Below are 144,179 nucleotides of genomic sequence, written 5' to 3'. Positions count from 1 at the left end.
ATTGTTTGGAAGAGTTTGAGAAGGATGGGTGTTAGCTCTTCTCTAAATGTTTGATAGAATTCACCTGTGAAGCCATCTGGTCCTGGGCTTTTGTTTGTTGGAAGATTTTTAATCACAGTTTCAAGTTCAGTGCTTGTGATTGGTCTCTTCATATTTTCTATTTCTTCCTGATTCAGTCTTGGCAGGTTGTGCATTTCTAAGAATTTGTCCATTTCTTCCAGGTTGTCCATTTTATTGGCATAGAGTTGCTTGTAGTAATCTCTCATGATCTTTTGTATTTCTGCAGTGTCAGTTGTTACTTCTCCTTTTTCATTTCTAATTCTATTGATTTGAGTCTTCTCCCTTCTTTTCTTGAAGAGTCTGGCTAATGGTTTGTCAATTTTGCTTATCTTCTCAAAGAACCAGCTTTTAGTTTGGTTGATCTTTGCTATCATTTCCTTCATTTCTTTTTCATTTATTTCTGATCTGATCTTTATGATTTCTTTCCTTCTGCTAACTTTGGGGGTCTTTTGTTCTTCTTTCTCTAATTGCTTTAGGTGCAGGGTCAGGTTGTTTACTCGAGATGTTTCCTGTTTCTTAAGGTGGGATTGTATTGCTATAAATTTCCCCCTTAGAACTGCTTTTGCTTCATCCCATAGGTTTTGGGTCGTCGTGTCTCCATTGTCATTTGTTTCTAGGTATTTTTTTATTTCCTCTTTGATTTCTTCAGTGATCACTTCGTTATTGAGTAGTGTATTGTTTAGCCTCCATGGGTTTCTATTTTTTACAGATCTTTTCCTGTAATTGATGTCTAGTCTCATAGCATCGTGGTCGGAAAAGATACTTGATACAATTTCAATTTTCTTAAATTTACCAAGGCTTGATTTGTGACCCAAGATATGATCTATCCTGTAGAATGTTTCATGAGCACTTGAGAAAAATGTGTATTCTGTTGTTTTTGGATGGAATGTCCTCTAAATATCAACTAAGTCCATCTTGTTTAATGTATCATTTAAAGCTTGTGTTTCCTTATTTATTTTCATTTTGGATGATCTGTCCATTGGTGAAAGTGGGGTGTTAAAGTCCCCTACTATGAGTGTGTTACTGTCGATTTCCCCTTTTATGGATGTTAGTATTTGCCTTATGTATTGAGGTGCTCCTATGTTGGGTGCATAAATATTTACAATTGTTATATCTTCTTCTTGGATCGATCCCTTTATCGTTATGTAGTGTCCTTCTTTGTCTCTTCTAATAGTCTTTATTTTAAAGTCTATTTTGTCTCATATAAGAATTGCTACTCCAGCTTTCTTTTGATTTCCATTTGCGTGGAATATCTTTTTCCATCCCCTTACTTTCAATTTGTATGTGTCTCTAGGTCTGAAGTGGGTCTCTTGTAGACAGCATATATATGGGTCTTGTTTTTGTATCCATTCAGCCACTCTGTGTCTTTTGGTGGGAGCATTTAGTCCATTTACATTTAAGGTAATTATTGATATGTATGTTCCTATTCCCATTTCCTTAATTGCTTTGGGTTCGTTATTGTAGGTCTATTCCTTCTGTTGTGTTTCTTGCCTAGAGAAGTTCCTTTAGCATTTGTTGTAAAGCTGGTTTGGTGGTGCTGAACTCTCTCAGCTTTTGCTTGTCTGTAAAGGTTTTAATTTCTCCATCAAATCTGAATGAGATCCTTGCTGGGTAGAGTAATCTTGTTTGCAGGTTTCTCTCCTTCATTACTTTAATTATGTCCTGCCACTCCCTTCTGGCTTGTAGAGTTTCTGCTGAGAGATCAGCTGTTAACCTGATGGGGATTCCCTTGTGTGTTCTTTGTTGCTTTTCCCTTGCTGCTTTTAATATGATTTCTTTGTGTTTAATTTTTGACAGTTTGATTAATATGTGTCTTGGCGTATTTCTCCTTGGATTTATTCTGTATGGGACTCTCTGTGCCTCCTGGACTTGATTAACTATTTCCTTTCCCATATTAGGGAAGTTTTCAACTATAATCTCTTCAAATATTTTCTCAGTCCCTTTCTTTTTCTCTTCTTCTTCTGGAACCCCTATAATTCGAATGTTGGTGCGTTTAATGTTGTCCCAGAGGTCTCTGAGACTGTCCTCTGTTCTTTTCATTCTTTTTTCTTTATTTTGCTCTGCAGCAGTTATTTCCACTATTTTATCTTCCACCTCACTTATCCGTTCTTCTGCCTCAGGTATTCTGCTATTGATCCCATCTAGAGTATTTTTCATTTCATTTATTGTGTTGTTAATTGATGCTTGATTCATCCTTAGTTCTTCTAGGTCCTTGTTAACTGTTTCTTGCATTTTGTCTATTCTAGTTCCAAGATTTTGGATCTTGGAAATAGAATCTTGGATCAGCTTTACTATCATTATTCTGAATTCTTTTTCAGGTAGGCTGCCTATTACCTCTTCATTTGTTAGGTCTGGTAGGTTTTTATCTTGCTCCTTCACCTGCTGTGTGTTTTTCTGTCTTCTCATTTTGCTTACGTTACTGTGTTTGGGGTCTCCTTTTTGCAGGCTGCAGGTTCGTAGTTCCCGTTGTTTTTGGTGTCTGTCCCCAGTGGCTAAGGTTGTTTCAGTAGGTTGTGTAGGCTTCCTGGTGGGGGGGACTAATGCCTGTGTTCTGGTGGTTAAGGCTCGATCTTGTCTTTCTGGTGGACAGGTCCACGTCTGGTGGTGTGTTTTGGGGTGCCTGTGGCCTTATTATGTTTTTAGGTAGCCTCTCTGCTAATGGGTGAGGTTGTGTTCCTGCCTTGCTAGTTGCTTGGCATAGGGTGACCAGCACTGTAGCTTGCTGGTCGTTGACTGAAGCTGGGTGCTGGTGTTGAGATGGAGATCTCTGGGAGATTTTTGCTGCTTGATATTATGTGGAGCTGGGAGGTCTCTTGTGGACCCGTGTCCTGAAGTTGGCTCTCCCACTTCAGAGGCACAGCACTGACTCCTGGCTGCAGCACCAAGAGCCTTTCATCCATCCGGCTCAGAATAACAGGGAGAAAAAGTAGAAAGAAAGAATTAGTAGAAGAAAGAAAGAGAGAGGGAAAGAAAGGAAGAAGGGAAGAAAGGAAGTAAGGAAGGAAGAAAGAGAGAAAGGAGGGAGGGAGGGAGGAAGGATGGAAAGAAAGAAAGGAGGGAGGGAGGGAGGAATGAAAGCAAAAGGAAGAGTGAATGGAAGAAGGGAGGGAGGGAGGGAGGAAGGAAAGAAAGAAAGAAAGACAGGAGGGAGGGAGGGAGGAAGGAAAGAAAAAGAAAGTGGGAAGAAGAACGGTGGGAGGGCGCGAGGGAGGAAAGAAAAAGAAAGAAGGAAAGGAGGAGCAGAGGGTGGGAGGGAGGAAGGGAAGGTAGGAAAAAAAGAAAGAGCAGGTAAAGTAAAATAGAATAAAGTATGAAATATAGTAGTGTTATTAAAATTAAAAAGTAATTATTGAAAAAAAAACGGACAGATAGAACCCTGGGACATATGGTGGAAGCAAAGCTATACAGAGAGAATCTTACACAGAAGATTACACATACACATTCACTAAAAGAGAGCAGGGGGAAAAATCCAGAATCTTGCTCTCCAAGTCCACCTCCTCAATTTGGGATAATTCGTTGTAAAAAGAGGAAAAGGGCAAGAAGTCTGAAATCTTGCTCTCTAAGTCCACCTCCTTAATTTGGGATAATTCGTTGTAAAAAGAGGAAAAGGGGGGAAAGTCTTAAATCTTGTCCTCAAATTCCATTTCCTACATTTGGGATGATTCGCTGTCCATTTATGCACTCCACAGACGCAGGGCACATCAAATGGACCGTGCAGCTTTAATCCGCTGCCTCTGAGGCTGCACAGAGAGATTTCCCTGTCTCTGCTCTCACAGCTCCCGGGTCTCAGCCTTGGACCTGGCCCCGCCTCTGCGCGTAGGTCGCCAGAGGGCGTCCGTTCTTCGCTCAGACAGGACGGGTTTAAAGGAGCCGCTGATTCGGGGGCTCTGGCTCACTCAGGCAGAGGGGAGGGAGGGGCGCGCAGTGTGGGGCGGGCCTGCGGCGGCAGAGGCCGGCATGACGTTGCAGCAGCCCGAGGCGCTCTGTGCGCTTTCCCGGGAAAACCGTCCCCGGGTCCTGGGACCCCGGCAGTGGCGGGGTGCACAGGCCCCCCGGAAGGCGGGGCAGACAGTGACCCGCGCTGGCACACAGGCCCGGCGGCGGCGGCGGCAGCAGCAGCCCCAGCGTCCCACGCCCTTCTCCGAGGTCCGCGCCTTTAGCCGCGGCTCGCGCCCGTCTCCGGTGCTTCCCCAAGCAGCCCCCTTAATGCCCTCTCCTCGCACACCAGGAAACAAAAGGGAAAAATGTCTCTTGCCTCTTCGGCAGCTCCAGACCCTTTCCCCGGACTCCCTCTGGGCTAGCCGTGGTGCACTAACCCCCTCAGGCTCTCTTCCTGCCGCCAGCCCCAGTCCTCTCCCTGCGCTCCGACTGAAAGCCGATACCCGAGCCTCAGCTCCCAGCCCCGCCCGCCCCGGCGGCCAAGCAGACAAGCCTCTCGGGCTGGTGTGTGCCTGAGGGCACCGATCCTCTGTGCAGGAATCTCTCCGCTTTGCCCTCCACAACCCTGTTGCTGTGCTCTCCTCCGCTACTCCGAAGCTTTCCCCCTCCGCCACCTGCAGTCTCCGCCCGCGAAGGGGCTTGTAGTGTGTGGAAACCTTTCCTCCTTCACGGCTCCCTCCCACTGGTGCAGGTCCCGTCCCTATCCTATTGTCTCTGTTTATTCTTTTTTTCTTTTGCCCTACCCAGGTATGTGGGGAGTTTCTTGCCTTTTGGGAGGTCTGAGGTCTTCTGTCAGCGTTCAGTAGGTGTTCTGTAGGAGTTGTTCCACGTGTAGTTGAATTTCTGATGTATCTGTGGGGAGGAAGGTGATCTCCGCGTCTTACTCTTCCGCCATCTTCCCAAGCTCTATCTTGATTACTTCAAATTTTTGGCAATTATGAATAAAGCTGCTCTAAAAAATCTGTGTGTAGGCTTTCATGTTTTGCATTTGGATAATTAACTAGGAGTGTGACTGCTGGATTGTATGATAGGTAAGCCTATATTTAGCTTCATAAGAAATTTACAAAGTGCTTGTACCATTTTGCATTCCAACAGCAATTAACGAGCTTTCCTGTTGCTCTATACCTTCACCAATATTTGGTGTTTTCCATGTTTTGGAGTTTAGCCATTCTGATAAGTGCTTAGTGGTTTCTCGTGAAATGAAGTTTTCTTTTTTTTTAATAAATTTATTTTATTTTTGGCTGCGATGGGTCTTTGTTGCTGCGCGCGGGCTTTAGTTGCGGTGAGCTCGGGCTACTCTTCATTGCAGTGCACGGGCTTCTCATTGCGGTGGCTTCTCTTGTTGCGGAGCTCGGGCTCTAGGCGCGCGGGCTTCAGTAGCTGTGGCACGTGAGCTCAGTAGGTGAGGCTCACAGGCCCTAGAGCGCAGGCTCAGTAGTTTTGGCGCACGAGCTTAGTTGCTCTGTGGCATGTGAGATCTTCCCAGGCCAGGGCTCGAACCCATGTCCCCTGCATTGGCAGGTGGATTCTTAACCACTGCGCCACCAGGGAAGCCCAGAAATGGAATTGTATTAATTCTTTTTTACTTTAATTTGGATGCAGACCCTATTTATTTATTTATTTATTTAGTAATGTAGCTACAGTCTAGTACCTGAAAACGTTTATCCTAGAACCAGATTGTCTAGATTCAAATTCTAACCCTACATTTTGCGCCTTGTGAGACATAGGCTAACTACTTAGCATGTGCTTCAGTAGCCTTATAGATAAGATGGAGATAATAATACCATCTACCTCACAGGATTGTTAAAATTCAGTTAGATTATCATGGAACATATAAATAACAATAAGAGTATCTGGCCTATAGTAAACTCTTTTACCTTTAATTGTATATAATAATTTCATTCTTTTATTTTATCAAGGGGAAGGAATTGAGAATGTACTTCCAAATATTGATAGAACTAGGGTAATTATTTTAATTTTAAATTAATTTAAAAAACAGTTACATAAAGATAGAATTCCTCTATTTCTGCATCATTACCATATTTAGCTTTCAGCACAGTATTTAAATTTCAATTCAGTAACTTCACAGTTGTACGTCTTTTTACAAACTTTCAATATTGAGAACAGTGGCCTGAAGAATTTTTAAGCTGTTTGTTTGGTTTTTTTTTTGGTGGGAGGGAGAAGAAGGATAAGTTTTAACCCCACTATTTTGTAATTTAGTTTGGTCATGACTCTGATTTGATGAAACTGAGATCAGTATGATAAATGAAATTGCAAAGTTCAAGACTTTGCTCCACTGTTTATTGTTAACTATTCAAATGAACTGAATTCTTAAAATTTCAGTTGTTTCCAGAACATGCCGCTTCTGAAGCATCTTAATCTCAATGTGTAAGCAGATTGTTATTGTTCATCTAATCCATCAACCATAACTGCATTGCCAGTGGTCTGGCCCTAGGAGGGCACAAAGTTCATAGACTTAATTATTACAAACAGTATGTCTTCTATTTTAATTTTCTAGTGGAGGGTAACTCTGGGTCAGTCATGCAAGGAACTGACTTAAGTTCCATGTCCTTGAAAAATGTTGCCACCTCAGTTTAAATTAATGGTCTAACAGCTTCGACCATTTGGGGAGCACTCTCAGTAGTCATATGTCCTAAATTTGACTACTTTCATATTAGCATTGTTAAGACATTATGGGAATTCCCTGGCAGTCCAGTGGTTAGGACTCCACGCTTTCACTACTGAGGACCTGCGTTCAATCCCTGGTTGGGGAACTAAGATCCCACAAGCCATGCAGTGTGCCAAAAAAAAAAAAAGACTTAATTAAACCCCAGAACACAGTCGTGCTTGTCATGGGCATCATGTTTAAGAGTTCTTCTGTCACATCAAAATTTTCTTTGACACCACCAAATGATAGATCTAATTGGATGGTAATATATATACATATATGTAGCTGAGCTCTCTTCCACTGCAATAGAAACGCCATAAATGATTTAACTTTTTCATAGAATTTGTCCTGTGAATTCTCAGCCTTATCTTCATTACACTGAATAATGGTGTTTGCCTTTGATAATGCTATTTTTGGTTATGGAGTGTGGGGCATGATTTTTCTCCTGCATTCAAGAGATAATCCTTTATAAACTCTCCATTCCTAAAAAAAGTTTTAACGGAGAAAGGGTATTTTTCAATTCCTATGTGATTGGATTTTGCAGCATAATCATTTATTATACATTGAATATTAATGTTTTATAAATCTGGGGAATTTCCAACTCTGCTGAGAAATTCCACTGGAAAAAAGAAAAGAAAAAGAATAATAAACTAAAATGTCCCTGTACTACTCAGTGCTCCTTTCTTGGTAGTGGAAAACACATTTCTAAGAAAAGTGGAAACTTTAACAACTCAAATATCTTCAAGATAAATATTGCCCTAAAACTTGCCTTATCATAAAACCATACAAAAATTAGACAGATTTTAAAAAAGGGAGTCAGAATTTTTTATCTAATTGATCAGAGCCAAAGGGCCAGTGATTCTTTTTTAATATTGAAATAATATAAAAAATAAGGTGTGGTCCATAAGTCAAAGGGATTCCTTAAAAGATATTGTATTTATCATAACTAAATTTAAAAACTCGAGTTTGCAAACAATATTGAAAGCAGAGAGATTAAGAAAAATTACCAATTTTTGAAACCTTTTGGACATTTTTAAAAAAATGATAACAAATGGTATTTTATTAAATTTTAATAAACTGTGTACAACATAGAAATACTTGCCATATACACCATTCTTGGACATTTTCTTACAATTGTAAATATTCAGAGCACTTTACTATATTCCACAACAGCATTTTTTAAGGTTTATTTTTCGTAAAGGAACAACTGTGTAAAAGATCAAGCAGCATCAATTTTCTGTTTCATTGCCCTCCAAGGCAATCTGTGGAATTAAATAATTGCAATTTTGACCTCTACTGCAAATGATCAATCAGCTGAGGCTTCTACTAAAAGTCCTTAATATGACAAAGACAAAAGAAGAAGATACAATTGTCAGATGAAGTGGCCAGAGATTTACTGATCTTATTTTTTAAAGTCTTTATTTGCACAGTAACAAATATAAATATTTGATTATTTCATTAAGTTTATCCAGTGAGTATTTATTTATCAGCTAAGAGGCCCTAGGCACTAATCTAGCCATTTGGGATCTAGAAGTAAATAAAACATAAAGAGACCCCTTTACCTTATGGTACAAGAATTCTTTTGAGAAGACAGATATTTGTGGGGAAAAAAAAGTAAACATGTTGTGTGTTAGACTGTGATGAAAGTTAGGGGGACAAACATAAGTTAGGGTAACAGTCCCTGTGGTGAGATGTGGTGAGCTATTTTAATAGAATAATGTAGGGTGACTTCTCTAATAAAGCCACCTTTGAAAAGGCATTGGAAGAAATTAAATGAACAAGCCAAGGCTCCAGGATAAACTTGGCAGGCAGAGCGGATACCTAAAGCAAAGGTCCTGAACCTTCCTGCTGGTCCAGTGGTAAAGAATCTGCCTTCCAATGCAGGGGACACACGTTCGATCCCTGGTCGGGGAGCTAAGATCCCACACGCTGCGGGGCAACTAAGCCCGCGCACCTCAAATACTGAGCTTGCGTGCCTCAACTAGAGAGCCTGAGGGCCGCAAACTACAGACCCCATGCACCCTGGTGCCCGTGAGCCACAACTAGAGAGAAGCCCAGACTCCACAATGAAAAGATCACGCGTGCTGCAACTAGGACCTGACGCAGCCAAAAAAAATACGGGAACTAAATAAATAAATAAGTAAATAGACAAATAAATAAAGAGAAGACCTAAGATAGATAAATAAATAAATGAATAGAAGGCCTAAGATAGATAAAGAGAAGGCCTAAGATAGATAGATAAATAAATAAGTAAATAAGTAAAGAGAAGGCGTAAGATAGATAGGTGAATAAAGAGAAGGCCTAAGATAGATAGATAAATAAACAACTAAATAAATAGATTAAATCAATCAATCAATCAATAAAGTAAAGGCCCCAAGGGGCATTGTGTGTGCCTGGAAGTGTGAGGAAGTCAATGTAGTGGATGAAGACAAAGTAAGGTGGTAGGCAGTGAAGTTGGAGGGGTCACCAAAAGGACAACTGGCAGTGACTTAATTTGCTGTGTGTGTATGTATTTACCTTGAACCAGGAACTCTGAGTTCAGGCCACACACAACTCTCCATCCCTAAGTGATACTTTAGAATTTTTTTTTTAATGAGAAAGAGGGAAGAGAAATAACAGGTGTGTATCTATTTGCGTGTGTGTGTTTATTCTTTCCTAAAAACAGTACTAAATTATTTGATTTTATTATTTAAAAGAACTGTTAGGAATTTTTATTTCTATTTTACAGTTGAAGAAATGGTCCACAAATTCTGTTTTTTTCTGCTTCCTAAACATATCCTCTTGCTACCTGCCCAAACAGTCATTCTGGGATCCCAGGGTGGCCAACAAAAAGTGCTAATGTATGCCTTCAAAGAAACACAAGGTAGAAATGACTTGGAAGTTGGCCTCAGATTTATCTGGGTTTGAATTCTAGTACTGCTACTCGTTGGCTAGGTTAACACTTGTTAACATAGTCATGCAAATATCCCAGGCACTTATTAGTTTCATTTGCCTGTAAAATGAGTATAATAATATCATGTATGTAAAGATTAACATATATAAGGAAGCTAGCCTAGAATCCCCAGATGAAAATAATAAAGATTAGTTCCCGTCTTCTCCCTTCCTTCAATTAGGAGATGGAGATCAAGTGGGGATTCAACCTGGTTTGGGGAAATTGATGGACAGAAAGAAAGCATGCGCAGGACCTGCCTTGTGAGGCAAAGCTCACTTCCCAGTGGAGAGTGGAGGTGTGTGGTCTGATCCCTTGAAGAGTTCCTGGTTCAAGGCCTGAAAAGAACTGAAGGTAAGGAAAGGGTGAGAAAGAGGGAAAGGGAAGTAGCAGCTGTGTATCTATTAAAATAATTAACAGCTAACGCTATTAAAATAATTCAGGGGAGGGCTTCCCTGGTGGCACAGTGGTTGAGAGTCCGCCTGCCGATGCAGGGGACACGGGTTCGTGCCCCGGTCCGGGATCCCACATGCTGCGGTGCAGCTGGGCCCATGAGCTATGGCCACTGAGCCTGCGCGTCCGGAGCCTGTGCTCCGCAACGGGAGAGGCCACAAGAGTGAGAGGCCCGCGTACCGCAAAATAAATAAATAAATAAAAATAATTCAGGGGAGATTTGAATTTAGAATTGGTAGAGGTGGAGGTGGGGATGGTGGTGATATTCTGATGGTTGAACTAGCAGATGTGAAATAGGAAGTGAAAGAAAGTGAGGGGTTAATCATGATTATCAGCTTTTTGCCAAAAAACCCCCCAAAAACTGTAAGGCGTCTGTGGGACTATGGAGTGAAGCAAATTGGGGCAGAGAAAGATCCCTTCTGTTGAGTAGACAACACAATTGAATATGACTCAAAAGTTTGAAGGAGAAGATTCAGGAACACAAACAAATTGGTATGTAAATCTGTGAGACCAAAAAAAAAAAAACAGAGAGAAACAAACAAAAAAAACGCATTAATTGCTTATACAATAAGATGAAATCATTTTTCATTTTATATTTACTCACTCAAATATTGTCTGAATTTAAGAAATGCTAAGGGTTTATCCATTTTGAAATTTTCCATTTAAAGAAAAAAATAATATTCTCACAGACATATTCATTAAGAATGAGATGACCAGAACTTGAGGAAAGTAAAAATAATAATAATGTTTTGTGAATTTTATGCAAGTGAACTTTCTCGAGATGCTTTTGACTATTAATTTCTCTTCCTATTTTCTCTGCCCTTAGATTTGTTTCATGAACCACTGCTGAGAATGAGCTTAATGAGTAGTTTATTGGAGTTGGAAGTCACAAGAAAAACATACCAGGAGAAAATAAGATTTATGAATATGTACATCATTGCACTCTAGATTATTTCACTTATTAGTCAATACAATCTATTATCATTATAAACTCTAATAATAACTAAGGAAATTTAGATTCAAAGAGGTCATGTAAAATGTTTTAAGGTCTTGTCTTAGTTTGCTAGGGCTGCCATCACAAAATACCACAGACTAAGCTGTTCAAAAGACAGAACTCTTATTTTCTCTGGAGGCTGAAGTACAAGATTGAGTTGGTTTCTCCTGAGCCCTCTGTCCTTGGCTTGGAGAGGGCTGCCTTCTCACTGGGTTCTCTAATGGCTTTTTCTCTGTGCAGATACATCCCTAGTGACTCTTCCTCTTCTTATAAGGACACCAGTCACATTGCATTAGGGCCCACCCATATAACCTCATTGAATCTTAATTTTCTCTTTAAAGGCCCTATCGAGAAATACAGTCACATTGTAAGCTATGAGGAATTAAGACTTCAACAAAAAAATTTAGGAGGACAATATTAAGTTCATAACACTCACATGGCTATTAAAAAAATAAAACTGAGATTTTCATACTCTCAGACTCCAAAATCCACCCTCTTTCCAATATACTGTGCACTGTTTGACATTAGACCTAGGCCTGAGACTAAAGATAGAGGTAGGAACACAGAGCTGATAGGGAGCAGAGATCATTCGAAGAGGCTTATGTAGTGGAGTTATATAAATTTTGATACTTCAGTTATTGCTCACTCTACCTTGAGTCAAATTACCTGTATGCCATTTAGAGCTTTTTGGTTTATTTTTTAATTAATTAATTAATTTTTATTGAAGTATAGTTGATTTACAATGTTGTGTTAGCTTTAGGTATACAGCAAAGTGATTCAGTTATACATACATATATACCTAATTTTTTTCAGATTCTTTTCCCTTATAAGTTATTAAAAATGATTGAGTATAGTTCTCTGTGGTATATAGTAGGGCCTTGTTAGTTGTATAATTTATATATGGTGGTGTGTATATTTTAATCCCCAACTCCTAATTTATTCCCTCCCTCTTTCCCCTTTGGTAACCATAAGTTTGTTTTCCATGTCTGTGGGTCTGTTTCTGTTTCATATATAAGTTCATTTGTATCTTCTTTTTTTTGATTCCACATATAAGCAATATCTTATACTTGTCTTTCTCTGTCTGGCTTCACTTAGTATGACAACCTCTAGGTCCATCCATGTTGCTCCAAAATACAGCTGGATTAAAATCTCAGCAAGGCTCTTCGTTCATCGCTTACCAAAGGTAGACTCCTTGACTTTTAATTTACAGTTCTTCATCTCTAACTGGGAAAATCCTGTTTACTTTTCAGAGCTATTGTGATGTGTAAATGAAGTGGTAGGCTGCAGCAGGGTAGCTTTTCAGTAAATGCTATCTCATCCTGTCACTAGAGATTCTGGAAATTTTTAACCCTTGGGTCAAGCGTCTCAGTGTCTTTCATGACTACAAATATACTTTGAGTGGCCCCAACACAAACTATCAAATAATAAGGTATCTTAAACATGTTACAAGTTTGTTTAATATAGTGTTTGAGATTGGAACAAAAGAACAGTTTCAATATGGAACCATCTGTAGAAGTGAAAGGAAGTTTGTGCCAAAAATATTTCCTCTGGCTAAGCGATGAATGCTTTGTTCTAGAAGTTGACTTAATATAAAATTGCCTAATTTGTATGCTGAGAGAGAGAGGAGGTACAGAGCACTGTTAGAGAAGCGTTAGATTTTCCTGAGTTTAGTGTTTTATCAATTGATGCAATTAATTGTTTCTAGTCTATGTGTGTATGTATATGCATTTTATGTATATATATATATGTTTCTAGTCTATGTATATATACACATATACATCATAAGACTATATATAAATACATATTTGTAGTATATATAAAATATATAAAAAAATATATAAGGAAATATAACATTTTCTTATTGAAAAGGGGGAAATTAGTAAAGAACAATTATTGTATAGTTAAACTTATGTAATATATGAGTATACCCTAGAAAAAAGATCAATTCATATTTGTCTGATATATACATATGTATAAGACAGTTATTACTTGTCCTATATAGAAAGAAAACTTACTACATTTGAGATAGTATTTAACATGTTTGGAATGACTCCAAAAATGATTTGAAATAACGTGACTATTAGATGAAAATTGCCCTTTGAACATATTACCTACTGTGTGTAATTGTTACTACTGTAAGAAACTTATCACTAGTATTATAAGCATCCTTAATTGTAAATTATTGTTTTAAACCCAATTTTACATAAGATAACGCATTGCAGTGCATGTTGGTGTCAGTCCTTCTGATTTCAGACAGATCTTGAGTGCAGATGGGGACTGAGGAATGAGTTGAGGAGACAGAGCTGAGAGTTCAGAGAAACCAAGACTAGAATTCGTAGGTCAGAGGAACAGTGACAGGGCTGCACAGAGAGAGAATTCCAGATGGCAGCAGAGTGCTCCCCTCCAGCATTTGGCTAAGTGCTGATCAGGGCATGTGTCTGAGGTTAGGGAAAACCACCTCAAGGATTGGGTGTAACAAGGCATGGCATTCACACAAAGGCAGTCATAGTGCATGTTCTCACCCCACCTTCCCGACTGGAAAACCTCAAAGTTTACAGGGTGCTGTACACAGAAGGGTTTTGCCTCAGTAGTGGGAAAAAATTAGCCTACAACAAAACTGCAAAAGTTCCAAATAACAAATCTTATAAACCAGATCCAGAGGATCAAAACATTCCTAAGGAATTTTAATAAATCTCAAAATTAAGCATAAGAATGTTTATAGAAATAAATATATCTAACACTCACTATGTAAAATTCACAGTGTTAGAAAACCAATGAAAAGTTACCAAGGAAGTGTTAGAAGTAGTAAGCACTGATATTAAAACAATTATTATACCTGTACTGCCTATGTCCAAAAGGAAGTAGAAACAAAGAAGATAAAAAGTAATGCAAAACAGACTTTCAAATTTCTAGAGATGAAAATTACAATGTCCAAGATGAAAATAAATCGGATGTAATTAAAGACAAACTAAATATGGTCAAAAAAAGCTTAATGAACAATAAGCAAAGGGGTAAATAAACTGTACTATATTCATAAAAAGTAATAAAGTGACAAAAAGGAATGAATTATTGACATACACAACATGAATAAATCTCACATATGCTGACAGAAAGCAGACAGACAAAAAGGGTATATATGGTGGAATTGAACATATACGAAGTTCTACAAAAATGCAAATTATTGCATGGTGACAACAGATTAGTTGTTGCCCGGGATTAGAGGGGTAGGTAGAGTTGGAAAGAATACATTAAAAAGACCACGAGGAAACTTTTTTTGTCAACAGACCTGTTTATTATTTTGATTGTGGTGATAGTTTCATGGTTTTATACATACATCAAAACTCATCAAATTGCATACTATAATATGTGCATTTTATTATATAAACAACTTAATAAAGCTGTTTTCATATTAATTTACATGAAAGTATGAAAGAGCATGTAATGGATTTTCCTATCTCTTCAAACTTGTGTTTTAAAGACTTGAAATTACCACTGTAATGTTCAAAGGAGCAGTTTTACAGGGTTCACCACTGTAAAAATTTATATAACCTCATTTTTCTTCAAATTAAAAAAATAACATTGATTTAATGGCAAGAATGAGATTTCATTTTTTATTATCTATAAAATTGCAACCACGTGTGGTAAAAAAAATCTCTCTGGGTCTCTTACGTATTTTCTGACCTTGAGAGTAGAGGCAGTGACTTCTAATTTTCCAAATTATCTTTTCAAAGACTCACCATTCAGTCTAAGAACTGAACATGACTCTTACCTTGATATCACTTGCATGACTCTGGTGACCTTTCCTCTCTTCTGATCCCCTCAGAGGTAACCACTATCTTCAGTTTTGCATTTAAAATTTGTTTGCTATGAATTTAAGCTTTACCAAATAAATTGAGAGAATTTATGGGTTATTTTTCTGTTTTTTTTGACATATCTCCTAGTGTTAAATATGCAAGAACAGTTAGGCAAACAACTAATAACAATGTCTGCATCATAGTGTGATATTTTCAGTTTTTAAAAATTCGATTGTGCCAAATTATTTTCTTGGGGCTTCCCTGGTGGCTCAGTGGTTGAGAGTCCGCCTGCCGATGCAGGGGACACGGGTTCGTGCCCCGGTCCGGGAAGATCCCGCGTGCCGCGGAGCGGCTGGGCCCGTGAGCCATGGCCGCTGAGCCTGCACGTCCGGAGCCTGTGCTCCGCAATGGGAGAGGCCACAACATTGAGAGGCCCGCGTACCGCAATAAATACATAAATAAATAAATAAATAAAATAAAAAAGGCTCTGCTTTCCCCCATTTAAAAAATAAATATTTTCTTAATCTCTTGGATCACCATATTCACCCAACAGAACACTAATGTGTGTAACAGTTGCGCTACTCCCCTGCCATCTCTTAGTGAGATCTCTCTGTGCTTTCAATTGGTACGTTCCTTATCATTAGTGACACTAATCACTTTTTCATATGGTAATGATTCTTTAAATTTTTCCCCCTAAATCCCTGATTTTTTCCCCATATTTTTCTATTTGTAATTAAAAAAAATTTATTGGAATATAGTTGCTTTACACTCTTGTGTTAGTTTCAGGTGTACAGCAAAGTGAATCAGCTATACCTATACATATATCCCCTCTATTTTGGATTTCCTTCCCATTTAGGTCACCACAGAGAACTGAGTAGAGTTCCCTGTGCTATACAGTAGGTTCTCATTAGTTATCTATTTTATACATAGTATCAATAGTATATGTATGTCAATCCCAATCTCCCAATTCGTCTCACTCCCTGCTTCTCCCTTGGTATCCATATATTTTTTCTCTATGTCTGTGTTTCTATTTCTCCTTTGCAAATAAGATCATCTATATCATTTTTTTAGATTCCACATACATGTGTTAGTATACAATATTTGTTTTTCTCTTTCTGACTTACTTCACTCTGTATGACACACTCTAGGTCCATCCACGTCTCTACAAATGACCCGTTTTCGTTCCACTTTACGGCTGAGTAATATTCTATTGTATATATGTACCACTTCTTCTTTATCCATTCCTCTGTTGATGGACACTTAGTTTGCTTCCGTGTCCTGGCTATTGTAAGTAGTGCTGCAGTGAACATTGGGGTGCATGCATCTTTTTGAATTATGGTTTTCTCTGGGTATATGCCCAATAGTGGGATTGTTGGGTAATATAGTAGTTCTATTTTTAGTTTTTTAGGAACCTCCATACTGTTCTCCATAGTGGCTGTATCAATTTACATTCCCACCAACAGTGCAAGAGGGATCCCTTTTCTCCACACCCTCTCCAGTATTTATTGTTTGTACATTTTGTGATGATGACCATTCTGACTAATGTGAGGTGATACCTCATTGTAGTTTTGATTTGCATTTCTCTAATGGGAAAATGAAATGTTTTATCTGGGCATTTTTTGTGTGTGTGTGTGTGGTATGCGGGCCTCTCACTGTTGTGGCCTCTCCTGTTGCAGAGCACAGGCTCCGGACGTGCAGGCTCAGTGGCCATGGCTCACGGGACCAGCCGCTCCGCGGCATGTGGGATCTTCCCAGACCAGGGCATGAACCCGTGTCCCCTGTATTGGCAGGTGGACTCTCAACCACTGCGCCACCAGGGAAGCCCGCGGAAAAGCTTTGATGCCTAAAAATGTCTTCTCATCTACTAACTGATGGTTGGCACTCAACTCTCATCCTTTTATCTCGGAATCTCATCCCTTTAGCTTAAATCTTTTTTTCCCATTAAAATTCAAATACTGGTTGTGCTTTAAGATCGTAGTCATTTTTACCTCAGCCTGAATGATCCAAAAGCAAGTTTTGATGATGTGCAAGAGGGAAGAGAACTTGAGGGCATAAGTGTTCTGCAGAGGGTATTAGGGAATAGAGAAGACAGAGCAATAAATAGACTCACAGGGGAAACTCAGAAAGTGGAGCTTGATGAAACAAGCAAACATCACGGTTTTGCTAAGGTCTATTCTAATTAGTTGTTATTCGTGTGTAAAAGTTTGCCTAAAAAGCATAACCTATGAGTGATTTGTGCCCCTGCATATTACGGATGTATAATAAAATTCAAACAGTGCAAGGAACACACAGATGACCACATGGCCTCAGCCATGCTCCATTTTGTAGTCTGCCCACTTTGAGCATCAGAAAATGGATTGTAGAAATCTGGTTCATCTTATTTTAAACTTCTCATTCCCCAAATTTGAAATAGTATTTATTTAAAAACCAGATTCTTTATAAAGATCGCAAAAACACTACAAAGTATTCATTGAAAAGAACCTAACATTTACTACTGTAGTACATTATGTACAATTTATTGACTATTTCTACTGAATATACATGTATGTATTACATAATCTAACATTTATATTAAGTATAACTATAATATGATTTTTTTTAAATTTATTTTATTTATTTATTTTTGGCTGTGTTGGGTCTTCGTTGTTGCGTGCGGGCTTCCTCTAGTTGTAGCGATCAAGGGCTACTCTTCGTTGCGGTGCGCGGGCCTCTCATTGCGGTGGCTTCTCCTGTTGCGGAGCACGGGCTCTAGGCACACGGGCTTCAGCAGTTGTGGCACGTGGGCTCAGTAGTTGTGGCTCGCGGGCTCTAGAGCGCAGGCTCAGCAGTTGTGGCGCACGGGCTTAGTTGCTCCGCGGCATGCGGCATCTTCCCGGACCAGGGCTCGAACCCGTGTCCCCTGCATCGGCAGGCGGACTCTCAACCACTGCGCCACCAGGGAAGCCCCTATAATATGATTCTTGTGTCAACCCTGACAAAGCTGGTGAAATCCTTTGCTACAAAAATATGTCTCTGCCTTATAGTTTTGTTTCAGTATTAGTTTCCACATTTGCCAGCAAGATACTTTTCATCCTACTAAACTAATAGGCCACTTAGTTGAATACTGGATAAAATACAAATGGCAGAGAATTCTCCATTTCTGTTTATAATTTTTAAAATTTCAACTAAAAGTGCAAAGCTTTCATCAATTTCTGTAGCTTGCTCTCTTCCTAAACCTACTTGCTTCTTCCATCACTATTTAAGTTTCTGGTTTTAAATAACTGTGACTCTCCTTTAATGTGTTCTCTGTTAAAGGCTTTCTCTCCCTTTAGAATTGTTAGTAGGAGAAGTGGTATTTTTGTGGGAAGAAAACGGCATCTTCTCTACTACCCAGCTGTCAGGACTATAGAGCTACATCCTCAGTTGTATAATCAGAAACCTGGCCTGGCATCAACTAGTGGGATTAATAACCACTTTTTCAATTCCTTGCAATTAAAATATTTACATCAACTTCTCTTTGTTTTAACAATAGCATATAAAACCCAGTGTGGGTGTGGCTCATGATTCTGCTTCTCTGACTCATGATCTTAGACTTCTTGCTTCCAACTTCCTAATGAATGTGCCCTTTAGCAATTGCTGGGGGCCAGGTTTGTTTACTGCTACTCCTTTCCATCAGTTCAATGCCACGAGGCATCTCTTGAATGTATTTCTTTGCTACAAAGTATTTCTCTCCCCTGCCCTCACCCCACTCTCAGGTTCTGTTGCTTATTTAAGATTTGCATCTGTAAAGAGTCCTTTGGGTTTGTTTCCTTGGTGGACTGGCTGTCTTCCAAGATTTTGTTGTTAATCTTGTCTGACATTTTAAAGATGACCTTTTGGTGTTTTTATAAAACTTCTCAAGAAAAGGAAAACAGAAGTGCTCATCTAACCCTCTTCTAAAGACTATGCAAAAAAGCCAGTTGTTTTAAAACATTATGGCTGGTGATATAAATGGCTGCAGCATATTATATCTACACCTGCATGTTTTTAACTTCCAGAAACTAAAAATCAGCTCTGCAACATGCAATCAGCCATGAAGAAAGAAACAAACAAAAACCCAGTATTGAAAATTTTCTGCCTGATACCTGAATGTATTGGTGAACAAGCCTGCTACTTCTAGTATTTACATAAAGGCAGTAGTCAAATAACCAATGCAGTAAAACAAACAATTCTTCTGTGAGAAAAAAGAATGATGCTACTTAGAGTTGACGGACATGAACTTTAGGAATTTTAGAGCTGAAAATAATCTTGGAGGCCTCCTTTTATAGATGAGGAATATGAGGTCTATGGTGGTTAAGTGAATTGTCCAAGCCAGAGATGGGACTAGGGTCAAAGTTGAGGTCTTCTGCCAGGATGTTGAGCTTACTCTTTGAACTTGCTGGGTGTTTACATATTGCATCAACAGAGCCCATATGTACTGGATTTTCTTCCATTTGCTAATAGAAGCAAGTTAGTGCCTTTACAGGTATTGTAGTATAAAATCAGCCCATTCAGTCAAACTAGTCAAAAATTAGTCAATCTAGGAGTCCCAAAGAGACAATGCTTTGCAGGCTTTTTCTTTTCTTTTCTTTTTCCACTGGAAATGGGAATTAGATAGATAATGCATGTTTGTGTGTATGTATGTATATATATATATATATATATATATATATATATATACTTATATCTTGTTCAAATTTAAAAGAATACAATTTTTTATAGTCTATGTATGACATAAAAATAGAACGTCATTAATCAAATACATTTGCAGTATTTATTTTTGTAAGTAACTTCCTTTCTTTATGTATCTATACAGTTTTAAAGATAATGGGACAACACAGAAATATTATTCATTTTCAAGCTAACACTGATAAATAATGTTTTGTAAGGGCCCTAAATTATGTAAAGACTAAAAGTTCCTTTGTTCTATCTATTCTATGGAAAGTGGTTGATGTTTAGCTATGAAATAATGTATCAATCTCAGGAAACATTTCTTAGGTTAAAAAACTCATTTTCCCCGTGATGTCTTTTCACAAAGATTTAATTCAAAGAATTTGCCTTTGTAAGATCTCCATCACTTTTCACCATTGTTCCCATGCATGTTCCTGTTAAGAGTGCCTGATTCTGTTGCTAAGCAACCTTGCAGTCTTGTTGGGTCATGATGATGAACTAATAATTATTTAAAATGTGTCTGTTTGGATAGGGTCTTTTAAAGAATATCATGATACTTTTGTGTAAGAGGCTGGGTAAGAGGGTTCTTCATTTCAACTTACAGTTCGACAGGAATATAAGTGTTAGAATGATGTTTTCCAGGAGAGTTGGAAGAATGCCAAGAGTACACTAAAAAGCACTAGGTCTTACTTCCTCCCGGTATGCTTTTTTTCTAGAAAAGGGTAAAAGTCAGTCAGATGACAAGTCAAGAAATTTACCAAAGGACTTCAAAGAAATATGAGGAACATCAATATTCCTTTTATTGACTCGATTAAATTATTATGTTTTTCCTTCTCATCCCAAATTCTTAAGAAAAATTGTCAAGCCATATTATGTTGAAAAATAAGTCCCATGTAAGCGAGACATGGGTATTTGAATTTTATCAGGCCTCCAGAGAAAACTAAATTGTTGATTAAATCCTCATCCTGCTTGCTCTTGTCCCAGACATCCCTCTCCAGTTCAGGAATATCCTCCTTTAAATAGCTTATTTAACCATATGGGACTGATGCCAGTAGCCTTAATATTTTCTGTACGGTATACTGCGATATATAAGGGGACTACCATCATATCTCTAGCATGTAGTGAGAGTTAGTAAATAGCATTCCCAGTGTGTATCTGGAAAAACAAAAAGGTTGTTCCTTTAAACCATCTTTTTTGGTGATAAAGCAAAGAATCAAAGGTATTTCATTACTAAAGAATCCGAGAATGTCCTAACTCTAAGAGAAGAGCACTTCTAATGTCATCTCAAAATCCATCCAATCCAGAAGCAGAGCTGATGGTGCTACCAAGAGACAGAGTCTCCTTGTGGTGACACCACCTTCAAAAGTTTTGCAAGGTACCCCCAAACATCACCAGTTTTCTTTACAACCTTGCTTGTCTCTAGTATTTAAAGACACATCTGATACTTATTGATTCTATTTATATTTTGAGGGTGATCCCTTCTTAGGGATATCATCTCATATGCAATGTTAAAAGTATTGATCATTTTTCTCTCCTAAACTTAAACTATTATAATTTATGTTTAAGGCAGCCAAATTTAACAGCTTTGGGGCCATAAAGGTGAGTGTTTAAATCTTGGTTCACTGTTCTGTAGGTGGTATATGGCCACTCCAGGTATCAGTTTTCTTACTTATAAACTAGGGTTTGCAGTGCTTTCTTCACAGATAAAGGATTAAATTTGATATGCTAACATAGTGTCTACCATATAGTGTACATTAAACGTGAGCCCTCTTTCCTATCTCCACTGGGTGTGGCCAACTTCTAGTTTTCTAGGATTTACTAGAAAATTTCATACCTTCTAGGAATATATGGCTTCTGATCATATTCCCTTACCATCTTCATTTTACTAAACTAAAGGCTCTTAATTTTTTTGTAATCCCCACATTCTTATTTCCTATCTCAGCTACTTTTCTGTTAATTTTTTAGAATTCAGTTTATTTTAGCAGGCATTAATTGAGGTAAGGGGAATTACAGTAGGTCCTGTGGTTACAAATGTAAACAGGATCCCTGTTCTCAGGTACCTTACAGTCTAGTGTCAAGAGTAGTAAACAGACAAAAAATTGCAATTTGACCTGATAAATTCTGTGATATTGGTAAGCCTGTGACAACACAAGGGAAATATCTAAATCAGATTAGGGAGGATGGGAGATTAAAGGTAAAGGAGCTTGCCGTACTTGTAGGCTTTTCTCTAGAGTTGGCAAACATCTTTACCTGTGTTCAAGGTTTAGATTGACCAAGACAGCCTTCACATTCCTTTCAGCTTAATAAAACTTTAGACAGGTTTCTTCCTGACTTAGAGGCCCTTGACCTCCCCTTATTTAGAACATTTACTCTAAAAAACATGCAAATTCTTTTTTCACCCCTTTGACACGTAAATCTTCTTCTAGTAATCTTGCCAGATTTACAACCCAGGAATGTCTTCCTCACGGACATGGGAGCCATTTTTCGAAATGTAATCATCAAGAAAGATAGCACCACATTCTCTGTGGGAGGGCAAGAGTCTAACTTCAATAAGTGCTGATTAGCAAACACAGATGGCCTAATCACATTAACCAGTCTCCTCCTAATGTCCTCCAGTACCAGTCCACTAGCTCACTCCAGAATTGATAAACTGTCCCACCTTTTGTTTCAGCAGAGTTTAGTCCAATCTCTCTCTCCAGTTGCAATCGTTTTCAATAAACTTTCCCTTGCCTGTTTAAGTCTGTCCTTGGACAGGATGCATCCAGGTTTTGTACAAGGGGGAAAAACTGATTTTTGCCCAATAATCTACTCACTGATGCCTGGCACTTGGTCAACTTTTGTAATTGCTGATTAAAATAAGTCCATCATGTCAATGTCTAGGGGGAAATGTTTTCAATGGCTCTAAACACTTTGAGCAGTGATAAATGAAATCTCTGAGTTCACCATCTTCTAACTGGAACTAGAATTATTTTTCCAAAAATATGTTTCTTTACACTTATGCACAAAATGAGCCTCTGCCTCAAAGAGACTGTGAGTAGGCTCAAGTATCCACTCGTCCTAATAGCTTTATACTCGTTCTTTTGGTATTTCAATTATCTCAAGTGTTCAGAATCATGAATAAAGTTGGGAGCAATTCATGATGATGTTAATCAACTATAAATTGCTCAACAAGGGCTCCCCTTATTATACTCTCCATGAAGCTCCCTAGAGGATCAGCTCAGGTACTGGCCTCATGCACAGTCTACATTGAGAGGATTTCCAATAGTTGATGGTTTTAGACAAAATTTTGAATTCTAAAAATGGATGGAAATTTGGAAATTCTAAATCAATCATAGCAAATTACAAATTATCATCAAGAAAGACTGCATAATAAAAATTTCTGAAGGTTACTGTAGAAATTAAGCTTAAATTCAAATTTAATTCTAAGGTAAATAAAAACATGTACTCCATTTTCTTTTTTTCATTATAAAATTTATAAAACCAGAATTTTCCTTCTAATGTGCGCATTGGGTGTACTTGCTTTTTCTTTCCAAAAAAAGTTTCACTAACTTAAGGACATATACAACATATGGCACCTTAGAATTAAGGAAATATGGGAGAATGATTTTGATTACCTCCTCATGCTACATGAAAATTCATTACTTCAAACTTTCTTGAACAATTTTTTAAAAGATGCCAGTTATCTAACTCATACAAACACCCATATACATATGTACATCTTTCTTGTTGGGGAACAGACTTATATTAGTGTAAATAAGTGGTCATTAAAGTTAATGGGTTCATTTTATATAGTTATAATTTAAGATATAGTAGAAATTGGTTTGAACATGATATATACCTTTTTAAAATATATTAGAGACTTATAGAACCACCTCACAGTGACTGTATTTGTCCATTATGAGGTTTAGAATATACTTTACTACTTAAATGAGTTGAGTATGATATTTTATCATTATACCTTTGCTTTTATCATATATTGTGGATGTAGAGTCTTTGGTCAGAAACACCCTCTATATTATAAAAACATCATTATAGAAAAATGCAGTATTCTTTTAATATATAATTTAACATGAAACTAGGACAGATTTTCAGCAGAAGGGAGCTGCATATATTTGGCTTTTACTGGCAGGCCTGTTTCTGCCCAGTAATTACCCAGTCTTTACATACATGTTACAGTTCAGTGCTTTTAAGGAAATCCAGCTTTCTTTGCTCTCTGATCTTTTCTTCTCACAAAATACTTAGCAAACACATAGCTATTAGCTCCATAGGAAGTGGTTGTATATATCAGGTATTTTTCACAAGCCCACTTAACCAAGGTACCAAGTAATTTGACTAGAATCCAAACCAAATCAGTTGAAGAGCTAAGTGTGCAAAAAATCCTGTAACACACTAGATTCCAATGAGCCACAGTTTTATTAACACTGCATCACTTAGCAAACTCAGATGGGGTCTTTGGGTCTTTATGTTGAGTTTCTTTAATTGGCAAATGCTTAAGAGCACACTTTATTGATTGATTGATTGATTTATTAAAGAAACATCTTTTTTTAAAATTTATTTATTTTGGGCTGTGTTGGGTCTTCATTGCTGCACGTGGACTTTCTCTAGTTGCGGGGAGTGGGGGCTACTGTTCGTTGTGGCGCGCGGGCTTCTCATTGCGGTGCCTTCTCTTGTTGCAGAGCACAGGCTCTAGGCATGTGGGCTTCAGTAATTGTGGCACACGGGCTCAGTAGTTGAGGTGCATGGGCTTAGTTGCTCCACGGCATGTGGGATCCTCCCGGACCAGGGCTCGAACCTGTGTCCCCCGCATTGACAGGTGGATTCTTTTTTTTTTTTTTTTTTTTTGCTATACGCGGGCCTCTCACTGCTGTGGCCTCTCCCGTTCTGGAGCACAGGCTCCGGATGCGCAGGCTCAGCAGCCATGGCTCACGGGCCCAGCCGCTCCCCGGCATGTGGGATCTTCCCGGACCGGGGCACGAACCCGTGTCCCCGTCATCGGCAGGCGGACTCTCAACCACTGTGCCACCAGGGAAGCCCCGACAGGTGAATTGTTAACCACTGCACCACCAGGGAAATCCCTAAGAGCCCACTTTAAATGCAGTTACACAATGACATCATGATAAGAAATGCTATAGGAATATAGGCATAGAAAAAAAATTATCATCACTCTCATATGCCCTGAGCATTTTCTGCTGAAGAGAGAATCTGAACTCCATAATGAGTTCAGCATTACATGCTTCTGATAGTAAGTTCTTATCACTTGAGAAATATCATTAAACATTATATCTCTGCAGCTTAATCCTTCTTAACCTGAAATATACCTTTAGAAATAATATTTTAACAGTTTGAGAAAATTCAGCTATTACATAGCTATTTATCTAAATATTTACGTGAGATAATTATGAAGGCATTCTATTAATAATTTTGTGAAGACATTGTAATAACAATTTAGTCTTAGAATTTTAGAAAAAAAATAAACCAATAAAAAGGTACTTCTTCTGGTTCAAACTGTACAAATGAAAATTCTGAAGCTAAGTAAATTGGGCAAAGTATGTTGCTGTTTCATAAGTTAATGAAAGTAAATTTATTTATTAAATTTTTATTTATTTATAGTTTCATGGGTTTATAACACATAAGGTTCATGTGTATAATATTATATTTTGACATTTATATAAACTACAGTGTGCTCACCACCAAAAGGTTAGTTGTCAACTGTCATCATATTGTTGACCCCCTTTACCCATCTTGCCCTCCCTCCACCCCCTTCTCCTCTGCTAACCACTACTCTGTTCTCTGTATCTATTTGTTTCAGTTTGGTTTCTTCATTCATTTTGTTTTGCTTGTTTTTATATGCCACATATGAGTTAAATCATATGGTATTGGTCTTTCTCCATCTGGTTTATTTCACTTAACATAATACCCACAAGGTCCATCCATGTTGTCCCAAATGCCAAGATTTCATCTTTTTATGGCTATTATTCCATTGTAAGTGTGTGTGTATCTTCTTTATCCATTCATCCATCAGTGAACACTTAGGTTGTCTCCACATCTTGTCTATTCTAAATAATGCTGTGATCAACACAGGGGTGCATATATCTTTTCAGATTAGTGTTTTTGTATTCCTTGGATAAACACCCACAAGTGGAATAGCTACATCATATGATAGTTCTAGTCTTAACTTTTTGAGGAATCTCCATGTGATTTACCATAGTGGCTGCACTAATTTACATTCCCACCAAAAGTGCACAAGGGTTCCCTTTTCTTCACTTCCTCTCCAGCACTTATTTCTTGTCTTTTTGATAATAGCCATTCTAATGGGTGTGAAGTGATATCTCCCTGTGGTTTTGATTTACATTTCCCTGATAATTAGTGATGTTGAACATTTTTCACATGCTTGTTGGCCATCTATATACCTTCTTTGGAAAAATATCTATTCAGTTTCTCTGCTCGTTTTTTAATTGGATTGTTAGCTTTTTTGTTGTTGAGTTGCTGGAATTCTTTATCTATTTTGGATATTAGATACATGATTTGCAAATATCTGCTCCATTTGGTAGGTTTTCATTTTGTTGATGTTTCCTTTGTTGTACAGAAGCTTTTTAGTTTGATAATAGTCCCATTTGTTTAGTTACGCTTTTGTCTCCTTGCCTGAGGAGGCATCTGCAGAAAGATATTGCTAAAACCAAAGTCAAAGCGAATACTGCCTATGTTTTCTTCTAGGAGTTTTATTGTTTCAGATCTTACATTGGAGTCTCTAATCCATTTTGAGTTGATATCTATGTATGGTATAAGATAGTGGTCTAGTCTCATTCTTTTGCGTGTGGCTATCCAGAAAAACTAAATTTAGATGCTCTCCATCCTTTCATCAAATTGTCAACCCATTCAGATTAATCTGCAAAACTGCATCAAGAGGTTTGAAGGTAGAGAACTTTTTTACTGTCTAGCTGATTTTTAAGAGTGATTCGGGCAGAGTTATAAATCAAATTACTGCAAAAAACGTTCTGGCTAGTCCATGTCAGTCACTTTCCTAAATTTCAAGGTTATTGACTGCTCAACTTATCATATGACTTTAAATTTGAAAGCCTCAAATTAGCAACAAGTTCTCATAGGATTCAAAGCAGTAGGGGTTTTACAGAATGATTCTGTTAAATTAATCTTTTCCTCATTTGAAATGTAGATGATTAAGATACATATTAATTTATTCAGAAAAGTCATACATTTTTTCAATGGAAAAAGTCTTCCCTTCTGTGCTCCCTAGGGCTATTTGTGTGCAAAATTTAACAAATATTGGTTCAACTCTTTTTTTTTTCTGATTCAAAACTTCAGCATGAGTGATGATTAGTTGGATGGCTAACGAGACAGTAATCTCCTCAAACATCTTTTAACCCACTTGTACATTCTACATGAAGCAGCAGCTCAGTAACTGTTGAATGAACGAGTGGACAGATCCCACTTACCCAGAAGACTGAATTCTTCTTTAAGAATCTGAGGTTTAATTTTGTGGTCAAATGTTTAGAAATGGAAATAGAACTCAAAGTTCCACTTGACTTATAACGTGACTTCTGTCCTCAGCAGATGGTTAAAAAGGTTAGTTCTACCAGTGGCTTCAGAAAACATACAGAAGGTGTTAGCAGAACCATGATATTTACGGTATATATTTGATTGTTTCAAGAACTGAGTGAACAGGTAGTACTTGTAAGGGCAATCAGGTGCCAGTTTCAATGGTCAGGCCTGAACTGCAGGGGTTCCACACTCAGCCCTGCTGCTTGTTAATTCTGGCTTCACTCATTATGCTTCCTGATGCTGCCACACAGCTCCTTATTTTGAGGTAACAGGTGATCTGACTATGCTTTTTTTGTTTGTTTGTTTTTCTGTGGTTACACAGAAAGCTACAGTCAAAAATTTGTGTGTAGTCTGAGAATGATACTTTGGATATATTGCTATTTATGATAAGCCCAGATTTACATGTTTACCTCGAACTGGAAAAAAATTGCTAACTAGAATTTCCCCCGTAAAAGTAATTACTGACAATGTCTTCCTCCTGAACCACATGGACCTATATCAAGGCTGCTTATCTGTGCAAGATACCAAAGTTGTTACCACAGGACTATGCTATCAGAAGCAGATTTTCTGCCAGTGGGCTGGGCCAGCTTTTGCAAACTACAGGAAACCTGGGTTCCTAAAATAACCTAAGGGACACTCCTGATCTAAACTCAAACAGAATGGGGTTAATACATAAATCCTTGCAGGAAGTTTGGACACTGAAAAGATCTGTCACTGAGGATGGCGATTCAGCTTAACAAATGAGGCAATGAGACTGATGGAATACGCCCTTTCCAAAGAAGTTACAATGATTTCCGTTGATACTATCAGTATTTCCACAGTCCTCTGTTTCCAGGAGGTTATATATAGTATCACAGAAGAACCCTGAGAACAGATAATCAAGCCTTTATAAAGAATCAGAGAAATATATTAAATGCCTCTTAACAAGGAGAATTGAACTTTTTTACTAACAATAACCATTATTATCATTATAGAATTATTATATTGTTCTTAATATTTTATTATTAAATAAATATTATCTGCAGGGAAGGCAGATTGGCATCACATAAGTGTTACGTCACTGAAAACTAATCAATACACACACAAAATAATGTGCTAAGTCTACACTAGGGAGTCTCACTTCTGATCTCAAGGTTATGCCAGTTTATCCCAATTTCTCAACAAAACTCTTTATCAAACTTATTGTATCTTATCCCGCACTATATCGGAACTGTTTTAAAAAGGATCTTGTTAGTCATTTTCCTTAAAAAAAAAAAAAGAGAAATCCAAGTCATGCCTTTTCTATGAAATCTTTGGAGGTTGCTATGACAATGTTATTTGTAGCTCAGCCCACAATTCATATTCTTCAGCTTTTACCCAAAGTAACCTGGTTCTGCTTGCTAGGTATCATCTTCTAAGACTCCAAGAGATATTGCCAAAGCTTTCTCCAGAGACTAGGACTGGAAAAATGACGGCATTATTAAATGCTGAACTTTACAAAAATCATTTCTATTTTGAGCACCCTAACATAGTTATCTTCATTTTGCATAATCCTTTTTTTTTTAAACAAGGATGTACATTTTTACATGGTTGCAATTACAGCAAACACAGGGTTTTGTGTTATTCCTTCACCATTTCCAATAACGAAAGCATTTTTCATATATTACAATTGGGGGATTATTTTAATGTTAAAGAATACATGATATTTAATGGATACAATCTATATTTAATTTAATCAGATTCCTATTACTAGCTATTTGTCTTCATTTTTTCCTTATTACAGATAGATTCACAAATAATATTATTATGAATATTTTTTTCCTCTACAGAATTGTTTCTTTGAATGAGACAGGGGTTATGGTTTGTTTGGCTTGTATCGACAGTATTTATAAAAGTGTAAATCTGAATGTGTTTAGGTGAGGCAAGTACAGTAACCTGTATTCCCATTGCCTTCCCCCAGGCCAACATTGAACATTTAGATTACCTGCTTGACCCTGAAAGCATTTGAATTTTTGACTCCTGGATTACTGGGTCAAAGGTATAAGTATCTTTATGACTTTCAATAACAATGATCATTTAACTCTTCTAAACCAGTTATACATGTATTTCAATGTCACCAACTTTCATTTATTTGAGTACTTTCCAAACGTTAGGTGCTGTATAGGCATTGGGGACACAATGAGCAAGTAAGACAATGAACAGGGAGTTACAATGCAGTCTGAATTAATAGAACTTAGAATAGGGTACTAAGGGAACCCACAAGAGAAGCAGAAACAAGTCTTCTCCAAATCGGGTCATTACATGGGGAAGTGGTAGCAAGTAGAAGAACGGAGGAAGGAGAGGAGTCCAGGCAAAGAGAGCACCACATGCAATGGCCTCGAAAACATAAAGCAAGCATATTTTAAGTATTATGAGAATGGAGAGGGTGAGGATAGTGTTGAAAGACATGAATATATATGAAAAAGCATATATATATATATGATTTTATAATGTAGTCATTATTAGGTATCATTTAATAATTTTTTTGTCAAATTTACTAACTATATAAGCATGTTATACATGTAAAGTAGATTTAGTATGCATCGCATCTAAGAAAATCCAATTCCTGACATAATCAGCAGAATGAAAAGTGACACAGAGATTAGAAAACTCCCCAGCACTTGAGAGAAGAGAGGTTTGTGCAGTTTGATGGCAGCACAGGCCCATGTGTAGGAGAAGGGGAGGTGATGGAGCAGCAGAGATAGGTTAGAACAGTTGGAGTGCCTGGAGGGCCAGGCCAAGGAGTTCACTTTGTATTAACTCAATGGTCAATGAAATTACATAGCCATTTTAGAGGAAACAAAATTATAATTAAAACTGTAGAGGAAACACTCATTCCTTTCACTAAAGCAAAATGCAGAACATCCTGGTGTCAGCACTGGAAAACAATCTCCAGGTAATTGAAGCAGGAAAACCACATCCATTTAGGGGTTCTCTCATTTTCATTATGACTGCTACCACCATAGCAGCCTCTAGGCTTCCATTCTAACACTTTTGTCCAGGTATGGAGCAATCAAAAACATCTTGCTTTGTTTCACTTTAGTACAAATGATATAGAAAAGACATCAAAAGAATTTATTAAGTGATAAGAGAGAATAACTGGGAAACAAAGCTTGTGTATGAAATATATAAACAGTCTAGTTTATAGAACATTGTTAGCCCATAGTCCATGTTATTCTACATTGGACACCAAGTATCTGTTAACCCTATGAAATAATATGTAAGACATTATGTGCACTTATATAGTCTTTGTATACAGGATGTGATGGAAGAGGACCTCTACCAATAGATAGAAAAGAAGTTCTTGTAATTGTGTGTTATGCAAGCCAAAAGCGGATGGGGTAATTTGCCAGAAATAATACTATAAGGGATATAAGTAATTTGGTCCAAGTACTCCACTCTCTGGGTTGCATTATTCAAGAGTAAATTTTAGAATGTCTGGAAGCAGAGGTCTTACCCAGTGTTCGAGACATATGAGGTCTCTGAGAATTTCTCTGAAATCACACTGAACATCTTGTGTACATGTATGTGTGTGTGTATATCTCCTGGGAAGTCTTTAAAAGGCTCATAAGCTCTTTTATGGCACTTCTTCAATTCACTTCTGTGCTGGACCTCCCCATTTATGAAAGCAGAAGTTTCAGCCTCTGAGACTTTGGGCACAAGTCAGCAGGTGGTGACAGCTTTCTCTTCCAACACTGCATCTTTTAAGCATTCTTAAGAAAGCAAGCAGCCATCAGTTATGAACATCATTCAGGTGACGTTCTGTATGTATGAACTGTATTTGAGATTAAAAGACGGGGAAGAGATGGGAAGTGAGTAGACATGAGACTATTATAGGGCTCAGGAGAAAAGTGGCAGAATCTAATTACGATGGGATGAGTGGGAATACAGAAATGAGGATGGGCAGAGGATGCACATCTTGGTATTTGGTATATACCACAGGGTTTTTTTCACCAAGTTGTCATTCTGTGTTTGGCAAACAAAATTGGGGGGAAAATGAAATCAAAGAGTAAGTCAGTGCTTGGCATATAATAGGAATGTAATAAATTTTGGAAAGACTCACACTACCATGGTGAAACTTTTAGTACTAAAGATATATTTAGTATTAAACATATATTAATTTGCAGAACAGACAGAAGTTGGACTTTTATATTACTAATGCTTACAATACTTCAACTTCTGGTCATCTTATACAAGTTCATTAGACCACTGATCGTTGTTGCAATGGAGTTCTGAAAGTTTAATTTTGAGATGTGAATGAGAAATGAGGTCATGGCATAGATGAAGACAGGCAATGAAACTATAAAACTGGTAAGCTTGGTCTATGAGAACCTATATGAGCAAAGAATCTGAAAAAGAATAGATATATGGATATGTATAACTGAATCACTTTGCTGTACACCTAAAACTAACACACTGTAAATCAACTATACTTCAATAAAATTAATTTAAAAAAAATTAATTAGTTAAAATTAAAAAACATTAAGTTTGGTGAAGTGTAGTTGACCTCATTCAGGAAAGTAGAAGTAGGCACTGGTTCTGGAGGATACAGGAGTGGTTTGAATAGAGAGAGGGCCAACTTTACTTCCTAACAGTAAGTTAAAATTAGGGGAATACAGAGATTATAGAATAATAATCAGAAAGTGGCCTAAATGTAAGAAGCAGGCTGGCTCTTCTTATACTAGAGAAAGAGAAAGCTAAATTTGTGGTGGAGATGGTAGGGGAATCACTTGAAACAATCCAGATTTCAATTGAAGTGAAGAGGTCAGAAAATATTAAGGATAAATAAAGCTTAGTTTATTCATTAGGAACATGGAAATTAGGAACATGGAAGTTAGAGTTAGTAAAAACCAGTCTCAAAATGATAATTCTCTAATTTGATAATTCTGAACTAATCAAAAAAAATATGAACTATAGTCCACATTAAGTCAATGTTGAGGAAAATGATGTATTTATTTGAGTACAATTCAGTTGTTATTTTACAATGCTTTAACAAAAGTACACACTAAATACATAGAATTTATATATACTATAGTATAAGTATACTTTTTAGCATAGAAAATTACAAAATTATCTAATCACTTAAAAGAAAATAGCATTATCCTTCTCACAAAGTTCTGAAATTAAAGAAAAAAATTATGAAGATATAAACTATTCACTGAAGTTTCTGAAATAATCAGAAAGCTTGAATCAAAGAGAGATTGCATTTAAGGAGGATGTGTTATTGTTTAATTCAATGGTTAAAGAAACAGAAAAATTAAATGGGAACACTTTTCTGTTAAACTTTCCCCTCGGGCAGCTGGTATAAATAAGGGAGCTAGTATGGACCCTCCATTTCCCTTGAACAGGTGTTAACTTCTTCCTGTTTAGAGGGTTTCACTTCATGGTTAAGAGCATGGCCTCTGGGCTCAAATCTTTTGTGCCTGAATCCTAGACATGTCACTTGTTAAGTGTGCAACTTTTGGCAAGTTTCTTACTTTCTCTAAGCCTCAATATTTAACTGTGTAATGTGGATAATATTTGTGAGGGTTAAATGCCACTGACAAACGGTAACTGGTATACGTTTAAGCGCTCAATAAATTTGTCTATCAGGAGGAGTTTGGACATAGAGGGAGATGGTAGATAGATTCAGAAGGGAAATGTGAGAATTCGTTTAGAGTGAACAGTTTCGAGGAAGATGACAACTGAAAGGGGGGTCCTCCTTCCCATTCAGCTGCTAGAAAAAGAGGTGTGTTTAACACAACAGAGAAAACAGGCTGAAAACTGGTGGCCCTGTGGGCACTGGAGGAGGGGAAGCATGTTAGAAGTGTTTCACACACAGACCGAAGAAGCTAAATACTACACATCCAACAGAGCTGCGGATATCTATTTCAGTATGTCTGTGGGTCTATCTGTACAATGTTTCTCTTGAAAAGTCAGCAAGCGCTGTGAAGATAGAGCTCCAATCCTCTCTGACACTTGTTTAGGGGAGGGGCGGCAGCAGAGAAATCTCAGGGTGGAAGACAACCTACAAATACCTGCAGGGACATACATGACTACTTTCCACTTTCCTCCTGGTATCAGAAGGCAAACACGCTAGCGCCTCTGTCTTGGACTTCCCAGCCTCCAGAAATGGGAGCAATAATTGCTGTTGTTATAATCTACCCAGTTGGTGGTATTTTGTTATAGCAACATGATTGGAGTAAGTTAGCATCTTTCTACCCTAGAGGAATAATTCCGAGACTAATTACCTAGTAAAAGTTGTGCATTACCTCAACATACACCAAGTGATGCTGGATGAGGTAAAATCCAGAAACAAGGTTGCTGAAGAGTTCTGTCATGATCGACTCTCACATACTATCACATACCTCAGAGATACTACATATTTACTTGTGTTAGGAGCTTCACATGGCAGTGGTTTTCTTCATGGCAGTGTGAACACCAGCATCACTGCTACTTGCTACTCCTAAAGGAGCTCGAATGCCTCACTCCTCTTCCTTGGGAGCTATTCCAGTTTTCACTTGGCTGATCTTCAAGCTACTTATCATAAGTGTCCATTCTCTTGATTTTCAGGAACACTCATTACTATTATATCCCTCAGGGCAATTTTAGAAGTTTAAAGCAATGAAGAGCAGCTTCTTACGATAAGAAAAAAGAATAAGGTGGGTTGTTGTTCATTTATTGATCATTTATGAGTAGCTGTCATATGCCAGGCATTGGGGCATTGTGCTTTTGACGTCAGAAGCAGTCCCTGCTTTCAAGTGGTCTCTGGTAAAGCTGGGAGGAGTTTCAACTGGACAGAATCGTATAACATAATGAGTAGATAAGTGCCAGGACAGGGTGCCAGGGTGGGAAGGAGGACACAGAGAAAGAATGAGTTCATCATGAAATATTTTTGAAGAACAGGACACCTGATTTGTGTTTTGAAGGAAATGTAGAAGTGTGAAAGACAACAAAAAAGTTTCAGAAGTGAACATTCTAGGCAGAGGCTACAGCAAGATTTAAAAAGCAAGAGGGCACAAACCACAGAGCTGATCTCCCTGTGCTACGTGGCTGCTTCCCACTAGCTATCTATTTCACATTTGGTAGTGAGTGTATATATGTCCTGTGACCACCTAGAGGCGTGGGATAGGGAGGGTGGGAGGGAGACGCAAGAGGGACGAGATATGGGGATATATGTACATGTATAGCTGATTCACTTTGTTATAAAGCAGAAACTAACACACCATTGTAAAGCAATTATACTCCAATAAAGATGTTAACAAAATAAAATTAAATTTTAATAAAGACACGAGGGCATACAGAGCAATGGTGGTCCTAAAGAACTGCCAATAGGTACGTATGACTGGAGTGTAAGATCATTTGAGCAAGTAATGCAAAGGATACCAAAATGTGCAGTGGATAATCTAAGGTAAGGATATATCACCTTTCTTTTTTTCACCCTAGAAATATTTACTGAGTGACTCTTATGTGCCAATGATTGTTGTAGGTTCTGCAGTGAAAAAATCATGACTCTACCTGCACGGAATTCGCATTCTACCTAGGGAAGAGACCGAAAATAAACCAATACCCAAATATTGATATATTGTTTGGTAGACGGGAACAAACATATGGAGAAAACTATATCAGAGATGGAATGGAGCATGTGTAGGTTAATGTGTGCACCTGCATGGGGATGCACAACAGCTGTTTTTTATAGGATGATCAAGGTCTCACTGATGTGGTGACATTTGACCAGAGACTTGAAGGTAGTCATATCCTATCTATTATCATAACCTCTAGTATCATATTCTATTTATATGTGTATGGATTACTTTTCTAGAACATTTCCAGAGGATGAAATCGTAAATGCAAGGGCCTTTGGATGGGAGAACGTTGAGTGTTGAAAGTACAAACTAAGAGGCTGGTGTTCCTGGTGTGGAAAGAGTGAGAAGAGCAGTGGATAAACTGGAGAGCTGGTGGTGGCGAAGGGGGTGCAGAAAAGATAGGGCTTTTTAGAGTCTCTTTAAGTACTTGTTCCCTTGTGGCTCCCCACCTCTTAGACAGAATCAAGGAACTGTCTAGTCACAGGCAGTGGAGAATAGGCATTTGATAGTTTTTGCTAAAGAGTTAAGCTTAAAAGCCTAAAATCTTTATGGACAGAGAGAAATTGTGCTAAATTTCTTCTTTACTACATCAGAGTAATAGATGGATAAGTCCAAAGAATTTTCCACAAAGGGAAAGCGCCATCAGGATTTGCGTATTTTTTGTTTTGTCTTGTTTTTTAACAAGAGGGAAGGGAAATTACCGTTACTATTTGTAATCTAGAAAGACTGGGGTAAAGAGAGGTTAAATGGCTCATTCACTGCAAACCTGGGCTTAAGAGGACAGTCAAGAGTGTTCAACATGATGCCCTCGGGCAATCACTTACTCAGAGGAGGGCCAATTACTTTTTAAAGTAACTTTTTTTTTTTTTTTTTTTTGCGGTATGCGGGCCTCTCACTGTTGTGGCCTCCCCCGTTGCGGAGCACAGGCTCCGGATGCGCAGGCCCAGCGGCCATGGCTCACGGGCCCAGCTGCTCCGCGGCATATGGGATCCTCCCAGACCGGGGCACGAACCCGTATCCCCTGCATCGGCAGGCGGACTCTCAACCACTGCGCCACCAGGGAGGCCCTAAAGTAACTTTTTAAATTAACTTTAGAATGGTAAAAGCTTAGAGACTCCTCTGGTGTTTTCAGAACATGCATCTTATCTCGAGTATGCATGTGGCTTTCCTAATTTCTCTGGACACATGTGTACTTTTTGTAGGTTCTAATTTCCCAAAGAATCTCCCCCAACTTTGGCTCCTGCATCTTCTGTGGTCTATTGTATTTCAATGCACAGTCTTCTGCCCCAGCCATCTGTGCTTTGTTAGTTCACCTTGCACTTTTTTTGAGCATTGACCACTGCTCTTCCAGACTGTGTTCCAAGTTAGCTAAGACTAAGAGATAAGCATCTTGTGTCAGTCCTTCAGGTAGCTCCCAGACAGGTTAGAACAGATACACATAATAATCTGAGAGTACGGTCTCTTCTGCTCCCTCCTGAAGCAGGATTGAGGGTCCCATACTAGGAATGGTCTGCTGCTACTTTAAGACTATCACTGCATTAAGACTCCACCACTTTAACACCATCACTACACTAACAGTGGATGGGGCAAGGGCAAGTAAAAATGCCACAAAGCTTTCCTGCCATTTTCAAATTGCCTCTTCCCTGGTTCACTATGTGTTTGGTTGCTATAAATCTTTGGCTGATTTCAGGACTAAGAGAAACTCAAAGAACCCCACAGCAAAAACCAGTATAATCAAACTCTCAGAAGCCAAATGACACAGAAAGAATCTTTTCTCCCAAAGGAGAAAGAAAAAAGAAATTTGTTACAAAGCAGGGATCCTCAAAAAGATTAGAGCTAATTTCCTATATGAAACCACGGAAGCAAGAGGCCAGACATATTTAAAGTGCTGAAAGAAAAAAAAATTGTCCACCAAGAATTCTATATTTGGCCAAACTGGTTTCAAAACGTAGGGAGAAATTAACGCATTCCCAGATGAACAAAGGCTGAGGGCATTTATTTTACAACTTCCTACCACTGCCCTGTGAGAAATGCTAAATTGAACCTTCAGGTTGAAATGAAAGGATACTAGACAGCATCTCAAAGCTGTAGAAAGAAATAGAAATCTCCAGTAAAGATAAATACATGGGCAAATACTAAAGCCAGTATTGTGTTATTGGCTTGTAGCTCTACTTTTTATTTCTTACATGATTGAAAAAACAAACGTATAAAATAATCATAAATCCATGTTATTGGGCTCACAAAGTAAAAAGGTGTAATTTGTGACAATAATAATGTAAAGAGGAGGAACGGAACTGTAGAGGAACAGAGTTTCTGTGTGCTACTGAAGTTGGTTTCAATTGAAATTATATTGTTTTAACTTTAGAATGGTAAATGTCATCTTCTTGATAACCACAAAGAAAATATCAATAGACCATATGCAAAAAGAAATGAAAAGGGAATCAAGAGTTCACCACAAGAAAATCGGCTAAGCACAGAAGTCAGTAATGGAGTAAATGAGGGGCAAAAAATGCATAAGACATACAGAAAACAAGCAGGAAATAGAGAGAATCAAGTTCTTCCTCATCAGTAATTTTTGAAAAAGTAAGTGGATTAAGCTCTCCAATAAAAAGATAAACATTGGCAGAATGGACTTTAAAAACAACCATAATCCAAGTATATGCTGTCCGCAAAAAACTCACTTGATTTCAAAAGACACAAGTTGCTTGAAAGTTAAAGCATAGAATAAAATATCCCATGCAAATAGTAACAAAAAAGAAGGAAAGAGAGACAGAAAAAGAAAGGAAGGAAGGAAGGAAGGAAGGAAGATAGATCTGGGATGGCTATGTTACTATCACACAAAATAAACTTTAAATCAAAAACTATCACAAGAGGAAAAGGAGGCCACTATATGTTGATAACAAGTTCAATCTATCAAGAAGATAGAACACCTATAAACATATATGTACCAAACAACCCCCAAATATGTGAAGCAAACATTGACAGAATTGAAGGAAGAAATAGATAGTTCTAAAATAATAGTTGGAGATCAATACCTTGCTTTCAATAGTGGAAAACACATCTAGACAGAAGATCAGTAGAGAGGTAGGGGGACTGAATAACACATTTAACCAACTAAACCTAACAGCCGTATATAGATCACTCCACTCAACAACAGCAGGATACACATTTTTCTCAAGTACACATGGAACACTCTCCGGGAAAGACCATATGTTAGGCCACAATACAAGTACCAATACATTTTTAAGAAATTGAAATCATACAAAGTATCCTCTTTAGCCACAGTGAAATGAAGGTAGAAATCAATAACAGAACCATTGATAGCCATTTCCCATCATGCCTGTCACACATGATATAAAGCAATGAAGGGAAAAACATAATTTCCCACTTAGAAAAGTGGGAAAGAGGACATACCATTGACACAGAGTGTGTGCTGTTTCCCATTGTCAGGGATAGAAAGAAATTAGCATCATTTATTCATTAGTGTGTTAATTTCTTGGTCAATCATTGGGCAGCCAGTGTTTCTGCCTGATGGGAAGATTTCCTATACTCAGTGTTGAGTGGAGCCAACCTTGAAAGGGACATTTTAAAGGATTATACTGTGATGGGCTTCGCAGTACCCTTCCTCCTATGCCAGTATTTAGGCTGGGGTATTTCCATGGAGTGTGTACAATCGTAGGCCCCAGTTCAGCAGAATTTAGTTTGACTCGTTCTGTTAATACATTCCCTCAGTACTTTGTCTTTTGTATCCTTTTGCATTTACTTCATTCTTTATTATCACTGCGAAACAACTTTGTTTCCTGTTCAGATGCCAAAAAGTGGATATCAATACCTCCTGAGTTTTACACATCACAGATCAGTTTTGGATATCAGGGACAGAGACAACAGCTATTTCCAATGACTTTGAGACATACTTTGAACATGTGATTAACATGTTGAGTGTTGAAATGTGTGTCGAGCTCATTATACGTGCTCTAAAAGGTTTCAAACTGCAAATAGTTAAAAATCTCTATCTTTGAATAGTTTTCCTGTGCTGTCCCTTTGTGTCAGACTGTTAATGTGCAGTCTGGCACCTTCAAATAATGTGGCTTTGTAACCAATTATTTACATGTTGTTTTATCCACGGAGAATCTTTTTTTAAAATAAATTTATTTATTATTTATTTTTGGCCATGTTGGGTCTTTGTTGCTGCACACAGGCTGTCTCTAGTTGGGGCGAGCGGGGGCTACTCTTCATTGTGGTGTGCAGGCTCCTCATTGCTGTGGCTTCTCTTGTTGCGGAGCACGGGCTCTAGGCGCTGGGGCTTCAGTAGTTGTGGCATGCGGGCTTCAGTAGTTGTGGCTCATGGGCCCTAGAGCACAGGCTCAGTAGTTGTGGCACACGGGCTTATTTGCTCCGCGGCATGTGGCATCTTCCCAGACCAGGGCTCGAACCCATGTCCCCTGCACTGGCAGGCGGATTCCCAACCGCTGTGCCACCAGGGAAGTCCCCACACAGAGACTCTTAAGGTCAAAACATACAACTCGATTAACTACACTTCCTCCTGTTCACATTTCCCTCATCTTTTCTTCATCTTCTGTCTATGTTTCCTTGGCCCTGTTTATATTAAGTGCTTTTGCCATTATATTTGATTGTATGTATTCCGGTGAGTTACCACAATGCTTTATGAGACAGACTAGGATATAAATGCATTTAAGTTATATATATATATATATATATATATATATATATATATATATATACACACACACACACACACACACACACACACACACACACATATATATGTAGTTTGCTTGAGTGCAGTGTTTTTTGTTTTCTGTACTGAATTCATTAGCATGGGTCGGTATAATATTTAGCATAGGTCGATATGTAATTTGTAAACTAATAAAGTCTTAAAAGTGAGGAAATAAGTCTTTCAAATTTAATTATTTATAAAAACTTTTTAAAACAGAAATCATATTGAAAATTGGAAACAATTTAAATGTCCATCAACAGGAAAATGCACATATAAATTATTGTACTTCCCTACATGGGAATCCTACATAGTGAGGAAAGTACATGAACTAGACAGATCTTTACGTGTCAGCATGGATGAACCTAGCAAAGATAACACTAAAAAAAGCAAGTAAGAAGAGAAAACATAGTAGAATACTATATGAGGTTGAAGAATACTTAAAAATGTAGCCTAAATAGAAAGACATCCATGCAGTGATGGAGACCAAGTTCAGAAGAGTGGTTACCCAGGGTCAGCTGGGGAGTGGCTGTGTTTGGGAAAGTGGTCACAGCAGGCTCTTCAACAGGAATGGTAATGTTTCACTTCACACGCTGGCTGGAGGACGGAGGAGTGTCTGCGATATTATAATGTGAGCATGCTGCATGTGAAAGCCATTGCTGACCACATCTAGGGGATCTGATACGCGGGAGCTGGTAGTGGGTGGAGGCATCCAGAAGGTGGTGGTAGAAGAGGAACATTGTATGCATAACGCCTAAGGCCTGACCAGAGGACGACCACTGTTCTAGACACTGGACACAAATCCAACTTCTACGACCAATGTTACAAGACAAACTGAGGCATATTGAAAATAAGACTTTACGTGAGCAAAAATAGATTCAATTCAGGCACCACCAAAGCGGAAGCGGTGAGGAGCACTCCAGTCACAGGAGCTGCAGAGATGTTTATTTTAAAAAGGGCAGAAGCAAAGCAAGGAAATGACTGACTTGCTATAACTTTAAAGCCTAGTTGGTGATTTGTGACTCGTTGTCCTCAGCAGTGTTCGCCACCCTGAGGCGTTGACAGGCTTAGATTTTTGTTGGTTTATGTAGGCGGCCGCATCACTAGAGCCACCGCAGGCTAACGGCCTCCTTGCAGGGTTAATTTACTAACACCAGTTGTCTGAGTCCTTACTCTTAGTCACTTCACTTCCTACGCCTCAGTTTCTCTTCTGGAAAGTGGATATTCAGTAGTAAATTCTCTGTGGAGTTGTCAGTACCAAACAAAGTGATTATTAGTAACCACGATCATGTCCTGAATGCATGGAACACGTCACCATTTGCCAACTACCGTGTCAAATTAGCAGAAACTACAGAAATTAAGAGCTCTCCGCATAAATTCACACACCCGTGCACCAGGTAAAGGACCACAGGCAGACGTTCACTTAGCCTTTCGTGTGTCCCTCACGGAGTGCACGCTCTCTCCTGGGTGGGGGGAGCACAGACACTTACGGGAGTTTACTTTTAAAATGCGTTGATATAACCAGGTCTCAGTTTTGTTTGGATGAGTCAGCAAACGCTTTTTGGAAACCCCAAAGTCCCCACACCTCGTACATTTCGCGCTGCCTTAGTCTCAGAGCTCAAGCCCCTACTCTTCAGGCCGCATCACCATGGGAGACAGGGCTGCGTGCGGACGCACGGCGAGCGTGCAGACGTCCTCGAGCCCCGCCCCAATGGTCCCGCCCGCTGTCGTAAACCCCAGCCCCGCGGCGTGGAGGGCATAGATGCCTGCGCCAGCACCAGGCCGCGCGGGGTCTCCGGAGCGTGGCATGGGGGGTTTGGCGTAGCTGGGGCCCGTGGCCCTATGTCTTCCGGCTGCGACGCCGGTCCAGCCGCAGCCGCCGGGCGGTGGGCGCCCGAGGGGCCGGGGCCCCAGGCGCGTGTGGCCATCGTGTCCGCAGCCAGCGTCCCCGAGGCTGTGCTCGGGCCATGATCACTCGGTGAAGCTGCGCCGGGACAGCGCGGCCGACTTCTTTCTGCGCTCTGAGGACCTGTGCGCGCTGCAGGACTTGGTGCCTCTGCCCTCCATGCGCGCTTCCCTGCGGGACGCCCCACTGGACTTAAGGCCGACCGCCTGCGCGGGGTGCACTGGGCGCCGCTCCTGAGCACCCGCTGCCCCTGATCTGTATCCAGAGCTTCTTCCAGGCACGGCTTGTCGAGACAGGTTTGTACTTCCCGCTTCCAGGGCCTCTCGTGTTGGCGCTGAGAAGCGGGGTTTTCAATGGGGCAAGGTGGAGGGTGGGCACTAGAACCAGTGCCCAGTGCCCGGGTGTGCGTGCACTAGACGGGGCGTGCGGCCTAGGACTCCTGCCGGCTCGGTGACCCCGGCCGAGTGCCTTAAGGCTTCTAGGTCTCAGTGTTCTCATCTGTAGCGTGGGCTTAACAGGTCCCAGTCTCTGTGGTGGTTACAAGGATGCACTGTGTTAATGCTTCTAGACTCTACAAAGTAGAACACTTAGCACAGTTTGCAGCATCGTTCATTGTTGCACAGATGTTATCTGCTCTGTTGAATGACTTTGCCTGGTACACACCAAAGCGATTAGGAAATGGATATATCCCAGCTTCATTTCCTTTCCATTCAAACAGGGTTCAGGAAAAAAAATTTTTTTTCAATAGTCATATCATATAGTGGAAAGAGCACTGGTGTGAAGGCAATTTAGCATTTGAATTCCAGGGTTTATGCTGTCTGTGGCCTGGGCAGGTTACTTTTGAACTGCAATCCCCACACTTGTAAGATGACATTAAAAACCACTCTTTCTGTGGGTTCTTAGAATTAATTAAGCAGGTTATGTGTGTCAAGTAGCCTGGCACTTGAATGAGTTGTCAGAACCAAGGGCTGCTGGAGACGATGCTTCTGCCCTAGGTAATCTCCCCTTCTACTGGGCGGCAGGTAAACACAAGCACAGTAGTCAGTGCTCTGGAAGAAGTGAGTTCTGGTGCTACAGAGCATAGAATCTTTTTTTTAATTTAATTATTATTTTATATTGAGGTTATTTGATGTACAATATTGTGTTAGTTTCAGGTGTACAGCAAAGTGGTTTAGTTATTCATATATCCATTCTTTTTCAGATTCTTTTCCCGTACAGTTTGTTACAGGATATGGAGTAGAGTTCCCTGTGCTATGCAGTAGGTCCTTGTGGATTATCTGTTTTATATAGAGTCGTGTGTATATGCTAATCCCAAACTCCTAATGTATCCTTCCCCCTCCCACCTTTCCCCGTTGCAGAGCACAGAATCTTGGAAGGGAAAGTTCAGGGTAGGCTTCTTGGAGGAGGTGCCATCCTTTCTAAGGATATGTAGAAGCTCCTGGGGTGGCAGGAGGGAGCAGTGTGTGTCAAAGTTTGAGAAATATAAGAAAATATGGCAAAACTAAGGTATAGGACTGGAACTCAGGGTTTGGGAAAGAAATGAGAGTTGATACTGGAAACTTAGTGGGGCCCAAGAGAAGGGGGCCTTGTTTGTCCTGTCAGAAGTTTAGATGTTTATCCTGAAGGCTGTGGGAAACCCTAAAGAACAGTGAAATGGACTTGTGGTTTAGAGACTCACTCGGACCTCCATGTGCAAGGCACTTGATTGGGTGCAGGGTGAATTGTAATCTAAGGTTCCCACTTAAGTTATAAAAGGTTGGACTGGATTTTGCAGATCTGAGAGAGAATGGGTGGGGCCTGGTGACCAGTTAGAAAAGGGAGGGCAGCAAGCGTGGGTGACAGTTTACAGCTGCATCTTTTTGAGAGATACAGAGCACAGTAGAAAGGGATTGGGGGTGGCGAGAGGATCTTACTTGATCTTCAGTGCTTTAAAGGGGCCTGGTAGACGGGTCTGGACCCAAGGTACAGATCTGGGCTTTTTGGGAGGACAGGTGTTTGAAGGCATGGTAGAGACTTAGGTTACCCACAAGAAGATCCAAAGAATCATAGGTCTGAGAGATTTTTAAGTGGGTATATTTGAGGATGTTTATAAGCTGTGAGAAAGTAACCAGCAGAGAAAGGGTGTGAAGATGTAGGAGAGGAAATGATTGTTCATTTGTTTTCAAAAAGCTGAATACTCATCGTGTGCCTGGACCTTTTCCAGGATCTGGGGTTCACACCATCTGTTATCTCTTCTGCAAGGATAGTTCAACTCATCCCCTGGTGAAGAGAAGTCAGATTATTCTTTGCATCCCATTCAGGTATAAGAACTGTTCTGTACCTCTGAAGGGACTTTACTTAACCAGAGTAATAAGTTAGAAATCAAAAGAAATTAGAGCTGGAAGGGACCTTAAAGGCCACTGTACTTAATTTTGCCTAATATTTTACATTGAATGTAAGAAAAATTTATTGTAGAGCCCATTCTCTTCAGAGTTCCTTCACTGAACTCTCTTTATGTCTTGCATCCAGTGGGTCTGTCTTGTAAATTTTGGCCTCCTCCTAAATTTGCTTCTTCATCCATATTACATTTGGCCCAGACTATGGCAGAAACTCCTGGGTGGTTCACGGCCCCTGGATTCAGTTCCTCTAAGTTCATCCGCCTGCTCGGGTTAAGTGATCTTCTAACATAAAAAGATGTGCTTAAAATAATGCTGCTAATGGCTTGCCCACACAGAGTTACTGCATAGTAGCCGCCCAGCGTGTGCTCTGCACGGAGGCGTGTAGTCTGAACTGTGTGCGGCCAAGCCTCATAGGGCTCTTTGCCCTGAGGAAGGGGAGCTTTTTGTGATCACTCCCTTTATCTAGTCGGTCCTTCAGCAGCGGGGAGCCTTTTTCTAATCAGTGGAGGCACCCTTACTCAGCCAGTGGTAGCCCCAGGTCTCACCACCTGTGGGATACAAGCCATGCTTTCTCCCAGGCTTGCTTGGGCCAACATCTCTTTCATTTCTGTCTCTTCTCACACTTGGACCCCTGGCCTTTAGTCATCCCCACCTGCAGTATTTACAGTGCCCAGCAGGAGTCAGGCTTGAGTGTCTTTTCACAGATGTTCCCTCTGCAGTTAATGCACCTCCTACTCCAACTCTGCATAGCCTCATCTTTCTAGATTCTGCTTCAGGGTTATCATGAAGCCATCACTTGGATATAACATTCTGCCTCCAAAGGAGCCTCTGTGCATAAAGGTTATGTTTCTTTATCTCATGTGATTGAAATTTTCAGTTTACACATGTCCCTCCTTAATGAAGGCTTTAAGGGCAGGAGTCGTTTCTAATCCTTAGCACAGAGCAGATGCTTTTTTTTTAATGCTTTTTAATGATGATAAAATGTGTGTTTTAAATCACTTATTTTACAATAATTTTGCTTTAGCTTCTGGCAGAAATAAAGTTTACAGAAGTCGTGTTCCTGCGAAAAGAAATAAAGATGTGACCTTCCAATTGTGTAAAGCTCTTAAACGCTGTGTAAGTGCATCGGGTGCGCTAAGGAACGTGGAGCTAAGTGGGCTAGTTGTGAGAGAGAGAGGCTTAACTATGTTAACAAAGGTAAGCCTTCATTGTGTCCTGCCAACATTTGATAGTTGCTTTTGGGGCAAATTAAACCAGTAAAATTTTAAACTCTTCCTCCATATTAAAGGGATTGAATAAATTGGCCACTTTGGTGCACCTGTGTCTTGCGAATTGTCCAATTGGAGATGGAGGTTTAGAAAGTGAGTTTCAGTCTTGTTTAAGTCTCTTCCCATCAGACTGGTCTTGTGATTTCCTACACACCATGTTACTTCCTGTCTACCTTTTCTTGGTGTTGTTCATGCCTGGATTGTCTCCTGTACCTGCTCAAACCTTGGTCCATTCTCATTTGTACCATGACATTTTGTCATTCTGGATACTGTCAGAACTAATTTTACTTAAATTTGTGTTAAGCCACAAACCACACATTTTGTATATTTTCTGTGTTTTGTGTTTGTCTATATATTTATGGTTTCTCTTCAAGAAATATTATGGGAAGGGAAATGGCAAGATGTAAAGAGCAAAAAAGTCATCATTCTCTTTAAATTGTTAGAACGTCTATCTGCAATCATAATTATGACGCACTGTGTTATGTGTTAAAATAGTAAATACATGTAACGTCCCGTAGGAGCAGCAAACTCAGTGGTGTTGGTGAGGGTGTGTCATGGAAGTACTCACAAAGCAGGTGACTGTTGGTTGGGGCCCTGAAACATTCGTGTGCCTTCCCTGTGTCCAGTAGTGGTCTGGAGGGGTCAGGAAGCCTGCTTTTCAATTTGAGGGAACAGAGGGTTTGAGGTCCTCTCTCTTCTATTGCTCTAGTATAGTATACTGCATAGCAGCTAATAAAATACTGGGTTTATAGTTGACATTTAAATCACTGATTGATCATTAAGATTGGGATGTATCTTTGGAAATGAAAATAGGAAGAATCTTATGCTTTTTCTTTTTTTCTTTTTTTTCCTATATCTGAAAATGTATGTAGTACTTTGCTGAGTGGTTGGGAATAAAGTTTGCAGTATTCAGTGTATTCAGTTTTAGTATCTAAATAGAATTAAACTGTTGCTGTAAACTGGAATAGCACTTTGTTACTGACAAGTTTTAGAATGCATCTGTTCGTCAATTACCTGTTTGGGAAGATTGTAGTTAATGATTTTGAGAATGTGGCTATAAACCTCCAATTGACTCAAGAAAAGCAAATAAGTCAAGATTGACAAACGTATAGGCTCTTCATCTTATTGTGTATGTGGGGTTTTTTTCCTTTTAGTTATTTGTCAAGGTATAAAGAATTCTATCACACTTAAGACAAGTTAAGTAAACTTCACGGGGTGTATTCTGACATGGCAGGGAGCAGATCACATGGCCTAGATCTTAAAGGTGATTTTATGTTTAAACGTTCATGAAAACATATGTGATTGAAACATTAATATATTGATACAGAGGGCAGTTAATTTTTGTCTTTTTTTTTTTTTGCAGTACTGTTGTGGCCTCTCCCGTCGCGGAACACAGGCTCCGGACGCACAGGCTCAGCGGCCATGGCTCACGGGCCTAGCCCCTCCGTGGCATGTGGGATCCTCCCGGACCGGGGCACGAACCCGTGTCCCCTGCATCGGCAGGTGAACTCTCAACCACTGCGCCACCAGGGAAGCCCTAATTTTTGTCTTTTGATACATGTGAGTGCAGCTTTCATTTTGCTGAAAGAATATGACCACTTTTCAGTTTGGGATTCTACCATTTAATAAAGATAGTCCACTTAATTTTAGAAATAAGAGATTTAATATATAATACCTAATATTACTTTTATGTATTTTTTTTACTGAAAACATTTATTGTAATACTGTGAAGAAACTGTCGTTATAGTCTTCAAGACTTAAATGAATCGTTTATTAGCTGCTGTAGTTTTTAAACTAATAAAAATCAGTACATCAGCAATTTGTAAATACAGTTTTTAAAATAATACCTTAAAACTTTACAGTGGTTATTATGACTGTATTTAGGCCTAAAGTTATTTAATAATTTGATATGAAGGCTTTTTAATAGTTTGAGGATGCAGCTCAGGGATAGGTAAACTCTGGCTGGTAGGCCAGATGCACCCCGTTGCCTGGTTTTGTAAAGGAAGTTTTTTTGGAACATAGTCGCACCCATTGTTTACATGGTAGTTATGGCTACTTTCACCCTACGCCAGTGGGGCAGAGTAGTTGCAACAGAAACTGTATAGCCCACAAATCTGGAAATGTTTAAATTTAGATTTTAAAAATTGAAAAATTCTTTGAGCCTATACAGGGCAAGTCCATTGACCCCTGAGGTAGAAAACAGTCAAGAACTTGGGTGCCGAAGCCAAGTGGCCTAGGTTCAAATTCCCTTTCTCCCATTTCATAGCTAGTGACCATGGGCAAATCACTTAACCTCTATGCCTCATTATGAGGTGTAAATGCACTCATTTGTATAAATAGTGCCTGGCACATACTAAGCACTGTGTAAGTGATTGCTGTTGTTTCTCCTTGGAGCTTTGATAAGTTATTGTTAATAGAAAAATGACACTAATGATTTTCCTTTTAGAGTAACAAAGGCACTTTGAGTCTTTTATTTTTTCAAGAATGTAATAAGACTTTTTTCATTTACAGTCAGTGTTCCCTGTTACCAAAATTTACTTTATGAATATAAGGAACTGAATGTCTTTAAGACAGTACTTTTGCTTAAATGTCAAACCATTATTTTTCCAAGGCATATCAAACTAGCTGTGCATAGTCCAGGCCTCTAAAGCTTGTGTGCATACCCTAGGTAGCATGTGAGATATACATTTTGTAAATATAGTTTTTAAAATAATGCTTGAGACGTCCCTGGCGGTCCAGCAGTTAACACTATGTGCTCCCAATGCAGGGGGCTTGGGTTCGATCCCTGCTCGAGGAACTAGATCCCACGTGCCTGCCATAACTAAGAGCCCACATGCCCCAACTAAAATATCCGGCATGCTGCAACTAAAGACCTGGCACAGCCAAACAAACAAATAAATAAATATTTATAAAAAATAAGTAAAATAAAATAATGCCTTAGGACTTAGGAAAAGAAAATATTAGAACATTTTTACCTTTGTATTATTTTAAAAAATCTGTGTAGTTTATCATGTACATAAATTATATGTATGGAACTTTGTGTATATAATTTGTTAGTAAATAAGATGCATATTAAAAAGTTTTCTTATGGTTTGCCCAGTCAGGTGTTTGGAGACCATTGGAGGACAGAATGATGAAATTTAGAGCCTCAGCAATGATAGAATTTAGAACCAATTCCCTGACTTAGAAGATAAGGAAAATAATTCATAGACTGTAATTGAGTTGTCCAACTTTACATAAGTGTTCAGAAACAGTCTATCCAGTGGCTAGAATCTAATCACTGACCGAGTAGAATCTGGGTCACTGGACTCGTAAACCAGAAGTGACCGTTGAATTTCTCAGGTTGATGCTCCTGGCATATATGCTTGATATGTGTGTGTGTGTAAATCTCTGACATAATAAGCCATACTCAGTAGGCACACCCTGTTTCCTTATTCAGGCATCTTAATTTCATCCCATTAAGTCTTTGACATATCAGACTACCAGAAAGCATGAAGAAACCTGGGCTGAGAGTCTTCGTTCCAGGAGACCTGATCTTGACTGTATGGCTGGTTTGAGGCGCATCACTCTGAACTGCAACACGCTCATTGGTGACCTGGGTGCAAGTGTTTTGGCAGAATCTCTTAGTGAGGATTTATGGCTTAGAGGTAAATTCTAAAATTGAAACTATTGAATTTTTAATATGAAATATGCTTAGCTTTTGGCATGATACTATTGTGATAGGATGTTTTTAAAGCCTCATTTTACTGATAGCTTTTATTTTGCTTTTAAACTTTCTCTAAAAGTTGCATATATCCTTTATAGAAAATACAGAGAAATAAGAGAACAATTACCTATAATTTTAATACCCAGACATAATCACTGTTCATTTTGGTGTATATACTTTCAGTCATTTTTTTCTACAAATATATTTGTACACTTAGGGATTACAAAAATAGAATTGTAGTATGCTTGCTATTTCATATTCCTGCTTTTTTCACTTAATGATGTATCATGTAGTATTGCATCGTATTGATGTCCCATAGTTTAATCAATTCTTTGTAATTCGATTTAGACTGTTTGCTTTTCCCTGTCAGAAACAATGTGAATACGTTGTATATACATCTCTGTGTCCATCGGGATTAGTTCTGTAGAATAAGGTACTACAAGTGGAATGACTAAGTGTGACATATTTTTAAGACTTTTGATACACATGGCCAAATTACCACCCAGAAATGCTATGCCAATTTATAGTCCACCCCAACAGTAGATGTGAAGCCTGCCTCTCACAAACAGTGGCTTGTAGCACTTGTAAAAAAATGTAAAACTACAAAAATGAGTACCCCTCCATTTTCCATGCAAGTGGGATTACTCCAAATTTTATAACTTTTTTCAATTAATTTAGTATGAGCATTTTAGCAAGTCAGTAAATTTGCATCTCCTGCATCATTTTTTGTGATTGTTCAGTATTTCATTATATGAATACGCCACAGTGCACGTAGCTTATCCATTCTTGTATATAAGCTTTGTCCAGTTTTTCAGTTACAAATAGTACTCTGATATATATCCTTACCTATATCTCTGACTATTTCTTTTGGTTAAATTCTTAGAAAGAGAGTTGTTGGATCAAAAGGGTATAGACATGATTTAAAGGCTTTTCTTACAGAATCTTGGCTTAATCTGATAGGAAAATAACTACATTTTGTTTTATTTTGTATTCATTTGATTTACTGGTGAGGTTTACTGGCTGTTTGTATTAATTTGGCTATTTGGTTAATTATACCCTGTGTCCATTCTTCTGTAGTGAGAGTTTGTAAGGGTTGTATCATATCCTGTCAGATCCGTATGTCTTACTTGCTATTTCTGTGTGTCATGGGGGTGTTGAAAGACTCCAGTTATTTTAATGTGATGGTCCACACAACCCTTAAAAAAAAGACTCATCATAGTTTCCTTTCATGTACTATTTTTTAATACCTGTGCTTTGGTGATGATCCCTTTGGTTTAAATGAGTAGGTTGTTCAGCCCCAGAACTACTAGAATTCATGTTCAGTTTTTCTGGTTTTTCTCTGACTTTTTATGGCGAGAGGTCTTGACCATCATACTTTCATGATAGGTTTTTACTATGTATTCTCTATTCACACATTGTTTGAATTTGTTATTATTTGTATCCTCTTAGACTTGTCCTTTTTTCCTCTAAAACTAACAGTTATTACATTTCTTCTATTTTGTTTTCCCCTTTTAACTAGTTTCAAGTGTGATTTGGAGCTGAAGATTATGATCAAAAGAATGCAGTGCATTTCTGAGCTCCACCAGGTTTTGCTTGTGAGGTTTACATGCCTCTGCCACCCTTGCTAATTATGAACTGAGATTCATTTTGTGATGCTTTTTGCTCATACGTTATATACAGTTATTCTTCAGTTCTGTAATTGTAAAATATGTTGGATGATTTATTGATACTAAAGCCAGGGTTATCATTGTACATTCAAGAAGAGGTTTTTAAATTGGATTATGCATTATGTGTGTGCATATACGTTTCTGTTTTTTTCCATACCCAAAATTATAAACCTGCCATGACTTGTCTTGTCCAGGACTCTTCAACACGTAAGAAAATGAGAGTTGTCTATATGTTAACCTGTAGAGTTAGGAAGTGACCTTTTGTCTTCCATCGAAAGCACTTGAGCTGCAGCAGTGTGGCCTCACCAGTGAAGGAGTAAAGGCTTTACTAAAGGCCCTTGAAACCAACAGAACTCTGCTCGTTCTGGATATAAGAAAAAATCCACTTGTTGGTATGTGGTCACTTTTTTGAAATTGATAAACACGTAGCAAAACAAAAAGAATTTGTTCACGTATTGACAGTTTTTAAAAATTTAATGTGTTTAACTTTGCTCATCACACACAGTTGGCCCTTGAACAACGTGGGGTTAGGGGTGCCGACCCCTACGCAGTTGAAAATCTGGGTATAAGTTTATAGTCAGTGGTTCCACATCTGCGGATTCAACCAACCTTGGATCGTGTAGGACGATAGTACATATTTATTGAAAAATATGCGTGTGTCAGTGGACCCGCGAGGTTCAAACCCATGTTGTTCAAGCTTCAACTGTACTTTTCTAGTGTTGCACTTCCCTTATGTTTTTAGCAGATAATGTACTAATTAAAGTGAATTTTACTTGTAAATTGTTCTTATCTCTACTCTGAATAGAGGTGAACCTAGATACTAAGCCTACTTCCACCAAGAGCATTCTTTCTTTCCTGTGCAACCTCTGAATTCTTGCCAGGAGCACTTTATTCATTTGTCAGAATCACAAGCAATTTTTAAAATATCTTCTGTGTGCCAGATATGGGTTTAGGCACTAGGGATAAAGCAGTGAACCAGACAGACAAAAGTCTTGCCCTCATGGAGCTTACATTCTAGTGAAGGAGTTCAGATAGAAATGAGTAAACAGATAAGTGATATAATTTTAGAGAGTAGGAAGTGCAAAAATATCTTAAAGTAAGGAGAGTGAGGGAGTTCAGATAGAAATGAGTAAACAGATAAGTAATATAATTTTAGAGGGTAGAAAGTGCAAAAATATCTTAAAGTAAGGAGAGCGAGGGAGAGCAGGTAGGACTCCATTGGATAGGTTTGTTAGGGGACAGCTTCACTGGAGAAGTGGCATTTGAACAGAGACATGAATGAAGAGAGGAGCAAGCCATGGAAGAACTGGAGTAAGCACATTCCAGGACAAGGAGGCAATGAGTATGCAGGCATGTAGGTGGGTGGAGTATTTAAGGAAAAGCAAGGAGGCCAACATGGCCAGAGTACCGAGTGAAGAAGAGTGTGGTATGACATGAGGTCAAGGAGCTAGCCAGGGGTCTGCTCTTGTAAAGTCTTGAAGGCCAGAGTAAAGATGTGGATTATTCTAAATGAGTAGAGGGGTTTGAACTGGAAAAAGGTATGATCCAAATAGTATCTCAATAAGGTAACCTGGTATAGAGAATGGACTTGGGAGGATAAAGAAGAGAAACAGGGAGACCAGTTAGGGGACTGTCACAGTGCTCCAAATAAGAGAAGTTTATGGCCTAGGTTAGGTTGGAAGTTTGGAGCAAGTGAAAAGTGGTTGAATTCAGGTTGTGTTCTGAGGGTGTAGCTATCAAGACCTGCAGATAGATTAGATGTGGGGTATGAAGGAAATAGTAACAGGGAGACAAGTCGTTGATGATTATGTGTGCAACTGGGTGGTATCACTTAGAAGAAGGGGGCTGATGGGAGGAGCAGCTTTTGAGGGACTATCAGGACTTTGGATTGTTGTCTTGGATGCCCTTTAGGTATCTAAGTGTCTGGATGGTGCTCAGACTGTACTTTCTATCCAAAGGTATCTAAAGCCACTTTAGATGCAAAATGTTTAAAGCTGACCTTTGCTGCTGCCAAAATAGTAGTCACTGGGGGCAGTCTGCAAGATGGCATCTTAGGTTTTTGAGGAAGAAATTAGAATACACAAAGGGGGAAATAAGTGTATAATTACATAATGTAGATTTCATATTTAATTTTATGGGAAAAGCAATAATTAGTTGGCTTTTGGTTTTAAATGGAAATAGCCACTCATTGGGAAATAATTACTCTAATTTCAATTTATTTTACTTTAAATCATTCTGTGCTGAAAGCAGTTACCAAAAAAGGTCTCCAGAATGGAAGGAGTGCCAAGTCAGAGGTATATAACATGTTTTAATTCTCTCGGAAGAATTTCTCTTTAATGGCTTGTTTTTCTTTCCTTCTTAAAAGAAAATTATCAAGGTACTTTCTGCCATCTTAAAACTAAGTTTTTAGTCAAGTGAAATGGCTGTTCTGTTTTTGAAAATGTTGTGTGATGCTTTAATTTAGCTTCCCAGAAATGCAGATTGAAGACCTTTTATTAACTTAAAATATCTTAATTTCTAATGAAGATCAAACCCTCCTAAACTACCTATAACTTAAATGGCATATTTATCATTTCTCTCTCAGTACCAGTGGATAACTTCTCCTTTGGTGAAGGAACCATCCAAAGCTTCTAGACAGAAAAAGAGAACTATAATTTTGGAAAGTGGTAGAAAAGGAAAAGCTACTATTAGAATTGGTAACTGTTTTTTTTTTTTTTTTTTTTTTTTTGCGGTACGCAGGCCTCTCACTGTTGTGGAGCACAGGCTCCGGACACACAGGCTCAGCGGCCATGGCTCACCAGCCCAGCAGCTCCGCGGCATGTGGGATCCTCCTGGACCGGGGCACGAACCCGTGTCCCCTGCATCGGCAGGCGAACTCTCAACCACTGTGCCACCATGGAAGCCCTCTTTCTTTTTTTTTAATGCTACTAGAACTTATACCCCTTATATTTTCTGGTGTGCTAAAATTAAAACAGCTTTAATGGTTATTCCTTAACGGTTAATTACTTCCTTAACGGTTAGCTGTTAATATTATTTGTGGTTCTTATGGAATGTACCTAGGATGTTCCTGACACATAGTGTTTAATATTTATTAGATATTAATTTTAATATGATAAAGCTCTTGAAGTGACAAAATCCATATCCAGATACAAGGTCACCTTTTCTCCCTTTCATGTGGGGTCCAGGCCTTAGGAAAGAGGGAAGCATGTGATGTGTCTGTTGACAACCCCAAAATAAAATAAAGTAGGCAGAGCCCTTGGCACTTTACAGATATGAATACCTTTTATTGTCATCAGAACCCTGTGAACAGACAGTGTTTTACAGCAGTGCAGACAGGTTAGGGTCAGGTGCAGTGGGGAAGTGGGATCAGGCAGGATAAGAACATGGGGAGATTGGTGGGGGGGGGCTGTTTCCAGAGCCTTTACTAAGGAAACAACAAAAATCACAGATGATCATGACTGTTTTTTTCAAAATGCAGGAATCAGTGGAAAAACTAGAAATGATCATGTTCAGAATTGTGATCAGTTGTGTCTAAGTATGTAGAAGTCAGTTACTTTCCCATAAGCCAGAAATAACACTGAAAAACAAGGAAAGATCCCATTTGCAATAGTCACAAAAATTAGTAAATATCTAGAAGCCAGTTCAGTGTTCTCCTGAAAAAGTTAGTGCAAAAGGATAGATGAAACATTTTAAACATATATGTTAACATTAATAAAATGTAATGTTAACATAAGATCTATTAATATATAAAGCCACTGGCAGAGGGAAACAGAGATCGGAGGAAAAGTCCAGAAACAGGTCCCTGTTTACTTGAGAATTGTATTTTAACTTAGACAATTTTACAGTCTAACTTGACTTTTTGTCTAATTGATTGATTGAAACATTGATACTTCATTTAAACAGAAATTAGATATTTGCATCATAGCATACACAAGTTCTAGTCAGTCGAAAAGATGCAAAGGCAACTAAATGCAAGAAGCAAATATAAAATACAGGAGAGAATTTCTGTGTAAGTGTAGGGAGTACAGAAGCCTTCCTAAGTAAGCCATAAAACTCAGAAGCCATAAAGTAAAAGATATTTAATTCCATGAAAATTTAAAACTTTTCTACAGTTCAAGACATAAACAAAACAAAATGACAGACACCAAAGTTGGGTAGTGTATTAACATATAAAGGTTACTGTTGATATAGAGAAGAACCCACAAATAAATGAAAAAGGATAAGCAAATTTTCAAAAGGCAGGGGGTGGTTTCTACCTGTATGAGCAAACAACTCAGAAGAAACACAGCTGGCTACTAGACAGTTGAAGAGGGGCCAACTTCTTTAGGAAATGCAGATTAAAACCATGGGATTTTCTTCCCCTCTGATGGGCAGAAATTCTAAAGACTGATAACATCTGGTGTAGACGAGGGAACAAACACACTTTGCCTATGTTAAGTATAATAAATGTGTTCAATTTTGGAGTGAGGTTTGCAGTGTCCATCAAAGTTCAAAACTCTCTTGCTCTTTGACCAAAGACTTTTACTTCTAGGCACCTGCCCTCTGCCAGTACTCTGCCTTGCACAGAAGTGTGCATAAAATCAGGCACCCGCAAGTCCAATGAGGGATACTTACATAATGGGGAAAATGTAGAGACAACCCGGATGTCCTTCAGGAGGGGTCTGATGAAGGAAATTAGGATCCATCCGTGGTATGGAGTAACGTGTGTGTGGAGAACGGGGAAGGTCTGTGAGCAAACTGGGAAGATGAACTGATATGTCATGAGGTCAAAAGGAAAAAGAGCAGGTGTAGAAAAGGACATTTCTATGATTCCACTTAGAAACAGTGTTTGTATTTGTAAATACTATATATGTATATATGTACATACAGAAACACGCATATATACACGTATACACATTTGTGTATCTGATCCTGAAAATGCACAAAAGACTGTTATTGGCAACCACCTCTATGGAAGGGAATAGATCTTTATATTTTTACTCTAGTTTTCCTAATCGTGTGCAAATTTAGAGTTAATTTTTTATTTAAAAGTTAGGCAGTCAGGAGAGGCCTAGTGACTGTTTTGTGGGCTTCTCTCACCTCAGGATGCACTCTTCGCGCCCTTTCTTGTTTCTGGTTTGTCTTTTGGAGCAGACACCACTGAAACGAGCGTCTTGTCATCGCTTGCCATCTGCCTGCGGTTTTCTTGCGCCCTACTAACCGTTACCACCTTTGTGATATGCTGTTTCGCGCTGAGGTGGTGCCTTTCCCCTCACACACACCCCTCTGGTACCTTGGGAAGTCCAGGAGTTTCTCAGTGGGCATTCTAGAATACTCATCCCAGAGATGCAGTGGGTTTTTCAGCCACATGCATTTGGGGAAAAAACTGTTCCTGTATGAATTATCCTCTTGGGAGTTCACGATTCACCGGAGCTCTTGAGACGCTCTAGGAAGTTGAGTCCAGAAACCCGTGTAGCCCTGTTAATTCAGGATTTCCTAAATTTCTATGACTGACTGTGGCACCGCTTTTCCAGTCACAACCATCCTTATCAGCTTCCATCCTAGACTCCCTGGGGAGTGCTGCTCAGACTGTCCTGGAAGCTTTGTAGTCCCAGGATTACCTGCTGCTTCCACACCCACCTGGCCCCCTGCTAGCGCTCTGTCAGCCTGGCACCTTCTCCCTGCCCCCAACTCATTCGGCCACAGGCCCTGCCCCTGCTGTGGGATTTAGTGATAACTCCTGGGAGCGGTGGCCCAGCACAGCCCACGGCAGTGCTCGGTGTGGCTCACAGGGTTTAAAACACACAATTTGAGCCCTTACTGGAACATGGGAAGATGATTTAAATCCAGATGTCTTATTTCATAATCCCCGTGTCTCTGAAAGTGGGAGAAACAGACTGGGAGGGCCGTATGTTTCAAGCAAAAGGGAGACTGTTTCTCTGTGGAAGTAAAGAACGGGCCCTCACAGTTAACAGGTAACGTAGGGGGTTTGTGCTGAGTCTGTCATGTTGGGCCTGTTATACTCATTTATATGACCGTTGGGTCCTTATTGGCATTTTCACTTACTGCCCATGCTTGAAACTCCCCAGTGTCCCTGTCTTGATCACGAGCCCTAATTCTGTTGACCTAGAAAGTTCTTTGTGGTAGCTTTCTAGCAGGCCTCTCCCCCAGTGTCCCCACCCTCCAGCCCCTGTGTCCTAGTGCTTTTTCTACAACGCAGAACTCCTTGTTGTGCAGACCTGATTGCTCCTCGTGCTCCAGGATCCGATGGATCCAGTTCCCAGGAGAGCGTGTCTTCAGGGCCCTCTGCGGTCTGCAGTCCTGCCCCCAGCCAGGCACCCAGCACCCCAGGTGCTGCAGAGAACTTGCTGCGGTCCCCCGTGCCTTGGCAGAGACAGCTCTCTGCCAGATGCCCTTCCTTCGTTTCCCCCTGTCCTGACCCTTCCCACCTCCCTTCCGCTGCAACCTTCAACCTTCCCTTGGGCAGAGGTACTTGCTCAGCTCTGTGCTTCCACAGCGCTTATCCTGTGGAATCTGAATTCCCTCCACAGCCGTCTTGCTAGGTTGGGAGCAGCTGATTCCCCTTCATCTTTTTCTTCCTTCCCTCAGCCCCACAGCAGGGACACTCTCAGGCACCGTGCAAACTTAATCTTCAGTTTCTAGTTGTTATGACATTGTTGCTGTCAGGATACCACCTACGTTCACAGTAGGATGGGTAAATGTGTGGGGGACGACTGTAAATACAGATTCTTTGTAAATCCAGGTTCTTAATTCTTCCCCCTTTTAATATTTTTCCCCTTAAATCACGTGTCCTTTTTGCTGCTCCAGCTCTATAATTGGGCTGTCACCTGGGGAGCCTGAGGCAGCAGAATATCAAAGAGGGTAGACACTACATTTTTAAGGTCAATGTCAACCAGGATACCTACTACCTGTGCAAAGGGGGGCCCAGAATTCAGGCTCAAAGCCTATTACCGGATACTTGGTTTCCCTGCTTGCGTCTCTTCTGTCAGTCGACGTGCACTTGACTCCTATTAACTTTAACAGGAATTATGTGTGTGCCCTGAGGGCCGAGCATAGCTTTTAATGGGGGCTTCCTCACACTGCTTTTCTTTGCTGTTTACTTTTAATGAATCCCACCCTGTAGAAGTGGAAGAATAAAATAGGATGTGCTTGAGAAAATGGAGAGAGTTATGACATATTTTCCTTGTAATCCAGAATAGCATGTCAGCTCTTCTTCTGTTTGTCTCCTTTGGTTGTCAGTGGAAGATAATTTTGGCTTGCTCACTCTCCAAATCAGAAACTGAAGTCCAATACTAACGTATCCTAGATGAAACTTGACCCATTCATTTTTGAGAGTCTGTATGATCCCTGTGCAAGGTGCGGAGAATGAAAAGACAACTCTGTTGACTTCAATTGATATTTACATAGCATTGAATGTGTTCCAGATGCTGTTCTAAATTCTATCAGTTACCTACTTTTGCATCATAGAACACTTCAAGACTGTGACTGAAAACCACAGCCATTTCTTTTTCTCAGGATTCTTTTCAGTCAGCAGGTGGGGCTGGGCTCAGTGGGGTGGTTTCTTCTGCTGGTCTCATCTGAGATCACTTATTCAACCAAAGTCATCTGGTGATCCACCTAGAGTCTAAATGGCCCCCCTCATCTGTCTGGCAGCTGGTGCTGGCTGTGGGCTGGGCCTGTTATTTCCAGCAGGCTAGCTCGGGCTTGCTTCCATGGCAGTGATGTTTTAAGAGGGCAGGTATAGAAGCCTCATGCCCCTTGAGGCCTCAGCTTGGAAGTTGCACAGCATCACTCTTGTTGCAGTCTCTTGGTCAAAGCAAGTCCACAAGGCCAGCCCAGATTCAAAAGGTGTGGAGCACTAGACCCCACCTCTTGCTGGGAGGGCTGCAGAGAATTTGTGGCCATTTAGTCCTCACATCAGAGAGGCACAACAGAGAGATTTAGTAACTTGTTCAAGGTCACACAGCTTGGGACAACACAGTGTTTTAAGTGCTTTGAAAGCTGCTGCTCATTATTTTTAAATCTTACTGCCACTATTCGGACCAACTTATTTTTTTTCTCTGCAGCCTTGTAGAGAAAGGGTCATTCACATTGCTGTGTGGCTGCCATGGGTTGAAAGCTTCATCTATGTTGTACCACTGAACTGTCATAACTAGTATGAAATGGAGATATTATTATTATTGCTAATATTCAGATGAGGAAACTGAGGCTCTTGGAAATTAAGTATGAGTCGTATAAGAGAATGTTAACTCACTGTTCCATATGCAAGAGTGATCTCTCTAAGTAAATGATAAATGTGCTGGCACAGATCTTTTTTTTAATCTCTTGTTTGCATCTGGAAAATGGTTTTTAAAACTTTTCTGTTGCTTTGTTAATGGCAGTTGCACATTGCAGAAAAATAGCTGGAAGAAAAAACATGTTTTTCAGATGTCCAGTGCAGGCCCAGGATAGAAGCAAGATGAATATTCCATTCCGCATTGTCAACACCAAAGGAGATGATGCTTTAGAAAAAAGATTTCTCGACAGAGCTCTTGAACTCACTATGATCTCCCTGAAAGGGCATAGGTGGTGAGTACGTGTCCCATCCAGAAGCTTGTCAGAGAATTGGTTTAGTTTTCAGACGCTGAAGGAGACACATCTAGGAGGCTGTCCATCCTGGAGTAGCAGTTATTGTAACTAGTTGGGAAAGACCGTTTGTTACGGGGGTGCTCCTGCTGCTGCTTACAGGCCCCTTAGCATGATTCCATGGCCGAGAGCATGGGGCGGGGGGGGGCACACCTTCTGGGAGCTTTGGTCAAAATTTCCTTTGAAAGTCTCTGCTCTGACAGCACAAAGGGTGCCATCCCCTCTCTAGTGCAGCTGGCACAAGCCTGTTCAGTGTAAGAACAGACACTGTTGCTCCCCTGAACATCAGAGAGAGTAGTTAATTCTGTGAGCTCCATGGAAGATGTATGTTTTCACGCATGAGAATAGCTGCCCGCTCCCTGCCCCCTGCACAGCAGGCTCATTGAAGAGTTGAGCTAACCTAGGTTACCTGTGAGCATGACGGTCCTTCACTGCCGTTGGAAAGGAATTTTCTAATGACTGAGATGTGTGACGCTCCTGGCCACCTGCAGGGGCTTTCAGGTGGGAGGTTGGACACGACGGCCTCAGGGGCCGTGACTCTCGCAGGAGCTGGTGACGGGAAGGAGGGTCATCCTGATGCTCAACCAGATGCTCCTGTTCTTAACGGCTGCATCGGTGGTTCTTCTGGGTCCGTGGGAGGCATTCAGGCCTCTCTGTGTAATGCTGTCACCATCGAAGATGTCAGAAGCTGGCAGCCTTCATGAAGCATTTTTTGGAGATGCACCAGCTATGAGCACATCCTAACTAATATACACTCTGCCCTTGAACAGTGTACAAAATTGAAAGTCACCTGGGCATGGCTAAAAAACACAGTATGTTTTTCGAATGAACATACTTATGATAGATTTTCTTCTTTTTTCAGAGAACACAAAAGCATCCACAGCTATCCCAAGCTGTTGAAACTTAACCTTAATTCTGACTTGAACTGGAAGCTTTTAAAAAGTCTTCTCTTACTTTTCTACCAAATGCCAGCCACTGTTGTCTTTGCTGCTACTTTTTCTGCCTAGATCTCATATTCAAAGCTGCCTATGGGTTTAATTATATGCCAATTGCAGGTTATTATTTTTAGAGAAACACAGACACACAGCATGGAGGGTGGGTGGGGCCCTCTAGGTGCTGAATTTTGATCCTTTGCAAGATGACAGCAGTGGGGTCTTCTGGATCCTTTCTTTATACGGTTGTTCTCATAAAGCGGTAGAAGTGACTTACTATATGTTTGTATAGCAAGGTCTGTTTTTACTACCAAATAGTTTATATATCTATGCATTTATATCTCTGTGCCTTTATATTTCTAATAATATGGTTCTTGTTGGTATATGTTGAGACTTTGAGAATTTGTTAGGATCCTTGACCTTGTGCATTAGAGTGTTAGGTTCTCAACAGTCGTGTGCCTCCCCTTCCCCCTCCCCTCTCCCTTTTTAAGCTGCTTCACAAGATTTGGAAGCTCCCTGATTCACTTTTCCTTTCCTTTCAGTGGGTAGAAGATCGGTTGGTTGGTTGGTTGGTTGGTTGGTTTTGTTTTTCAGTTATGCTGTTAAACTAAAAATCTGTGTTAAATTCCCTTACTGTTGCTTCACGTGATCGTTCTCCTTCTGGTGTTTGACCAGTGATGCCGAAGAAGGAAGATCTTTGCTGAATAGTCTTTTCCCCTATTGTTCATCCATTGTCAGTGTTTTATGTTGACCGTGTGAAGGACATTAAAGTCCTAAAACATCTAAACCTTTGTCAATGAATTTCTTTACATGCTTTTTAGATGGATTGTTCTTTTAAAAACTTTATGCTGGGAAAACTTGAGTCTAAAAATAGCATCTGTGAAGGGTATTTTTTTCAGAACCGTGTAAGACTTGAGTCCTGTACCTCCATGTTTTTAATGATTCAGCGTACTGGTAGCTTTCCGTTGGCTTTTGGAATGGACGTTATCAACAGACCACCTTACAACACAGCTCACGATATAAAGTTGTATGAACTTTGTCCCACTTAGGCTGGAAACATGCCACTAGGACAGTTTTGAGCCATCTTTGTGTTTCGCTGGATTGTGTAATGAGGACTACACTGATCTTTCGTCCCAGCTCTGCACCAATTAGTTGGGTTAGTTGGGTTTCCTGCTTAGGGCTAAACCTTGCCAGTCATGGTTCTCTCATCTGTAAAAAGGAGGATTGAAATAACTCCCCCACTTATCTCAGGGATGTTTGAAGAGCTTAAAACAAGGGCTCAGTGCAGGATGTGACTGTTTAAACACAGTAAATGTTTCAACAGCAAAAGCCGGCCAGTCCATGGACGCCATCCAAGTGTTCACATATAATAGTGCTCAGAGTCTATTTTGCCTACTTCCTCATCCATTCATATGATGGTTCCAAGTCCCTGTGGTTTGTACCGGCCCCAAATCTCTTGAATCTCCACTTATTTCCATTCCCATTGCCACAGCCAGCTCTGTCAGCCCTCAGTGGATCATTTCAGCAGCCTCATCTGCCCCCACCTGCCCCTACCAGCACCGCCAGCTGGACCGTCACTTCCCCTTCATGCTCCTCCTTGGTTCATAAAAATCCCAGACTTCTGAGCCCAACGGTCACAGCTTTGTGGTGTCTGGTCTGGCTTCTTCTTTCTTGTGTTTCTGGTTCTTGGAATGTGGCGAGCATATATGCCCGTGCTACGTCGGGTAAGCCTGGAGTTTCTGCCCCCCCTCAGCAAGACTGATGTTCCTTCAAGACACCTGCCAACCTCCTGAGCTTGTTTGTGTCTCCTGCATTGGAAGGATGCGCTTTTCCTTTGTTCTTATAAGCGTGACCCTTTTATCCCATCACAGCACCTCCATTCTGTGTTTTCCTGTGCCGAGGGTGTCTGCTTACGTGCCTTCCCCATCGGAGCAAGGAACAAGCCCTGTTTCTCCACCTCCATCACCTGGCATCCTGCCTTGCCCTTAGGAGGTGCTCAACGACTATGTGTTTAATGAATGGAAAGGCAGGGCTTCCTGAATTTTGCAAACAGCCTGCAGTAAAGGCAGAGGTACAATCTCACATACGTGGATGTTTTCATTTTTCAAGAGCTTACTATATAATTTCATTTTTTAACTAAAATTTAAAATCTTGGAGGGCTCCCAGGCTCTTCTTTACATATGTGTGAAAGTGTTTGGAAAACGGCGAGCAACTGCATTCATACCAGGACAAAGGGTAGTCACTGTTGTCTGGAGCACAGATCGCTGGAAGATACTCATTGAGCGAAAACCTTGACCTTTGAATGTCTCAAGTGAGTGAACGGACGCCAGTCTGCTGACCACGTGGAGAGTGGGGAAGGGGAGACAAGGATGCAGGCCCCGGGTCTACAGGCTGCGGGAGCCACAACTGGCCAGTCTTTAAGGTTAAAAGCAAAGTGGACAGGCAGGTGTCTTTCAGGCCTTGGGAAATCTGTGTAAGCCTTGGTGGCCTCACGTTCCTTCAGATCCTTCAGATCCTCCGGAGTGTCCTCCTTCTTCTCCCAAACTGTTTTTGTTTATTTTTCTCTTTCAAAATTTGACAACACATAACCCTGTTAATACCACCTAAGTGAGAAAAAACAGATGTGTTCCCTCGTTGCTTATGTTTACCTGCACACACTGCTTTATCCCCAGCACTGTGGCTCTGTTCTTTGCCTGCACAAGAAACAAAATTGTTCTGTTCGGCGCTAGTCTATGTTTATCTAAACGTCTAATGCTGTCTCATCACAACTTAGCAGATGCTGGAAGGTTTGGCCAGCCCTTAGGTGAAGTATGTGACGTAACAAATAATTAGTCCCTTTTCTCCCCTTTGGAGCTTAAGGAGCCACTAAGACCCTGTAAAATGGACAAGACCCATTGATAGATGTCCAGCTCCACCTAAGGCCCTTGCAGGTCTGGCCTTGTATCACTCTGGGATTAATGTTTGTTGTATCGTGTCCTTTGGATGGAAAATAAAATGAGGAAGAATTTTCTCACATTTGATCCGAATGAACATAATTAAAAAGTGAAATGCTACTGCGTCTGCAAAGAAATCAGTCACTTTAATTGCAAAGAAGATTCCCTGCCTCTGTTAGTAATGGGGCTCTTGGTAATTTAGAATCAGAATCCATGACAGCTTGTGATGAATTGGCTCCTTTTGGGCTAAAGAAGGTAAGAAGTTCTAATTACCCCTGGATTATTCCAGAGTGGGTGGAAAAGCTTGATCAAAGAGATATTGGGAGAGATCTCAAAAAGCTAGCAGTGAGCAAAGATTCATTGAATTTCTTTTTAAGAATCTACAGAATAAAATAGTTCATTTGTTGTGACAAAAACAAGAGCCTGTGGTATTTGAAATCCCAGAGCAAATTGGATTTTCTAAGAAAATAGGGAACTGGGCATATGAGAAAAAGTTTACGTACCCAGAAGTCCTATAGTTAGGTTATAGAAATTGGCCTTGCTTACTTGTTAGCACACGAGAATACTGACAACCTTGTGCCTTGCTTGGGGAAAAGTATGGAATTCATCCTTTGAGTGTTTAAATGTATAAGTAATTGGCACTAAGCTGAAGGCAGTCCAAAATGTTTGATTCAAATGAAAGCATAATTTAAGTTAGTAGAAATGTACTCAGGGTCCTAATGAATGAATCTACTGACCCAATCCCTTTTGGTATCCTAGCCTTTGTTTCTCTTCAGATTGCCAACAATACCTGAAGAATAGGCTGGATTTTAGGTTGATGCATTTTATTTTGAATTGTGTGTGTTGATTTTTGTATATCTATATAGATGTAGATATATAGTTATAGATATAATTTCAAACTTAAAGAAAAGTTGCAAGATTAGTACAAAGAACTCTTGTATGTGCTTTACCTAGATTCACCAATGATTAATATTTAGCTTTATTTGCTTTGGCATTCACTGTCTTTCCATATATACATGTTTTTTTTCTCCTGAACCCCTTAAGGGTAAGGACACATTTTGCCCTTTTCCCTGGAAATAGTGATTACTTCCTAAGCGAAACAACATTTTCTTACCAAACCACAGCACAGTGGTCTAAGTCAGAAATTTAACATTGATACTGTTGACTGATCTACCATCCATATTCAAATTTTGCCAGTTATTCCAGTAACATCCTTAATGGCTAAATTTTTCAGGCCAGGAACCAGTCTACAATCCTGCATTGCACTTAGTTCTCATGTCACTTTGGTCTAAGTATGAAATAATTCTTCAGCCTCTTTGTTCCTCATATTATGAGAGTTTGTGACGAGTATAGGCTGGTTGTTGTGTAGAATGATCCTCATTCTGGGTTTGTCCTGTTTCCTCATGGTTCTTTCATGTTCTGTGCTTTGGATGGGGTTCCACAGAGGTGACGGTGTGTCTCTCTGTGCATCCTTACAGGAGCCCCTTGATGGTCATCTGTCTCATTAGCATCTTGGTTAAGGTGGTGCCCCCGCACTTTCTCCACTGTGAAGTTATTATTTGTCCCTTTGTAGTTAATAAGTAATTTATGGAGAGATATTTTGAGACTCAAAGTATTCTGTTCTTCATCAAACTTTTGAATTACATACTGGTTCACAGAACCAGTAATTCAGGTGGATTTATTTGATGAAGAAGGTGAAGTGATTCTTAATGCTTATTTTCCACTAGTAGTTTTACAAGCCACTCTTCTCTCTCCCAAAGGAAAAAAAAATCCTAAAATATAAGCAGTGGAGCTGTGCAGAACAGTTCATTGACAAAAGGCAACCATTGGAGGATATGTATTCCAGGAGCTCTGAGAGTAACAAACATATTTTGAGAATGTGAACAGTATGAGCAAGTGTGCTTTCTGGTGAATCAGGGAAGGAGGAAAAGAATCCCCTGATCAGGCTATGGGGACCGACTTGCAGACTTTTCCCTCCCTGAACTAGTCAAGGTTGTTTATTTCTCAATAGTTGTAGAACAGCCCTTTGGCCACACAGACCTTTAATCTAATAACCAGATCATGAACCACATAGCCTGATTATGCTTTAAAAGATGTGATATTTATAATAACCTGAAGTTAAAGTTGCTTCTAATGACTCTAGCCCAGCAGAATAGCCCCCAAGAGAAAAGTAAAATCTTGGCTTCCATCTAGCCAGGTGAAAAGCTGTAGGCATCCCGAGAAATGAAACTTGAAGTTGAAATGTAAGAAATGTAGGAAGTCACAGGTCATTCTGGGGGAAAAAATTAATGATCTTATCCAGCAGAGTAAAAAGCGGCTAGAGGCTGAATCATTCTTTCCTGTTCCCTTCCCCCAATTTAAAACCATAGGTTCTTTAGGTTGAAAGTCCAGGATTTGAAGCAGAAATCTTTAGGAGTTCTTAGGAAATGACAGGTGAGCAGGTTAGTAACCTCAGGTAGGAACAATTCTGCTGTAAAACACACCGGGGAAAATACTCCTGAATTTCTGATGAATTTAAATCTTGGGCAGTCTAACATATTTTCTAAAGAACTATGTTCAAATTAAGGCTCCAGCTGATGTTACCCAGTCACCTCCCCCATTAAGCCATCTCCAGTTCTCCCAATGGCATATTGTTCAAGATATGGTGTCTTCCATGAGCAAGGTTCTTGTGGATACAGGGACAAGATATATCAGTTAGGATTTTGTTGGTCACAATACATAGAAACCTTGGTCCCAACTGGCTAAAGCAAAAAAAAAAAAAAAGAAAAAAATTATTGGTTGATGTAACTGAACAGTCCAAACACAAGGGCCAGCCCAGATCTGGTTTACTCGAGAGGCCCATGTTGTGTATCCTTTGGAGCCACCTTTCTGGGACTCTGCGTCTTTGTCCTCCTTCGTGTCATGCTTCATGATAACCACATTGGTGACATTGCCTCTTCAGAACGGGTCTGTAGCTCTGCTTTCCTCGCCAGAGTGTCCAGCCTCACTCTGCTTGGGCTGCCTTAGATCAGGTTCTCGTTCCTGTGCCAATGAGTAGGACCTGGAGGAAGGGACATGCTAACTGGCTGGAATACAACAGGACCCATCTTTGGAGCTGGGTAGGTGGCCAATCCCACGTAAACCATATAGAAGCCTGTGCAGTTTGCCAAATAAGTTCTGCTTTTTGTTGCCCTTATGGAGTTTACAGCTTCATCAGGGAGGCAGACAAACAAATAAGCAAATGGATACAAGATGTGAAGTGAAAGAACAGAGCTCTGAGAATAAATGTCAGGGAGACACGGTCCAGACGGCGAAATGGGAAGTGACATTTGAGTTGAGATCTGAATGGTTGCGCAGGAGTTAATCAAGAAAAGAGGTTAGGGAGAGACAAAAGCCACGTGAGCATTTGGGGGAACCTTTATCACTTGACTTTCTCTTTGGAGAGTTGGTGTGTGATGCTCAAAATATTGAACAACTAGTATGGTACCCTAAAGAGGGCCAAATTACAAGTGGCCAAAGGAGGATGACTCCAGGAAAGCACCACCTTGCCGTAGGTGGCCACAGATGAGTGGCCCACTGCTGGGGTCTGAGGCCCACAGGGCTAGGGCTGGGGCAGAGACTGTTAACCAACTAGGATGGAAGTAGTAGATAAGTATATAAATAACTGGTATGGCAGCAGAGGCGTGTACCTGGTGGATTTCAAGCCTGAGTGTACCCCCTTTTTTTCTGGGCCTCTTTCCACTGTTTACTGACCACCAAACCTCCCCATGCGATAGTCAATAAATGTTGACTAAACATATAGATGACTGTATTGGTAGCGTGGGAAAATTATCTACATTCATGCCTGATTGATATTGATAGAAGATTTCGCCCCAGAGCAAATTAGCAAATGCTTCCCTAGATTCCGCAGAGCATCTCAGACATTGATTTTCAACTAGAGGCTTCTGGGATTTGAATCAGCATCTGCCTGAGGTTTGCAAGTTGAGGGGAATCTCAGCCTGGAGACACATGTTGATTCCACGTAAAGTGTTGGAGGCCCGCACGGAGTAATAAACTTATAGTTGTGTTCTTTTTGAACCATTTACTACTTATTGACTTAATGGGCATGTTAAAAAAAGTCATGAGATGAAGCATTAACATCTTGATTCCTGTCTTTTCTTGAAGGGGGAGAAAATTTGGGCCTGCATTGCAGCATGGAGGTTTGTCTGCAGCCAGTAGAGGCTGCCTCTTTAGATGGTGGGCTCTAATTTGCCTTTCTTCCACCTTTCTCACTTTTTTCATATTTGTGACGTACTTGCCCTTGGGTACCGGGTCTGAAAATAGCAAGATTTCAGCTTTCTATTAGAAAACCATCGCGAGGTCAAAAGAGTACGATGATCCTTGGCATCACCCTTCTGGCCTTTTCCACTGTTTTAACCCCAGCAGCAGGAGCATAAACTTTCCAGCTGTGTGCAGGACTCAGAACTGAGCCAGAGCAATCCCCAAACCAGCTGAAGTTAGTCTGTTAGCTTTGTGCAGCCTGAAAGCTTTACATAATCATTGCCAGTCATACCTTCTGGTCATTTCCCTTTAGTGTACAGTTTCCACCTCCAAGTTCTTCTCTTACACCCTGAGAGGCTGGCCCAGAACCAACCTAGGAGCCTCCACTTGGGTGAGTAATTGTCATTAGCCTCCCTTGAGTCTCTTAAGCATCTCTCCTGTTTAGGGCTGAAGTCTAGTTCTATACGATTTCAAGTAAAAACTCCCATCCACAAGTCACTGATCCATTCATCCAACCTTACCTAGTTAGTTAGCAAAATGGGGAATCGTATTGACAAGATCATTATCCTTAAGCGAGTTGGAGCCTAGTAGGGAAATTAAAATGTCAACATGCAATTGTCATACTCTGGAACAAGTGCCTATCAGGTAGGGTTGCAGATAAAAATACAGGACACCCGGTTAAACTTGCATGGTTTATTTGTTAAATCTGATACCCCTACCACCGGGGAAAGTCTTGGGTGCAAGGGAACACAGGTGAGGAGGACCAGGGACGTCTTCCTAGAAGTACTGCCATTGAGGCCAACATGAGAGGGCTTAAGTCAGAAGAGGTGCAGGATAGGGGAGGGCTCTGTGAAGACAGCAAATAGCACGTGTGAAGGCCCTGACTTGAGAGCCGCTCCAGGAAATTCAGGGGCCTGAGGTTCAGGATGTGGGAATGTGGAGGATGGAAGCGTATGTCAGGGGAGGGGAGACTGGAGATGTGATGAAGTCCTGCCATGGAATGTGGACTGGATCCTAAGCACAACGGGCCAGCCATTGTAGGACTCGAAGCGGCAGAGTGACGTAGGATAGGCATTTGAGAAAAACCCTTCTGGCTGGAGTGTAGTGACTGATTAGAAGAGGGAGTCTGGAGACAGGAGAAGGCAGAGCAGTGCTTGCTGCAGTAACGATAGTGAGTGATGGCGGTGGCTGTGAGGAAGAGAGAGGAATGGATGAGCTCCTTAGAGGATGGATGGGTAGATGTGGGAGATGAGGGAAGAGAAAGGTCGCGCATGAAGATGGTTCCACTCAGTGGCACAGGAGAGGTAGGGAGAAGTGGGTACTGCGCTGCCATTGGCCTGTTTGCCTCAGACTGTCTCCCTGTCTTTCCACTGCTCTGCTCCGTGTCACAGGGCTGATCCTGCAAACCCCATCGCCCAGATTTCCTCGCCAACTCTTTTCCAGGTAGGTTCAGCCAGTGGAAAACATTGGCCAGAGGTTGGAGGGCAGGGGGATGGGAGAAGCCAACGTATTTTTCCCTCGCCCTCCACTCTCTGTTCGGGCAGCTGCAGCAGGGTTGGTGGCCGCTTTGCTCTGAGTGGCTGCCCCAGGCACTTCACAGTGCTTAGTATGATAATCTCGAGGTCCATCCACGACATTGCTGCAAATAGCATTATTTCATTCTTTTTATGGCTGAATAATATTCCATTGTATATATGTACCATATCTTCTTTATCCATTCACCCATCAGTGAACATTTAGGTAGCTTCCCCATCTTGGCTATTGTAAATAGTGCTGCAATGAACATTAGGGTGCATGTATCTTTTCTTTCTTTCTTTCTTTTTCTTTCTTTCTCTCTTTCTTTCTTTCTTTCTTTTTTTTTTTTTTTGTCACACGGCATGTGGGATCTTAGTTCCCTGGCCAGAGATGGAACCCATGCTCCCTGCACTGGAAGCACGGAGTCTTAACCACTGGACCACCAGGGAAATCCCAGGGGTGTACGTATATTTTTGAATTAGAGTTTTTTCTGGATCTATGCCCAGGAGTGGAATTGCGGGACCCTATGGCAGCTGTATCTGTTGTCTTCACATCTCACATCAACCACCTGCACTCCAGTCCTTGCTCTCAACGTCATCTTTGGGGAACCCAACCTGCGACAGGGACCTTGACAAGAAGAAATGGCTCAGGGAAAAGCTACCTGCACAGGGAGGAGATAGAGGCCATCGACCCTGGGGTGCGGCGGGGAGAGTGGGCACAGAGATTTGTCATTTCACCCCTGATACTCAGCCCTCCTGGCTGCCCCACTCTAGGTCACCTCGTGATACAGAGATGACCCGGTTAGAGTCCCTGCCTGTGCAGGAATCTAGGGGCACCAGCGGGTCTGAATAATATCAGTGCAGGGTCTCCCCCACGGCACTGGGGTTATTTGGGGTGGGTCATCCTCTGCTGGGGGCCCCTTCTGGGCACTGTGTGGGGTTCAGCAGCATCCCTGGCCCCACCCATTTGATTCCAGGGGCCCCTCCCACCCAGTTGTGACCACCACAGATTTTCCCCAGACATGACCAAAGAACTGGGTGAGGCGGGGGCAGGATGGCCCTGGGTGAGGACAGGTGTGTTGAAGCAACCAGCCTGTCCCAGGGCAAGGTCTGCCCCAATCCCGTCAGAGCCTGCATTTAGAACTGCCCCTTCCCTTTCCCAGCTCCCCTGCCCTGCAGTGGTCTCCGAGACATCATCCCTATGTAATAAATCACACCTTCTCAGTTTACTGTCCCCAGCACCTAGAAGAGTGTCTGATGTGTAGTAGATGCTTCATAAATACTTGCTGAATAAAGGAGTTGAATAAAGGGATGAGTGGATGAATGAATGAAGGTTACAATGGAAGGAGGGGCGAGATTCCCTTTCTGGCTCTCGGGGGTTGGGAGATCAAGTGAGAGATCCATCCTAAATAGGCTGACCAGCCTTCTGGGGTTCCCCGGGAATGAGGGTTTCCCCATAGTTCCAGCACTCAAACCTGAGCGGTCCTGGGCAAACTGGAGGCGGGTGTTGGTCACCCTATGTAAACACAGTAACAATTCCAACTGCAATAGCAATGGCCAAGGACCTCTAGGGTCTTATTGACCAGGCAGAGTTCTTTACCTGGCGGGGAAAGTGGCACAGGAGGGAGGGAGGAGTCTAAGGAAGAACATCCCACACGACAACGTGTGCCAATGGCCCTGGGCCCAAGGTCACACCTGACCAGGGCTTGCTTTTTTTTTTCTAATTTACTTTTTCCCACATGGATATGCAATTGTCCTAATGCCATTTATTGAAAACTCCTTAATTTCCCCACTTTCTGTCATATCAAGTTCTCATATATCTGTTTCTGGACCTTTATTCTATACCATAGAGCTGTATGTCCCATCCTATCACCACTAGGGCTGTTTGATCACTGTAACTTTATTTTTTATTCATTTATTTTTTTGGCCGTGCCGTGCGGCATGTGGGATTTTATTTCCCTGCCCAGGGATCGAAACTGTGCCCCCTGCAGTGCAAACTCGGAGTCTTAATCGCTGGACCTCCAGGGAAGTCCCCAGGGCTTGCTTTGACATCCATCGAATGGTGGTGGGTGGACACAGGGAGCAGCTGTCTGTGAGCCATCCTGTGTAGAAATGCAGGGTGGAGGGCAGGCCAGCTGGAGCGGGAGGGGAAGAGGCGGAGGAGGGAGGGAGGGCGGGCGGGCGAGAGACAGAGAGTTTCCGGAGACAACAGCTCTGGCCCTGTCCTAGGGCATGAAAGCTGAGCTCCTAGTGCCAGGAGTCTTGGAGCCGCAGCCTGTGAGCCAGGGTGACTGGCTCTCCTCCCTGGTGTGTGTGTGTGGGGGGTGGCTCTAGGCTTCTCAGGCTGGGAATGGGGTGCACGGAGCAGGGACGGAGTAGGGACCCTTCTCTCTGGGACCTCGCGGGCCATCCTTAGCTCACAAAGCTGAGGCACTCCTGGCCCTAAGGGTGGGGGTCTTATCCTCCCTGTCCCCTGGACTGCACCCTCTCACACACAACTTCCCCGTGTGTGCTCCCAGCAGCCAAGAGAATCTGTTTTTAAAAGATTTGGGGGAGGGGGGTAAACATACAAACAAGAGCAGAATGGATACTTTTTCAGAATGGGAATGGCTCTGTGTAACCCCACCCCCTGGGTAACCACAGTCCTGACCTCTAACACCCTTGACGAGTCAGCCTTGGTCTGGGCTTGCGGACCCACGGAAGCTTCCTCATCCCCTCCTTCAGACCCAGTCTCTCCCTCGGCGTCTTTGTGAGAAGCACCCGGGGAAGTGGGACTGCTAGGCTGTACTGCTGCTAGAACTCCACCTGGGCTCCACCAGGCTCCAGCCCCCCACGCTGTGCACCTCTCTGACCCTGAGGCACCTCAACTGGTAGGAGCGGCATCACCTTCCCTCCCGGGACTTGTGACACTTAAGGCAGACACCGAAAAGACAAGTGTTTGGCTCCCTGGCTGGCAAAGGGCAGGTGCTCAATTGTCATAAGTGTCCGTATCAGTAAGGGTTCTCCAGACAAACAGAACCCATAGGGTTTATGTGTGTATATATACACACACACGTACATATGTACATGCATACAAAAATATACAGCTGTGTATATATGCAGTATGCATACAGACATATACACATATAGTATATACAATACACACACATATACACACATATAAAATGCACAGTTTGTATATATACAGTATGTATACACACATATACACATATACAATACATACATATACACTATACATACACACATAAAATGCATAGTTTATATATATACAGTATGTACACATATGTATAACATGCAATAGACACCTAGGTACATGTATATCATACATATATACACACATACAAAGATATTTAGGTGTGTGTATATATATAGTATGCATACATATATAATATATGCAATACATACACGTACATATAGACACACATATACACCTACATATAAAAGCATGTAGCATAAAAATATATACTGTATATATAAATTCATCATATATATACATATATCATATATATAAGATATACACACATACATATACACAATGTATACACACACATACACACCTATATGTAAATATGTGCATGTAAATACACATATAAATACATACACAAGTGTGTCTATATATAGTATATACATATATACATATAATACCTATACAACGTATACACATACAGGTATACAACATATATACACACCTATATATAAATATACACTGTATACATACATACATACAGTGTACCTATACTGTATATATACACACACCCATATATCAATATATGGGTGTGTGTATATATACAGCATGTTCACATTTATAATATGTATACTATATATATATACACATACATACATGCATACAATATATACACACACATATAGGCTTGTATGTATACTGTATATAGTACTTACACATATACTACAAACGCACGCACATATAAACGTGTATACATATATAATATGTATACACACATATACAAATTAATAGGCTTGTGTATATTCAGTATTTTTACATATATAGTTTTGTTTTAAGGAGTTGACTCGTGACCGTGAGGCAGGCAAGTCAGGGCAGGACTCTGGGCTGGAGACACAGGGAAGAGCTGATGTCCCAAGGCCATTGGAGGAACAGTTCCCTCTTTCTAGGGAACCTCATTTTTCTCTCCAGTCCTTCAACTGATGGACGAGGCCCACCCACGCCGCGGCATTGACAATCTCCTTTACGCAAAATGGACCAATTTCAGCGTTAATCTCTTCCGAAAAATACCTTCCTGGCCACATCTGGAATAATGTTTGTGGTTGCCGGGGCCCCACGCAGTGCGCACATGAGATTAACCATCCCCGTGGCGATGATGACACTTTATTTTCTCCCTTGACCATTGTCACTACTATTCCAATTAAAATGGCAGTGCCACGAGGGCAGGGCATTTCCTTTTTTGCCAGTACTGAGCGTCCGCGGTCTGGTGCCTAGCATAGGCTAAATACACGGCATTTTTGTGAACAGAAGCCGGGATGCCGGCTGTCATATTTAATGAGGAATTATAGTCTTCTTATTGGGGGGGAGGGGGGGTGTGTGTGTCACGGTACGTCAAGGGCGGGAGTCGAACCCGCCACCCCAGGCCCCGAGGGCTCTCCTCGGGTCCCCACTTCGGGCCGGTGGGGGTGGCCGGGGTCAGCCGAAGACGTGCGTGCGTGCGTGCGTGCGTCGTGAGAGCGGGCGAGTCCACGGGGTGGGCCGCGCGTGCCGTGAGTGGTTCGCCCCGGCCCCCGGCTCACTGTGCTCGCCTCACGCCGGCCCGAGTTCGCAGCAGCGCTGGAGGCCCCAGGCCTGTGACCACAAAGAGGGAACCGGGGGCCGGACGGGAGCGCGGCGGCGGCGGCGGCTGAGGCCCAGGCCAGGCCCCCTCCCCTCAGCCGCCCGCCTGCCCGCTCGTGTGCCCCGCCCCCGCCGGCGGCGCCGCGCCCCTCCCCCAAGCGCCAGACTAGCACGGTGCGGGGGCCGCGCGCGAAGACATGGGGGAGAAGCTGGAGCTGAGGCTGGAGTCGCTCGTGGGGGCCGAGCCCGCCGTCTGCCTGTGGCCGCTGCAGGTCTACGTAAGTGCCACCCGTGCCCTCCTCCCGGACCCCCGCCCCTCTTCCCCCACGGCGCGCGCTGAGCCCACCGAGAAACGGAGCGACTCGAGTCGCCAGACCTTCTTTGGAGCCCCCCTTCCCCCCGCGCCGTGGTTCTCCGCGGCCGTTTCCAGCCCCCGCGCGCAGGGTGGGCAGAGGGGAGCCGGCGCCGGCCGGGGGCGCAGACTCGGCCGCGGGGACCCCGCGCTTCCGAGGGGCGCCCGAGCCGGTCTGCGGTTGGCTCTGCAGGGCTGGGGACCCCGGTACCCCCGGGCCTGGACTGCCGGTGGGCTTGCCCTTCTGTACTTTAGGATGTGACATGTAGGGATTCTGTTTCCTGGTAGTTTATTCTTAGCGCTGTCAACGTGCTTAGGTTTTTTTTTTATTTTTGAGGGCACCCTTTCCTCCCTCTCTCCAGTTTTTTTGTGTTTCTGTTTTGTTTTGTTTTAGTTAGGCATTTTGTCCCTCTGATCTTGAGTGGGTGGGCTGGCAGGACACTTGGAGAGGAGGCGTTCCGTCCCCTGATCTTGAGTGGCCTTTGGAAAATGACACGCCAAAGGGAAATTTACACAGAAGTCCGGTGATTCCAGAAATGCAGGGTGTCCGGCCAGGTGGGCGCACGGCCTCTCGTCCCCTGTGGCGGCGTGGTGTGCGTGTACCTTGTCTCAGGGTTTACTCTTGGGCCCCGCAGCTCACCGTCCGGAGGGAAAGCGCAGCGGGCGCCTTGGGCCGGCGCCTTTGGGGCGCCCTTTCGTGCGCTCAGCTTGCGGGGGACCGGCCTCCAGGCGACCCGGCGGGGAAGCCCGCGCGACCCGCCCCTCGCGCGGGCTCCGTGTGTGTCAGTTTTGTGGAAACTGTGTCGCGACCGGGGTCGGGGTTGGGACGCTGGGACCGCCTGGGAGCCGATGTTGACGCCGAGGCCCGGTTCTCCGCAGTTATCTGAGGTCCGAGGGTTTCCAGCCCTCCACTGCGCACTGGCGCTTTCTATTTCTGCCGTTCCTGTGCCTGGAGGCGTGGCTGAGCCTGGGCTCTGGCTTTTCCGGTTGGGTAACTCCGGGTGTCCCGGGTGGGTGACCTGAGCAGCAGTGGGCCGGGCGGGGAGACATGCCAGGGGAGGGAAACTGAAAGTGGGGAGAACCTTCAGAACTCCAGCTGATGCACTTGCCTCGCCTCCCCGCCCTTCTTACTGCACTTGTCATGCACGGGCTGGCTGGCCGGCGCATTTTTCAAAATGTAATAATTTGTGTGTCCTTAGTAGCCGTGAAGCATAGTTCACTTGTAGTGCACAGTTGTAGGAGTTTTGATCGCCATCAGGCGGCAGAGCAATCCTGTCATCCCATTTGCTGCCCTTTGGCGCCAGGGTGCCTCTAGCCTCTTGGTCACTAATCTCCTCTCTGTCCCTAAGGTTTTGGCTTTTCCAGAAAGTCAGATAAACGGAACAACAGTACGTAGCTTTTTGATTCTGGCTGCTTTGGCTCAGCAAAACCTATGCGAGATTCCTCCCGGGTTTGTTTTGTTGTTGTTGTTCTAAATATTTATTTAGTTAGTTATTTACTTGGCTGTGCTGGGTCTTAGTTGCGGCACATGGGATCTTCATTGGCGCGTGCAGTATGTTTTAGTTGCGGCGTGGGGGATCTAGTTCCCTGAGCAGGGATGGACCCCGGGCCCCCTGCATTGGGAGCGCGGAGTCTTAACCACTGGACCACCAGGGAAGCCCGTCATCCCTGTTGTTGCGGGTATGAGAAGCCACTCCTTTTTCTGGCTGTGTTGTATTCCATTTTCCGTTTGTCCATTCGCCTGCGGGTGGCAGGACTTGTGGGATGTTTCCACTTTTGAGGGGATCGGGAATAAAGCTGCTGTAAACATCCCGGGGCAGTTTTCCATGTGAACTTGGGTTTTTACCTCACTTGAGAAAATACTCAGGAGTGGGACTGGGGTCTGTGCTAAGTGTATGTTTAACAACCCTCCTGCATCTTAGAAATTGATATTTTTGAATATTGGAAGAGTTGAGAAATCCACTGTGACCCAGCACCCAGGCACTTGAAACGGAGTTGAAAGTTCATCTGGAGATGGTCACGTTGTCCCCGTCACTGTCTTTTATTCGAGGCAGAGCAAGGCCACAGATTTGTAACCCTTGTAAGGAAGGCCTCGTGTGTCCAGGCCCTGGCAGGACCTGGCTTTCTAGTGGTGGGCGGTTCTGCAGTGGAGAGCGTCTTTCCCTTGCTGGCCAGACCTCGCTTGGCAGGGTGCGGGGTGTGCTGCCTGCGTGGCCGGGCGCTCTTTCTGCCGGTCAGCAGCCGTTCCTGGTGTGTCTGTCCTACTACCAGGCAGGCGGTCAGGGGCCCTAGTGAAGTGCTCAGCGAGCCGCAGCCTTCCTAAAGTTTGCGGGTAATGTCTGCTACCCTCCCATTTCCCTGCTGAGGAATTTTGCTCTCTCATGGGAAGTGAGGGGGCAGTACTTTATAAGAGTTCATGTTTTGTGATGACTCGATGCTGAATACATTAAGAAAATGGGCTCCTTCCAGAAGCCTAACTTCTCAGAAGGTCAGATTACGCATGTGACAGCACGTTTGAAATGAGTGAGCTTGTTTGTTCATTGATTCATTCATTCTGCAAGCACCTCCTGGATATTTACAGTGAGTGTTCCAGGGGGCGTGGAGGACAGTAGACAGTATTCCTTTTTTTTTGATTTTTGAGTTTTACTTTATTTTTTTATACAGCATGTTCTTATTAGTCATCAATTTTATACACATCAGTGTATACATGTCAATCCGACTCGCCGAGCTCAGCACACCACCATCCCCACCCCCGCCGCGGCTTTCCTCCCTTGGTGTCCATACGTTTGTTCTCTACATCAGTGTCTCAACTTCTGCCCTGCAAACTGGTTCATCTGTTTGAGACAGCTTTGTACTTCCCGCTTCCAGGGGCTCTCATGTGGGCGCTGCGAAGCGGGGTTTTAGATGGTGCAAGGTGGAGGGTGGGCACTAGAACCGGAGCCCAGTGCCCGGGTGTGTGTGCGCTGGATGGGGCGTGCGGCCTAGGACTCCTGCCGGCTCGGTGACCCCGGCCGAGTGCCTTAAGGCTTCTAGGTCTCAGTGTTCTCATCTGTAGCATGGGCTGAACAGGACTCACTCTCTCTGGAGGTTACAAGGTCGCACTGTGTTAATGTTTGTAGACCCTACAATGTAGAACACTTAGGACAGTTTGGAGCATCGTTAATTGTTCCACAGATGTTACCTGGTCTGTTGAACGACTTTGCCTGGTACACGCCAAAGCGATTAGGAAATGGATATATCCCAGCTTCATTTCCTTTCCATTAAAACAGGGTTCAGGAAAAAAAAATCTGTTTTTCAGTAGTCGTATCATATAGTGGAAAGAGCACTGGTGTGAAGGCAGCTTAGGGTTTGAATTCCAGGGCTTATGCTGTCTGTGGCCTGGGCAGGTTTCTTTTGAACTGCAATCCCCACACTTGTAAAATGACATTAATAACCACTCTTTCTGTGGGTTCTTAGAATTAATTAAGCAGGTTATGTGTGTCAAGTAGCCTGGCACTTGAATGAGTTGTCAGAACCAAGGGCTGCTGGAGACGATGCTTCTGCCCTAGGTAATCTCCCCTTCTACTGGGCGGCAGGTAAACACAAGCACAGTAGTCAGTGCTCTGGAAGAAGTGAGTTCTGGTGCTACAGAGCACAGAATCTTTTTTTAAAATTTAATTCTTATTTTATATTGGAGGTTAGTTGATGTACAATATTGTGTTAGTTTCAGGTGTACAGCAAAGTGGTTTAGTTATTCATGTATCCATTCTTTTTCAGATTCTTTTCCCGTACAGTTTGTTACAGGATATGGAGTAGAGTTCCCTGTGCTATGCAGTAGGTCCTTGTGGATTATCTGTTTTATATAGAGTCGTGTGTATATGTTAATCCCAAACTCCTAATGTATCCCTCCCCCCCCCCACCTTTCCCCTTTGCAGAGCACAGAATCTTGGAAGGGAAAGTTCAGGGTAGGCTTCTTGGAGGAGGTGCCATCCTTTCTAAGGATATGTAGAAGCTCCTGGGGTGGCAGGAGGGAGCAGTGTGTGTCAAAGTTTGAGAAATATAAGAAAATATGGCAAAACTAAGGTATAGGACTGGAACTCAGGGTTTGGGAAAGAAATGAGAGTTGATACTGGAAACTTAGTGGGGCCCAAGAGAAGGGGGCCTTGTTTGTCCTGTCAGAAGTTTAGATGTTTATCCTGAGGGCTGTGGGAAACCCTAAAGAACAGTGAGATGGACCTGTGGTTTAGAGACTCACTCGGACCTCCATGTGCAAGGCACTTGATTGGGTGCAGGGTGAATTGTAATCTAAGGTTCCCACTTAAGTTATAAAAGGTTGGACTGGATTTTGCAGATCTGAGAGAGAATGGGTGGGGCCTGGTGACCAGTTAGAAAAGGGAGGGCAGCAAGCGTGGGTGACAGTTTACAGCTGCATCTTTTTGAGAGATACAGAGCACAGTAGGAAGGGATTGGGGGTGGGGAGAGGATCTTACTTCATCTTCAGTGCTTTAGAGGGGCCTGGTAGCCAGGTCTGGGCCCAAGGTTCATATCTGGGCTTTTGGGGAGGAGAGGTGTTTGAAGGCATGGGAGAGACTTAGGTTACCCACAACAAGATCCAAAGAATCATAGGTCTGAGGGCTTTTTAAGTGGGTATATTGAGGAAGTTTATAAGCTGAAAGAAAGCAACCAGCAGAGAAAGGGTGTGAAGATGTAGAAGAGGAAATGATTGTTCATTTGTTTTCAAAAAGCTGAATACTTATCGTGTGCCTGGCCCTTTTCTAGGATCTGGGGTTCTCACCATGTGTTACCTCTTCTGCAAGGACAGTTCAACTCATCCCCTGGTGAAGAGAAGTCAGATTATTCTTTGCATCCCATTCAGGTGTAGGAACTGTTCTGTACCTCTGAAGGGACTTTACTTAACCAGAGTAATAAGTTAGAAATCAAAAGAAATTAGAGCTGGAAGGGACCTTAAAGGCCACTGTACTTAATTTTGCCTAATATTTTACATTGATTGTCAGAAAAATGCAGAGCCCATTCTCTTCAGAATGCCTTCACTGAACTTTCTTTATGACTTTCATCCAGTGGGTCTAGCTTGTAAATTTTGGCCTCCTCCTAAATTTGCTTCTTCATCCACATTACCTTTTTCCCCGACTATGGTAGAAACTCCTGGGTGGTTTCGCGGCCCCTGGTCTCAGTTCCTCTAAGTTCATCTGCCTACTCGGGTTGAGTGATCTTCTAACATGACAAGATATGCCTAAAATAATGCTGCTAATGGCTTGCCCACACAGAGTTAGTGCATACTAGCCGCCCAGCGTGTGCTCTGCACAGAGGCCTGTAATCTGAACTGTGCTTTGCCAAGCCTCCTGGGGCTCTTTGGCCCTGAGGAAGGGGAGCTTTTTGTGATCACTCCCTTTGTCTAATTGGTCCTTCAGCAGCGGGGAGCCTTCTTCTAATCAGCGGAGGCACCCTTACTCAGCCAGTGGTAGCCCCAGGCCTCATCACCTGTGGGATACAAGCCATGCTCTCTCCCAGGCTTGCTTGGGCCAACATGTCTATTTTTATTTCTGTCTCTCCTCACACTTGGACTCCTGGTCTTTAGTCATCCCCACCTGCAGTATTTACAGTGCCCAGCAGGAGTCAGGCTCGAGTGTCTTTTCACAGATGTTTCCTCTGCAGTTAATGCACCTCCTACTCCAACTCTGCATAGCCTCATCTTTCTAGGCTGTACTTCAGGGTTATCATGAAGCCATCACTTAGATATAACTTTTGGCCTCCATAGGCACTTGTGTGCTTAAAGGTTATGGTTCTTTATCTCATGTGATTGAAATTTTGAGTTTATAGATCTTCGTCCTTAATGAGGCTTTAAGGACAGGAATCATTTCTAATCCTTAGCACAGAGCAGATGCTTTTTAACGGTGATAAAATGTATGGTTTAAATGACTCATTTTACAATAATTTTGCTTTAGCTTCCGATAGAAATAAAGTTTCCAGATGTTGTGTTCCTGCAATAAGAAATAAAGATGTGACCTTCCAGTTGCGTAAAGCTCATCAATGCTGTGTAAGTGCGTCGGGTGTGCTAAGGAACGTGGATCCAAGTGGGCTAGTTGTGAGAGAGAGAGACTTAACTATGTTAACAAAGGTAAGCCTTCATTGTGTCCTGCCAACATGTGATAGTTGCTTTTGGGCAAACTAAACTTATAAAATTTTAAACTGTTCCTCGCCATTAAAGGGATTGAATATTGGGCCACTTTGGTGCACCTGTGTCTTGCGAATTGTCCAGTTGGAGATGGAGGTTTAGAAAGTGAGTTTCAGTCTTGTTTAAGTCTCTTCCCATCAGACTGGTCTTGTGATTTCCTACACACCATGTTACTTCCTGTCTACCTTTCCTTGGTGTTGTTCATGCCTGGATTGTCTCCTGTACCTGCTCAAACCTTGGTCCATTCTCATTTGTACCATGGAAGTTTGTCATGCCGGATACTGTCAGAATTAATTTTACTTAAGTTTGTGTTAAGGTGCAAAGCACATGTTATGTATATTGTCTGTTTTTTGTGTTTGTTTATATTTTTATGGTTTCTCTTCAAGAAATATTATGAGTAGGGAAATAACGAGATGTAAAGAGAAAAAAAGTCATCATTCTCTTTCAAGTTGTTAGAACATCTACCTGCAATCATAATGCACTGTGGTATGTGTTAAAATAGGAAATATATGTCATGTCCCGTAGGAGCAGGAAAGTCAGTGGTGTTAGGGTGTGTCATGGAAGTAATCACAAAGCAGGTGACTGCTGGTTGGGGTCCTGAAACATTAGTGTGTGTTCCTTGTGTCCAGTAGTGGTCTGGAGGGGTCAGGAAGCGTGCCTTTCAATTTGAGGGAACAGAGGGTTTGAGGTCCTCTCTGTTCTATTGCTCTAGTATAGTATACTGCATAGCAGCTCATAAAATACTGTGTTTATAGTTGATATTTAAATCGCTGATTGATCATCAAGATTGGGATGTATCATTGGAAATGAAAATAGGAAGAGTCTTATGCTTTTTAGGTTTTTCCTTTTTTTCCGATGTCTCAGAAGGCTCTTTGACGGGGGACTTTTTATTCTCCCATACAATTCCATGAATACTTATACCCTGGCACTTATTTTAATGGCATTTTCCATTTATAAATGTCTCTGAAACACGTACTGTGAACTATTTGAGGGTAATGACCATGGCCATGGATGACACATCTTAAATGTGCATCGTGTTAATGTTTGAGTGTCAAGTGGTCTACCATCAGTGCTTCCTTCTTTCACCCAGTTTTCTTCCTCATTTCCTTCTCCAAATTTGTCTCATTTTTCTACTCTCCCTTTTGCTTCTCTATTCTTGCTTTCTCTTTCCCATTGCGTGTGTCATTCTTCTTCTTCTTCTTCTCCTTCTGACTTCATTATTATGGCCAACCAAAACCTTTTCTAGGATTGTCTCTATCTTCCTTTCCTCTTCATTGCCATCCACAAACTCTTAGAGAATATTGTTGCTTGAGTCCCTTACTTCCTAGCATACCCATGTACTTCCTGATCACTTTAGAACATTGAAAAGGGTTGGAATTTTTAAAAATAGGTAATTATAATCAGTCTTCTTTCACCTCTGGCATAAGACTCTTCTTCCTCAATCTGACCATTCTGAAGTCTAGAAGTACTCCAGCTCATTGGTCTCCCTTACCCCCATGTTTAGGCCAAAGAACTTGTGAAACCTTAGCCCTGTTTAATACTTGAATTTATCAAAACATAAGAGGGCTAATTCTGCCTAAGGGCACCAAAGAAGAATAAAGATGCCACAGATAAACGTTTAGTCTTAAGTGCCTAGTTGAGTGCTAACCGTTAACTCACTTGAACAACAGGGAGTTCATGACACAAACTAACATGTTAATTGTATAGACACTTCACTTCACCATTCCTCAATGTAGCTGATAAACTGCATCCAGTTAGCTTAAATACATGAATGATGAATTTCCCTGCGTATATAAATTGGGAGTTCCTAAAGTTTTCTTTTTCCCTTTGTACAACTACTGACTGCCACCTCGCTTGGTCAGTGCAATAGAAAATGATGACTAAGAAACACATTGTCTCAATATCAGTGGACATAATGTCCTAGTAGTCTATAAAAATCTCAAAATTCTTAATCTAAAAGGTAGTTCTGCCAATCTTATATCCTTTTCCTTTGTTAATATAAATATCCAATCTATGAAGGTCTCAGTTTCCTTACTTAGAATATGAGGTGGATAGATTTGCTAATATCTAGGGACCTTTCCAATTTTAATATTCCCTAGTTATAAGGGCTGAGCCAAATACAGTGGCTCCCTTAATCATTAACCTCGCTCATGATGAAAGTTATCAGCAAGTTCTACTTGTAAGAGATCAAACATTCATATCCATGTATATTGTAGCACATTGATTTTTACAGAACTCAAAGTAACACAACATAGTTACATTCATAGACTTAAGGTCACTGTGGTATACTTTACAATTTTTCTTTTCCCTAGGAAGGAAATGTAGATCCCTAGGAAGGGATTTCTTTCTCTGCCTTTCAGTAATGTAAGCCTTTTATTATCTCTTGGATCCTAAAAATGGGTAGGGTTTTGGCAGGTGGAGCTTAGGACAGACATTCCAGGTGACAGGGACAACACGAGAAAGGGCAGAAGGAAGAATGGATTTTCAGAAAGACTTGATATCTTACATGATGAGAGCAGCGTTTCACAATCTCTGTCCTGCAGAACACTGGTTTTAGATGATGTTAATGTAGTTACAAGACAGAAGCATTTGGGAAGAGCCGTACTCTACATCCCGACATGAAATTCAAGTTTCACTTTGTTACATTACATACTCTGAAAAGTTTTGGAGGAAGGAATTGATTTATTTTTGTTTAATTCAGTCTTACTCACAGTTACTTGACAAACCTATATTCAGCTGGTGGGACTGTATTTTGTGAAAGGCCAATCGGAGAAATGGTGAGATGGAGCTTAGGCTATTTCTCTGTTGGGACAGGCATGTGATTATTTTTCTTATAATTCTTTACTGTTTGTCCTAACAATTGTTACTTTGCAGGAGTCAGTTTTTTTGTTTTTTTTTTACATCTTTATTGGAGTATAATTGCTTTACAGTGTTGTGTTAGTTTCTGCTGTATAACAAAGTGAATCAGCTATATGCATACATATATCCCCAGGATTCAGTTTTAAGCCCTCTGTTTTTACCTGAGTTATTGGGACTCTTAGAAAGCTCAACAATCCTGGAGTCTTCATCTCTGATGTAGTTTCCAGAAGCTCCTGGCACTTAACCACTATTTCCTCTTGATTCTTTTCCTCCGACTTCAGACTTCTTCCGATTATGAGCTGATGGTTTTCTCAGCCTCTAGTGTCAAAACCAGCTACCTCACTCATCTTCATTGTCTCAGTTACAAGGTGCAATATTTCCCATGTTTATATGTGTCAAAATATAAGTCAGGGATTGATACATAGCATATGCGTAATAAAAATTGTATTTCTTTTTTTTTCTTTGTTCAAAGGTATCCAAACACTGGCCAAGTTCTTAAATTGAAAGTAGAGTGATCTAACTTATTCAGCTCATCCAACCATCAATATTCAATACTTGTCTTTTTTCTTACACATATTTCTTGTATTCCAATTGTGACATTCTAGAGCACAGTGAGTACATTTATAACTTATTACTGCATTACTACCTTGGCTGTTCCTTGACCAAAATTTACTTCATACAACTGACAGCCTAATTAACCTACTAGAGTTTTTTTTTTTAATGTACGCATACATTAAAAAAAACTCTAGTAGGTTAACTACATTGCTAATAACTGAATTTTTACACCTCTACGCACCCATGTATCCAACACCAGATCAAGATATTATAAAATATTTCTAACAGCCTACACGGTTCTCTGTTACTTCTCTCTGTTCCATACTCTCCCAGGGCAACACCTAAGCTGACCTCTATCTATCACCATATATGACATACGTGGAAACACACAGTGTGTATTCTTTGGTATCTGGCCTCTGATTACATATCATTATATCGGTAGTTTATTCTTTTATTGTGTTTTCCTGATTTTTTAAACCTAGACATTCATACAGTGTCAAAGTACCACTGAGTTCTTCATATTATTATGCTGACCTCCATCTTCAGGGGCTTTCCACAGTCTTCCATGTGTCTTTCCACCTACTTTCTCTTCCATCTAATTATGTTTCATTTAACCAACCTCAGCCAGCCTTCCCCCATATTCCCCAACACGTAGCACTCCTGTGTTCAGCCAGTTTTGTCCCCTATTCCATAAGGCCTTTGTGCCATTCCTGACACTGTGCCTGTTCCCTGCCCGGAAGGCCTGTTCCCTACCCTCTATATACTTGTTCAAGACTCAGTTTAAATGCTACCTGTTCTGAGAAGTCTTCTCAGAAGAAGCCAGTACTTTTTGGAATCCTTCTTTAATGAAATCCCATAGCAAGTGTCATCTGTCCTCCCTGATCTGGTAATTAATTATCCATTGGTCCTATCATATAGTGTTTGTTTTCCTTGTGTGCTGTTATTATTTATTGAAGCAGATTACAGTGACTTGAACCAGGAACTGGGTCATTTTCCTCTTCATTTTAGTGCAAGTTTCTGTGATATGAAGTTAAACTCTTTTTCCCTCACTTCCCATTCACCCTCAGCAGTTGTTAAACATGAAGTACAAGTGAAACTTGTTGGTTAACAGGTTTTTGTGGTCCTTGGTTCTGGTCCCTAGGTCTAAGCTGCACTTCTGTAGTGCTAATTTGACTGATTTCTTATTGTCACGTAACTCAGGAATTAGCTAAATCATTACAAATTTAGATACATATAAGATAGTATAAAAAAAAACCCAGTGGATATCAAAAGTTTTGGCCTGGAGGAGAGTGTCGTATGAGTCCTAATTTGGTGGGGTTCACACTTAATGATCGAGCCTTCCAATATTCCACTGTAAGTAAGAAAGAGGTATGCAAATATATGGTTAATGTTTAACAGTGTTGATAAAAAAGAGAAGAGAGAAAGGGACGACAGATATTTTGAGGGCCTTGTGGAATTCATGAACAATTATGATTGGATGGGGAAAAAGAAGAACCGAGGGCTAACCTCCCACAAGTGAAGTCAGGAAAGAGAGAAGGGCTCATCTGGTATGCAGGTAGAGAGGTTTGACCTACAGAATCTTAGAAAACCTCAACAATCTGAGCAGTGTTTGCAAGAGGCAAACTAAAGGGCTAACAAAAGTCTGCAAAAGTCTCACACAAAGAACTCTGGCATGGTGTTCATCATCTAGCTAATCCTAACATGCAGACATTGATGAGAGTAAAGTCAGGTCTTTACCAGAGTGGGTTTCTTATTTGGGCAACTGGGTCAAATGAAGAAAGGCAGGTGTAGGCTGCCAGAGTAATAAATAAGGAGAGGAAAAAACAAAAAGAACGAGACATATCATTCATCAGTGATTTCCCCCCAGTATTCTTAGCCTCCACCTTATCTCCATCTTGCTGCTAACACAGGAACTAGACCGAACAGTGAGGTAAAAGGTCTCTACAGAAACTGAGGTAATATAGAAAATAAAAAAATAAAACATAAAATTGTAAATTTTCTTCCTAGGGGTAATTGAGATGATAGTTCAATAATAACATAAGATCAGGTGAAGTCTAAAGAAATTTTAGAAAAGCTGGATAAAGTAAGAAAACATCTGTTCGCTGGCATCTGAATGTTAGAGAGACACCAAGACATGTGGGCCAAGTTGTGGAGAGAAGGGAAACACAGACGCAAGCTTGACACTTGGTGCAGCTTTTGTCCTTGGGGCATTTGCTGATTCAGCTCATACAGCCTAGGAGCTGAAAAGCCAAAGAGTTCAAAAGACTGTAACCACAGAAGCCAATGGGCAACAGCTCAAGCTAAAGGCAACAACTAATGGAATGATAAGCTAAGTGTATCTTTAGTCTCACAGGGCTGCGGGAACCATTACATTTAAAGCCTAACAAATACAAGGGTAGTTGGGAATAGGGAGAATCCAAACATTCACATGGTAATCCCAAAGGGCAACACCCATAGAGGAAGGACAAGACAGAAATAGACCAACCTTCACACAGACTGAAAAACGGCTTTGAATGAGCTCAAACTGAGAATGGACTAAGGTTACCAGTCCCTATAGTAACTGTCTGCCATGGGCCAAAGTAAATCTTTTCAAGAGAAAGATAACAACATCCAGAATGTGGAGGTATCTTTATAGTTTCGTAAAATAATTTAAGCCCAATTTTAGTATAAAAAATAATTGGACATAACCAGGAAAAAGACTAAATGATCAAATGTTCAAAAAAAGAAGAAAGAAAGAAAAAAGACAACATAAATAGACACAGGAGGACAAGGGTTAGCAGGCCTTGGTTTAAAAAAAACAACAAAACTACTATGGTTAAACAAAGAAAATAGACACATGGCAAATAAACATATGAAAAGATGCTGCACATTCCATGTCATCAGTGAATTTTGAATTAGAACAATAATGAGATACCACTACACACCTATTTAAATGGCTAAAATCCCAAAACTGAAATACCGAAGTTGGTGATAATGCAGAACAATTGGAATTCTCATTTGTGGCTAGCGGGATACTTGGCAGTTGCCTACAAAATAAACGTACTTTTACCATACAGTGATGTAGTAATCACGCTCTTTGGTATTTACCCATAGGAACTGAAAAGTTATGAAAAGTTATGAAAGTAAGAGCCTTTACAGTGAGAAAATTCTATGATTCTATGGTTTTTCAACTCATTAATTTGTATAGTTCATCCATTTTACTCATTGTATACACTTAAGTATATTGTTCCTTGAAATGGCCATTCAAAGGTGTTTCCTGTGCCACACACTATGAATGTTAGGGTTGGTCCTGTGTAAATCTTACCCCCATTGAATTAGTATTATCCCTAAACAAGCAACTTTGTTCCATAAGGAAACAAAAAAGAGGTTCAGAAATGTCCAAACTAAGTTTTTATAAAACTGTGTTATCAAATCTTATTTATCAAAAAACTTCAAACATAGCAGTATGAGTTCCCATATACCCTTTACTCAGCTTCCCCAAATGTTAACATTTTATATTACTAGAGTATAATTATTGAAAGCAGAAAGTTTACATTGTCACAATGCTACTAATGATTTATAGACTCGTATTCAAATATTGCCTATTGTCTTGTGGTCCAGATTCAAATCTAGGATCCCTTATTGCATTTGCTTGTCATATCTCCCCATTCTTCTCTAATCTAGGATAGTTCCTCAGTCTTTTTTTGTCTGTTATGACCTTGAACTAATGGAAAATCTTATGCAGTCATTTTGTAGAATTTTTCTCAAATCGGGTTTGTTTGATATTTTCTCATGGTTAGACTGAGGATATGAATTTCTTGACAAGAACACTTCAGGAGAGATATTATGGCATTTTCAGTACATATTAGAGCTACAAACAAATCTGTATGTCTCACTACTGGGGATGCTAACCTTGATGACTTAGTTATAATGATAGCTGCAAAATCACTATTTTTCCCTTTGTAATTATTTGAGATTGTTCAAATATTCTGCTTCTTGTTTAATTTTCCCATACTAATTTTAGCATCCATCAATAATTTTTGACTCCACCAGTTACTGTGGTGTTTGATGATTGTTCATTTTCTATTCCCATCATTCCCTCTACATTTATTAACTATAATTTGAGTATAAGAAAGAGCTGTTCTTCTCATTCATTTATGTATTTATCTGGTTATTTGTTCATATATATACATACATCAGTGTGAACTTGTGGATATTTATTTTATTCTACGGGTTAAAATTTATTACTATCATTAATAGTTTTGTTTCTCAAAGTGTTCCATATTTGGTCACTGGTACTCCTTCCAGCTGTCTCCTATATTTTTCCTACATGGCCATACAGTTTTTGGAGTAATATCTTACTTTCTGACACCACAAAATGCTCCAGACCCATCTTTTACTTTCTTCTGTCTCAGGCTTGAATCAGTCATTTCTCCATGGAGTTCTTGTTCCTTGCATTAATAATGGTATTCAGAAACCAGAATCTTGGTATGAGGTGGATTTATCACTATCCAAGCTACCTCATTGTGTTTTCAGCAGAGAGAGCTAAAAATATATATACGAATACATAAAAATATACAAGTATCTCTATTTTCATATTATCTATCTGGGTGTGTGTGTATACACACACACGTGTGCACACACACACCTTATCTAGCATCTGTCTACCTACATATATATATATATATAACTTCAAGTTGATATATGAATTCAAATTGATACCTTGATTCCAATCCAACACCACAGGGTTTATTCTAGCCTCCCTTACCCTTTCCTTATTTGTCACTCTTTAACAATTAGAAACCTGATTCTCATTATTTGCAGTCTATTTAGTCATTTGCTCAATTCTGGAATACACATAAAATATTTAAAAAATCATTAACCTGTACACGTGTGAAAAATAAATTTACTAACAAGTTCAATATTTGTGTACATTTCTTTTTGTCTTTAGCTTTTCAGTATATATTGTGCATGGTTAATGACAGTGTATTAAAATACTGTTTTCCAAAGTTACTTAGGTTAGCTCTTTCCCACCTCCTTCAGTGTGTTTTTTTTCTTCTGCAGTGTGAGAAAATCCAGTACTTTGTGTTCAACTCAGACTACCAAACCAGAAGTTCTGGCAGAAAAGGTGATAATCCATATGTGCAATAAGATCCCCAGGTGATTCTTTTCATTGGAGAAATATGAGGAACACTGCTTGACGTCTCTACAACTAAGATGTCTAAAATGAAACTTCAATTATTCCTTCTTCCAAACTGTCCCATCCTGCAAATCTTTTCTTCCTCAGTGAATGGTGCCATGATTCACACAAAAACTAACTCAGTGCAAAAACCTGGGAATGATCCTCAATTCCTTCCTTTTCTTCACTTTCTGCATAGACTGCATCATTAGGTCCTCTGGAATCTCATCTCTCTCTCTCTCTCTCTCTCTCTCTCTCTCTCATCACATACATAATGTTTCTCTTCATCTTCATTGCCACCATCTTAGCCACTACCATTTCTCCTTTGCTCTACTTGAACAGCCTAGTATCTACACAACTATCTTTTCATTTAATTGCTTTCTCTTGCATCTAAGATAAAGTCGAAATCCTTAGCCTTATAGATTCTGGCCTTGCCTTTTCTTGTAAGTTGTATTTTCATACTTATAAGTACAGGCACACTCACACGCACACACATATAGTTGGTATTGTTAGTTTAGGTTTGGTTTGCCCTCCCATCCTAGCATGAGAAAATTAAGAAACAAAGTCAAACCAAAAAAAAAACTTTAAAAATAAATTTGAATAATATCCTTTCCCTCCAGAACATTTCTCTAAAGCAGTATTATCATTAATGGCAGTACAGACCAGAATTTTTTCCCTTAGACATAAAGGCATGGTGAAGAAGTCTCATTAAAAACTGGAATCTAAGCTTTCAATGTCAAATTCTGTCTCTAATCTTCTGCAGTAAGCCATAATGATTAAAGTATAGGAATCTGAATCAGAGGTCTGGTTTAGTATAATCTTTTTTGTAATAAGCTTTGTACCTTAGACAAGTCATTTATCTCTCCATTCCTTAATTTCTTCATTTATAAACGGAGACGTTAAGAGTATTGATATTCAAGGCTAATGAAAAAAGAATGCATCTAAGTACTGTATCAAACACTTTAAAAAGTAACCAGTTCAGGTTCTCTGCCCATTTTTAAATTGGAATATCTGGGGGGTTTTGATATTAGATTGTATGATTTCTTTAGATAATTTGGATATTAACTCCTTATCAGATATATCATTTGAAAAAAATCTTTCATTCAGTAAGTTACCTTTTCATTTTGTGATGGTTTTCTCCTCTCTGCAAAAGGTTTTCAGTTTGATATAATCACACTTGTTTAATTTTACTTCTGTTGGCCATGCCTGAGGAGATAGACCCCCCCAAAATATTGCTAAGATCGATGTCAATGTATTTTTCCTAGGGGTTTTATGGTTTCAGGTCTTAAATGTGAGTCTTCAATCCATTTTAAATTTATGTTTATGTATAGTGTAAGGAAATAATTCAGTTTCACTCTTTTGCAAGTAGTTGTCCAATTTTCCTAACACCATTTATTGTCTTTATTTCATTGTATGTTCTTGCCTCCTTTGTTGTAGATTAATTGATCATATAACTGTGGGTTCATTTCTGGGCTCTCTATTCTATTCCACTGACCTATGTGTCTGTTGTTATGCTAATACCATACTGTTTTGATTACTATAGCTTTGTAGTATAGTCTGAGATCAGTGCATGTCGTACCACCAGCTTTGTATTTCTTTCTCAATATAGCTTTGGTTATTGGAGGTTTTTTGTTTGTTTGTTTGGATGATTCTATACAAATTTTAGGATTATTTGTTCTAATTCTGGGAAAAATACCATTGGTATTTTGATCGGGGTTACATTGCTTTGGGCATACATACAAATGACCAAAAGACACATGAAAAGATGCTCAATATCACTAATCATCTGGGAAATGCAAATCAAAACCACAGTGGGATATCACCTTACACCTGTCCGAATGGCCATCATCAAAAAGGGAACCCTTGTGCACTGTTAGTGGGAATGTAAATTGGTGCAGCCACTATGGAAAACAGTACAGAGGTTCCCCCAAATGTTAAAAATAGAATTACCATATGATGAAACAATTCAACTTCTGAGTATCTATCCAAAGAAAACAAAAACACTAATAAGAAAGGCTGTATGCACCCCTCTCGTTCATTGGAGCATTACTTATAATAGCCAAGATATGGAAGAAACTAGTGTCCATAAATAGATGAATGGATAAAGAAGATGTGGTGTTTATATACACATATATATAATGAAATATTACTTAGTCCTAAAAAAGAATGAAATATCTTCACTTGCAACAACATGGATTGACCTAGAGTACTAGGTGTGCTAAGTGAAATAAGTCAGGCAGAGAAGAACAAGTACTGTATGATTTCACTTATATGTGAAATCTAAAAAAATAAAGCAAAGAAAAGAAAACAGAAACAAACTTGTAGATACAGAGAACAAACTGGTGATTACTAGAGGGGAAGGGGGATAGGGGACTGAGAGAAATAGGTGAAGGGGATTAAGTGGTACAAATCTCCAGTTATAAAATAAATGTCTTGGGGATGCAATCTACCACATAAGGAATATAGTCAATAATACTGTAATAATTTTGTATGGTGATATATGGTTACTAGACTTATCATGGTGACCAATTCAAATGTATTTAGATGTTGGATCACTATGTTGAACACTTGAAACTAACATAATATTGTATGTCAACTCTACTTCAATAAAAAAGTGACCAGTTAACATTAATTGGTATTATAATTACATTTTCTCTGCATAAAGGCACATTTTATTGATTTTTTCATTATAAAGTATAAAAGTACCTTTTACTCTCAAGATGAGTTCTAAGATTACTTGTTAATGTTAATATGGTAATTTAAAAGATGTCTAGATATAATTTAATTTTAATTGCCTAACACAAATATGTCTGATATTCACCAGTATGAATTCAAACCTATTAGTAAAGATGTCAAATGAGTCACCAAAACATTTTTGTTTATTGCCTCTCATTGAACCCTAAATGCTAACAAGACTTTTTGTTGGAATGAGGGATCAAAATTTTATACTCTTTAAGAACTAATGCCATAGCTGTTTTATTTTTATAAATAAAGCTCTTTCCGTTTACTTTGTAGTGTACAATTTTTGAATGGCCTGGAAAGAGAAAAATTATTCTTTGGGCTGACAAAAATGATAAAGAGGCTCATTGCTGATGAAGGGAAGAAGACAAAGGAGAATAGAGAAAGAAGGATTCGTTCCTCTTTCAAAAGGGGGGCAAGATACTAGAGCTTTCTGCAGGGAAACTGAAGCACACCTTTCTTTCTGAGATTTGAAAGGAAGAGATGCCCTACATTGAAATATCTAGAGTATATCTTTCATTTAAAAATGAACCTAGCTAATCATCCAGTGAGGAAGAAAAGAGTAAAATAGCCTTTGATCAAGTCCTTTCTGTGGTGTTAAATGCAACTAATTATAATGAATATCACATATCTAATGAGTTCAAGAATTCCCCTTGGAAGACTTGGTCTGTCCTTTACAAAAAAGAGAGTTCAAGTGAGTTATTTGCATTTGGTAGGGAAGCTCTACTGTCTAAATCATACTCATTTAAAGGTGAAGTTCAGGGCTTCCCTGGTGGCGCAGTGGTTGAGAGTCCACCTGCCGATGTAGAGGACACGGGTTCGTGCCCCGGTTTGGGAAGATCCCACATGCCGCAGAGCGGCTAGGCCCATGAGCCATGGCCGCTGAGCCTGCGTGTCCGGAGCCTGTGCTCTGCAACGGGAGAGCCCACAACAGTGAGAGGCCTGCGTACCGAAAAAAATAAAAGGTCCAGTTCAAAGTCTGCCATAGTTTGTTATTATATATGTGATTTTTGAATGTAATATGCAGTTATATATGTATATAACATCAACAAGAAAGTGACCCACTTTAGAGTCAAGAAAATATATAGGTGAAGTGTAAAAGGGTTGGAGTAGATATACCATAACAGTAACAACACAACAAAACAAGACAACAACAACAAAACTGGAGCGGCTGAGAAAATACCAGAAAAAATATATTTTAAGATGAAAATGTTTACTAGAGACAAAGACATTTTAAACTGATAAAAGGATTATAGCATCTAGAATGTATAATAATTATAAACTTATATGCACCTAACAACAGAACTTCAAAATACAATGAAGCAAAATCAACACAACAGAAAAGAGAAACAGACAGTTCTACAATAATAGTTGGATACTTTAGTACCTTTCTTTCAATAGCAGAACAGACAGAAAATCAACAAGAAAATTAAAAAAAAAAACTTGCACAACATTATCAATCAACTAGACCTAACAGCCATCTATAAAACATTCCACCCAACAGCATCAGAATATACATTCTTTACAAATGCACATGGATATACTGTATGCTAGGCCATAAAACAAATTTCAGTACATTTTAAAGGATATAAACAATACAAAGAGTGCTCTCAGATGACAACAGAATGCAATAAGAAATCGTTAACAGAAAGAAATTTGTTGAAAATCACAAATGGAAATTAAACAGTATATTCCTAAATAATTCATGGGTCAAGTAAGAACTCATAAGGGGAATTAGAAATAATTTGAGATGAAGTAAAAGGAAAGTATAACATGTTAATATTCGATTGGTCGCACATAGTCTTTTGAAAAGCAGAGGGGTTAGACAAAGAGATGTAAATTAATTAAAAAATCATTTATTATTCTGGGAATAAAAAGAACTGGGCTTAGTCTCAGTTTTGCCTTTCTTTATCTTTGTGTCTGTTGATCATCTTGGAATAGTCATTACATAGCCAGAATACAGTTGCCATCTCAGGAATCAAATACCGTTATCTCTAGGGCTACCATAACAAGATACCACAAACTTGTTAGCTTAAAAGAACAGAAATTTATTTTATCACAGCTCTAGAGGCCAGAAGATCAAACTCAGAGTGTTGAGAGGGCCATGTTCTTTCTGACGCCTCGAGGGGAGGATCCTTCTTTGTCTTAACCAGATTCTGGTGGTGGCCATCAATCACTGGTGTTGGCATTTTTTGATTTGCAGCTGCATCACTCTGGTCTCTTCCACTGTTGTCACATGGAATTGTCTCTGTGTGTTTCTGTCTCTGGAAACAATTTAAATAGAAATTTCTATTTTTAAAAAACAAACTGTTGATTACTATGCTCTATTTAGATAGTTCCTCTAACCCACACCCAGTTCCATTTCCCCATATGTATTTGAGAAGGAAAGAGGAACTCCTGTGAGCTATCCTATTGGAAAAAATCAATGATACAGTGCTTTACTAGAGATGCCTCTTACCTAAAATATTTGAATTAAATATAAAATCTGGGGAAATTATCACCCAGTTTCCCTCTTCTAGAGGCATGATCTGAATGATAGGCAGCAGAATATTTTATACCCGTGAGGTTTGCTGACATTATTGATTTGATCCAGAATCTGTATTTTCTCTCTAAAGAAAACAGTATTCTCTCTTTCCTTTCTTTAATTTATAATGTTGATGTCTTAAGATTATTGTCAGAGAGGATGCTTGTAGTTCAAATGATTTGGCTGTATTTCACCAGTATTATTACAAGGTAGTCAAACAATGGCTGGGCTCCAGTATAGACCTCGGTCCCTTTGTTCCACTGGGATACGGATGTGAAAGCCACTGTTTCCTTATATTCCAAAGACCAAATAAATAAAACAAATAAATAAACACACAAAAAAACAAGTAAATGAAACTATCTTAAAACCAACTCTCTTTTCTTCCTCATCCATGTTAATTCTCTTCTACCTAAAATTACTTCCTGGAAGTGATTTTTATGTTTCTTAGAGCCTCTTTATGTATATATCCACACTAATGCATATAAAACTGTTCCTTGTAGATCTTTTACTTTTTCCATTTGAATAATTATTTTCACATGTCATATAGAGTTTATCCATTGTCCTAGATATGCATTTTTCCTGTGTATTTGAGCATCATAGGAAGATAAATTCTACTCTTGAAAATGTTAACTGGTGACTGAGACACAGAAAGCTATTCTTGTTACCATTTTTCAATAGTGAGTAGTAGATTCTGTAGGGGTGGAATTTTAAGATGTAAGTATACTGTTTTTCTACACTCCAATTACGTTCCCCTTATCATAGAAATTGACCAGTGAAGTGTGCTGCTGACTTTTCAGAATCCACGTACATACAATCCATTAAGTTATTAGATATAACGTTGGTCAGAAAAGCATACTGTGAAATGTTGCTTTTATTTAAACTCCCACTATTTTCACTCCATGGTTTCAAGATTTGACTTCTTTATTGCCCTCTGGTGGTGGGCTCTGTGAACTGCATATTTACGGGTCTGGAGCACGTATCTTCCCGGAGGTATTCAACTCCTCAGGTACAAGCTAAAGAGTAGATGATAAGAAGCATTCAGATTTATTAAAACTAATTAAGAATATCAGTAGCCTGACTGTTGTTTCTAAAAATATAAAATATTTATCCTTCTGTTGTCAAACAACCATATTTCATGAAAAGAAGTATAAATCCTTTTTTGCTTGCAATAAAAGAACAATAATTGAAGGTATTCTTCATTTGGACCAAATACCTTCTCTGAAAACATAAGTGAAAATAGGAGTTGAACTTTCCAAAATATTCTTTAGTAAATAAAACTCCACATATAATTTCAAATTATCATTTAATTTTACCTTAAATTTAAATATCTATATTGACTTAAATGCTGTCCTCTGTAATTTCGGATGATTCCCTCCTTTATATCTTCTTCCTCTCTTCAACAAATAAAATACATATGAATGCCTAACATGAGGTAGGGTATTCTCTGTGAAATAATGATGTTGGGATACTTGATTTTGACTTAGCAGAGGGGTTGAGCCTCTGTGTTGGTGAATTCTCCCCAGATGGTGCGTGTGGAGAGGGTCAGGCATATCTCTGTGCTCCTGAAGTTTTCTCTGTGAAACTGTCAACCTCCAATATCAGAAATAACTTCCTTCGTGAGAAGGGGTTTTCAGACATGAAAAGTTTTCTCTTAAAGTGCAAGTATTTTTAAAATCTATAAAATATAGAGCATTATAAATTTTCTTTAGTTACTACAAGCTGAATTTTAACTGAGAAGACTGGGAAGTCCATGTATGTGTACATGCATGCATGCGTGCATGTTTGTGTGCTACACGTGTGTGTGTGTGTGTGTGTAGGTCTACTGAGGATACAGAACATATTCTGGACATGACAGAGCAGTGGTGTATCAGAAGGGAAAAGAGTATAAAGGACCAGCTTCACCTGCTTAATTTGTCCCCTGACCTGGTGTCGTCTTATTTTCCACCATCCTTTGCTGATCTGTATACTAAATACCCAGGGCTCCTGGGTACCTCCAGGTACCTCTGTAAGTTTTACAAGCCTATCAATATCCCATGTACAGTGGATGGAACCTGGACTTTTTGCCCATATAGTTTTCCTTTCCCTCAGAGTTTTCGTCTGAGCTATGTCATGGGGTAGGTACTGTTGTGAAAATTTGTGCTCACTTGTTAAATAGAAACTACTCATTGAACTGTTTAAACAAATAAACAGTATCTTGAGTCAATTGCAGGGCACCTCCAGTCTCCACAAAGCAGAGTTACTTTGGGACAGGAAGTTCTTTTAGTTTCCCCTTAAATCAAAATACAAAGTTATTGAGCAATTCTAGGACCAACCCTATAGTTGCAAACTTGGGAAGAGATCACAGGATTCTGTAATCGTCTGCTTATCCCCTTATTGGGACAGCAAATAGCTCAATAGTTCTTATACTGAAGTCAAAACGAAGAATAATACCGGAACAAAGTCTGCATTGAAAGTCTGTGTCTTATTTTTATTTTCTCTTGGCACATAGTAGGTAACTGTTAAATGTTCTCTTGATAAATGTTAAAAACACACAAGGTACTTCATATACTAGGGGTCATAAAATTTCAACTTTTCTTTTGGTGTAGGGGTTGATGATGAAAAGTTTGGAAACTTCTGATCCATGTTAATGTTCCTGCTTTGAGAACTGCAGGGTGCAGCTTTTAGATGGAAAAAGTTGCCAAGAGGACCAGAAGTAGAATAAAGGCATTTATGTAATTCTTCTTTATAATTTCATTTATTGGTTTTCAGCAACTAACTTTGAAAAGTTGCCTGAGGCTGCCTAGGGTCTGCAATAAGGATCACAGCTGTGCTGTCCTACCCCCTTCCCACATGTGGGAACAGAACCTACCCAGCAGTGCTAATAGAGGCCCATGGCTTTCCACCCACCTCGGTACTGCTCAAGGCAGTGGCTTTTTTCTACCAGCCTCACCCTTCTCCATGTGAATCTTTTTCTTCTTTCCAGTTTTATTGAGATGTAATTGACATATAACACTGTATAAGTTGAAGGTGTACAACATCATAATGTGATACATGTATATATTGCAAAGTGATTACCACAATAAGGTTAGTTAACACATCTATGACCTTACACAATTAATTACCTTGTGTGTGTGTGTGTGTGTGTGTGTGTGTGTGTGTGATGAGAACATGTAAGATCTACTATCTCGGAAACAAAATTTTGAGTATGCAATAGAGTGTTGTTAACTATAGTCACCATGCTGTACATCAGACTCCCAGGATTTATTCATCTTATAACTGGAAGGTTATACCCTTTGACCAACAACTCCCCATTTCCTCCACTCCCCAGCCCTTGACGGCCACCATTCTACTCGGTTTCTGTGAGAGCAGCGTTTTTAGATTACACGTAAAAGTGAGATTATGCAGTGTTTGTCTTTCTCTCTCTGACGTATTTCACTTAGCATAATGCCCTCAAGGTTCATCCAAGTTGTTGCAAATGGCAAGATTCCCTTATTTTTTAAGGCTGAATAACATTCCATTCTACATATGTGCCGTATTTTCTTTATTCATTTGTCTGTCAATGGACACTATAGAAACAGAAACTCACTCAGTTTCTACAAGTGTCCAAGGTAACAATAGACAAAATATGGATGTTGGTGGGTGTAGATCCAGGCAGTAGGTTAGACTACATCCCACAGGCAGGAAGGCCGCTATTTTAGGAGGAGCTGCTTTGAATATGAATCAAATAATAATTGATTTATATATCACCAGTTCAGAACTAACTCATCTGTTTTCGACACCTCACCATAGATATGAAATGAGAATGAGTGGAAAAAGAGGCTTCTGAAGGCAAACAGTCATAAAACCCATTATTATTCTGTAAAAAGGAGACTATACAGTCTTACCTTTAGAACCTCAACTCAAACAAAGACATGTAGCAGCCTCAGTAGGATATAATCGCAACAGAAAAAATACAAGCAGAAGGCAGAGGAAAAAGAAGTGCCATTTGGTATGGGAATAAATAGCTCTGTATGTCTCAAAAGCCTCCTATAAACATGTCTGGGTGTCAATATAGTGTAATAATTAATATCCATAAACCCTGAGTCTTAAGAAAAAAGAACTGTATCTTTTGCTTTCTTTTAGAAAGGGACAGAAAGGTAACTATATTTGCTTTAATAAATACAGAGACTTAGTGCACTTAAATATTTGATCAACTAATTTTAAAAATGTTTCTTACAGTATACATCATTTTCTGATGAAACAGGGGTAAAATAAGGTTCTAGGGTGTGAGGAGGGCATGAGGTATTATACACATTTTCTTTTCTGTCCTTTTGTAGCTGAATATCCTTTTCCAGGCCTAAAGAAGTAGTAAAATTATGCACCTAAGATTGAATAAAAGGTTTCATAGACATATTTTACATATATGCCATTAGATTTCCACAGAGTTATTTCAGGCTGCCGACAGGTTGCTTGCTTGAGCTGAGACCCCTCTAAACAAAGCCCAGGAAGAAGGTAACAACTGTGAAAGCCAACTTTTTTATTCTGTGAGTAACTTGGCTGCAGAGCAGACTAATTACCCCTTTAACCACACTGTTTGAACTCATTGTACTTATCTGGGAATCACTATTCTGAAAGTAGAGAAGGGGACTAGGGAAGTTAAAAGGGACAAAAGACCTAAATATGGTCTCTTTGCAGAATCTCAAAGGTCAGGCAACAGGCTTCTTCTTTCTGATGGTTTTAAAAAGAGAAGATGAGCTGTGGTTTAAAGGTCCACTTTGGAATTCAAGTTCTACCTCAGGTGCAGCCTGAATACTAGTCTCCACCTTGAGTGAATCACTGAAGGATCATTTCTCAGCACATAGTCAGTGTTTGTTAAATTTTCATATTATTTTATCCCAGTGAATAATATTGATGAGGGATTTTGAAACTATTAAATTCTGCCAAAGGACTTGATTTTGTAATGATACCAAACCTTGGAAAATAAAGGAAGTAGAGATTGGTGAATCCTTGACAAATTATTAGAGTTGTAACTGATTGTTTCATAAGGAAAGATAGGGAATGGATCACTTAGGAAACTGAATGAATACTTTGAATCTCCTCTATTTCTGTTAAAACTACAGGTTAGTTGAGCTCAAAAATTGTAGGTATAAGAATTGTGTTTTTTGGTAATAAAATTTGTTTTAACCCTTCTCTCAATTACGCATTTAAATGTTGACCAATTCACAAGTAACTGTTTACAGTCGATGGATTGGCCAGTGGCTTTGGGATCATTCATTTTATAGTCTGGGATTTCCAGTGTGATCTTTATTTTCCCATTTATACTCTATTTCATACATTTTATTAGCAGCAGTAGTAGAAATAGTAGCAGCAGTATCATTATTATTTAGTTAGAGTAGAATTGTTTCTATAACTTCTTACGGTCAGACGTATACTAAGCAACACACAATTTGAAAGCACTGGTGTTGGAGTAAATTCGATGTTGATGAGACTAGTCACTGCCCTTAAAGGAGCTTGTCTCCTAGTTGGAAAGATGTGACATATACAATAATCTGAGGCATTAAGTAAATACATGGGTCTGAGGGCAGAAGATCCTGAAGGAAGCAAGCTACAAAGAACTCATTTTGAATCCTGGCATTAATATTGGCAGATCTCCTCACACCTTTTTACGACAGTTATAGACAAAGCAAGTAGGACTGGAGAATACACTGCAATGGCCCAAATAAGATTTAATGTCATTTCAGCCTAGGCTTTGAGTATATGATAATTTAAATGCTACCTAAATAGTAAATTTACTTTAATGCTGACAACGTAGAAAAGATACTTTGCTGCAAAAGTATACACAGTAGTAACAAGTGGATTTTGGAAGAAACTAATATTTTGTCTTATACTGGTAACTACACTATTGCCCCAGACCTAGCAGCAGCCTTTACTCTTTGTTGTTTTCTTCTAAGACTGAAGAGCCTCTTTATTGTTTGTGCTGATTTTTTTTCCACCAACAGATCTCAGAGCAATCTGAGTGCACTGGCCAGTTGGGACAAAATTATCATTAGAATTCTTGGCTAGAGAAGAAAGCTCCTAATTTAAGAATGGCTTTTTGCCTTCTGAGAGCTCAGAAGAGCACATTGCAAGCCATCTGCATTTATAAAACATGTTTTAGTATGGAAAATTTCAAACATCTACAGAAATAAAGAGAAAGAAGTAGAAACTTTCATCCATTGTTCTCATCAAATGTCCATTTCAGGCCAATAGATTTTCTCTACACCCTCTCTTACTACTACCACCATCATCCCCAGCAATTTTAAAGCAAATCCCAGATTTCTTTTTCTCAGTGAAAACGTCAGTATCCATATTTCTAAAATGCAAGAACTGCCCTTTTTAAGCTCAACTATGTCATTATCACACATCCGCAAATAATAATGATTCCTTAATATCAACAAATAGCCAGTCAGTTCATGTTTCCTTGATTGTCCTATAAATGTATTTTTATTTTAATAACCATTATTTATTTGATTGCTGATCCAAACACAACTTCTTTTAAAGTATAGGTTTAAAAGAACTCAATTTGCTCATTTTTCTTGCAAGTATTTGTCCTTGAATTCAAAGCATTCATCCAGTAGGGTTCCCAACTGTCTGGATTATGCTGATTGTCTGGATTATGCTGATTGCATCCCCTTTCTGCTTATATATTTATCATGCTCCTTTGGCCCATGTATTTACTGTCAGTTGGTAGATAGATCTAGAGCACTGACATAATTCAGGTGTGATTTTTTTGTCAAGTTTACTTCATAGATAATATTGATGAATTCCAAAAGGAACTATCAAGTGTCTGTCTTACTGTGACGTTGCAGCCATTAATGATCAATGTCTAGATCCATTAATTTATTAAGGGTACCAAATGGTGATATTCTACTAACTAGATGATTATTCATTTACTAGCTAGAACATTATTTCATCAACTACTTGGTTGCCCTGAGTTACAGTTTAATTAGGAAAGGAAGAATAAATGTTTCTTTTATTTTATTTACCAGTTTTACAAAAAAAGAAAAAACGAGAGAGAAAGGTTGACTCTTCCAAAGATAACTAATGAGGTATTTTCTTTCTTTGTTGTTGTTTTCAGTGAGGTTGTTATAAATATCGATGCAGAGATTGTCCCCTCTTAGGTTCACGGATCCTGTTCAAGTTGGCTCCTGAGTCCTTTCCACACAACCACAGTAGTCTTTGAAGTCTTCCCAGCTCTCTTATATGACAAGATGTAACAGGAACATCTTGTTCGTTTCTTATGCTGGATTTGAAATCAGCTGTTTCTCCAAGGAGACATTATCCACTGTGTTTATTCAAACTTGTGTTCCTTCTAGTTTAACCTTCTCTCGAGACATGATTTTTTTAAAACAAATTACTTACTGAATTTTTCACCTTTTCAAATCTTGCTATTCTCCAATCACTTCATTTCTGAATTTTTCTAATTTCTTTTATGTTTTTCTTAAAACCAGTTTCTATTCCTTTGAAAATTTCTTTTACTTTTTCCGCAGTATCAGGCAATAAATTTCATTTGTTCTGTGGACGTGTCTTTCTGTGACGTTTTCAGGATTTGCTGGAACTTTCTTTTCACCCTTCTTTTTTCTTTTTTTTTTCTCACTGATTTTCTACAGGATGTGAATGGAATACTCTTCTGTCACTCATTTTTAAATGAAATAAGTTTCCACTTTAGGAGGGAAACATAGATCAGAATATAATTTCTAGCTTCAGAACTCCACGGCTCACTATCTTCTATTATTTTCACAACATAATTTTATTGATTTATTTATTTTTTGCAGTACGCGGGCTTCTCACTGCTGTGGTCTCTCCCGTTGCGGAGCACAGGCTCCGGATGCGCAGGCTCAGCGGCCATGGTGCACGGACCCAGCCGCTCCGCGGCATGTGGGATCTTCCCAGACCGGGGCACGAACCTGTGTCCCGGCAGGCGGACTCTCAACCACTGCGCCACCAGGGAAGCCCCACAACATAATTTTAAAAAATGACCTTAAAATTTCTAAAATCTTCCTCCTCGGCCCTCCTATGCCCATTTACCCAGGCCTCCTCTTTCCTGTCCTTGTTGAGTATGGGGATTTGTTCTGGGATGGTGCTTTGGTTTGATAGGTGTCAAGGTTTCACAGACCCCAGAACACTTGGCATCCTCAGAACATTTCAAAGTTCTTGCACTCAGCTGCAAAGTGGAGCCTGCAACATTCACTCCCGGTTTCTGCCGCTGTTCTCAGTGAGTTTTTCAATCTCAGTGAGTTCGTGAACCATAGTAACCTTTGGCTCTCCTGAAAGAGAGAGAGAGTCCTTCCCTCGTCTTCCTCCCACACACCTTGGGATACACATATGTAGGTCTTTTTCCTGTTGTTGATTTGTTCCTACCTGGCTGTGTGTTGCAGTTCATGTGGACACCTTGTTGTAGATGTTGTCTGTGGGTTTTTGATCTTGTTATCCTAGATGCTTTTCTTTCTTCTTTGTGGGGGTGGGGGGTTGTGTATTTAGGGGAGGGGTGGCATATTCAGGGATAAAAATCTTCTCTGTAGCCACCACCATTTCCCCAGAATCCTCTGCCATTAATATTTAAAACAAAATCATGGGAATCATTATCCGGATCCTTAGGATAATCATTACACTGTATCTGTCTTTTTTTCCAGGCTTCAAGCTGCCTGTGGCTCACCACGTTAGTATACTGACGTGACTGGGCAATGCCTAATTTGATGGGCTCTTTCTGTACTACCTTCCTCCTAATCATGACGGTCTTGTACGCTATACATAGTCTTCTTCACTGATAGGGAATTTAGAAAATACAGGAAGCCATGGGTTTAATAGCTGAAAGTGGAATTAATGTGTTCTTTTTCTCAGGTAAAATATCATAAGACTCCTTAGGCCAAAGTTGTAAAATGAAATTGCAACTTTCCTGGAATCATTTTGCAAACGTGAATGCCCACATAAAGTACACTAGGACTTGAATCCAAGGAATAACACATTTTTAGAGCCTCCAAATGTATAAACTTAGTACAATTCTGCATTACTTCTTAAGGCAACTGAAGAAAATAATTTTGTGATCAAATAAATATTGATTTTATTAACAGTTATTTTAAAAGTTTACAAAACTTATAAAAAATGTTAAGGCTCTATCAGCCTCATCAGTTGTTATTTCTTTTCTAGAATCTTGGATAAAGGAACAGTCGTTTGAGGGGAAACATGGTATAAAATGGGAAGATAATCTAACAGTAAAGATAGTTATATCTCTTCCTGTGTGATGAACTACTCCTAAGCTTGGTGGTTTAAAACAGCAGGCACTTTATCTCCTCACAATTTGTGAATCAGCGGAATGGGCTGGGATCTCTTGGGTGGATCTATCTTGCTTTCACCTGAGGTGACTACTGAGGCTGCCATCATCTGGTTGCTGGACTGGGGCTGGTTGCTTTCACATGTCTGGCCATTGGTGCTGGCTGTGGCCTGTGCCTAGTCTCCACTAGGTTAGCCAGGCTTCCTAACATGTCAGGTTTCCATGAGGACAAGCCCTAAAGCACGAGTACTCTCCAAGCTTCAGCTCTTGATATGCCATTGGGCCAAAGCAAGTCACGTGACCAAGCCCAGGTCAAGGTGGAACAAAACTACACAGGGTGAGAAAACGGGGGGAGGGGCATTTGCACTGGGGGTCAGTAGTCTAACAAACTGCTGCAATAACTATATAAAGAAAAACACCCCGGAGGACAACTGGTAAAAAATAAATGTGTGCGGGGTGGGGTGGGATTTGGCATAGGGGGGCAAAGGCAGTAAACAGGGGCTACCAAAATCTGAAGATTCTGGAATTTTTGGAAAATCCACTGGGATTAAAGGAGTTACACAACCATGTTCTGACACCAGAAGAAAGGCGCCAGTTGAGCACCAGGGAAGTCTAGCGCTCTTCCTCCATCGCATCAATTTTCACGTTTCTTTGACTCAGCATATTTGTAGAATGAATCATGACTTTCTATAAATTTTTAATTCAGTTTTTCAAAGAAATAGTGACCTCGCTTCTATCTGCTGTGCCACAAAAATGCCGTAGAAAAAAATTCCTTCTGTTAAGTCGCTCACTAGGTGAAACTGTATGTGTAACCTAGTACCAAAGAGGTATTAAGAATCGCCACAGCCGAGCCGGCCCTCCGCATCACGCACCCTATAGCAGCCAGTGGGTGAGCCGGGAGTCGAGGAGGTCACCGTGAGAAGGAGGGGCGCGGGCAGCGTGGCAGCCTCCTTCCGTCTCCGTGGAGCCACCTCCGGCCTCCGGTGCAGGGAGTCGTCTGCAGCAGCCAGTGGTGGCCAGCCTTGCAGCGCTGTGTTCTAGGTCAGTAGCTTCCAAGACTCCAGTTGGATTCATTGGAGTAGGCAACGTGGGGAGTCCAGTGGCAAAAGAGCTCATGAAACATGGCTAGCCACTCACCGTTGTTGATGTGTTCCCTGATTCATGCAAAGAGCTTCTAGATGCAGATGAACCCTGTAGTGTCTTCTGCAGGGGATGTAGCCGAAAAAGGTGACAGAATTATTACAATGCATCAATGCACTAGAAGCTTATTGTGGAGCAAATGGAATTCAAAAAAAAAGTGAAGAAAGACTCACCATTAATAGATTCCAGTACTGTTGATCCTATGGTTTTCGGAGAATTGGCCAAAGAAGTTGAGAAAATGGGAGCGGTTTTCACGGATGCCCCTGTTTCTGGTAGTGTGGGAATGGCTCGATCTGGCAACCTCACACTTAGGATGGGAGGGGTTGAGCTGCTGTGGTGCATGGGCTCCCATGTGGTGCATCGTGGAGCTGTTGGGACTGGCCAGGCTTCGAAGATCTGCACAAACTTGCTGTTAGCTATTAGTAGGATTGGAACTGCTGAAGCTATGAATCTGGGACTCAGGTTAGGGCTTGACCCAAAACTCTTGGCTAAAATCCTAAATACGAGCTCAGGACAATGTTGGTCAAGTGACACTTATAATCCTGTACCTGGGGTGATGGATGGAGTTCCCTCGGCTAATTACTATCAGGGCGGATTCGGAGCAACACTATAATGGCTAAGGATCTGGGATTAGCATGAGACTCTGCTACCAGCACGAAGAGCCCAGTCCTTCTGGGCAGTCAAGCCCATCAGATCTGCAGGGATGTTGTGCGTGAAGGGCTACTCAAAAAAAAAGACTTCTCATCCGTGGTCCAGTTTTTGCAAGAGGAGGAGACATTCTGAGTTTGCCCTCTGGCTGTGAACACTGAAACATTGAAACCAAACTGTGTCTTGGAGCCCCTTATGGCTCACTCCACAGGAAAATGGGCTTAATCAAAGGTCAACTGTCTGCTTTTGAGTGTGTAGGTCAGGGGTTCCCAACCCCTTGGCCTTGGACGGGTACCAGTCCACAGCCTCTTAGGAACCGGGCTGCACAGCAGGAGGTGAGTCGCAAGCAAGCCAACTAAGCTTCATCTGCTGCTCCCTATGGCTCACATTACCGCCTGAACCTCACACACCCCGCCCCCCCTCCCTGGAAAAATTTGCTTCCAGGAAACCGGTCCCTGGTTCCAAAAAGTTTAGGCACCTCTGGTCTAGGTCACAGTAGATCCTGGGATTTTTCGCCCATTCTAAACTGCTTATTCTTTTTATCTATTTAGCAAACATATCATCTGTAATTTTTTTTTCTGCAAGCCACTGATGGTAACTGCTAGCTAGCTAGCTGATTGGCCTTTTTCAAAAGTTTGATTCCTGAGCATCTTCAGCTAACTCTGCCTACTTCACTCAGGATATTATTTACTCCACTTTACAAATAAAACTAAAATTGTTTTCAACAGGATAAAATCTATCCTCGAGGAAAGAAAAGAAATTGGTGTGAGAAAAGATATTAGAGAAAGGGGAAGTAGAGTGAATTACTACCTGTGTCCCTCAGAAAATTTGTCCTGTTAAATAACCCAGTGGTGATATTCTTGCATTGAGATTACTGGTTTAATTTCTAGGAGTTGTTAAAGCAAGAGAACTCCTTGCTGCATGTTATGTAATTTGGACTCTGTTACATTATCTTGTTGTGCCCCTCTTGTAACAACTTCCCATACTCAGCAAACTTGTTTTTTTCATATTTTTGCTTCCTTGTCCATTTTTACTGCATATTTTTTGACTTCAAAAGAATGACATCTTTAGAACTGTTTCAGAGCCAACGATGACATGTGCTTTAGATAATTATTACACTATGCTAAATATAACCATATTCTTTTGAATTCAAATAAATTTCTATGCTGATATAAAAAGAGAGGCACATTTCATCAATGTTTAAATAGTATCCTTCTTCCTCTAAAACTTAAAATAGGATTCAGTCTGATTCCTAAAGGGTTATTTTCTTCAACAACAAGAGCTGACTTAGGCCATTTCTTGGCAGTGGAATCTGAGCATAGAGGTCCCTGTCTGACTGCCCTTTGTTTCTCACTCACAGTATCCTGGGTGAGTGTAATGGACGGGCGTGCCCTTATGACTTAGCCCACTGCTACTGCTCCTGATGAGGGCTAATGGTGTGGGCCACTTTAACTCCTGCCCAGCAAAGTGCTGACATCTGGGGTTTCCTATCAAGTTTACCAGATATTTCACAGTAATTTCATAATTTACACAACATAAAAACACTGATTTTGAGCTTAGGAAAGCATTTCATTTAAACAGATACAGAACACTACTCTACAAAATGGTTTAAAATTTGTGAGCAATTGCATTAAATAAACTCTAATATAAATTAATCTAATACAAGTAAACTAATAGTTGCAAAGCTACTGGTTGCTTCAGAAGCGGTGGCTACGGATAACTTCAAAGTTGTTTCCTCAGTTCATTAAGAGGAGGAACTATTTGCTGTCAGCTTCTTCTTGGGGAAGCTTAGTTTGATGCTGATTCGCGTTATGAATGTATAGGAACCATTACTGGTTCTTCCTTTCCATATTCAGTGCACCATTATACTTCTATCCTCTTAAGATCTGGATATCTGTTACTGCTACTGTTGGCTGGAGCCTGGGAGGAGGAAAGCTATCAAGAAAAAAGGTCAACAAGTGTTAAAGATTTTTAGCATACCACTGAGACTTTTTATCAACCATAACCATAAGAAATAATAATTAAAATTACTTATAGCCTGGTCAGTGAGACCTTGAGTAAATTGTGGAAGCATCCATGTTTCATAGAGTTTCAGGGGATGGATATTTCCTGTTATTAACTCTATATCCTCTTCAACTGGAACAGAGAGACCTTTCTCTGTTGAAGCAGTTTTGTCTTTTTCCTGGGCATTTTCAGTTTTCTCTTAGGAGAGACTTGTAAAGCTTACATATACAAACTTACACATACACGAATAAAGCAAAGAAGGGATAGAGCAGTCTTGAGAGGACACGGTTTTGTAGCAGGCACACAAGACAGAGCTAATACTCCCTGATTGCATTTGCCTCCCTAGCCCCATCTCCTTTGTGGAAAGCATCAGCATTCTGACTGGTCTCTGCACCCCACTAACTGGACGGAACACTGCATTGGCATTCTTAGGGAGCACTGATGGTCCCTCCGGAAACTGTGGTTAGAGCTTGTGCAGCCAAAGTGCACAGGAAAGAATCAAATATACTTCATATAACATGCTTACTCTGTTTTGCTTAATTAGCACTTATTCCCTGTAAGAGGCTGATTTCTGCTTTGACAGGGAGTAATCGAACTCGGTATTCACGCAAACCATAAAATTAAAGTTAACATACCTCAGCTTTTCATCCTACTGGAAGAAATGTATGAAATCTAAAGTTATTTTTTAATTGCTGCTGTTTAGAACGCCTGAAGCCCATTTGCTGAACTTGTTAAAGAGCAGTGTTAATGAGGGTATTTTTCGTTTCTTTCTTTTCCGACCACAGCATGAATTCTCAGCCCAAAGTGTGCCCTGTTTCCCACAATAGAGACAGGGGAAAAAGTGCGAGTCTCTCACCACAAAGCATGAGACAACTACAAATACTTCTCTCCCAGAGTTAACATTGATGAGAGTCTTTGTGGAAAAGAACTTCCTCTTTTTGCGGGAATACAGTAGAAATGCAAGATGTATTCTCCACAATTTCACTATTGGAAAAATAATTTCATAGTCTCTCTCTCTCTCTCTCCCTCTCTCTCTCTCTCTCTCTTTCTCTCTCTCTCTCTCTCTCTCTCTCTCTCTCTCTCTATATATATATATATATATATTTTTTTTTTTTTTTTTTTTTTTTTTTTTGCGGTACGCGGGCCTCTCACTACTGTGGCCTCTCCCGTTGTGGAGCACAGGCTCTGCACACACAGTCTCAGCGGCCCTGGCTCACAGGCCCAGCTGCTCCGTGGCATGTGGGATCTTCCCAGACCGGGGCACGAACCCGTGTCCCCTGCATCAGCAGGCGGACTCTCAACCACTGCGCCACCAGGGAAGCCCCATAGTCCATATTTTTTATTGGTCTTCTTAAAAAGTGTTTAAACACTTAAACACAGTGTTTACAATAAGGAGTAAAAGAGAAGATTTTCAATGTGATATTTCAAGGAGCATTTTGTAAAGGCAGGATCCAGTGCCAACTTTGGAAAATTAACACACACCTATGAGATCAAAGAGTCACCTGCAAAAAATTTTATTATGTTTTTCTTTCATACTAGTTTCCTAAAGGTGCATTGTTACTTCTCGGTAACGTAATAGTCAGAAAATACAGCAAATAGTTTCTCCTCTTAATGGTGGCCATTTGAGGAAGAAGTAGCTCTTACATAAGTGTCTAGTGACCTTATCTCTTTTGATACAATACCTCTTGGTTTCAGAGGCTTGCACAGATTTCCTCTAAATGAATAAACTTAGTAAGATTTTTCTAACTATCAGTCTAAAAGTAGATTTAGAAATCTACTTCTGAAGCAGTTTTGTTAAGTAATTATTGGTCAGTTCTCTTTCTGATTGGTACTTCTTTCTGCAAAACAAATCCCTGTACTTAGAACAATTAATACCACCATCCCTGGCTCCTTGATTATTACACAGTGATGTTTCTTGAGAAAAAAGCTTACCCTTTTTGGGGGGAAACTTCAGCCCATGAAGTAATACTTCATTAAAACTAGATCTGCTTCTAATGCCAGTGTGATGCAGATCAGTATCCCCTTTCTTTTGACTTTCCAGGCTGTGTGAAGAGAATGGTATGGTTTGGTTTAGGAAGGGTTGTAGCTTAAGAGGATTGCATTATGTTTCTGTGTCACTTTGGGGGATTTTATTTCAATATTATATCCTGTTCTGTAAAAACACCCTAGTCATTCTCTTACTTATTATTAAATAATTAAACGCTGCCCTTTGTTTACTTTCCCCTTCTGATCAGAAGACTCCTCTCCACTCTAGGCCTTGATCTGAGTTCCCATTCATCAGCTTGTAGTAGCTACACTTCTGGTTTCTGAAGTCAGACAGATACGGGTCCCATTTCTGTCTTCATCAGTTATAATTTAGCCTCTGATATATGCATACCAGAGCTGGCAGTGACAAACATTTTGCTTCTCCTTATTTTCCCAGGGTTCTGTGCATTTTAATAGAGGATCACAATATTTGAAGTAGAGCTGGGATGGGGTGGAACGAAAGAGCAGGAAAACATGCTTTTAGGAAGGTCTGATATACAAATCACATGGAGGTAACTGCTTGAGGGAAAACCACCCCTACCTGAGTATTGTCAATAAAGTAGCACAGGGAGGCAAACGAATCAATTGTTCACTAAAAATATTCCTCTTTAGAAGAATAAAATTCACAAGAAAGCCTCATTGCAAATAAAATATATTTGTTTTCCTAAAGGAAGATATTTGGAAAGTCGTAGTAAATACCTCCTTTGACCTTCTGTGTCCCTAGTGTTCTATCTCCACTAAGTTTTATGAACACTACATAGAGGAGGAGGCTGAGTCTCAAAGGCCATAAGTAAGAGATGGATTTCAGAGCCTTTGCAAGGTCCTTTATGCCCCATGACTTCCCATTGCTTGTGCTTTTCATCCAGATAGGTGCTTAGGATACCAGAATGAATACATCTCTTTCGAGAGGTTTTTAACAGACATTAGATACTAAACAAGTACAACACCTAACAAATAGAACAGAATGCTTTATTTAAAGCAGAAACAGAATAAATGCTCACCTAGTATCATTTAAATCCCCATTAAATTATCTTTTGAATCAACATGTTTATATTTGAGGGTATTTTCTTATTTTTTCCTAGTTCCCTTTACTTGCACCTCCTTTCTTTTTCACTTTTCCCAACTGAAATGTTTATGGTTTCAAAAGTAATTACTTCTTGAAGAAAGTTTTCATGTATACTAGGTGCTACCTAATGGAAGCCATAAGCATAGAGTCTGCTAGCATTTAGAGTGGTATAATACATAGCCAGGTTGAATCAAGTGGGAGAGAAGGTTAATCATTCTTTTAAACTGGCAGTGTTGCCAGAGGTGGATTAATATGCTCTTTGAATCTCTTAGGTGCTGTAAGTCTCCTTGATCACAATCACTACGTTAATGGTTGAGGTTTTGAATTAGTGGTGTCTCCTGGGCTCAGCTGGGCCAAGTCCCTTCACCTCTCTGGCCATATTAGGTGATAGTTTTCTCATTTCAATACATGATCTACGTTAGAGGGAGTGTTGACTATACCAGACTTTTAACGTGGGCACCCAGAAAGTGGAAGAATCTCTCTACTGGTGATGAATCATAACTCTTTTCATTGTGAATATAGTCCTTCCCTTAGGTAAGGTAGGAACACCATGAAAAATAGAAAGTTCTCGGGTGTCTGTGGAAGCTGGAGTGCTCTCGACCTGTCAGCTCACTGGCAGAGCAGGCTTCGTCCAGACACTAGAGAACAAAATGTGAAATTGGCACCAGCCAGCCTCTCCATTGCACAGGATATCCCTATTTAAATTTGACAATCGGGATATTTTACAATTTGAAATTCTTGTCATCTGGTTTTCTTTAGTTTTTTCTTTGGGTTGAAAAGACTGAGAAGCTTGTTAAAAAATCTGGAATTCTGATGGTGAGGCTTAACCAGATCTATTGAGTCATCAATCAGCAAACATTGACCAATGCTTACCATTCCCTCAGTTACTATACTAAGGACCCAGACACGTCTCAGATAGTGGCCTTGCTCATTCACTGTATTTACAGTACTTTTTTCTAAATGTAACCAGAGCTCAGGTAAAGACAAGACATTGATTTGAGTCTGAAGTAAACAAAGCTGACTGGTCTGACCCCTTCAGTTTCCAGAATTCTTTTGTTTCAGGTAGTAATTTTCCCAGACCAATAGAACAAAGTCCTATCGTCTATTTATTTAATAATTTATCACAATAGTCCTTGCCCCTTTGACCTCTAGTGAGGAAACTTGCATAAGAAACTGAAATATGCTTAGGTTCTATGGGTAAGTGCAGATAATGATATGAATGAAATTGAAAATGAAAGCAAAGGTAGAAAAGCCAGTTCTGAATAGATGAAGTAAGACAGAGGTATTTGAAAAATCAAGTAGAAAAGATACAATAAGGAATGGAGAGCTTCTGGAAGTTTTCCAATAGGTGAGGGGTTGGTACATCATTTTCTTTTAATAACATGTCTGGCAGTTGTATGCCAGAGAAAGTTATAAGGGGGTTGACTATATGCATGGAAGTCCAGTGAGAACACTGTTTCTGTAGGCCACTGACGGTGTTCTGAGTGTACATTCTATAGTACTAGAAATTAAGTTAGGAAACAAAGGGTAATCTGATGGCATTTTAAATGACATTTCACAAATGATTAGAGCTAAAAGGTGTCTTTTTTCACTCAGCCAACACGTTGAGCACGTCCTATGGGGCAAGCACTGTGCTTATGGGTAAGAGATAAAAGAAAAAATAAAGGCCAGAGGAACTCAAAAGAGAGTGTGAGAGATGCATAAACAACTCATTACAATCAAATAGGGAGAGGCTATTAAATAAATAGATCATAAAAATGTAACTTTGTAAAACAGAACTTGGAGTCACTAACCCTGCTAATAGGGGATATTAAAGAGGATGCCAACAATGAGGGGGTTTGGAATTAGGTTTTGAATGTCAGTAGGAATGTTCCACGTGGAGAGAAGGTCAGGGGCATACCAGGCAGAAGGAACATCCTGGACTTGAGAACCAACACAATATGTTTAAGTGATTGTAAATGAGATTTTTTTGACTAGAGCGTAGGGTATAAGTTGCCAAATGGTAGAAAATAGAGTATAAAAGTTAGGCTGGAATAAAAGTATAAAGTGTCATAATTCTTATGATGAAAGTTAGGTGTTTTCCTACAAAATGGGTTACTTATAAATATTTTAAAAATAGAGACTGCGGTGTAAGGCTTGAAAAAACACTAAATCAGAGTTGTACAGAGCTCAGGCTTAGTGGTGAAAATTTCTGTATTTTGTTTTCCAGGTTGGATACTGTTACAATTCTTTAACATTTCTTTTTCCTGAGTAAAGGCATCTGGTGAAAATATGGGATCCATTTTATCCTGGGGAAGTTTTGTCTTAACCTTTCTTCTATGTATTTTTCCTATTTAAAATGCTTTTGCAGAATCTAATCATACGAAGTTCGGATACTTGAAGTACCTGCTCATATTCTCCCTTGGACATAATGGGAATAATTGGGAAGTCTTCTCTAATTTTGAGACTACCGTGACTACTCTCTTATGTTGGTTATTCCTGTAGATGAACCAATTTTAGGTTCATCTGAGTGATTAGTTAAACTTACTCCTCACAGATTGATTCAGCAGGTCTGAGAAGATATCTCAGAATATGTATATAGAGAGATAAACAGTAAGAAATTACAGTAAGCACAAAAACAGATAAAGATCATTCATAATTTTTCATAAGATCTTATTTTCTCTCATTTCTCTCTTATTTTTTTCATAACTTTTCTTTAATCATATGAAAAAGAAGGGAATTTACATGGAATAACAAAAGATATGCAAAACTTAAGGAAACACAATTTTCTTAAATTTCTCAAACTTATTTGTATAGGATTCAGAATGCACTTAAAATGATTAAATGACTTAAGCTAAATCTTTTTTATTGCAAACTGTTTTAACCCAATTAACCAAGCAAGAAACTGAGAGTCATTCTTTACTCTTCTCCCCTCCCTTAAACTCTGGAACAATCCCTAGGAGTTGTCATAATTATACTATATATATATATATATATATATGTGTGTGTGTATATATATATATATATATATATATATATATATATACACACACACATATATATATACACACATATATGTGTGTATATATGTATACACACACACACACACACACACACACATATATGTCCATTCTTCTCTATGTCCATTGTCATATCTTTTACATTTCGTACTCGGATGTAACATCCCAGTTCACTTTTTCCCTGACTCCAGTATTATTTCTGTCTTGTTTATTCTCTGCATTGCAACCTAAATTTCACTCAATGGCTTAGAGCTCTTTGATAGCTTCTCTTTAATTTTGGGGAAAAGGCTTCAAGCACTGTGCTCTTGCCTACTAGTCCACCCTCATCTGCTTTCTCTATCCTTACTTAGCATCTCCTTCTTCCATAAGTTTTCAGCAATACTCAGTAGACTTCAGGGTTAGACTTCTCTTACTGCTGAACTTTCTCCAGGTAATGTCATCAATTTGTATCATACTTTACTCATTCAATCCTTGGTTAATGCACTCTCATCATACAAGTTTCCAAATAAACATTGAATCTCTGGCTTTTCATGACTTCCATTAGAGATTAAATTCCCATTCTACGTGTTCTTATAAAACTTGGCTGTCCAGTTACCTATGAGAGGTATAGTTCTATTTTATAGTTCATTGCCCCTACTACATTGTAAACTGCATGTGAACAATGTCCTTATTTACCAGTGTTGTAGGTACTCAATGAATATTTATTCTGTTAAAAGATTTATTCTGTTAAAAGTTAAGAGACGGTTTATGTTCCATAAATAAGAGAAAATGTAGCTCAGAACCAAGTCGTGGCAAGAGGCTTGAATAAAAGTAGACAATATTGAGAGATAGTAGGAATTTAGGTTAGAGAGTACTTGGTTACTGAATTAATTGTGAAGGTGAGGGATGATTATACAGAGTCCAGAGTTTTATTATTCCTTTAAATTAATTTTTATTAGAGTATAGTTGCTTTACAATGTTGTGGTAGTTTCTGCTGTACAGCAAAGTGAATCAGTTATACCTATACATATATTTCCTCTTTTTAATATTTCTAACCATTTAGGTCACCAGAGAGCATTGAGTAGCGTTCCCTGTGCTGTACCATAGTTTATCATTAGTTATCTATTTTATACATACTGGTGTATATATGTCAATCCAAATCTCCAAATTGATCCCCCCCTTCCCCCCGCCTTGGTATCCATGTGTTTCTTCTCTACATCTGGGTCTCTATTTCTGCTTTGCGAATAAGTGCATCTGTACCATATTTCTAGGTTCCACATATAAGTGATATTATACGGTATTTGGTTTTTTTTTTGATATTGATCTGCATGAGTTGCTTATATAGTTTACAAATTTATTTATGTTTATATTTTTTGGAGATGAATCCCTTGTCAGTTGCTTCATTTGCAACTATTTTCTCCCATTCTGAGGGTTGTCAGAGTCCAGAGTCTTCAGTGTTCCCCCAGTATCCAACTTGGACAAGTGTACAAATAGCGGTGGTATAAATGATGTAGAGAGATGAATAGTGGAAGTAAGTATTGAAGGTAAAATTAATCGTTCAGTAACATCACATAATTAATTTTAAGTGTCCATGTTATATTTGGGCAGAGTTGTTCAGTTGGCAATTAGTTAAGTTTGTAAGAGACTCAGGAGAGAGAGATATGTACGTTTTAGGTCAAGATCTGTGATATATATGGTGGCTGGAATCACAAGAGTAGATGAGACCATCTATCAAGGGCAGAAGAGAGCTTCTGAGAAATACACATCTCTTGGCAGAGGGCAAAGTGAGAGTGCCCAGTGAAAGAGATAAGGATGTCCAGAGGCAGGAGGAAGAAGTAGCAGGTTAAGATGCTACTGTTGTTAAGGTGAAAGATTTTTCTGAGATGACAAGTTTGATCAACAAAATCAAATATTGCTGAAAGGTGACGTAATGACCAAACAACATTCACTCAATTTAATCACAAATTAAATGTTGGTGAATGCAATTCCAGTGCAGATAAGTAAGAAGAAAAGAGCAAAATTGTGTGAGTCACGAGGTACATAAAGATAAGAAAATACAGACAATGAGAATAAATACAATTTTTGATAAACTGCACTGTGAAATTAGGAAGAGAGAAAAGGTAACTAGAGAATTACTTGGCATCAAGCAAGAGTAATTTTTAATGGGAGGGGGGCAGCTTTTTAATGGGAGGGGGCCAAAATAAAATCGCTAAAGAGGAAAACCTTAACAATCCCAATGAGGTGGGAAAATGAATGGAAGATACTGAGGAAGTGAGAATAGGTATTGATAAACTATGTCGAAAAGCTATTCTTGGACGTAAAGAGAAAAAGTTAGTTTGGGGTGTTTTTGCTTTATAGTCTGTGTTTTCTCTGTGAAATAAAAGTTTGATGGGAGGTGATGTCACCTCGAGATAGTGCTCATCAAATATCCTATGTGCTTATCTACATTTTTCATCCTCCTTTGTAGTTCAACTGTTTTCCTTTGATTCGTTGTGGCCAGTGGCAAAGAAGCAGAATCAAGTGTATCACTTCTGAGCTGAGGTCATTAGGAGCCAGTGTCCCTCTTGTCTGGTCCTCTGCTATTGTGACATGGGAGGTCAAATAGTCCAGATGACGTGGCTGCAAGATGGATCAGGACCATGTGATCTGTAAGGGCTTTACTCAGTAGAGAAATAACGTACTCGTATTTTCCACTGAGATTCCTGTGTTCAATAGATCTGCCTGTGAGAGCTCAGAGAGCATAGCGAAGGCTGAAATGACAAAGACAGAGGGAGAGATGTTGGTAACAGATGGAAGGCGCCTGGCAGATAATATATTAAATGGTAAGCAAAGCTGCTGGAGTAAGAGAGAGAGTATATAAGAGATGAGAAGAAGGCCAACTGTCTGTAGTATCTAACGCTAAGGAGTGAGGAGAGAAACAACTGAAAAATAAAAATAAAAAGAATGATCAGAAAGAAGCTAGGTGGTATGCCAACAGAAATCATAAGATTGCTATAAAACATAAAGGAAGGTAGTTTGAAAAGAAGCACCATTTAATGGAGTCAGTTGTTTCCCAAAGGCAAAATGCTATGGGAACTGAAAATAAACCATCTGATTGGATGACTAAACTTTTATGAACAGAAATGGAACCATTTCAGGAAAGTCATGGGAGAAGACGCTGTGTTACAGTGGGGAGAGTAATCAATACATTGTGAGGAAAGGTGCCTTCATTTGCAAGAAATGCCAATTAAGAAGTGAAGACAGCATTTAAAGGGAAGGGATAATGTAAGAAAATCAAAAAAAATTTTAAGGAAACTTGAATAATTCGTAGACAAAGAGGGAGGTATTAGTGAAAGACTGAAAATCAGAGAAAGCTATCTTAAGTTGTTGTTATGGACTGAATTGTGTCCCCCCCAAAATTATATGTTGAAGCCCCTCCTAATTTGACTGTAGAAGATAGGAGATAGGTCCTTTAGGGAGGTGACTGAAGTTAACTGAAGTCATAAGGGTGAGGAAATAATCTGACAGGGACTGATAAGAAGGTGTCCTTATAAGAAGGGGAATAGATTCCAGAGATCTCTCTCCCTCTGCTCGTAGAGGAAAGGCCGTGTGAGGACACTGCAAGAAGACAGCCATCAGCAAGCCAGGAAGATTGTTCTCACCAGAAACCAATTCTTATGGTATTCAATACCTTAATCTTGGACTTCCACCCTCCAGAACTGTGAGAAAATAAATTTCTGCTGTTTAAGTCATTCAGTCTATAGTATTTCACTATAACAGCCCAACCAGACTAATACAGACCTTCATGTACACTGCAATATACAGAAGCTAAACAATGATTGTGAGCCAGAGATTACATCTTGAACAGAAGTGTAATGACGCTTGAGGTACTCACAACTTCACGAATTTTGTCAGAAAGATGTGAAAAAAAGTCAGTCAAACAACGGTTCTGATAGTGGATATTTTCTTTATGTGTTTGACCTAAAGCAGTGTCTGACAGCCTCCCTGATACCCATCAGTATCGCAGTTTTGATTCTGTGGCTCCAGTTCCACATGGCACCAAGGTGCTGTGTACTGTCCATTCTTGGGTTTTTGGGTGCTGTACCTATTGCCAATAGGTGGGTCAAACCACTGGGGCTCTTCTGAAGTCCTCCCTAAATTTGGACCCAGCTTCAGCTCCAAATCCGAGTTTTCAGAGAGCCCAGGGTGAGGCTCGCCTGCCACAGTAGACACGTTGGCTAACGGGTTGCACTGCAGCACCCGCTCGGACAAGGGCACCATCACGTTGCCACCGTTCTTCTTCTGCAGGGGCGGACCCGTGGACAGTCAGCTTGGCCCCCAGCACAGCCAGCTGCCTGCTCACTCTCTCGGCCCCTGTGAGGAAGGTGTTCAGCCCTGGCTTTGAGGTCAGAGTCGTCTCCTCTCTGGGTTTGTGTGAATGGAGGAGCCGCAGCCCTGGTCTGGGTGGTGTGTTGGCCCTGGGTTTCCGGGTTTGGAGGAGTATCTTACCACCTAGGGCTGAAGAGTTCAGGGGCTGTGGACCGTGGGTTTTGGGGGCAGAAGATATTTAACCTGGCGTTTGAGGAAATGGAGGGAGAAGAGGCTCAGGTTCAAGGGCTCCTGGTTTGAATCTCTTGCTTTAGGTTTGAGGGCCAGGGCAGTCTCTCACCAGAAGCTGCAGGATATCATCAGGAACATTGCGAGTGTTCTTGCACATACCCCGGGCAGCTGAGTGGGAGAAGATGACCGGTGCCTGTGACACTTGGAGGGCTCGCCGTGTCACAGCATCCGAGACATGGGCCAAGTCCACCATCATGCCCAGGCGGTTCATTTCTGCCACCACCTTCTGCCGGGACAGGATGGGGAGAGGGCATGAGGGCTGCATTTATCTTGTGTGTATTTATCTGTAGGGAACAGGCGGGGCTGTACATTCATGTGGGGCAGGGTATGGAAGCCGGGTCCTTAACTCGCCAAAGCCGGAGAGCCCACTGACATTGCTGTAGAAGGGGTGGATACCTACCTTTACTGAGCTCTGTGCCCTGCAGGATGGCCAGGATGCAGTCTGACTGGTGGCCATGACTTGGCTACAAGAGCCTAGAAAGTGGTTCTGTCGAACCGTCTACACCTGCAACCGTCTACACCTGCAACCGTCTACACCTACCACCCGCCCTGGTGGCCGGCAGGCCCGGGGAAGCGGCCCCGGCCCCTGCTCCCACTCCCGCCCCCGGCCATTGCGAAACGGCAGAGGGGGGCCTTTATCCGGAGGGAGCTGTGGAGAGCCACACCCGCGGGCAGGTGGCGGCGCCGGGGCAGGGCGCCGGAGGGGGCGGCCAGGTGCAGGTCGAGGGGTTCGCGGGCCGCACGGACAGCACCCGGGCCCGCGGCGGAGTCTGGGTCCGGGCCAGCCACCCCGGGAGCGTCTGGGGTGCGGCCACCTTGCAGGGCCGCCTTCTGGCCGCATAGAGCGCCCCCTCTGGCGCGCTGTGGTGGGAGGGGCCGGAGGAGGTGGGGCCTGCAGCGGTGCCCGTCGGGGGTGCGGAGCTGGCGGCCACCGCCACGGGCGACTAAAGGAGAAGGCGGAGCCGCAGCGGGAGGCAAAATGCCTATGGCACCCGGTATTCCCAGGCGGTCTCCCATCCAAGTACTAACCGGGCCCGACCCTGCTTAGCTTCCGAGATCAGACGAGATCGGGCGCGTTCAGGGTGGTATGGCCGTAGACGGGGGCGGGGGATCATTTGAAGGGGGTCTTGAAAGGTAAGAGTTCCACAGTGGCGACAGGGCATTCTGTGCAGAGGAAACAAGATAGCCAAAGATCTCTATCCATTGACCTTGCTCTATTTTCTTCCAGCATTTAGCACCATCTGAAATTATATTTTTATCTAGCTTCTCGTTGTTTATTTCCTGTCTCCCCCATGCACTCTAATTCTCCAAGTGCAGGAAGCAGGTCTATCCTATGTGCCCAAAAGAATGCCTGGCACATGGTGGGTGCACAGTACATATTTGTAGCATGGATGAATCAGTAGGCAGTCCAAGCAAAAGGGAGAGAACGGGATTTGATGAGATCTATAAGTACGTATGTGGTTTCATTTCAACCTCACAATTCTCCTTCCTAAGAAAGATGTCATTATCTCCGTCTTACAAATAAGGAAACTGAGGTAAGACAAAGGCAAGCAACTTGACAAAGGTCACACACCCAGTAAAAGGTAAAGCTGGCATTGAAGCCTAAGCTAGCAGGTTCCAAAGTCTGGACTGTACCACAGGAAGAGGCTAACAAAGGCCTGAACTAAGTAAAGCCGTGGGAAGGGAGTCAGAGAGAAGAGTTCATGCTTAAGAGTTGCTGGGCTTAATAAAATGGACCAGACGTGGCCACAGACTGAAAGAATCCCCTGCAGATTCATCTCCATCTGAGCCGCTCGTCCTGACCTCCTTCTCAGTCTCATGGGGATGACAGAAAACACATGCAGCATTGGCCACTAACTAGCTGTTTAACTTTGGAAGCCTTACATATCTAATTTCTCCAAGCATGTTTCCCCCACATGAAAAAAATGGTGACAGATACTAGGTTTACGGTTGTTATGAGATGATGCAGATGAAGCACCCAGGACAGTTCCTGGCCCATAGTAGGTGTTCAATAAATATTAACTTACTTCTCTTTCCCCATGGCCTCCTGCTATCTTTTGGTCTGGGAAATACTATTCCCAAGAGGAGGACCAAAGAGGGAGGAAGTGTTAGGAGGGCATCTGCTCTGGGGCAGGTATGGAAATGGATAGTCTCAAGAAGGTAGTGAGTGACAAGCCAGGCCTGGAAGAGGTGGGTGGATAAGAGGCTAGGAAAGTACCCAGCAGTTTTCTCTATGAGGAAAACTCTGACCCCCCCTATAATGAAGGTTCAGACAAGCAACCAGAATTCCAAGTCATGTGCCCAGTCTTTTCTCTGCACAAAAGGTGTAGCCAGAGCTTGGTGAAGGGGAAGCAGGGGACCATTTGACTTGGGCCTCATACGTACAAATTTGGTTGGATTCCCAAAGGAAGTTATTCATCAAGTTATTATAATTTGGGGTGTTTAAAATGTTAATTTTTAACAGTTATCTGTGAGTTTAATTATGGATTGCACCTAGTAGTGATTTTCCATTTCTTAAAACATAATGTACACTGCTCTATACAAACTGTTTCCTGAAATAAACATGTTATTTGTGGACTCATTTTTAAAAGGGGTTAACTTATAAACAATTAAATTATACCACAAGTTTTTGTAACTGTCTTTGAATTTTCACATTTCCTATGTGTTGGAATTGTTTCAAAAAGAAGAAGAAGAAAAAAAAGAGGCTTGGGTTTCTGGGTCTCTTCAGCTCAAGAGGGCACAGGGCAGTGGCAGCCCAGAGGCAGCCAGAGGGGAGGTGAAGAGCCTGTTACTGAACTTGTTTACAGCACCACCTGGTGTTTATAACTCATTAAAATGTCACACTTCCTTGTCCTTAAGCCCTGGAATTTGCTGAGTAAAATCCCCACAGCTATTTTCTGAAGCCCTCTCTCTCAAAATTTCTTTTTCACTCACTTAAAAAGAATAAGGCTTATAGACAAGAATAACCCAAAACAGAAGTTGATGCCCCACGACTTTCCTTTGTTTTCTTTTATTTAGCTTTGTGCTGTGGGACGGAAGGTCTGTATGTAATACTAGTTCAGACTGACTGAGCAGTGACTATGTGCCAAGCAGTTCTAAGTACCCTGCATGGCTTAAGTAACTTAATTATTATAACAACTCTAGAGACAGGTATTACTATTACCATAAGCCCATTTTACAGATGTGGCTACTGAGACACAGAGAGTTTAAGGAATTTCATAAAAATCACTAGAAAGTAGCAAAGCAAAGATTTGAACCCAGGCCTGAAGGCTTGCTTCAGTGTCCATGATTTTAAACACTGTTATGCTGCTTTTCCGTGTAGGTGCATGTTTCAAGAAAAGGTATCTTCTTAATTTTTATTTGGCCTGATATTAAGAACTTAATTTCCCTGGGTAAAGCTCGATGGACCAAGGATAAACAGAGCAGCAAACAAGTTAAAAATATGCCTTCAATAATCATCTGCTATATGAGGCATTAAGCTTCTCAGAAGCCTAGACCGCCCTTTAGAATGTCATACAATCCAGAAGGGTGGCATACAAAACAACTTAGTGTTTGTTTATAACAACGCTACCACCACCAAGAAAGCATTATAATCCTCCGTCTTTTTAAGAGTTCAACAATTTCAGATCTCTCCTTTTAAAGGGGTAGTAATAATAATAGCTACAATCTATTGAGTGCTTTTTTGTTTTTGTTTTAGAGAAGCATCAACTAGTGAAAAACAGTGTGGGTTTGGGGGAATCATACTACCTGGGTTCAGATCCTGTTATTTCTTTTAATGAATTTTTATTGGCATATAGTTGCTTTACAGTGTTGTGTTAGTATCTGCTGTACAGCAAAGTGAATCGGCTATACATGTACATATATCTCCTTTTTTGGATTTTCTTCCCATTTAGGTCACCACACAGCAATGAGTAGAGTTCCTTGTGCTATACAGTATGTTCTCATTAGTTATCTATTTTATACATAGTATTAATAGTGTATATATGTCCAATGGAATATTACTCAGCCATAAAAAGAAACGAAACTGAGTTATTTGTAGTGAGGTGGATGGACCTAGAGACTCATACAGAGTGAAGTAAGTCAGAAGGAGAAAAACAAATACCATATGCTAACACATATATATGGAATCTAGAAAAAAAAATTTTTTTTAAATGGTTCTGAAGAACCTAGGGGCAGGACAGGAATAAAGACACAGGCATAGAGAATGGACTTGAGGACATGGGGAGGGGGAAGGGTAAGCTGGGATGAAGTGAGAGAGTGGCATGGACATATATACACTACCAAGTGTAAAACAGATAGCTAGTGGGAAGCAGCCGCATAGCACAGGGACATCAGCTCGGTGCTTCGAGACCACCTAGAGGGGTGGGATAGGGAGGGTGGGAGGGAGATGCAAGAGGGAGGGGCTATGGGGATATATGTATACATACGGCTGATTCACTTTGTTATACAGCAGAAACTAACACACCATTGTAAAGCAATTATACTCCAATAAAGATGTTAAAAAAAGTATTAAAAAATAGTGTATATATGTCAATCCCAATCTCCCAATTCATCCCACCACCGCCCCTTCTCCCTTGGAACCATACATTTGTTCTCTACATCCGTGTCTCTATTTCTGCTTTGCACATAAGATCATCTATACCATTTTTCTAGATTCCACATATGTTAATATATATTTGTTTTTCTCTTTCTGACTTACTTCACTCTGTATGATAGTCCTGTTTTTATTTTTAACATCTTTATTGGAGTACAATTGCTTTACAATGTTGTGTTAGTTTCTGCTGTATGACAAAGTGAATTAGCTATACATATACATATATCCCCATATCCCCTCCCTCTTGCTTCTCCCTCCCACCCCTCTAGGTGGTCACGACGCACTGAGCTGATCTCCCTCTCAGAGACAACCTATAGGCGACTCAGGGGTCAAGCAGCAGATTGGACCACAAGACCTCTAAGTTGCTACCAAACTGGGGATCTGGACCCATTTCCTAGTTTTGCTTTGAAATACACCTGAAGAAATGAAAAGCAGGTGGTCGCCGACTTTCAGAGAATTGAAGTCTGTTTTCTTGCCAGTTATTTTTCTGCCACCATCAGTTTCCATAAACCCTATGAGGAGACATATGTCCTCCCTCATTCTTACAGATCCAGTTGGATTGGAGATGACGGAAGTGGTGGCACAAAGCCAGACACGTCTTAGCGCTCACTCCGCACTGTCACCAAATGGCCAGGCGTCAACCTTGAAGCACAATCTCTATGCTGGTTCCTGCAGAGACAAGAAGAAAGAAGAAAGAATAGGCAGAGCCTTTGGACTTCAGGACTTGTGATCCCATTTTTGTCCTCTGTAGCCGTTAGGACTTGGCAATACAGCCTGAGGCCAACAATACTGCCTGGCCTCAGTGGCTGAAACAAATGAGGGATTTAGGTTTTCACAGAAAAGTGTGAAGAGAGACCATGCAGAGCTGGGATGCAGCTTCAGGATATGACCTGAGAGCCAGGCTCCTTCTGCCCTTTGGCTCCACCATCACTTCTGTGTTGCAGGCAGGAAAAAGGGAAGAGCAAGAGGAAAAAGTGGTGTTCCTACCAGTTTCAAAGAGCTCTCCTAAGAGTCTGCCCCAAGGTTAGTGCTCTTTTCCCTGGCCACACCCTACCGCAAGGGGGACTGGGCACTTTGTCACCCAATAAAATCCAGGGTCCTCTTACTAGGGAAGTAGGAGGCGAGTACAGGGCAAACAACAGCAGTCTCTTCTACTTTCTCTCATGTCCCTCTGTCAGGATAGTGGAGATTGTACCCCGCTTTCTAAAGATGAGAAAGCTGAGAGGTGGCCAGGAGGACCTGCACAGAGCCACAGTGGGTTGGTGGTAATGTTGGTGTCAGCACCCAGCTCAGGGCTGGTTTTGAAAAATGATGAACACAAAAGGCAGAAATCCATGAACATCTGTGGGCAAACAGCAGCTGTGAGCCCAGGGCCATCTCTGTGGGGAGTCAAACTGACAGATGAGAGGGGCTGCAGGGTGCAGTGAGAATGAGGGCTGCAGGACACAGGGCTCCATGTCATTCCCTGGGTTGTCAAGAGCTAGACAGCTTTGGCCTTGGCTCAGTTGGGAGAACAGATGGGCAGGAATTCGGCACAGCTTCCAAATCAGCCAAGCAGCAAAGACTGCCTTCTTTGCCCTTGTCAGCTGAGGCTACAGCTCCCACCAGTCCCAGCCAGCTGCAGAGGCCCAAGCCTGAAGACCATGACAACTTGGCCCGGACTGTGCCATGCCCCGCCCACTGTGGGGGCCAGGAGGACAAGCAAGTGCAGGTGTTCCGCCCAGCAGTGAGGGTGACACCTAGGTGGAGCTGCCCACCAGGTTCAGATTTCTCTGTGCAGGGCGAGCAAGCCTTGTAGCAATCCAATCTCAGCCCTGACTCCTTTGGCGCATAGGACTCTTAACTATTGAGACAGCCAGCCCGTTTGATTGAGGTCCAGACCTCTGTTCTTTCTCATGCTCTCACCTCCCTCCCACAGGAATGATGGCAACGTGGCCAGAGGTGAAAGGCAAATCCAGGAATTATACTGAGATGCAAGCAATGCAGAGAGAACTCCTTCCCACATCTGAAGAAAGGAGGGTCCTCACAGAAACAAGGCAATCGATGAGGGGATAGGAACGCGTGTTCAGCTCAGAAACAGGACATAAAATACATAGAATTTTATTGCAGCTCTGGCTAGAGCATATGGTATAAGAGGAAGAAATACAGGTCTTTAGAAAGAAATGCACTTTGTGCTGTCAGCTAGACGTGGTAGGTTCATTCTCTCTTTCTCCCTCCAAAGACTACATGAATTTTGGATTATCTGTGTATCTACTCCCAATTCACTGACTCTGGTATTAAAAGCAGACTGAAATTTGTTTAGAATTCTACTTAGCTAGAAAAGTTCTTTTTTTTTTGAATGAGACTGAAATTTGTTTAGAATTGTTTAGCTAGAAAAGCCAGAAAAGCTTTTTGTGAATGGTGCAAGGATGACTACCATGACTCCTTTAAAGAGAGAAGCTGGGAAAGAGATGGGAAGGAGAGGCCGGGCCGGCTGTGAGGGCCCCACCCCCAGGAGGATGCTCCCTGAAAGCAGCAGTCTGTGCAGTGCCCACCACACCCCTCCTCCGTGAGGCTCTGGCGCCCTGCAGCCACCTGCAGGTTACACGATGAGGCTCTTCCAATGAGTATAAAGAACCCCCAACCCTGCTCCCTTACCCCAGGACTTCTATAATCTTGAGACCCTAGACTCATCAAAGCTACACTCTGCAGCCTGAAGATCTGTCCACACAGCCAAGGGAAGGCTGGGCAGGAGGCAGCCAGCAGGCTCTCACACCACCTGCCTCCCCTCCTTCCTCAGTGGCTCCCACGAGGGCACAATCAGGGCTGGGAGGCTTCATGAGCCCCCCTTGGCCCTCTGGGATGTGAGGAGTCAGCAGGGATTCATACCCATCCTGCCGGGACCATCTGCACTCAATTATAAGCCCTTTGGAAGCCAGCAGAGGGCTGTTAAGCTGCCGCTGGTTCTCTATGATTAGCTAGTTCTTGTCTTTTGAATACTGCATATGGTGCAGCCAGCTGCAGAAAGCATTCATGACTCAAAGCTTTTTTCCCCTCAAAGAGAAAAGTGCTAAGTTGTTATTACTATGGGAAGAAAAAAAAAGTTTAAAACTCTTACTTTCTGGTTAAGTTCCTCTTCCTCCCTTAAAATTCTACCTCTTCCCAGGATTGGGACCATTCCTTTGTCTGTTTTCTACCAGCACTATATAGGTACTTGCTTGCTGAAGATGAGCCTTGCTAAGAAATATCAAGATTGTGTATAATTCCAGCTCAGGTGTTGTTATCCGTGGTCCAGTAGACCCTCTTCTCTCCCTTATTTTGTGTGAGAGACCTGACGTTAAGGCATGCTTTTGATGAAACCACTCCAAAAAGTCAACTCTTTGCAATCAACTCAGGAGCCAGCGCCACTGCTGAGGCTTACCTTCTTTCCCAGGTGCTGATCCAGGAACAGAAGCAATACTGCTTGGTTCGCACTTGAAACCCTCAGTGTTCTCTGTAGGCGAGAAGCAGTTAGCTGGCTACAAGCTAGCATTAAAATCAGTAGGGATGCTTAAAAAAAACATGTATTTCTGGGGCTATACATAGACTTGAAATCCAGGCTCACATGTGAGTGGAGGTCCAGAGAAGATGGAGATTTGAGAGTCTTGTGAATAGTGATAATGAAAGCCATGAATTAGCTACAATTCACAGGGAAAAGAATATGGAAATAGAAGATGGGGGTAATCAGAGTCCCTTCTTCCTCATATCTCTGAACTAGGCAAATAACTCGTTTCTTTTCTCATAATACACAGGCTCTATGGTAAACACAGCACAAATATGCCAATAACCACAGGGCACTCTATGGATAAGACAGTTCTTTGTAGAGTGGATACATGTATAACTGATTTGCTTTGCTGTACACCTGAAACTAATGCAACATTGTACATCAACTATACTCCATTTTAAAAATATATATTTAAGAAAATGTTCTTTGTACCATGAGTTTGGCTGGCTTAAGCCTATAAATTTGCAAAACTTTAGGAACCCATCTATATATGGAATGAATAGTTCTACTCTCCATGTTGAGAGACAAATAAAAATGCCTATTTAACTATCTAGCAGGAAAAGTACCCCAAAAGTGATTTCACTTTTTTTTTTTTTTGATGAGCAATTTTAAGCATGTCCAAGAGGAAGAAAATCTGTACCAATATGGGTTGTTCCACTGAGCCTAATGGGAGCCACATGTCTATCTGACAAGGGAGTTACAAGTTTGGAAAGGGAGAAAACAAAAGGAACCCTGTGTTGTTAGTCTGAAATTGGAGGTAAGGTGTAAATTCATGGTTTTCAATATATGGATACAGAAATAAATTTAGATGTCATGGGCACATAGGTATGTGTATACATATACACACATGCAGATATTCCCAAACTCTGACCACTGAGATGGCCTGGGACCAGTGGCTCCACAACAGTACTGGGTACACTTAGCACTCAAATCTTCGCTTTAAGGTAATTTTCCACTAAAGCAAGCAGGGCTGGAATAGGGAAAGTACAAGACAAACTTGGAATGTCTTATAGTGTCAGAAAATAAAGAAATGCCCAAGTTAAAGGGGGATGTGTCAAGACGACACAGGAGCCAGCTTGAAGGTGTTCCTGCTGGCCACATCTGAGACCATTTAAGCATCTAAAGGAATAACGATAATAACCAATTACAACCCACTGAATAAAAACTGAAGAATCCATACTTGTAATATTAATATAAATTAATAAAGGGGGAATGAGTGATTCTATAGTGGAAAAGTCTGGCAAGCACCACCTTAAACAAGTGGTCAGTTAGTGTCATAATGATGGGACAGGTGGAAATCATGCACCGCTTGAAGAGATGCAGCGAGGAAGACGCAGCATTGCTTCTATGCTGCTCCTGCCAAAGATGCATAAACTAAACCTAACCTAACCTAATCTGACAGGAAACACCATCCAAAGTAACTGGCCTGTAATCTTCTAAAGTGTCAACGTCCATTACTCAGCCATGAAAAGAAATGAAATTGAATTATTTGTAGTGAGGTGGATGGACATAGAGACTGTCATACATGAGTGAAGTAAGTCAGAGAAAAACAAATACCGTATGCTAATGCATATATATGGAATCAGAAAAAAAAAGGTTCTGAAGAACCTAGGGGCAGGCTAGGTAGACGGAGGCGTAGAGAATGGACTTGAGGACATGGGGAGGGGGAAGGATAAGCTGGGACGAAGTGAGAGAGTGCCATGGATTTATAATACACTACCAAGTGTAAAATAGATAGCTAGTGGGAAGCAGCCGCATAGCACAGGGAGATGAGCTCGGTGCCTTGTGACCACCTAGACGGGTGGGATAGGGAAGGTGGGAGGGAGACGCAAGAGGGAGGAGATACGGGGGTATATGTATAGCTGATTCACTTTGTTATAAAGCAGAAACACACCATTGTAAAGCAATTATACTCCAATAAAGATGTTTAAATTTTTTTTTTAATTTAAAAATTAAAAAAAAGGTCAAGAAAGCCAAGAAACAGCTGAGGTACCATTCAGAATAAAGGCCACTACAGAGATATGACAACTCAAAGCAGTATGTAACTCTGAACTGCATCCTTTTGCTATAAAGGTTGTTATTGGGACATTTGGCAAAATCTGAATGGGGCCCAAGGATTAGTGGCAATTTCCTGATTTGACGGTGGTTTTGAGGTTACATAGAAAAATGTCCTTGTTTACATGAAATACATACTAAATTCAGGAGTGATTTTTAGGAGTGACAGGCCCAGCAACTTGGCAATTTATTTTCAGATGATTCAGGTTCTGAATTGGTAATTTTTCTGTCTGAGGAATAGTTCAATTTTTTTTTTTTTTTTTTTTTTTTTTTTTTGGGCCACGCTGTGCAGCTTGCAGGATCTTTGTTCCCTGACCAGGAACTGAAACTGGGCCTCGGCAGTGAAAGCGCCGAGCCCAAACCACTGGACCGCCAGGGAACTCCCTAAAAATGTTTTTAAAAGTGTAACTTCTTTTCCTTTTTATGTTATATGACTTAAAAAATGACTATAGCAATGAAGACAGTGATGTTGACGATGAATTTGTGACATCAAGAATTTCATAAAATTATTTCTTGAAATAAGGTAGAAATTCATGTTATTTTATATAATGTGATTTTTAAGTATATATTTTCATTAAAACATTTAGGAGTTAAAAAAAGATCAGTGAACGAATGTGCTCTTCTAGGTTGAATTAAAATAGAATATTTAAGGTTTAAAAAAGTTTGGCTGGGGAAAAATAACAGTTTTGCAAAACCTTTGCGATCCAAAACTAAGATGATATTCAACAGCAAGAAGTATTCCAATTTCTCATAACCAGTTCTCACAAGCAAAGAAATGCATGCCTCACTTTAAGAAGGTGTCCAATAGAAACAGGCAAATCTGAAAGAGTTTACCAAGTGTAATAAATTAGAGGTGAAATCACAACAAAAGAATTTATGGCGTACAAAAAAATTCACAAGTAGAAGATTCCTTCTATCAACTTCTCAGAGTTCCATGAGCTCTCCCCTGACCTCTGAAAGATGGGTTTTACCAAAATCTGGTTTACACGGAACTTTTCAGGTATATATGGTCTGAAAAGAAAGAAGTATCTGCTAAGAACCTGCCTGGTGCTCCTTCCTTGTTGCAGCCCTTCTTTGTGTAAGTGATCAGAATCAGGTCCAAGAGACACAGAATCAAGCATGACATATCACACCAAACACCATTTCCTGTCCAACCAATTCTCATCTCTCTCCAGTAATGAAAAGGTGGACGTTCTTCTTGGACTGCAGCATCTGTGCAGCCCGCTCCACCCCGACCACAGCAGACAGCCTCTGGGCATCGTACTTGGAGTAGGGGACAGTGCAGGTCCAGGCAGCTTCCTCTCCTCTGGTGGCGGCTTGCAGCATGTTACAGACTTCACTGTAGAAGTGGGGATATGTTGGCAGTTCATAGAAAATTAGGTTCCTGATGCCTTTTATTGTGTATCTGTTAGAAGGAGAAAGAGAGGCTATGTCTACATGAGAAATTTTATGGAAAAGCCACCGAAGAGTTTTACAGGGACATAGTCACTCTCGCTGTTTCATGCAAGGAGAAAGACCATGGCACAAATAACACACAGACCAAAAGTTACTCAAATTTGAGCTGGAGGGGCTCATTTTTTGTGACAGTGTATTTGAATTCCTAATGTTTGGCTTAAGATAATGATAAAATGAATTTGCACTTCTTGAGCCTAATCTGAGCAGACTGAGGTAGGGTGGGGAAGAATAGTAGACAAGGATTAGAAATCTGTCGCAGAAAATTTGAAAAGCAGGCATTTCCAATTTAACATTATCCTAATTATAATCAGGCAAAACAGTGTTCTGTAATGGAGATGAGGTCAGACCAGACCCAGTACATAAAATAAACAGCATAAACTGTAAATGCACTCCCATTAGTCTTTTCTTGTCATTCTGTAGACATGTTAACTCCATGGCAGATGTCCCAAGTTCACCCATTTACAAAATCCTGCCCGAGGACCCATTAGGCATTATGGGAAGGCAATTAATTTCAACAGCTTCCTCGCTTCTTTCCCTGCTGCACAGGGCTGCATGGTGTGGGGGGGGTGCAGACCCTAGGGACGCGCCTTACGGTTCGGGTTGAGATCAATCATTCCCTCTTGGGCTCCATGACCAAAGATTTTATACGTTGACAAGTTTCTGATTTTTCCTGTTAAGACTCTCATACAGGGCTGATGTCAGACTCCCTCGGGAATTTTATTTTATTCATGGACGGTAAGTTTTCCTTGTCTTTTTATCCCTTGGCTCATCCTGATCTCTCTGGAGACCCTCCTCTCCCAAAATATAACTGCAGCCCATTACTTGGATCAGCTTTCCACATCCTCTTTCCATAAAGGAATTTTAATGGCTAATGATGTTGAAAAAACACAGTTCTGCCTCAGTAGTTATCAAAACAAACACAGAGTTCCATTTCTGCTTAGTATGTAGAAAACTCAAGAGAATACTGCTCCCGTGCTAACAAGAAAAAGATAATCTACAACAGTGTTCCTTTTCCTGAGCCTAGACAGCTGATGTCACAGGGCAACCAAGTGAACGGATTCAACGGTGCCCTGGTGTGTGTTTAACAACTGATTCTCAGTGGGGGAGGATAGGTGCTGATTTGAAGCATTTGCCAATTTCTGTGGTGTAAATACTCCATTTCAAGCTACCAGTGTCATGTTGCTGAACTTGGAACTGGGAAGAGATGTGCAACCATACCTTAAGAGCTGGTATGAGCCAGCTTCAGCCCATCACTGACTGAATTCCAAAGAGTGACAAGATGGTCTGAAGAAAGACAGGACATATGAACCACTTCACCTTTGGCAGAGCACAGTGGGGAAGAGGGCAGCTGCTAAGAAAGTGGGTAGGAAGAAAAAAGCTACACTTTTAACAAGTTCTTAAAGGGCAATTATGGGCTTGCATGACAGTTCAGAATCCCTGGGATTCCCGGACACTCCTTTACTTCACAGTCATGATGGCTTTTCCAAAGGTCTCCACTGGGAGCCCTGGAAAGGCTGGACGCAAGGCAGAAGACCTGAGAGACCCCGATGGTGGTGCAGACATGAAAACTCACTCTCTTCCCAGAGCCATGTTGTATATGAAGCTAAAGCCTGAAGCCAGTGAGGGGGCAAAGGTCAACTGCCAGGGTGGAGTCAGAAGCAGCAAAACTGTGTGCCCTAAGGGAGGAGCATTAACCCCTCACCCCATCCCTCCCCACCACAGGACTTACATCCAGTCAGAAGAGCAGTCTGGGGAAAGGGGAAAGGGCATGAAGACTGGGGAAAGGGCATGAAGCCTGTTCAGCCCAAGATCCTGCACTGATGTAAGCAGATGTTTGCCACCACTGCAGAGATGCAGGGAACTCTTCCCCACCAAGACCCCTCGTAGAACAAGGCAGAGGCTGGCCACCATGGAGGGTGGTGCAGGAGCCCTGAGAAAGCGCCAGCTCCAAAGCCCAGGATGGACAGAACCTGCCTGCATCTGAGCTGGACCAGGAGGAGAACAACTGCCCCACTTCAAGCCTTAGGGGAGGAGCGAGCAGGAGCAGCCTGCTGCTGGGGGAGGGGCCGGAGCGTGGGAGAGGCTCTCCCTCGGCACAGGGGTGCAGGGCATGGTGAAAGCTGAGAGGGGAGCAGGACACTGAGACAAGGCCCTCCAGCACTGGGCCCCACAGTGGGCCACTGTCTGCTGGAGGAACTGGCAGTTTGTGGTAAATAGAAGGCAACGACGGTAACAACCAAATCCTAACTAGATTCACAACTGCCACGCTAGTGGCCTGACAGAAGAGGCGTCCAGGCCAGCTACTTACTCAGGCACTACGTTCAACTGACAATTACAAAAAACACAGAAAAGCAAGAAAAAGACATTAAAACCATGAGGTATCATTTTGACTATCAAGTCACTGGAAAAAAGGAGAATTTACAGAAATATTTACAGAATTTACAGAAATAGGCTAATGGAGTATAAATTATTGTGAGTGTGTATTTCACCGGGGAGGGGAGAAGATGGGAGTGGCAACACACAGCAAATTTTAAACTGGGTACAGCTTTTGAACAAATAAGTTTTCCTTTCCAAATTTATCCTAAGGAAATGCCTAGGCAACTATGCCATCAACTACGCATATGGATGCTCTTGGCATTATTGTATATAATAACAGAAAACAACAAATCAATATGCCCATTAAAAGGAAACTGGGTTAATTATATACCCATACAATGTAACACTATGCAACCATTAAAAAGGATGCTATACACACCTTAAAGATTACTTATAATTACACAGAAAAGGTATTTTTACAATGTAAAGATTTAGCAGACCTACCTTGACCAAGTGATTACATTTAGTATCACCAAAAATGGGACAAACTGACACCCTGGGCCTCTTGAGGAGATGCAGGGGGAAGTACACAATATCCTCTATGTAGAATTCTTACTAAAATTATGTTTAAATCTTTGGTCCCCGAACTCTAATGCTCACTGAATCACCTATTTGTTTTTTAAAAATACCTGTAATTGGTCCCCATCCCCAAACACCATGATTTAATTGATACTGGGGTATGACCAGGGCATTCAGATTTTTAAAAGCTCCCCAAGGGGATTCTAATATGTAGCAAAGTTTGGGAACACTGATCTAAATAATAAGAAAACAGCCAAATCCAGATGTGGGACATTCTATAGGAAACTGGACTGGACTCTTCAAAACATATCAGTATCACAGCAAGAAACAAAGGCAGAGAATTATTCTAGATCAGGGTTTCTTAACCCTGGCACTACTGCCATTTTAAGCCAGGTAATTCTTTGGTGTAAGGGCTGTCCTGTGCACTGTAGGACGTCTAGCAGCACCCAGGCCTTGACCCGCTTGAACCACTAGACCACTAGAGTAACCCTCCAACTGTACCAACCAAAAATGTCTCCAGATATTTCCAAATGTCCCTTGGGGAGCAAAACTGCTCCTGCTTGAGAACTGCTAAAATAGACTAAAGAAACATGTCACGCAAATGCAACGTAGGATTCTTAACTAAATCCTGGATTGGAGCGGGGGGTGGGTGGTGAGAAGCAGCTGTAATAGTCATTTTGGGAACAACTAGGAAAATTTGCATACAGACTAAATATTAGATGGTATTACTGCAGTAATGTCAAGTGGTATGTTAATGGTGTTGTGGTTAGATAAAAGAATGTTGTTTTTAAGCTCTACAGGCTGAAAGATTTAGGAGTTAAGTGTCACGAAGCCTCCCATAATTTACTCTCAAATGGTTCAGGAAGAAAAAATAAGAGATGTGAGTGGAAAGAGAGAAGGAGAGACAGAGAATGTGGGTGCATGAGAATGTGGCAAAATGCTAACAGCTGGTGAAGCCTAAGTGGAAGGAGTTAGAGATGTTCACTGGGATAGTCTTACAGTGTCTTTTGAAATGAAATCTTCCCAAATAAAAAGTTGGAGCGGGGGCAGGATATAGTAGAACTATATATATATATTAACTTAAAAATACATCCATAACATACAAGTATATACCAAAATGCTAACTTATTTAAGCTTTTTTTCAATAAGCACATAAAACATTCAAGATAAAAGAAAGAAAAATCCAAATGTGTACACTGTGATCCCAATGTTGGTGTCCTTTTTAAAATGCCTGTGTCTGTGTGTGTGTGCACGTGCACATGTTTTTTACATCAAAGAGACAGGAAAGAAATACACCAAAATGGGTATTTATATCAGTAAGATGATAGGTGATCCCATTTTTTTAACCTAGATTTTCTAGGTTCTCTACAATAATTGTGTAATACTCTTATAATGAGAGTATTTTTAAAGCAAAATAAAACAACAAAACCAATTCCAATAGGTATTATATTTAAAACCCAAGAAAATCTCTCTTAGGACCAATTCGTGCACAGTAGAGACTAGGCATCTCCTGGAAATAAGAGCACGTGACCAGAACCTCTTCAGAGGGGCAGTTAGTAACAATTCCCATGGTCTTCTGCACCTCTTCCCCTGCCTTCCTCCTCTCCTGTATGTGCTTTGGGTCTTCGGTGACCCCTACAAATATGGCGTAACACTGTGACAGGACCCAAAACTAAGGACATTCCCGATGTCTATGTTACCTGACAACTGTTAAAGATAAATGAGGCAACCACAACTGACTTGCAAGGCTGGCTCCTGCATACAGTCTATAAAGGCGAGGTCTGTTACTTCTATAACTGGGGTTCTCCCTGGGGCAGGGAGCACTCAGAAACACCCCACTAGCGTTTCCCACCTCCAGAAATCCTACCTCCAGAGTTTCTGATTGCCCCCTGCTTAAGAATCCTTCCTGTGCTAACCCACTGATAATGCTCAGAGAAAGAACTGTGAACTGTCCTCCCCTCAGGAGGGCCATCATGACCAAATGCCCATCCCATCCTAAGATTCTACTGGTTTCATCTCCCCAAAGAAAACAAATCCTCAGGATGAAAGTTTTTTGCTAGCTCACAAATGAACTGCAATATGTCTAACACGGCCTACTTCCATAGAGAATATAAATACAGAATTTTAAAGCTGGATACTAAAGTGTAAAATACATGTACTTTTCCCAAGGTCAAATGAAAAAATCAAATCACAAAGACACTGCAGATCAAAATACCCATCATCACCTTGGTGACCTCTCAAGCAAAAAAATCTATAGCTGGGAACCTTGAGATAATTGGCAGTTGCAGATTATCTCCATTCAACTTAAACACCCACTAACCTGGTCCAGGGTACAAAGCTAATGGCACGTGTTCGGTTTGTCTTTATAGTGACTTTGGGGACAAAACAGTTTGGTCAATAAATGAACAGTGTAAGACAGAAGACTGTCCTGCCTACTTAAGAGAAAGGGCTCCTTTGACATCATGCCCTCTCCTTGAAAAGCTGCTACTTGAGAGCAGTCCTCATCCCAGCTTAGCTCACTCTTGCTACAGACAATCACGCTGGGAAGTTTTCCAATCCATCCACTTCATTTAAAGGACTTGCATTGATGTATCAAGCTTTTGGAAAACTAAGGGCTCTTTAGACCTGCTGAGTGCAAACTCCCCCAAAATACCATTTCCAACATGAATGAAAACAACAACTCACTGGAACAAAGCAAATAATGATGCCAGCAAGAAGCAAACCCTGAAGCCCTTAAATAGTCACCTCTAAGCCCCTCACCTTTTGCTTCTCCTAAACTTCAAGGAGCCCCTTAGTCCTGGTTCTCCTTGGTGCAGAAGTGTGTGTGCACTGCCTCAGGACAAATGAGAGCTTTCTGAACACTGACCCTGTACTCAACTTCCATCTCCACAGACCACACAGTCCCCAGGTGTTTCATCTGTGCTTCTACGACAGGTTCCTCCCTTTCCTGTATTCAGTTGAGAGCTGCTCAACTCTGTAATATCCTTCTTGAGGGGTATACCCACAGCTACAGGAGGTACCCTAAGTATGGACCCACTCCAGATCTGTATACAGGTTATGCTGTAGTCACTCATTCGTTTCTACCACCTTTTCCAACAATGCCCATTTTGAAAGAAAACCAACCAACCAATCAAGAAAAGTCTGTCCAGCCCCCCAGACTCTGGCTTGTCTGCAGGAGGTGAAGCAAGGGAGGACCTTATAACACAGCAAAGCCCACCATGCACTTGGAAGCAGACCCTCCAGAGAGGACACTTGAAACCTGGCCCTACTTTACCTTTTGTAGAAATGGAAGTGCTCTGTGAGGAGCAGGAACTGCTTCTCTCCTTGAAGGAAGAAGTGTCTGGCCCTGGAGACACCAGACTTCTGGGTGTACTCGCAGATATGAGTGAAGTTCAGTTCCTCCTCCTTGAAGTAATTTCGGAGACGCACAAAGTCAAAGTAGGAGGGGACATAGATAAGCGTGTGAGACGTGACTGCATCACGATACTGAGGCAAAATCTTGTTGACGAAAAAGTTAAACCTGATTTGGAAAGGCAAAGGGCAGAGAGTCAGTGGTCTAGAGGTGAGCCATAGTGTCACTGCCAACTGCATGACCCTGGGCAAGTCACAATCTCCTTCTACCTCCCCTAAGAGGCCAATTTGGCCTACCTCATTGCAAAGAGATTATATAGGGATAAAACTTGTTAAGCGCATCAAAAAGTAAGTGCCAACACTATTCATCATAAAGGATAGATGTGATGCTGGTATATCCCAGAGAATTATTCTAGGAAGTACGTAACTGTATCATTCATTCATTCATTCAGTTGTCAATCAGTCAGTCAACAAATAATTACTGAACACCTACCATGTGTTAAGCACCATTCTGCTACCATGGGTCCCCTGACTAAACACAATGAGAAGACGGGGAAATTACATAGAGAATTAGAAAAACAGTTCTTGCCCTGAAGGGCTTAGAATTAAGTTGTTGACATGAGGCATTAAAAAATTAATGTAATTTAAAAATGCCACAGTCTAGGGGAAAGTACCCTTGATTTACTAACCCTGACACTATTGGAACTAGGACAACACACCATTTCTCTGGCCTTCAGTGTCCTCCTCTGTCAATGGCATGATTGGATTCAATTATCTCATTTCATTTCGTAAATGGTAACTAAGAAAGCCAACGTGGAATACAATTCTAAATTTGAATGCCCAAGTAAAATCCCTCTCTGTGACCCCCAGGGATCCAATGTACCTGGCATCAATCACTGAAGCTAGGTTTTCAGGTTCCATCCTCTGGAAGACATGTGGGAGCTGCACCAGGACATGACTGATGCAGCCTGTCATCGGGACGTTCCTCACAGCCACCTGCCAGGAGTCAGTGAGAACATTAGGAAGTGAGCTATCCCCATTGTTGACCAAATGCTGTCCTCTCCTTCTGCCTCATGACCCAAACAATACACAATACTTCATGAAAATTCAGAGAAAGAAGGAGAGAACCCACCTGGCCTTGCACATTGACGCAGTACTTGTTGAACACAGAGTTGATCTGGGCATCCTGCAGGGCCCCAAACAGCAGCGTCTGACGATAGTACTTGGACCAATTATTGAGGTTCCACATGCGCACTCGAGAAAAGTCCACCCCATGTGAGTCCAAGGGCAGTAGGTTCATGTGGTTCATCAAATGCTTTGAGCAGAAGTAATACTCCATTAATACTTATTGAACACTTACCTGTTGGGCGTTGCTAACCTTTCTATAAGCCCATCATCTTATTTAACCCCATGAAGTAGATACTATCATCTCCCAAATTACAACAAGAAAACAGGCTCAGATGGGTGAGTGACTTGCCCATAGTCAAGCGAACAAGAAGAAAAGCTCAAACTGGCCACCTTGTGGATCTCTCAAAAAGGATCAAGATGCTACCTATACAGAATATTTCTTTTAAAGGAAATTCTGAAATGCCACTCTGGTCACTCTATAAGCAACTCAGTTCCAGACTTGGACAAGAAGGGAAATGACACGGAAAACAGAGCTGCTGTCCTTCCATGACTCGGCTCCCAAAACGTTAGAAAATTCCCTGAGTGACTACATGTGCCTTTTGCTCAAAATAAAGATGACTCAACCATCGACATGCCTGTTCTATTTTAATCATATTTTTACCTTGTAATGTATATTGAAGGGTCACAAGTACTATAAGTTTATTCCCTACTTTATAAATAAGTACTCCCCTTTATCTGTCCCAAACTTACTCCAAGTCCTGGGGTTGTAGAAAAGGTAAATTCTCACATGCCTTATAAAAATAAACCTATAGTTCTGTGATGAGGATTGTTCCAAAGCACAATCCTAAACCCCAAAACATTGCAGAGTATGTTGAGAGGGAGAAAAAAAATTATAGTACAAATTACAGTAGGGGGACAAAAACATCTTACGTTTCTCTGTAAAACATCACAAATTAAGAAATCATGAGCAATGTTTTCCCATCTCCACTGAAGACCAAACAAAAGAGAACGAGCATAAATAGGAGGAACTATTTTAGATAAAAACATTCCTGGTGAGGAGGGATTTCAATCAATCAGCCAACCAACCAACCAACCAACCAACCAACCAACCAACCACACTAAACTGGTCTATTACTAGAAGCAACTTTTAAGGGGAAGAAATCTTTTCTGGAGATTTGAAAATGTTGACAAGAATTTTTATCTTTCTGGATACTTTACTGACCAACTTGTGGGTAGAAGAGGGGACAACATTTCCCGTTTTCAAATTGGAAAATGTGGAATATTTCCATTTCCAAGCTGAGTTTTAATCTGGACTTTAATAACCATTTCAGACTCAAACCACTGAGCTTCTTGTCTCTAAATGTTAATGACCAGCATTACCAAGACATGCTCCCAGTTCTGCATCAGGTAAATGTCAGCTTGATCAATGATGAGAAGCTTAATACAAGACAGAAAGTCAAAATCTCTCTTCTTCTCTCCTTCTCCACCAATGATGGTCCTCAAGCCCAGAGGGGAGGCAATGAGGATGTCTGACGAATAGAAGGGGGCATAAAGTCGGATGCTTCTCTGCAGTATTGCCACCCCTATACACAAAACAGCCAAGCACACATCAGTTCATGAGTCACCACCAAGCCATTAGCTTCCACCCTCTCCAACTGCAGCCTCCCCTTGTACCTTCCACATCTTCCCCTTTGCATGTAATTGTGCTCCAACTGCTTTAATTATTAAAATCATCATCGTCATCCCTCCTTTGCATCTACGGTCCCTTCTAGCTCCCACCCTCTTCTTTTCCTTCACTGGCAAACCTTCCAAAAAATTATCTCTACTTTAAAATCTCCCACTCACTTCTTAATGTACTGCAATCTGCCTCTGAGTCTCAGGACACCACTGAAATGACTCTTGCCAAGGTCACCAACAGCTCTCAGTTACCAATTCAATGGCACTTTAGTGTTTCTTGTCACGAATGCATAAGCACACCCTCCTTGAAATGTTCTTTTCCTTACTGGTGGTTTCTGTCACTTTAACACTTACTTCTATTACTGACCTGGTCCTTATCTATTTTTCCATATTCAAAGAGCTCTTCAACAAATCCCTGGATTCACCCACAAGTTCTCTTTCACTCTACATAAAGCTTTGGATAAATATATTCACTAATTATGGCTTTAACATTATCATCACAAAAATTTATATTTCCTGCCCACATCTCTTTCCTAAGCAACAAGTAGCAGTCTTTAAAGAGCCCAGATCATATGTGAAGGAGATTCACTTGCTAATCTTAAAGCATCTACCAGAGGGGCAGAAGTTGGCTGGGACTCTCTCTGGGGACAGAATGCTGGCAGATGCCATTTTTACAAATTCCCTCTACCTTGATGGCACTGGTGGGTGCCACTTTTTTGCACTCTCACTCTTAAGTTGCTAACAGTGGTGGTGGGTGAGTACCCCCTACCCCACGGCCCTGCACTGCCTGTGTGCAGCACTGACAAACATGGACAACGAGCAGCCACGCCTACCCCATCTCATGCCACTCGCGGGACACGACCTGAGGCAACAATCACATGTAGCCCACACAGGGGACACTCCTTGAGCACCAGGCTCAGGCAGATGGGGGTGGGACTGCATTTCTAGACTCCATGGGAGTGAAACAAACAGAGAGAGTTTATAAGATGACCAAGAACTAGGAAAAAGTTAAAAATACAGTTCATCTCCCACACAGGGCCACTCCTTCAAGACGGGGCAGTAACTGTTTTGCATAATACACAGAAACAAAGACGGAGAGTCAAGCAAAATGAGGAAGCAGAGGAACATGTTCCAAATGAAGGAACAAGATAAAACCCCAGAAAAAATATTTAATGAAACAGATGCAAGTGATTTATCCAATAAAGAATTCAAAGTCATAGTCCTAAAGATGCTCACCAAACTTGGGAGATGAATGAACGAACACAGTGAGAAACTCAAGAAAGAGACAGAATATAAGAAAGTTCTAAACAGAGCTCACACAGCTGAAGATTATAATAATTGAACTGAAAAATACACTAGAGGGAATCAACAGCAGACTAGATGGTAGAAAAGAACAGATCAGTGACCTGGCAGACAAGGTAGCAGAAATCACCCCAACAGAACAGCAAAGAGAAAAAATATTTTTAAAATATGAGGACAGTTTAAGGGAACTGTGGGACAACATCAAGTGTACTATCATCGGTGTTAAGGGGTCGCAGAAGAAGAGAGAGAAAGGGGCACTAACACCCACATTATAGGGGTCCCAGAAGGAGGACAGAGAAAGAAAGGGGCAGAAAACTTATCTGAAGAAATAATGGCTAAAAATGTCCCTAACCTGGTGAAGGAAACAGACATTCAGGTCCAGCAAGAACCAAGAGTCCCAAACAAAATGAGCCCAAGGAGATTCATACCAAGACACATTATAATTAATATGTTAAAAGTCAAAGGTAAAGAGGGAATCTTAAGCAGCAAGAGAAAAACAACTAATTACAGACAAGGGAATCCCCATAAGAATATCAGCTGATTTTTCATCAGAAACTTTGTGGTCCAGAAGGAGATGGCATGATATGTTCAAATATGCTGAAAGGAAAAAACTTCCAACAAAGAAGGAAGGAAATAATAGAAGTCAGATGAGAAATACTGAATAGATGAAATGGAGACAAAAAAAAAAAGATCAATGAAACTAAGAGCTGGTTCTGTGAAAAGATAAACAAAATTAACAAACCTTTAGTCAGACTCAATAAGAAAAAAAGAGAAGGGGCCCAAATCAGAAATGAAAGAGAAGCTATAACTGACACTACAGAAATACAAAGTATCGTAAGAGACTACTACGAACAATTATACACCAACAAGTCAGATAACCTAGAAGAAATACATAAATTCCTAGAAACACACAATCTTCTAAAACTGAATCATGAAGAAAAAATGTGAATAGATCAATTACTAGTAATGTGATTGAATCAGTAATCAAAAAGCTCCCCAAAAACAAAAGACCAGGACCAGAGAGCTTCATGGTAAATTCTATGAAGTACTTAAAGAAGATTTAATACCTATCCTTCTCAAACATATTTCAAAAAACTGAAGAGGCGGAAACACTTCCAAACTCATTTTATGAGGCCAGCATAACCCTGATACTGAAACACCACAAAAAAAGAAATGTACAGGCTACTATGCCTGATAAACACAGATGCAAAAATCCTTGACAAATTATTAGCAAACTGAATCCAACAATACATTAAAAGGACCATACACTATAATCAAGTAGAATTTATTCCAGGGATGCAAGGATGGGTTGACAAAGTGGGTATAGAGGGAACGTATCTCAACATAACAAAGGCATATACGATAAACCAACAGCTAACATCATATTCAGTGGTGAAAAGCTGAAAGCATTTCCTCTAAAATCAGGAACAAGACAAGGATGCACACTTCTGCCACTTTTATTCAACATAGTATTGGAAATCCTAGCCACAGCAACTAGGCAAGAAAAAGAAATAAAAGATACCCAAATTGGAAAGGAGGAAGTAAAACTGACTATTTGCAGATGACATGATACTTTATGGAGAAAACCCTAAAGACTCCACCAAAAAACTGTCAGAACTAATAAATAAATTTAGTAATGTTGCAGGATACAAAATTAACAAAAATCTGTTGTGTTTATATACATTAATAATGAACTATTAGAAAGAGAAATTAAGAAAACAATCCATTTACAATAGCATCAAAAAGAATAAACTACCTAGAAAAAAATCTAACCAAGAAGGTAAAAAACTTGTACTTGGAAAACTACAAGGTATTGATGAAAGAAATTAAAGATGACAGAAACATGAAAAAATACACCATGCTCATAGATGGGAAGACTTAGTACTGTTAAAATGTCCATACTGGACACCAAGGGGGGAAAGTGGGGGTGGGGGTGGGGGTGTGATGAATTGGGAGATTGGGACTGACATGTATATACTAATATGTATTAAATGGATAACTAATAAGAACCTGCTGTATAAAGAAATAAATAAAATTCAAAAACAAAGTCCATACTACCCAAAGAAATCGACAGATTTAATGCAATCCTTATCAAAGTACCCATGACATTTTTCATAAAACTAGAGTAATCCTAAAATTTGTACAGAGTTGCAAAGGATCCTGAATAGCCAAACTGATTATGAGAAAGAAGAACAAAGCTGAAGGTATAACACTCCCTGATTTTAAACTACACTACAAGTCTACAGTAATCAAAATTGTACGGTAATAGCACAAAAACAGACACAGATCAACAGAACAGAGAGCCCAGAAATAAATCCATATTTATATGGTCACAATCTATGACAAAGGAGACAAGAATATACAATGCAGAAAAGACAGTCTCATCAACAAATGGTGATGGGAAAACTAGACAGCTACATGCAAAAGAATGAAACTGGACCACTAGCTTACACCATCTACAAAAATCAACTCAAAATGGATTAAAGACTTGAACATAAGACCTGAAAACCACAGAACTCCCAGAAGAAAACATAGGCAGTAACTTCCCTGACAACAGTCTTAGCAATATTTTTTTGGATCTGACTCCACAGGCAAGGGCAATGAAACCAAAAATAAACAAATGGGACTACATCAAACTAAAAAGCTTGTGCACAGCGATGGAAACCATCAATGAAACAAAAAGGCAATCTACTGAATGGGAGAGGATATTTGCAAATCTAGTAAGGGGTTAAGATCCAAGATATATAAAGAACTCATGTAACTCATTATCAAAAAACCCCAAACGGGGCTTCCCTGGTGGCACAGTGGTTGAGAGTCCGCCTGCCGATGCAGGGGATATGGGTTCGTGCCCTGGTCCGGAAAGATCCCACGTGCCACGGAGCGGCTAGGCCCGTGAGCCATGGCCGCTGAGCCTGCGCGTCCGGAGCCTGCGCTCCGCAATGGGAGAGGCCAAAACAGTGAGAGGCCCGCGTACTGCAAAAAAAAAAAAAAAAAACGCAAAAAAACCCCCCCAAACAATCCAATTAAAAAATAGCAGAGGGGGGCCTCCCTGGTGGCGCAGTGGTTGAGAGTCCGCCTGCCGATGCAGGGGATGCGGGTTCGTGCCCCGGTCTGGGAGGATCCCATATGCCGCGGAGCGGCTGGGCCCGTGAGCCATGGCCGCTGGGCCTGCGCGTCCGGAGCCTGTGCTCCGCAACGGGAGAGGCCACAACAGTGAGAGGCCCGCATACCGCAAAAAGAAAAAAAAAAAAAAAAAAAAAAATAGCAGAGGGGGCTTCCCTGGTGGCGCAGTGGTTGAGAATCCACCTGCCGATGCAGGAGACACGGGGTCGTGCCCCGGTCCGGGGGGATCCCACATGCCGTGGAGTGGCTGGGCACATGAGCCATGGCCGCTGAGCCTGCGCGTCCGGAGCCTGTGCTCCGCAACGGGAGAGGCCACAACAGTGAGAGGCCCGCGTACAGCAAAAAAAAAAAAAAAAAAAAAAAAAAAAAAGCAGAGGACCTGAATAAACATTTTTCCAAAGAAGTCGTACTGATAGCCAACAGTCAAATGTAGAGATGCTCAACATCACTCATCAGGAAAATGCAAATCAAAATCACAATGAGAAATCAAAACTACAATGAGGTACCATCTCACACTGGTCAGAATGGCCATCATTAAAATGTCTACAAATAACAAATGCTGGAGAGGGTGTGGAGAGAAGGGAACCCTCCTACGCTGTTGGTGGGAATGTAAGTTGGTGCAGTCACTATGGAAAACAGTATGGAGTTTCCTTGGAAAACTAAAAATATAATTACCATATGATCCAGCAATCCCACTCCTGGGCATATATCTGGACAAAACTATAATTCAAAAAGATAATGCACCCCTATGTTCACAGCAGCACTATTCACAATAGCCAAGACATGGAAACAACCTAAATGTCCATTGACAGATGAATGGATAAAGATGTGATACATATATACAACGGAATACTACTCAGTCATAAACATGAACAAAATAATGCCATTTGGCAGCAACATGGATGCAACTACAGATTATCATACTAAGAGGAGTCTGTCAAAGAGAAAGACAAATACCATATGATATCACGTATATATGAAATCTAAAATATGGCACAAATGAACCTACCTACAAAACAGAAACAGACTCACAGACCTGTGGTTGCCAAGGTCAGGGGTGGGGAAAGGGATGGACTGAGAGTCTGGGGTTAGTTGATGCAAACTATTACCTTTAGAATGGGTAAACAACAAGGTCCTACTGTATAGCACAGGGAACTATATCCAATCTCCTGGGATATGCCATAATGCAAAAGAATATAAAAAAGGATGTATATATGTGTATAACTGAGTCACTGCCGTACAGCAGAAATGAGCACAACATTGTAAATCAACTATACCTACTCCAATTAAAAAAAAAAAAAAAGAAGAATGTATCAGGTGGCTAGTAAGTGCTGTGATCAAAATGAAATAATATAAAATGATAGGCTGTGATTTTGGAGTTATAAATTCTTACAGCCACCATGTATTATAAGTTGCTATTAACCAAAGCACAGAGAGAAAAAAAACCACAATGAGATATCACCTCAAACCTGTCAGAATAGGTCTTATCCAAAAGACAAGAAATAACAAATGCTGGCAAAGATGTGGAGAAAAGGGAACCCTTGTGCATTGTTAGTGGAAATGTAAATTGGTGTGGCCACTATGGAAAACAGTATGGATGTTCTTCAAAAATTAAAAATAGAATCACCATACAATTGAGC

General features: G+C 40.8%; 1 protein-coding gene, 2 long non-coding RNA genes and 1 pseudogene across 4 annotated transcripts; 3 read left to right on the top strand and 1 right to left on the bottom strand.

The window, feature by feature from the left end:
• Window positions 1-41,562: 41,562 nt before the first annotated feature.
• Window positions 41,563-44,721, top strand: LOC309797813. Its single transcript, XR_014292804.1, has 3 exons — window positions 41,563-41,582; window positions 43,490-43,586; window positions 44,689-44,721. It is a non-coding gene; the product is annotated as an uncharacterized lncRNA (long non-coding RNA).
• A 14,673-nt stretch (window positions 44,722-59,394) lies between these two features.
• LOC309797814 (3-hydroxyisobutyrate dehydrogenase, mitochondrial-like) lies at window positions 59,395-105,343 on the top strand (annotated as a pseudogene). Its single transcript has 2 exons — window positions 59,395-59,610; window positions 103,856-105,343. The product of its transcript is annotated as a 3-hydroxyisobutyrate dehydrogenase, mitochondrial-like (transcript).
• A 16,611-nt stretch (window positions 105,344-121,954) lies between these two features.
• On the top strand, window positions 121,955-127,930 carry LOC309797816. Its single transcript, XR_014292805.1, has 2 exons — window positions 121,955-123,053; window positions 123,949-127,930. It is a non-coding gene; the product is annotated as an uncharacterized lncRNA (long non-coding RNA).
• On the bottom strand, window positions 127,476-142,449 carry LOC309797815 (U3 small nucleolar RNA-associated protein 25 homolog). Its single transcript, XM_082646218.1, has 5 exons — window positions 137,818-142,449; window positions 136,442-136,624; window positions 136,193-136,305; window positions 135,233-135,478; window positions 127,476-129,013 (listed from the first exon to the last, which is right to left on the bottom strand). Exons 1-5 carry the CDS (start codon window positions 137,839-137,841, stop codon window positions 128,770-128,772), a joined length of 810 nt encoding a protein of 269 aa, XP_082502344.1. The 5' UTR covers window positions 137,842-142,449; the 3' UTR covers window positions 127,476-128,769.
• Between the last annotated feature and the right edge of the window lie 1,730 nt (window positions 142,450-144,179).

Source organism: Mesoplodon mirus (assembly GCF_964341445.2).
Source record: "Mesoplodon mirus genome assembly, contig: HAP1_SCAFFOLD_1017, whole genome shotgun sequence".
In the NCBI taxonomy this organism is placed as follows: domain Eukaryota; kingdom Metazoa; phylum Chordata; class Mammalia; order Artiodactyla; family Ziphiidae; genus Mesoplodon; species Mesoplodon mirus.
The sequence above is the reverse complement of the archived record's forward strand: the minus strand, read 5'-3'. Positions and strand labels throughout refer to the sequence as shown.

Excerpts from the sequence above, each read along its gene's own strand:
- LOC309797815 (XM_082646218.1), bottom strand. The coding sequence starts at position 137,841 with ATGCAGAACTGGGAGCATGTCTTG. Across the intron at positions 136,306-136,441 it reads GCGTCAATGTGCAAGGCCAG|GTGGCTGTGAGGAACGTCCC; the intron begins GTGGGTTCTCTC and ends GACTCCTGGCAG. Across the intron at positions 129,014-135,232 it reads CACTTCCATTTCTACAAAAG|ATACACAATAAAAGGCATCA; the intron begins GTAAAGTAGGGC and ends TCCTTCTAACAG.